The sequence below is a fragment of the Megalops cyprinoides genome, chromosome 9 (assembly GCF_013368585.1).
Source record: "Megalops cyprinoides isolate fMegCyp1 chromosome 9, fMegCyp1.pri, whole genome shotgun sequence".
Lineage (NCBI taxonomy): Eukaryota > Metazoa > Chordata > Actinopteri > Elopiformes > Megalopidae > Megalops > Megalops cyprinoides.
Window position 1 is genome coordinate 35,979,325 of NC_050591.1, and position 121,896 is coordinate 36,101,220.

The 121,896-nt window shown below is 44.3% G+C and overlaps 1 protein-coding gene across 1 annotated transcript; it reads left to right on the top strand.

Annotated features, from left to right (window-relative positions):
• The first annotated feature begins 13,635 nt into the window (after positions 1–13,635).
• On the top strand, positions 13,636–121,587 carry igsf9ba (immunoglobulin superfamily, member 9Ba). The gene is made up of 20 exons (XM_036536738.1): positions 13,636–13,908; positions 41,916–42,113; positions 51,709–51,855; positions 70,493–70,644; positions 79,337–79,454; positions 81,923–82,064; positions 85,447–85,592; positions 89,660–89,802; positions 90,530–90,670; positions 91,113–91,232; positions 92,172–92,322; positions 95,427–95,538; positions 102,704–102,879; positions 103,673–103,899; positions 105,669–105,753; positions 106,721–106,882; positions 107,697–107,742; positions 114,452–116,092; positions 119,331–119,458; positions 121,107–121,587. Exons 1-20 carry the CDS (start codon positions 13,845–13,847, stop codon positions 121,319–121,321), a joined length of 4,314 nt encoding a protein of 1,437 aa, XP_036392631.1. The 5' UTR covers positions 13,636–13,844; the 3' UTR covers positions 121,322–121,587.
• The last annotated feature ends 309 nt before the right edge of the window (positions 121,588–121,896 follow it).

Consider the following 121,896-nt stretch of genomic DNA (forward strand, 5'->3'; position numbering starts at 1 on the left):
GTAAATATAGGCTGGGGAGCTGGGAATCACCCATTCTTCTTTGGGACGCTGACAGCTGGTCGCACCCGGCTCTCGCCCAATACGGCTGAGAGCCAGGTAGGCGGAGAGCTCACTGACCGCGCCCGGGGAGGAAGTGACATTAAACGCAAGGGCCCGGGACCGAGAGAGAGCGAGACGAGACTCCCAGCTCTGACTCAGAGGGTGCTTTCCAAGGTAAAGGGCCCTGGGCATGGTGTGTTTTCTTTCTTCATTCAGGGCTGGGATGTAAATCATTTACTGATTGTTTGGTGGTGGAGTGGGGTGGTGGGGGCGGGGGGGCGGGGGGTCATCTTTCTTAGTCAGCAGAGAGACAGTGGCTTGTGCTGTTTAAATTTTAAGGAACGGTTTAATGCTGGCCAGGGGCACTGTGCTCCACCAATGGTCCGTTTCAGTGCAGCTGCCTTTTCATGTAATGTATACAGGCACACGTTCATGTTACAGTCATGGATTTGCCGTGTACAGTCATGCGTGCAAGAAACCCTGGTCTGCAAAGTGGCAACATCTCGTCTTCAAGCAGGTAAGCATTACATAGGCAGAGAACGAAACCTGTATAAAAATAGCCACTTTCCCTGGTGCCTGGGCGATGCAGTTTCAGCTTTGATGCAAACACACCTACTGTACAACTGCCATACCCGCCCATACTCAAACAGCTACGTGCCACACACAGCCGACACGCAAGCACTCACCACGCACGACCGCACTCAGGCCGGGACACACACTCGCATGTACAGAGGCACGGGAGAACACGTGCATAACCAGTTCCATGCATCACCTCAAACTGATAGATTAAAAATAAATAAATAACTCTTTTAAAAAATGATCGTTGTCTTTTGCGCCTTAAAAGCTCTGGCTGCATTGTCTTGCTGCAGCCAGGGATTCATCTTCCAGACGCCACTTGGCAGCACGGCGTCGGTGCTGAATATAACAGGATGCTGAGGGCTCTCAGCCCCACGAGCAGCCACGCTGGAGCAAAAATAGGCTGCTTATCAGCGGAGTTTTCACACAGGAAAAAAAAAAGATGGCAGGTTTGCACAGCGTGTCTTATGTGTCCCTAGAATGATTCAGCTTGAAAAATTAGGACAGGGTGGGAGGGGTGGGGTCAGGGTGGGAGGGGTGGTGTCAGGGTGGCAAAAGAAGAGAAACTTGATGCCCCATTTTTTTTTGCAGAATACAGCTGAGTTTGTGTCAGGAATGAGCGGCTGATTTGCGGGGTAGGCGCAAAAGGGATATGTAACCCCACGCAACATCTGCACACGTGTGACAAACACGTCATTACCATGAGAAAACTGAGTAAATGTATATCTCACATATGCATGTAAAATGTTAAATTTAACTAATATGCCCTCAACAGATATCAGCATACACAACACATGCATTGTTACTTGATACTAATATATTTAGGATAACCTCTAGACAGAACCAAGAGCTGTACACGTGTTATTAGGTGATGTCCTCCGGGGCTGTCCCCTACTCATGGTTTCTTCTTGACCTTTAGCGTCCAGTGAGTGCTTGAGTAGATTCATTCATGTCATTATTTATACCAGAGAGCAGACAAATGATTATCACACATGATAGTCCTCAGGGCTTCTCATTAGATAAGCGTTGCTCAGGGCCTTAGAGGGCCAGCCTGCAAAGCCATTTGCTCCCAGTGCTTGCTGGAACCTACAGCTCAGATCTGAGTTAAAGTCCAAGCTGTGCCATTTTCTAAGAATAAGTCTGCAGCCATAAACACAACTGCCTTCATTCACTGGACTTGTAGGCCGGTGCTTCCTTGTTGCATCACACTCAGCACTGTGTCACCTCTTGTACACCTGTAACTTGTTCAGGTGATGTTGGGGAGATACGCCCACTCCCTGTCCTGCAGTTGCTGTCCTGGTGCACTGTGGAATTTTTGAAAATCTCGGTTGTCTTACGTGTGAGTATGTCAGAGGACAGCACTCACTCTGTCACAAAGCTCGGTTACAGCCGTGGTGAGCTGGTGCATTACATGCTTGTGAAGGAGTCCTGATAGAGAGACAGGCCGGTCAGCCAAGCCTCCTGCCATGACAGAACTGCACATGGACGCACACAGATTTCAGCACCACCCATCCACTTTATTCAGCTCAGCTTTCAGCTGTGTATTTTTGCTGGTTCCACTTCTGGTTTTGCATTCCTCCACAAATGAATCCCCATGGCAACCTCTAACTGCCCCTTCCCATTACTTCAGGGCCATAAACCTGGGCTAAAGCTATTATGCCATGCTTGTGTCACCATGAAAATGGGGCCTTGTTCTTATCAGGGGATTATTTTTCCAGAAGGTCAAGAGATGGTCTGCACTGGAGGTGCTGTGTCAGCAGTTCTGGAAGTTGAGGCAGTGTTTGTGGGGGCAGAAAAAAAAGACGCTGTTTGTGAGGCAGTCACTTTGTCCTGGCAGCTCTGTTGGGGTGGGGCTTCTGGAAAATTCTCAGCCACTGTCCGCTGCAGCAAGGTGCCCTTGTAGCTGCCCGACAGGACCAGAGAGGGCAAGCCCTCAATCTCCAAGGCAACATGACATTCCTAAACAAAACTGCTTCAGTCTTGGCATCTGCTCTGATCTAAACTTTCAACCGTTTTGTTTTAACTGCCAGACTGAATATTTAGACCTATTGTGAATCAGGGTTTACATTTTCAATCTCCTACATATAGTGGGTAATTAACTGAAACAATACACAATGTGAAGGTCATTGATTTAGAAATAATTACTGTCCTGTCTTTGAGGGCAAAAACATCATCTGAGACTAGTAGCTTCAATTAGGATTGCATGTAAAAAGAAGACACAGCAATCTTAGTCTAATTATACACAGAGCATTCTTCCAGACAGAAATGCAGACACACAATTCTCAGCCTTGCTACTTGCAGACAGACACACAGACACACTATTCTCTCGGTACTGAGGTAGCACTGTGGTCAAACCCACAGACAGGCAGATACATCCCCGGGGGCCAGTGTTTTCATCCTGCTTGTAGACTGACCTATTTCCCCCCCCGAAAGCAGAGAGGCACCATGACAGCGCCATGCCAGGCTAACTCTGGGTATCGAGATGGAGTAATGCCGAGCTCTGAGGTATCTTAGCTCACGGGTTCGATACCCATAATGCACTGTGACTCCAATCATAGAAGCTCTGGGAGCGAGACAGAGCAAGAATAGGGTTGTGTATAGGCAAACATTGGATTAGAGCAAGATATAGATGGGAAAGGAAACCATTACATACATGAAATATCATGCACTCCTGATAACCAGACATGTTCACGACTATTATAGTTGTGAAATTATGTATACCATAGTAGTCACATGAATAATAATAACAAAAACAAATTGATTTTTACTTTGCAGACATGCCCTGTAAACAGTGAAAAACATTAATCATCATAAATTATCACTAAGGGTCATAGAACCTTATCGACATGTACACAGTGAAACACATCTTTACATACATGCATACATAAATAGTATTATACATATATATAATATCTTAATAAACCATACTGCAAATATGCCTTCATTCAGAAGGAAGTCCTTCTGAGAATACTGAGTGAGAGACAGAAGGAACATTTGAAGCTGAAGAATTAACTCCAATGTGGTCCCAAATAAACAGACGGGGTACACATCATCTTTTGTCATCAAATAAGGTCACATGGTTGCCCTTTGACCTTTAGCTGTGTCAGACTGTGCAGAGCGTGGTGATGCCGTCACGCCCACCGGAGACATGGATGAATTATTGATCGTCCTTCAGTTCAATCCCTCACTGCAGACTCGTTCGCAGGTGGCTGGCGTTGGCATCACTTCTCTTTGAGTTCCTTTGGTCTTCTGGAAACAATGCCTTCTACATTTTTAAAAAAAATTTAGCCTGGGAGCATTGACAATGCTCTCTCAAGGTAACGGCCATTAGGAATAATGAATGCTTTTGGCTCAAGATGGCTGTAGCATGAGTCCGTTCTCAATAAACCTGTTTTTGATTGCTGTGTCTGTACCGCCCATTGCATTCACTTCAGCATGCCTTCAGATTAATCTTTCCTAATTGCACTTGGTTACTGCACCATGGATGGTACTACAACAATTTAAAAAAAATTAATAACTGTTTCCCAGTATATTAGATTTCAAACAGGCTTGGATTGTTTTTTACATAAGGGACCTTCTCAATGGAATGAAGCAAGGAATATGTGATAGGAACATTTACACCTAAAGGATCATAACATGAACTGGTTCTTTTAATACTTGTGATGGTTTCTCCCATGACTGACATGTGTGTATTTAATGTGTGTATTTTCAGGAAGGAGTGTAGCCACACCGTTTAAACCCTGTGAGCAAGACCTGTGGTGTTCCCCAGCCTGCCTGAGGCGTATCAGTGTGAGCTGACAGATCTGTGTGATCGATCATGTTAACGTTATTGCAGCATTGTTTTTTTTATATCCGTACTGTGCATGCAGATTGACATAAAATCATAACATAAAACCTGGGGCAGCATTGTAGCATAGTAAAGAGCAGGGCTTGTAACCAAAAAGGTTGCTGGTTCGACTCCCTGCTGGGGCACTGCTGCTGTACCCTTGGGCAAGGTACTTACCCCAGAATTGCCTCAGTAAATATCCAGCTGTCTAAATAGGTTACAGTTTTCATGTTACCCATGTACATCACTCTGGATAAGAGTGTCTGCTAAATGACAACAATGTAAAGCCAAATGGATTAAAACCCCACGTCCAAGTTAATTAAGCTCTGTAAATGTTTTCATCTTATATTTGTTCTTCTCTCTGAATATATACACACCTGCAATTATCACCTTCAGTAGGAGACAAAATATGGACATTTCTGAAAATATCACCATTCATTCTGATTGCAATTTGAATTTCTGCATGGCTGGCTCAGTGACTCAGAGTACCTTGAGCTGAAATGACCTAAATATTGCTGAGGATCAAAAATCAATGGGGCCAGGAGATTTATTCTCTTTGGAGTTTGTAGCTGAAGAGGACTGCACTCTTTTTTAGACTATGGACTAAAATCAGTAAACATTTTAGTAGCTGTATTTGTAAAACGTGGTGCCCTTTAGTATACTTGAAGCTGAAGATTAGAGTGGTTCAGCATACCGCCCTCCTCAGTGAAATGTTATTCTGATGGCAATCCTTTGATATCTAACTGTAAAATGTCACCACAAGTGTACAGTTAGATAATTAGAGAACAAATACCAATCAGTGCCTCTGCTTTCAGTATGGCTATTAACATGATCCTCACTCCTGGGAGCAGATTCAGTTTTTTTTGATTTCTTATTTACTATTGCAAATTCATCCAATCAAAATGCAATTTCTTCATCTTTGTTTCACCTTTGAAAAAGATTTAGAAATTGCTGCCAGAGAAATTGTGAACACTCAATACATCAGCGCATCATACATGTAAACAAACATACACCTTGCAGGTATTCCATACCAAACTCTGCGCACGACGATTCTCTTATGATAGCTGCAACTGTCAGTGTTTTTCCACACGTGTACAGCACGTGTGATTTTGGACACAGGTGTCTTTGGCCTTTGAGAATACTAAGGGGCTCCTAGGAAAAATCACCCATCCACCTAGCCTTGCTAAACTTGGCTGTCCCATCTTGCACAAGTCACAAGTCATGAGTCACGCTTCACTAGTCATTAAGTCACAAGTCGCACCAGTGAAAGTAGTATTGCATACATTACTTACTTTTTTTAAATAGAAAAAATCACTCCTAGGTGTGGCATATAACGTTTTTACAGTCCATTCTTGCAAAAGCTATTAGTCTGGGAAGATGGGGTCTTAGAAATCATATAAAATAATGGTGAGAGTCTCCTGGGTTCTTATGAAGCACCCCACACTCCTTCATTTCCCCATCAGCTGAGGCAGCAGCTGAAGCCACCAGGGCTTCCATGTGATCTATTCTCACCCAATTACAAATACTCATCTCTGGCTGCAGAAGACAGCCACGTTAGAGCAGAGGAAAGGAAAACTAGAATGACAACAGGGTGGTTCAGACATGTCTATTTGTCAGCTGATTTCTGTGTGTGAAGTTCAGGGCTGCCTAGCTGTGCTTTGATCACTACCAATTTTATGTGTAGTTTTCAACACACATACATCTCTCTTTAAAACGAATATATGCACAAGTTTCTATGAGATGCTCAGATTTAATAAATAACCAGGTAATTTACTCTATTGCTTAATTCTAAGTATGTCCTGGTGTGTTGAAGAAAACAATTTTTTTTGTACCACAGCAATCAATATGGCTAAAACTGTCTAGACTTGGACAAGCGCAGCCAGGCAAAAAAAGGGCTGGCAGATTGCTTTCACAGATATCCTCAGCTCCAGCGGCTCCATCCGCCAGAGAAGAAGAGAGGGCGAAGGCTCATGTGCAAAGCGACAGCACTGTGGTCGTAAAACCGGAGAGCCCATCTTCTGCTATCTGTTGTGCGAGTGTCATGAGAGTGTCATCTCTGTGACACGTTAATGCGGTAATGATGGACCAACTGCGAGTCAGCGACATGCAGAAAAAAAAAAAAAATCTGCATACATAATGTAAAAATGTAAAATGTATTGTAAAAATACATCAAACTGTGGGGTACATAAGTCTTTTGGAAAAATGCTTTGTTACTTGAAAGTCCTGATGGAGATATCTTCTACAGAAGTCAATGTTGGTTGTATGTATGGTTTTAAAAGTATGCTGCAACCAAGAAGCGGCATACCACATATTTAAGGTTTGCACAGACTGAGTCTGCACTAAGTCTCTTCTCACATCCTTCCCCTCAAGGCAGACCTCTCATTGCAATTTCAAAAATTAGGTGTGAACACACAGTGAAATACTGAGGATGAAATTCTCTGTTATTATCTGAGAATATAACTAACATTTTCTCATTTGTTTTCCTGGTCTCCAAGTTCCACATTTGCAGGTTTTCATCAGAAAAGACGGTAAAAGGCTCTATAAATGTGCTCAAGGGTAGATTTCTATTTGTCTTACTAATTTAAGAATTAATGTTATTGACCCCATGAGCAGCACTGAATCAATTGTAATTTATTTAGCTGAATGCCGCCAGGGTTGTAAAGTGTGTAACTGCCTGTGAATTGTGAAGACTGACTTTTGCTGTAATACAGTTTCACTCACAAAGTCAAAAAACCAATTGTTTATGTTTACTACAACAGCTAAGCTAGTTATACTCAAAACAGATAGCATTAGAGTTAAAGGTCTGGTTTTTACGCTGTTTGTCTATGACACAGAAAGTAATGGCCATAACCAACTGCCCATGCAATTTGCTTTTGTTCTCTGCTTAGCTTTCAACGCACATCTCAGCCTTCCCTGAACAAAGAAATGTTAGAATATAGCAATACAAATTTCCTGTGCCTGACATTGTGTTTGTAGCTTGAGCTGTTTGTGCGAGAAGAAGAAGAAAATATGCACATTGGTCCCACAAATGATTAAAATAAATTTATTCCGTTACTGTCATTTCAAACTATATCATAGAAGACAGATAAAAAAAGGCTAAGAATGTCCTGGCTGGGGTAAAATGAGAAACCACAGGGTGAAGTTATTTGGGGTACTGCCTCTTTAGTGTGAGTGAAGTAACGTGGCCTAAATTGCTAGTTGTAGATTGCAGTCATATTTATAGCTATGCCTTAGGTTGTATTTTTACAAATGTGTATGTGTTTACTTATGGAAAATGTATGACTTGTATTTGAGTTCATCACTTGGCATTTTTTAAGGTGACAGCTTTTATTGGGATTACAAAAACTCCATGTTTAATCAAGATATATTAAATTATTGATATTTCCTTGATACGTTGTCTATTTACTAAAGTCAGAAGTCATTAAAAGCTATGACTCTGCATAAGACACTATACTAAATAAGGTAAATCCTACTCCATTAAACTCAGATGATATTACTCCCTGTGTCAGCTTACCAAATCTGTCACCTGTCCTTGCTTTACCTCTCAGTCTCTGACATTCATGATAGGGGTGTAACAAGATTAACCTCTCAATAGTCCTGCAAAATATTTACCTGCCAGGGTTTGCCCTGGGTTTTTACAGTAGAAGGCCATGGGAGCACTGCCAACATGGAAGAGAGAGAGCTTGTGCAGAAGAGGTTATCAAAAATAATACTGTGCACATATTTAAAAGAATCACATCTACTTTAAACATTGATTATTTTTACAGAGTCCTAGATAAATTTAAATAAAGTAAAAGTAACATGCTTTATCAGCTTCTTTTAGCCCATAGCTCTTAAAATTACAGTTAGACTCATGAAGGCAGCATTTTTCATCTATTAGAAACTCTTTTCTTAGTCCCTGTCTTGTCTGGAATCCAGCCAATTAGCAAAACTGCATAGCTTTTTCTCAGTTCTTTTTATACGCTACAGTAGGTGTGTTGGTGATTTATGTGAGATAAGAGAGACATTATATTTATATATATTTTGATGGCTTATTTCATTAATTGTGCATGATTGCACTCCATTGTCTACTATATGACATGATGTTATTGTTGTGACCAAAACTGATTCTTAGAGGAAGATTGCTCAGTTCTTCTCAGGGGACATTTTAAACTGTTAGTACAGGCACGATCCAGTCTTTCTGCTTTTGATCACTGTATTGTAGATTGTTATAGCAGTATTTCTAAAGCACTGTATGAGGTATGTAGCTAATGAAAGTAACATATTGGTAACTGTGACTTTCCTGAATTTATTCTTAATGTATTCTTAGTGATTGTACTGCCATGGTAGTGCTTTACATTACGTTACATTATCAGCATTTAGCAGACGCTCTTATCCAGAGTAACTTACATACATTACAGGTTTTACAGTGTTATCCATTTATACAGCTGGATATTTACTGAGGCAATTGTGGGTTAAGTACCTTGCCCAAGGGTATAGCAGCAGTACCCCTGTGGAGAATCGAACCAGCAACCTTTTGGTTATGAGTTCTGCTCCTTGACCACTATGCAACACTGCCGCCTTTGGTGTGAAAACTGCAATGCTTGGTTTATGGCATGTGTACCTCAGAATCCTTTGAATGGCCCACAGAAATCGGGGTCATGCTTTGAAACCCTGGCTAAAAAGGAGAGATGCTTCGCATTCACTCTCACAAGTCTGAGTAAAAAAAAAATCAGTAAAAGCTTTATAATGACTGAAGACTAGGTGTCATATTCCTAGCAGATGTTAAGGAACGACTCCTTGGCAGGCAGCCAAGCACAGAGATAGGCGTAGAAAAAAAACCCTGAATTCAATGTCATTTAGACCTATACATACTCATGAGTGCTAAACGAGACCCGAAAATAAACTGCCAGGGAAATTGTGCAGTAAAGAGCTGTAGGCTTCCTTCTAGAAGCACCATGCTGGGCAAAGTCATTAATTTTTACAGAATGGTGATTGGTTGAAGTGGACATAATGATTTGGGATGAGCCAATCAGATGTTTTGTTTTTTTTTTTTTTTTTTATCAAATTTGCACACCATTACAACTGCAACAGGAAAAAAAACCACACACACAACCATAGCTACAATTCTGAGTTTGATCAGGAGAGAAAGAGGGAAAGAAAGGTCAGTCAGGCAGGTCATCTGGCCTCACCCTGTCCATAAGACCCTTGCCGGTGGCAGACTGTGCAGTCTTGAATATCTACACCAGGCAGCCTACCCTGTTCACAGCTATGCTCTGTTCTGGGGCCACAGGATCACCACGACAACCCACGCACTTACATTTATGATACATATTGCATGTGTTTACTAAATCATTGCATAAGACACATTAATCACTTGTTTATTTCATTATTATATTGTTTTTTATATTGAAATGTGGCTGTTGTGTGCCAGGGACGAATCCTCTTTGCATGCATGTCTTGGGTTCAGTGGAGTACACATTTCTTGATTCATTAGGGTCTCTCTAACATCTCCCCTCAGAATGGTGAAGGGTCCCCTGCGCTGTCAGGCTTCCCTGACAGTCAGAAGGGACCGTATGCCAGCCTGCTGTCAGCTGGGAGCTCTCACGCATCTCTGTCCGAATGTGACATCAATGACTGCATCATTTTTCAGGTTGTGCCACACGTGTGGCACAAATTCACGCATGCACACTATCAACAGTCAAATGAACAAGTGGGGAGGGCATTCAGCATGCTGTCAGCTGAGGGGTAATTGTGCAGTTTGTGTCATAATGTGTCATAATTGTGTCAGATGTCATATATTAAATGAAGTTGACTCATATATATACTCATATAGATGTCATATATTAAATGAAATATATTGGTGTGAGCATGAACGTTACATATGTTTATACTTCATGCTGGGGTTAAATAATGTACTGAAAATGTGCTATCAGGATTCATTTATATGTGTCTTGGTAAGTGGTATAAGGGTGTGCAGTAAGAAACAAACTGCTTTAAATTCATCATCCTTTTAAATTTTTTGTTTGCTTGTTTATTTACAAATCTCTGTTTTGGAGAGATTCTTTCAAACCAGATTTATTTTGAAGCAGCAGGCAAGGAGTACAGACTGCAAGCCACATAATTTAATTAATATCATATTTAAATCCTGTTTTAAAATAGTTTTGCATATATCACATCCATACTTTTTCCCGTGACTCACACACGAGAGACATTCTAGCTGAGCTGATTTCTCTGGCTCCTGGGATAGCACATTGTTTCATAGGTGTTTTTGCCTTTATAAATTCTGACAGTGCAGCAGTGCAAATCTCTGGCTGTTCTTCACGCTTTATATCCCTGCAGAACCCAATTATAGCTTCAGTTAAGACTGTGTTAAAGTCTTACCATGAGCCTCAGCAATGCAGCACTACAAAATCTAGGTATCAAATAAAATACCCCAGTCCAAAAAAAAATTAACAGAAATATTTCTGATGCTAATCAACTTGATTTCATGTTGATGGACAAAAAACCCTTACCCATAGAACTCCAAACCAGAAAACAAATCTGGTGGTAGAGCCTTTTCACACAGAACTCCAGTATTATGGAACAGTACTAATTAGGCTCTGGATGTGATATCATTTTTTTAGACTAGACTGAAAATATACCTTTACAGTAAGTATTATAGTCACCTATACCTATATACCTCTACAGCACCACTAGGTACTATGCTAACTGGCTAAGATGAATACAACGCCTGGACCATCCACTATCCACTCTCAGAAGGAGAGTCCAGGAGTCTCTCCACTGCCTTTTCCCGGGATCAGGGAATACGTTTCTAGTTTTTATTAGGCTGGGTTTTCTGGTTGTTTGATTGTCTCCAGAAAATGCACTATTGAGAACAAAAGTAAACATTAAAGGTTAGTGGTGTTTTCTGGATGTGAATCAAACAGCAGAAATCTCCCTTCAATAAAATGCACTGAGGATGGCGTATTTAGAGCAAATGGGATTGGCAATACACCAGGGTTTCCATTAGAAATACTGTCTAAATTAGGCAGAGAAGCAGAGAACACAGTCTGAGACTGGCCTAAGGAAGAGGACCACCAAATAAAATTATAATTTAAATGAAACATGATGCATTACACAAAACTCAATCTCATAGCCTTCAGAGCCTGAAACAATACAGTACCTCCATGTCCCCTTTTAAGCAAACATGCATTTAATTTGTAATTTATTAAAAATATAATATAGGTTGTAATAACTCAGCCATCTTAATGACCTGCTAAGCACTAATTACAATGTCTCATTCTACTTTTCAGCAAGACCAAACTCCAACACATAAACCACATCAATACCTGGATTTATTCTTTCGATGCCAGTACATATCTCTATGTTAAACATTTCTACATTAAAATCTGAGGCCTATATGAAGGTTTTTCAGTCTGGGAATATTTGAAGTCAGCCAATGCCAATGTTTAATCAAGCTGCACTGCATTATTTGAAGTGCTGATATTCTCTCCTGAGAATGCCATCTGAACATCCATGGGTGACCTTACATTTGGGCTTACCCCTAAGCAAGACATGTTTCCCAGACTCTATCAAGATGCCAAAATGTGAGAAATCGTCAAATCCACTTTGAAAACTTCCACTGGGAATTGATATGCGATGGAAACATTACTCTTCATTGCCTGAAATCTTGGAGGACCTGCTTTTGCAGTAGTCCAGACATGGCGCTAATTAGAAAGGTCCTTACTGTACCACCGTAAGACAGCGTAATGTTCTTTAATTAGAAATTCTACTGTGTTGGTCTGTAAGATGTTATCGCCCGGTGGTACCAACTCTATATTTGTAGGCGTGAAGACACGTGATACGCCAGCAATTTTAACACGTTTTGACATACATGTACCCTAATAAAGAAATATCTGAGATCTGAGGCTCTGACCTCAGTCCTCAATACGCGCCTGACAGGTGAGACAGTGCGGCTGTACCTCTGAGCGCAGCGCTTCACCTTAATTGCTCTCGTAAACCCTTCAGCGGAGAAAATTGGTTGAAGAAGTGTAAGCACCGTAAATCACGTGGCTAAACGCGCCTGCAGGGCAGAACAGATAATGCGTGTAATCTTAAGGGAGGGTTAAATGTTATCGGCTGAGATGAGATATTATATCTATCTTGATTTGTTAGGGGCGGGTGAAAATGGGTTACTTGGAAGAGCGTTAATTGATTCGCGCTACCTGACAGTACGTATCAGCCGACAATTGCTTGTCGCGTTCACTTTTAATAGCCCACCCTGGCTGCCGCTGGCATCGGCGCCGTGAACACGCTTTACATCACTGCCATATTGTAAGAAACCCCACAGAGATTTCGTCAGGATGTACCCTGGTTGTAATCCGATCAAGTCATGCCTAAAACACAAAGGAGCCGATGACAGCCAGCGACATGTGAATGCGCTTTCTAGTCATTTGGTATTTTCGTGAATTCGCCTCACATACTTTACATTTTTTTTCTCTTGTAAGTGCATTTCTCCTTGATTCACTCTGGATTCCAGGTTGAGTATGACGCAATGTACATTTGGAGAAGGAAGCAGATGGATTTAAGTTTTCTCGGGTTTGGGAGATAAAATAAACCGTGTCTACATTTACAACGCCAAATTGGGCTATAGGTATCAGTGGCATCCCTTTCCACAACCTCTATACTAACATGGTTCAATTTCATTGGTCCCAGCAGTGGTTAGTAGTTTCAAGTATGAAGCGCACTGCCTAAAGTGTAATTAAAACTCGGGTTCACTATAAGACTTCGCAGGATGGATTTTGATAAATTGCTATGCACATTGCGCCTTGTTTTACATCAGCATAGGTAAATTGAATTCATGAATACAATAGTGCTCCACTGAAACACTCTTCCCGACCCCTTGTGATTGTAGACTTAGCTGTCACAGGGCCGCGGCGACACGACGGGACTTGAGGATGCTAACGCGGCTCCGTCAGTGCGCATGATACTGCGGCTCCCGTGCAACTGCACGCTCCAACTCACCTTGAATCAAGGCTCGCCTTGTCCTCCCGGCATCCGACAGAGGGGGTGCGGGGGGGGGGGGGGGGGGGGGGGGGGGAGGGACCAATTCACGCCCCCAAATGCCCCACGCTAACCAATGACGACCCAGCGGAGGCGGACCGAATGGCTAAATTCCCATGTTTGGTTTCACCGTAGCTTCGCAAAATAGCCTAGACAGTGATCGGCTCGGCGGTGCAGGTGCCCTGTCTCTCGGAGAGAGGATGCGAACGGAAAGAAGGGGAGGGAAGGGGAGCGCTGAAGAAAACGTGCACGGGGCATGAATAAAAGGGAGTCAGCGGGAGATTGTGTGTTCGCCGTCAGAGGGGCTCGGCTATGAAAGATTTACTGAAAGGGGCACTTTGAGATATGATGAGGTTTCTCTCTGGTCGGCGATAGTACTATGATTTGGTATGTGGCCACTTTGATAGCAAGTGTATTCAGCACGAGAGGAACGGCAGCTCAAGGTGAGTTGAAGTGCGATATTTGATGCCGCTCAGTGCTGAACTTACAATTACCTTGTTCCTTCTTTCTTGCTTGGTATCTGCTTTTTTTATTACCACCGTAGTCAGTAATTTTCGGTGCAGGTGCAGTTATTCGTTTTATGGAAGTTCTTTAGTGGTTGCAGTTCATAGATCATGTAATACTCAGAGTAATTTATTTTGATGTTTGCTTGAGTGCGGTTCCTTTTCGGGTTTTATATTTTGCTATAATGAGGCTTTGCAGAAATCTGTAGACATTCACACTTTTTATTTTGCTGGAATTGGAAAGTAGTAATAATAGTAGTAATTATTAAGCGGGCAACGCTGTAATTACTATGTCCTTCGATGATCATGTCAATTTATTTATTTCAATGTATGATTGTATGATGTGTGCATTAGAATGGCGTGAAGCATTTATAAATTTATAATTGCTGTTGGTTTTGCGACATGTTAAATATTGGGCTACTATGACAAGCATGACCATGTAATATACTGCAGTAGTGAGGGGAATATTGATGAAACTTTATTCTGTAAAGTTGAAAGTGCGTTCTGTGTTGAATTCGTCCTGGTACAGTATCGTTGATGGGTAGCAAATTAAAAGTGGACTATTTTATATTCCATAAATAGGTGTTCTTCATTGAGATAGTTTTGAAACGGGATGCTGGAAGCACCGGCTTGGTGTGGCAGACTCACCGCTTTTACTAAATGAAGCAAATCTTGTCTTAATTGGTGTGCATGCGATATATATTTCATATCTGATACATATTTGAGAATTCCATATGGCAGTGTCTTGGAATATTGATAGTGGCTGAATCCTTATATTAGAGGAATGTAAGCATTTTGTTGAATCCTGCTAATGATCTGAAGACCATATACATTCGGTCTTTTCTTGGAAAGATGGTACGGCTAGTTCATGGACAGGTTATATTGTGAAATATTTTATGGTGTGGTACATGTTCCCTGTGCATGTGGCGAAAGGTTGTATGTAGTCCTCATGGACTTACTTAACCTTGCATTTCCACTACTGTCCAGAGGGTGGCGCATCTGTGGTCTTCCATGAAACGGCCGCAGTGAAACGAAATTACTGTCGTTATTAGATTCTCGAGGTGTTACAGCGGGAGCGTTTTCTCATATTTCTTGGAATGCTGCAGTTTTCTGTGGCTTGTACTGTTCTCACTGCCGCATGCTACTAAACTGTTGTTCATGGCTGATTTTGTGTATGTCTGGTATTTATAAAACGAACAAAAAAATCTGTTAAAGGCTTAAGCATTCTTAATGTGTTGAAGGGCCAACTGCATCATGACTAATAAGCCAGCACAGGTTTCCTGTCAGCAAAATGTCACACGTCATGCACTTTAAACCCATAAAAGGAACTTATTTCACAGACATGTCATAATTTGAGGCTGGTGGTCGTGGTTCATTCTATGGCATGATTTTACTGAATGCTGCTGCACTCTGTGACCCTATGCAGATAAAGCCAGAGGTGTAGCAGCAGCAACCGATGTACGAGCGGGGCAAACAGGAACACCGTCCGCGGTTTCTGAAATAAAAATGCTCTGTAGCTCATGGGGCCCCATACGGGGGGGCAGGGGACCCCGAAGATAACCTCAACGCAGAGTCAGGAGGTCCCGCAAACATGCATGAGTCATTTTGAATGGAAAATTGCCAGCGATCCAGTCATTAGTGAAGTTAACGGATGACCCGGACATACAGCTCCATTTGGCTCACTCCTCTGGGAATGTGGCTCTTCCCAGAGATGCTGGTTCTCCTGGTGGGGTGTAGTGTGTTACTTTCTGGCTGGAGCCCCCCCCCCCCCCTCTCTCCCTCTCCCTCTCTCCTGCTCTTTCTCTACCTCCCTCTACCTCTCCCTCTCTCTCTCTCTCTCTCCCTCTCTCTCTCTCTCTCTCTCTCCCTCTCCCTCTCTCTCCCTCTCTTCTCTCTCTCCCTCTCTCTCTCCCTCTCCCTCTCTCCCTCCCCCTCTCTCCCTCCCCGTCTCTCCCTCCCCTCTCTCTCCCCCTCTCCCTCTCTCTCTCTCTCTCCCTCTCTCTCTCTCTCTCTCTCGCTCCCTCTCCCTCTCTCTCCCTCCCTCTCCCTCTCTCCCTCCCCCTCTCTCCCTCTCCCTCTCTCCCCCTCTCCCTCTCTCTCTCTCTCTCCCTCCCTCTCCCTCTCCCTCTCCCTCTCTCCCTCCCCCTCTCCCTCTCCCTCTCTCCCCCTCTCCCTCTCTCTCTCTCTCTCCCTCCCTCTCCCTCTCCCTCTCCCTCTCTCTCTCTCTCTCTCCCTCTCTCTCTCTCTCTCTCTCTCTCTCCCTCTCCCTCTCCCTCTCCCTCTCTCTCCCTCTCTTCTCTCTCTCCCTCTCTCTCTCCCTCTCCCTCTCTCCCTCCCCCTCTCTCCCTCCCCCTCTCTCCCTCCCCTCTCTCTCCCCCTCTCCCTCTCTCTCTCCCTCTCTCTCTCTCTCTCTCCCTCCCTCTTCCTCTCCCTCTCCCTCTCTCTCCCTCTCTCTCTCTCCCTCCCCCTCTCTCCCTCCCCTCTCTCTCCCTCTCTCCCTCCCCTCTCTCTCCCCCTCTCCCTCTCTCTCCCCCTCTCCCTCTCTCTCTCTCCCTCTCCCTCTCTCTCCCTCTCTCTCTCTCCCTCTCCCTCTCTCCCTCCCCCTCTCTCCCTCTCCCTCTCTCCCCCTCTCCCTCTCTCTCTCTCTCTCCCTCCCTCTTCCTCTCCCTCTCTCTCCCTCTCCCTCTCCCTCTCTCTCTCTCTCTCTCTCCCCCAGTTCTGTCACTCATGCATCTGCGTGCATATGCTCCCTTCTCTCCTCCCTTCTCAGCCAAGACAGGCGTGGAGGTTCTGTCCTTCTGCTGAATTGCGGCCGTCTCAAGCTGTCAGCTGGCGAACGCTCTCTCTCTCTCTCTCTCCCCTGCCAGCACCGCGCTGGACTGGAGCCAGTCTCTCCGCTTCTCAAACACGGTGGAAGACTCCCCCGTTCAGTGCCCTGAAGATTGTGGGATAGCCAGGGCAGGTTCTGTGGAGGTCGGGAAGGACAGGGGACGGTGATGGGTCTGGACTGGACTTGTTGAATCCTCATTTAGCCCCGCCCCCTTGATTCTGAGGGGGTGGCGACCGTTGGACGTGATGTGTCCAGTAGTGGGAGCCTCGCCGAAACAGGTCATGGCGTCCTTTGGAAGCTCAGTCATTGGTTGGCATGAGTAGAGGTGGTGAGGGGGGCGGGGGTGGGGGGTCCAGCTGGCATGCCACCGCCCCCCCGCTGCTGTTAGGGGTGTTGTGAGAGGTGGATCTTGGTGAAGGGAGGAGAAAAAACAGGTTTTCACATCTCTTGTTGCGCTCCTGTGTAGCAGTCACTACCTTGCCTGGAGCTGTTTTTTTGAGAAACAGCGAAAGGGATTGCCAGACAAAAGGCTGGCTATTGCAGCTCTTTGTGAAGCACTGGGCCAACCCTGTCTCATTTCCTACAGTGTACATTTCAAGGTCACCCGGTAAATTTTAAAATGAATGGAAATGATTTTTCAATTATTGCAATCGCAATATATAGTGTACTAGCAGAAGCTTGCAGCTGAAGTGGGTTATTTTTCATCGCTCGTGCTCGGCTATTCATCCCAGGTACGGGTTTAAAGAACGCTATTTTGTCCTGCTGAATGAAAAGAAGGATGACCCTGGGAAAAAAGAGAGCTTCCTCACTGAGATGGCAAAGCATTACTCAAAACATAAAAAAAATTTGTCATAAAACACTGTGTCTGCCGTGCCAGTGTTATTTTTACATAAATCAGACCGGGATTCATGTTGGCTGAGGTGAAACAGATTTCAAACCGGTCTTCAGCTCCTCCTGACCGGCATCATTCTTATCTTGTAATTCTGCGGTCGTAACGGGAAGCTTAACGCCGATGAATGCCCTGCTGAGCGAATCAGCTGAGTGAGTTTCCCTCCACGGCGGAGGAGGGCCCGGCATTTGTACGCCTCATGGGAATCATGGGAGTTTTGAGTACCGGGAGAGAAGCTGAGGCAGTCAGATTTCAAATGGATCTGATTGCCTATGGATCCGAGGGCAAAGTAAGGGGGATGGTGATATTTAACTGAAGTTCAGCAAACTGTGAGAGATATTTTTGTCTGGTATTGACATTGTCTGGTACACTGGGTGCCCGGTGACGGAGGGGGGATTGAATCTCCCCATTCTCAGATTAATTGTGTCTATGGTGAAGATCCGTGGCTAATTTCACCCGTCTGCCAGCTCATATTTATATGTTATTCAAATAGAATATGAATTAATGGGAAGCAAGTCCAGAAGGGAGCTCAGTGAATGTGAATGAGGAGTTTGGACATGGCTGTAATGGAGTGGGACATAGTGGGACTTAATGCTGACTTGGATTTTGGTTTTATGCTTAACTTTTGTGAAGCGATCAGGTGCTTAGATGTCAGTTGCAAACTCATTCCATTTTCTGTGGTCATCTTAAAAAAGTGATTGAATTTATGTATTACTTATAGAATTAGTGGTGGAATTCGCAGAGATGCCATATGAGTTATGTGTTCTAGTGCATGTGAACACACAGTGTTTAATACTCTCTGTAATCAATAACATTTAAACATGGGATAGAAGTAATCTGTGTAATAGTGGCAATGATCCAGACTGGACTTTCAGAATTAATACACACACACACACACACACACACACCTAATTTCTCTTTCTCTCATACATAAACACACACCCACAGTTTGACTTTTTAGGTTGCCTCTTCATGGTAGAGTCATGGGCTTCATAGCTGGGGATATAACAGCTTGTTCACATCAGCCCAGATACAGGGACACCTCAGGCTTGGTGTCCTTCAGGTCCCCCCCCCCCCGTCCCAGGGTGGGGCCAGCGGTGATGCTGGCTGAAGGATGTGGGGATATTGCCTCCCTTTGCAGAATGAGGAGCCAGGGTGTTTTTATTTGCATATAATAAAGAAAGAGTGCACTGAAGAAAGGTCTCCATCTTAAGTGTTGCTCCACTCCTGTGAGGAATACTTTACAATGGGGATAAGATACAGTACGGAAAATTCATATGATAACTGCTATCATTATTATTATTGCTCAATTGCATTGTAAGGAATGAGGCTTCTCTGGCTGAGAGAAGGGTAAGAGCTCTTCAGACATTACTGACGAGCAGCTTTTGCTGGAGGCGCTGAGTGAAGCAGGTCTTCTTCAGGTGTGTAGGTGTAGGCTCTGAGTGAAGCAGGTCTTCTTCAGGTGTGTAGGTGTATGCGCTGAGTGAAGCAGGTCTTCTTCAGGTGTGTAGGTGTAGGCTCTGAGTGAAGCAGGTCTTCTTCAGGTGTGTAGGTGTATGCGCTGAGTGAAGCAGGTCTTCTTCAGGTGTGTAGGTGTAGGCTCTGAGTGAAGCAGGTCTTCTTCAGGTGTGTAGGTGTAGGCTCTGAGTGAAGCAGGTCTTCTTCAGGTGTGTAGGTGTAGGCTCTGAGTGAAGCAGGTCTTCTTCAGGTGTGTAGGTGTAGGCTCTGAGTGAAGCAGGTCTTCTTCAGGTGTGTAGGTGTAGGCGCTGAGTGAAGCAGGTCTTCTTCAGGTGTGTAGGTGTTGGCTCTGTGGAAGGAGGGCTGATGAAGGAATGCACAGCACATGTCAGTGCAGTACCTTTACATAGCTCATTACCGAACAATAAGCCCTTGATTTTCTCAAACAAGCAGATTTAAACTCATTTCAAACAAACATGGCTGTGTGCAGCTATACAGCGGAATGCTGATTACTGTACGTGCGATTTCGTTGCTTCTGATTTAACCGGAATGATCATTGTTATTATAATTGGAGATTGGCGGGAGTAATCAAAAGCAGTAAAGAGAGCCTGATGTCAGAGCGGTGTGTGAAATGATGTGCAGGAACAGCAGCATCGTCCTCCCCTCCCTTTGATTTTCCCAGCTACAGCAGCTCACATCCTTGCTGCCTTTCAGAGGCCATGTGGCAGAAGGAGAGGGCGCTGCAGAAAATGGTGATTAAGATGTGAAAAAAGCCTGTAAAATCTCCCCTTCGTGATCTTTCCTGTTCTGGATTCCTGTGCGTTTGGAAGGTGTTGCATACGGATGTTCTCCCAAAACTTTAAATTGGAATTGGAAATGAATTTCCTCATAACCATCAATCCCAAGAGATGAATCTCTTTGACTGTTTTATTTTCCTTTATGTTTATTACAGCTTTTTATTGACTACTGTTTATTTACTACTACTACTTATTTTTATTTACTCCTCTACTATTAGTACTACTGCACATTTAGATTATGCAGTTTATTTTTATTTATTTGGCGTAGTAATTGGGTTATGTTTCAGATGCAGTCTGTGACCCTCAGAAAGGCAGGCTCACGTTCTGATTGAAATTGATGGGCAGTAGCAGTATTCCTGTAGCTCCAGGCAAGCTGCATGGCCCACAAACGTGTCCAACCTCCATATGTCAAACAGCGGGATAGCCAGATCCAGGATTCATTTCGGTTCGCTCCGCAAGCTCTCAAAACCATGAGACTTTTCCTTCCCGCCATCTGGGGTATTTGATGTGTGACAGTACAGGTTCAGGTGTTAGTCATGCAGAGCCACTTTAAATAGTGATGGGCACGGATATCCGCCAGTAGCCATCATGAAACATTTGCTTCTATATCCACTTCTGCCTTTCCACTTTGTCTATGGTCTTTTTTTCTGTTCTTTGTCAGTGTGGGGTTTGGTTCTCCAGGTAGCATTCACCTGTGCACCACTCACCTGGAAGGCGTGGCCTTCGTTCCAAGCCCCACCTTCCATCCATAAGATGAGGAAATGAGAGTCTGCATCTTGCAGCTAGATAGTCTCCATCATTACTGTGGCTAATGTGTATAAAAGAGGCACATACAAGCAGCTGGCTGATCTGCGGAGAGCATCACCGGTGGATTTAAATGAGCTTCCAGAGCAGGTGCTCTGATGTGAGCTTGGTCCACCTGACTCCAGGCGGTGTTATGTAACACGTAACAAGCCTACTTTTAAAAGTGGAGCTTCTGCGGGATGCAGAACAAACTGTGCCGCTGTCTTCAGAGACCCAGTTTGTCTGCGGCGCGCCGAGAGAACTGTCTGCCCCCAGCACAGACTCCTTGGGGGGCGTTTTTTTTTTGTCTCGTCGGAGGCAGCAAGCAGGGAGTCGGTCAGCCGGTGCGAGCGTCCGATGCTCCGAGGTCACTCAGAGAGCCCCGCCCGTGCGGGCAGCGGCCGTCTGAGCTGAGCGGGGAGTGGGTCTCTCTCTCTCTCTCTCTCTCTCTCTCTGTCTCTCCCTCCACCCCCTTCCCGTCTCTTCGGCTGTCTGCTTCCTCCCGCAGTCTCTTCTTACACCCCGCTCCACCCACCCACCCCCCCGGCCCCCAGCAGCAGCCTCCCTGTCGATGGAGTGCAGTCAGCTCCCCCCACGCCGTCTCCTCCACTCACATTAAATATTCATGCCGTGGTCAGGGGATACTGCACTCCAGCGCCGGACCCCGTTCCACCCAGGAGATCGTCCTGCCCCATCCCCCAGCCCCCCCCCCCCCCCCCCCCCCCCCCCAACCCCATTCTGTCGATCCTTGCCTCCCTATCTGTCTCTGTCCATCTTCTCTCTCACATGTACGGCCCTGTGCAGGGGGCTGTGTTGTCTGTTCACAGCAGCGGGGTTTCCAGACATCAAGAGCTGTTTGCAGTAGTTCGACACACAGTATCTGTCACAGGAGAAGAAGAAGAGCACTTTTGGGCTCAAACGTGGGCTCAAGTAATTACCACAGAAGAGCGCTTTGGTAACACAATTTAAAATTAATACCATAAAAAAGTGATTTGCCGCCGTCTCCTGGTCAGCAGCGATCACCTGCTTCCTGGGCCCGGCTCTGGCCCTGATTGTTGATGGGGTGTGCTTAGGGGATGAAGTACACCCTGTAGCCCCTTCTCAATCACAGACTACAAGCAACAGCCAGAAACAGTAACCCAGAAAGCTCTGTTTTTTATTTTCTCACTGTCCCCCACCCATTTAGAAGCAGGACACACATGCTTGCTGTAATATCAGTGAGGCTGAACTTGTGTTCAGTCTTCGTTCAACTTTATTGCATTTTCTTTAAAAAATACTGATCCTCCTATACTTGCTCCTGTAGATGTATTGATCAGTGTATATGCAGCAATGATCATGCGCTGTTTGTGGTAAACTCAATTGGACCTCTCCCCTTCTTTCTCCACCACAATGCCTTATTGGTATTGGTTCCGTGCTGGTTCATCACGAGGCTCATCCACTCAGCAGAGCACTATATCTCTGAATTGTGGGCAGGACTGGCATAAGGAGACTGCAGGTTGTAGTCCTTATTCCAAGTACTAAGTAATCTAATAAGCCCCAATGTGGACTTTGTTTTCAAAAAGCCAATCAAATAGACAGTTCAATTTCTGTGTTCTCATTGGTTGACTGCCTCATACAGTGCCTACTGAAGGTATCACAGTCGTGACAGTAATCCTAATAGCATACATTCTTACACACTCGCACCTTATCGCTTCATAAACCAGGCGTGTTCATATGGGGTTCTACTTTTCCCCTCTGTTTCAACCTGACAAAATGCTAGATGGGAGATGAACTCAGGTGCAGGAGTTTTGGAATACATTTGCATCTGTGAATTATGAGAGCGAGCTCTAAAAACCAATTTAAATCTGTGAGATGTGTCACCATTTAAATTCCTTTCCTCACTTGTGCCAAGGAGTGCAGCTTATTCTGTCATTTTCCTGCTGTGAAATGCAGGAACGTACACGCCACTGGTAGCCTATGGTCAGTTCCAGAGTAGGGCATTTCTGTTGTTATCATGTATGTGTGTAAACAATGCCTTGTGTCTACAGTACAGTAGAATAGTTTAGTGGGTTCTGCTTAATATCAGTATGTTTAACTGAAAACGGCATGAAGTGTAGAGAACATCAGTGTTTTCTCTGTCTTGACTTGAGTCCTTCAAGGTAAAGATCTGGCAGACCCTACTGAGACTTGTGCAGTTTTGATAGATGTGTAAGTACCGCAGATCCCACCTTGTGGCTCACCTGACTTCGAGAGTCCGCCGCTCTTCATATTTCACTCAATCCACAAACATTAAACGGCCGATCAAATTCCACCCTGTCAATACCTGACCTGATTTGCCTCTGTGCTGACATTTACAGAGACATCAGTCAAGACGGGAGTCAATAACGCTTTCATCGCCGTGTGCCTGCCTGAGGGTTAGGTCATGTGTCTTCTCTGTGGCTGTTTCCCCTTCTCCCTCCAGTGGGTTGTGTGTGTGGGTGCTCGGTGACACACGGTACACACACACACACGCACACACACACACACCGAGCACTGGCGGTGGCTGAGACACCACTGGAGGCGTAGTGGGCTACTGGGAGTAGCCTGGGACCCCGGAGTGATAAGTCATGCAGTCATGACAGGGGGGCTCTTGGAATGGATCTCTCCAATAATTGCATTTCCTGCTCAGACGCCCTGCGGCTGCTCGTGGCCTTGGATGACATGGGTGCTGTGCTCTCGGTCACACCGGCAGCCTCTCTGATAATATCACGGACAGAGAGAGGTGTCCATTGCTGCTGTTCCTCCTGCCCAAAACCAGCGCTGTTTTCCCACACGGTCATCAATTTTCTCCCCCTAACTGCAGCCAATAAGACAGGTCTAAGATGCTGTGCAAGAATAATAGGCAACCTATTTGCCTGAAGCATTTGAGTCTGTTTACGTCTTTATCCGAAAATGTTATTGCCTGGATCTGTTGATCCATTCGGTTGCTTGGTTTTATGATGTTTTTTCTAGCCAACTGCCTTTTTCGGCCTTCCACTGTAGGCTTTTGAATCATCTTAAGACCAGCAGGCATTATTTAATAAGGAAGTTAAGCATTAGTAAGATCTTATTATGTTTAATGGTATTTATCAATATTGCGAAATGAATCACATTACTAATAAAAGACTTTTATCCCATTTAATAAGGTAATGAGACAATTTATTAAATTCAGTGATATTGATGTTCTTTTCCACTGTTTTATCTCTAGGAGATCTGTCTGTCTCCCTCTGTGCTGGCTCCCTTAATGTGTCGGCAGTACCTTCTTCTCTTGATCCATGAAACTGTTTCAGTGTTATATTTCAAACTGCAAAACTGTCTCTCTGATCTGGCCCAAAACAGTGACCTCACCATGCTAAAGGTGTGATGGTATTTGGCTTCATTATCTTATATGTGTGTTTTCACCTTTCCCTAGGACATGCCAGTGTCAAATGCTTGGGTCTGCTTGATTAGATGCTCTGAGTCTTTTATGGCCATAAACACACAGCATTCAAAACTTATGCTTGAGTCTGATTGGCTCACCCGTGAGGGAGAGCAGCATACCACAGTGTTGCTTCTTTGTAATTTTCTGTGTGGTGAATTGATACTTCAGCTGTCTCATTATCAATATGTAGCACCCCAAGCTAAAATCCAAGTGTGCTCAACGTGTTCATGTTGAAAAGTAGAACAGTATTCCACTTCAGCTGCGGTCACCCTTTTACAATTTACAATACCTTTTTACCATTTTTTATTCTAAATTGGTCTCATTTTAAACATGTTTTATTTGTTTAAATTAACCCTAAATCGGTTCAGTCTGGTTGTGAATATGTGTCTGTGCTCCCCTTCTGTGTATTTCGAAGCACATATCATAGTATACTTGTTTCTGTGTTTTGTTCTTTGTGTGGAATAACTTTGGGCAGGCAGCGTGAAAGTGTGATGAATTCCTGAAAAGGCAATAAAGGTACTTTCTGTTCTAATTGCACTCGCCCCAGGGGCTTCCGAGAAAAACAGAGCAGCATTTTTAGAAGGTTTTTAGACAGTTAGCCCAAAATCCTTAAAAAGAAAATGTCTTTTGTGTTACTTTTGGCAGCTTTACATGCTTTGTTGAAATGCAGAGGCAATGGACAGGTTCCTTGATCTGTTGTGTGATTGTCTGATGCTGTATATAGATGGACCTAAATGGGACAAAGATTTATTCTCCTTCCTGTTGAGTGTCCTTTTCACTTCCTATCTGCTCAGATCTCATACCGCGCCTCCCTGTTGGCAGACAGATCAATGAGGAATGGTTTTTTTGCTCCCTAATTGAGAAGCCTTTTTCTTTTTTCTTTCTTTCCTCTTACATCATGCTTTGATGTTGTGTCCTGATGTTGAGCTGCTTTTTTTCACAGCTGATGGAACAAAATCCTATTGTCAAAGGATACAGCCAGCTCTCTAGTTATGCTATAATTACTCTTCGATAATGGCTTTTCCTTTGATGCTATTCATTTGTGAATTGCGATTTTTGTGAATGATTCATTTTACACTATTGTTTTGGAGCATAAATTATTCAGTGTTTTTAAAAGTCTTGGTTTTAAGATTAAAAGGGCATGCCATTTTGCAATTAATATGGCAGTGCTGCCTCAAGAAAAAAGAAAGAAAAATCCATTGTAATTCATTTATTATATCTCCACAGAGTCTAGATATCATTTTGATCCTAAATGGTGTCTTTTGTCTTTGGTGTATGTAATATTGTTTATTAGCATTTGTATATGTGGTGCTGATCGCTTTCAACAGAGGCCAGCCAATGAAAAAGACTTTGAAAGAAAGCTGTAAAAAAAAGAGGCTAATGGTTTTAATGCTGATATTACACAAATGTCAGCATCAGAAGATGAATGGGATTTGCGGAGTAGAAGGGTGACCAGGCTGCAGCAGGTCTCACTAAGAGAGGTGTGTCAGAGATCTTAGGATTCATGGCAGCAGGCAGTCTGTAAGGGCCTGAAGGCAAACAGGACCGATAGCAAAAAGAGGAAGATCCTTTAAAAATGTATCATGTTAAAATGGAATTGCCACTGTCACATCTAGATGTCTTCATCCAGGGTTTTCTGTTTCTGTTTGTTCCAAATGGAAACCACCGTAGGAGATTAGAGAGAAGCTGTCAGATACACAGATACACAGAGAGAAAATAAGACGGAAGCTGGTAAAATAAATATTTTCTACAGCTAAGTTTTCACCCAGCTAATTCTGCTAATTCTGTGTACAAGCAAGTTCAGATACTGTATACATTCAAACATTTTTAAAATGTGTTTTATATAAGATTTACACAACATAGTTAAATGAGGGGAAAAAAGCATCAGAAGGAGAGCGTGTGCATGTGTGCAGAGTTAGTGTTGGTGTTCACTCACTGAGTTTGGAATACAGAACCAGGGAACTGTGACTGAGTGAAGCCAGTGATCAATGCTCTGTCTGCACTAGAATTCACACAACACATTTGGCTTACGTCTTCCTCAGGCAGTGTGCTCCATCCTCCATGGTAGTGTAGCGTAGTGGTAATGAGCAGGGCATGTAACCAAAAGGTTGCTGGTTTGATTCACCGCCAGGGCAATGCTTCTGTACCCTTGGGCAAGGTACTTAACCCACAGCTGTATAAATGGATAGCTTGTAAACGTGTAACCTATGTAAGTCACTCTGGATGAGAGTGTGTGTTAAATGACAATAATGTAATGCAAATTGAAATATGCTCATTTACAGGTTTATTATAGAAATGTGAATCAGAACTGGCTTAGCCACACGGTATGGTGGTATATTGCTCATGGCAAATGTACACTGATACATACTTGAATTTCCCTTAAGCTGCCTGTTGTATACCTTCAGATTCTGCATTGACCTTTGCACTCTTCAAATCTTGCATGATGGGGTCATAATGTGACAAACATGGTCTTATTGGCCCAAACACATGCTGTGTCACATATCACTGTAACACACACATATCAAGTGTAGATTTTAATGTGGAAGCCAAACAAGGGAGCGAGGGACCTCTATTTGGAAATCCATTTGGCCATTCGACGCCTCCCCTGCTCAGAGGCCGTGTCCACAGTGTTCCTGTCAGTCAAAAAATACCCTAAACAAATCAAACATTCCCTCATGCCCTGAAAAGCATTTTTTTGTGGTTTCTTGTTTAATTTAATAGCATGTCAAGAATAGCACTAGTGAAGTAAATCAATGACCCTTTCAAAGCATTAGATTTAAAATTTGTGCAATCTAGAGTACTTATAATGAATTATAATGGCCTGCCAGTGTAATTTTTTTTTTTTCAGACAGACTCTCTCTCCATCTCATGCTTCATCCTTTTCTCTCTCCTCTTCCTCTTTCTCCGAGTCTTTTTTCCCTAACCACCATCCCCCACTCTTTCTCCCCATCCCTCTCCTTTCTCTCTCTCTCTCCTCTTCCCCTTCTTTCCCGAAGTCTGTTTGCCATCGCCATCCCCTCTCTTTCTTCCTTCCTTTCTCTCTCCTCTCCCTCTTATTCTTTCTCTCTTATACCACCATCTCTCTCTCTCTCTCTCTCTCTCTCTCTCTCTCTCTTTATTTTGTGTCAGCCTGAGCTGGTTTTCTCTCTGTGACAGCTTCCAGAGAGTTATATAGTAACAACACAGAACATAGACAGTAAGTCTGCAACAATATGGAGTCTACCTTGTGTTAATTGGACAGAAACCCTGTCAGGTTTCATGATCTATTTCTTGGAGTTTCACTATCTACCAGAAACCAGATTGTTTCAGAGGCATAGCATGACAGAATGTCCCTTGAAAAACCAGTCATGTTTTTTTACCTCCTACATCTGAAGAAGCAAGACCTGCTGTTTTCGGAAAACCATCACAACCTCACACTAAAGTGGCTAGAAATCTGAACTTGCTACCAAGAGATTGCCAGTTCGAATCCCAATCACAGAGATTCAGTTTTTACCTTTGATCAAAGTGTCTAACCGACATTGCTCCACCCACATAAATTCATAACATTACAACCACTTAAATTCATCACATTCATAACAGGAAAAGGCTGCTTCAGGCATTTGCTGAGAAGTGAACTGAACGGTGATACTACAATGAATCAGTCTGGTGTAGATGCCCAGGACACTGAGTGGCCGGGTTTTCAGCTGGTGGGTGTGAGGCAGCGGTGAGGTGTGAGTCACAGGGTTGACTGCAGCGTCCGCCTGCACAGACGTGTCAGCGCACAACTCGCGTCCGAGGTGACCTTCACTGCGCCGAGTCGGCCGTTCGGCTGCGGATCTGCCCCCGCTGTCCTTCAGCCCACCCTCCACAGCGTCACGGCGTGCTGACGGCGCCGGCTCAGACTGCGAGCTTCCTGAGCATTTCGGTTGGTCCTCTCACCCGGATATCGCTGTGTTTTCATTGGTCCCAGCTTTAGACCTAAGTATATCTATAGCCCAAGTTAATTCTCCTGTAAATGAGGCAAGAAAACATAAAGCATAAAACCAGCAAAGCTGCAGTGTATTTTGCCAAAAAATACTAAACTAGATAGAGCAGATTACACATGCATATGAATACATGGATGGATAATGAAAACATTTGATAGTTATCAGCAGAATAAATGAGCTGGGTATGTTGAAAACACTTCACTGTGGCCCTCGGGCAGGGACACTTGTGAATTCATCCTCTCGGGATGCTGTGATGCAGAGTTCCCCTGTGCTGTATGGTGCCTCAGAACATGCGGGGGGGGGGGGGGGGGGGGTTGCTTTGCCCCACTGCCCATTTTGTTCCCCTCAGCCATGATTTCCATTAATAACCATCCTGTATTCACAACTGATGGGGCAGCCGGAACGATCAGTGGCAACAGCCGTTTTGCGGGAGGTGCTGGCACATCCCAGGGCTTTGTGGGACGATCAATTGCATTCAGGCTGTAATTGGCCGCCATTTGACCTTGGTGTGTTACACCTAATTTGTACTTAGTTAGTCACGTTTTCAATAAACCTGGGAGTTTTATTTTATTTTATTTTATTGTGCATTACCGTTTTAATAAAGAAACGGGTGTCTGGTGTCTGAAATTCTGATTAAGTTGAGCGGAGATTTTTTTTTCTGTAATAGTCTTTTGAATAGCTTTTAAGCACTTCATTAAACAGTGTAGGGAACACTACTGTGAGTGAATAAATAGGAACACTTAGTAAAGGAGTCACACGCCCGATTGTGGAGAAGCTCGCATGATGAACCGCAAATATGACCTGTCTCGTTGAGATCCGAAAATACGCCTTCATTACAGACCGCCCACACAAACCCCTCTGGGTCACTGTGTTTCCATTAAGAAAATGGCCGTGCTAACAGTAATGACTCTGTGAGGCTATGCTGATCTCCCCCTGGTTGTGATCTCATAAAGGGCTCGTGATGTGATTAGCAGGGCAATAAATTATCCTCTGTCACCGTGGCATCTGTCCAGCTTCCATCAGCATCTTCTGCCCTGTCAGTGGTCCTTCAAGGGTGATCAAGCCTCTTGACAACTTATCCTGCACCTGAACAGCCCTGAACAGAAAAAATCAAACTCTCTTTCTCTTATTTATATATATAGCGACACTTCAAAAGGAGTTGATAACACCTTTATAAGATCTACATAATGCATCATAAGAGTTCATACATATTGTAACCAGCTGTTCAGCTACATCTTTTTTACATGATAAAGCATGTGACATAGAATGTTGTAATGCCACCATTTTCTTAACTACTTATCATTACATGCTTCATAACCTTGTGTCAGTGGTTGTGGGCTGCTCGTAATGTTTATTGTACACTGACACTGTAAGTGTGGTATGAATGCTCCATAAAACCCACTTCAAGGAAAATGAAATGCCGAAACTCTAACTTGGAGGCGTGCAGTTGTCATGACGCTTGTGCAGTCCCACAGTGTGTTCTTGCCTACTGTACAGTTTAGATCCTTTGCACAGCTATGCAGGCCTGTGAGATTTACACCTGCGTAAACACACGGTGCTTACTGTTAGGGATTTGTGCTGTAATTGAATCAGAAGGCTTTGCATAGCCATTTAGGCTGTTATATGCTTTGAGCCGTATTCATATTTGCTTATTTAAATTTCTGTTCTGCTCTGTATTGTATAGTACTCTGTAATCACCCGGTGTGAAGGTGCCTGCCAAATATATACAAATAAATATTAATACCACTACAGAGCGGTCTGTAATCCATAATCCAGTGTGTTTCTCCCAATATCCTGCTAATTTGAGAGGGAGCTAATCTGCAGTGACCAGCGGAACTCACAGATGAAGCTGAGTCTGTAACCTCAATGTTTGCAAGGTTCGCACCTCGAGCCAGGCACAGCTCTAGGTCTCTTTAGCAGGTACTCTACCTGAGTTGCTTCAGTGGATATCCAGCTATACAGACTGAAGATGTGTTAGCCAATCAAGATGAGGGCCATCGCAAAACGAACTCAGAACATATACTGGAGTGTGTAATAAAGCACTGTGGAGTGGAACCTGTTTTTGTTGCTTATAGTGAGACGGTCGCATGAAGAGGCTGAGAGCTGTTCTGTGCTCAGTGCTGTGCTCAGTTTTGTGATCTTTTTTTTTTGACTGCATTGGATTTAAAGGATTTTAGAATGTAAAATCAAAAGTTCAAAGGTCAAATCGAAAGTTGTTAGGTTTTTTTTGAACCCACTTTACACTGAGCAGCTGTACCACTTCTGCATTAACACTGTATGGACATACTATTGACTGGACACATACTTACTGAGTTCACCACACAAGCGTAATGACCCACGCCATGGTTTTAAATTGTAATTCCTTTGTAACTATGTAGATTGTAAATATGTATGATATGTGTAAACAGGTATTGGGGCTGGGACCAGTTTTTATGTGAAGTGGGACCAGTGAAAGAGATTCACAGATAAACTAGTACGGAGTTTGAAGGGAGGGAGAGTGGGTTGGTTATGTCAAAGGTGTGTTTGACATAACCAACCAAGGTGTATTTTCTGAAGAAGTGTCCCAAATGTGAACTGAAATATTGATAAGGAAATGAATTGAAATATTGAAATATTGAAAATGTCTGTGTTTCTAAATGAGGTGTTCTCTTCACTCACTCACAGAGAAACACAGAAGAAGGAGAACACATGGACTTCAGTAGCCATAGCGAGTCTGCCCCATTTCCAGTAACTAGGTCAGAAATGTTTTGGCAACTGTATGGATTTCAACTAATTACATATCGAGTATCAACTGTAAAACTAGCTATGGATATCATTACATATTAGGAAAGTCCCAAAAACTGGGCCCTCACAATAAACACTTCAGCAACACCTGGCTTCATATTCCTGTTATGTGTAATTTCTGTACGTTATGTTGCATAGTAAGTGCACTTATTATTTTTTGGTGAGGACAATCCCAAAAGACAGATCATTCAAAAAGTGAAAGCTGTACTTTGGTTTTGACTGAAATTATTCCACCCCTCTCCCCTCTACACACACGTGCACACACACAGACACACACGTGCACACAGGGTATAGAGATTGTTCTTATATAGTGCCTTTCGCCAATCTGTTATTATTATTAATCCAGTCTGAATTTGTTATTTTTCTGACTAGACCTGTGAATTCACCACTTTGTTAATTCACACAGTATTGTGTGTGGGTTTACTTTGGGCAGCATGTGGTTAGTGGGCTGTATAGAATCTGGAAGTTACATTTTAAAGATACACTCACCGGAATCCAGTTGATGTTTCATAACTTTACGTCTTTGGCAGACTCGGTGGTTGTTTATTGTGGTTAGAAATTACTCATTCTTTTTTAATTTGTAGATGTTCCATACTTCACTAATCAGGTACTTTATATTTATGCTAACTTACGTCAACACACTATAAATACTACTTCTTTCCAACAGAAACTTATTCTTGTATTATTTCTGGCTTAATTTAGCTGGAGTGTGGATGATCATATGGAGCTTATTTTTAAACAATAATGTGATAAACATTATAATGTGGAGACTGTACTTCATTATCTCTCTACGGGTTTTAAAAGTGGCAACACATTTCTTAGCAGTGAGATTTCAGTTACAGTAAAAAACTAAAGTTGCAACTTTGGCACGTGAATATTGAATCTAATAACTGAAATTCAATCATTTTTCTGACTGTGGGCTGTGTTAGTCCTAACACCATTACATCTCATGACATTGAATTAATTTAAAAATCTGGAAAAAATACTTAATTTAGAACATCAGGCCGAATGTCTCAGTAAGACAGAAATAAGAAAATCAGAAATAGGTTATGAATGCACTGTTATTCTGATCGCAGATGCACCTCACGGAGAATTAATTAACCCTTTGGACCTCCAGTACGTTCGCCTACACAGGCTCAAGGATATAGAGAATGAACTCTGGTAACGCTGTGCATAAATTAAAGCCCATCATCTCAGTTTTCCTGGCACGTAGTTCCATGTGCAGACACATGAACAGATCCCACTCCACACGTCCCCACCTCCACAGTCAGTGACTGTCTCATTCAGCCTGTCTCTCTCTCAGGCAGCTGCAGGGATTGGTCTGAGACCGCAGGGAGAGTCCCTGACCTCTGTCTGCTGTAATCTACGCAGGGACATGACTGGAATCACAGGTCTACCAGGTTTGATTGACAGGGCTTGAAATGTGTGATGCTGAGCAGGGTGGTAGACAGACAGTTGTAATTTAGGCTTCAGTGACCCTAGCTCCTTTACTGCGAGCCTGCAATAATCATAACTTATCATTTTCTATCAGAGGGCCAAACTAACCAAAACCTGCCAGTTTATGATTGGCATGTTTTTAATTTGATGCGTAAAGGGACTTTGCCGTTGTATTAATGTTAAAATCTTAACGTGTGACCATGTCTGGTCTTGAACAGGTGGCAGCCAGGGAACAGTTGATCATCTGGCAAATATAAATATGACTCATGTCTTGCTGATTGTGGACACTCAAGATAATTTGTCATGGTAAATGGCGCGACATGAAAGCATTTATAAATGAATCAAACAATGATCAAATGTTGCTCTGCATTCTGGAGATAATGGCTAATGTTTCCGCCGTAGGAGAACAAGTGCAGAGACATGGTTCGTTACTGGGCGCTCCTGTGATGTTAATTTTGGCGGCACATCATTTAAAGTTGCCATTTACAGAGTCAATATACAGTATTTGAATGAAACACAAAAAGTTGTTCAATTACATTCTGCCGTTCCACTCTCCATGAGAACGAGGAATTCATTTTATATTTTTGCTCATTTTTAAAATGGTGGGAAAATAATGACTTCAGTGGCTAGCTGCCACCGACTTTTATGTGTATGTTGAAATATCTTACTCCTCTACTTCCAAAAACTTTGATGTTTGCTGTTGTGCTTCCGAAGTTATAAGCTCCTCCCTGTCATACCTGCATTTGATAAGGTTCATTTTATGTCAAGAGGAACCTTTGTAAATGACTGACTTTGTCTTTATTTGTATTAGCATAGTTTCTAATACATCAGTAATTACAATATAGCTAAGTCCTCATAGTTGGCAGCTCAATGTATTACAGTATGGGTGAATTAAATAAAAAAGAGCAAGTCATCCCACATCCCACAATCACCTTCTTGGCTTGACTGCATCATACCAAAGTAATACAGTCACAGATATAGGTACCTTATGAAACTGCTTAGATCTTAAAATAGATCCTTTCACCATCTCAGACAGCTTAATTCCTGTTTTTTTTTTTAACTGTTGCTATCTGGAAGTATTTGAAACGTGAGGTTTGTATTTGGAATAAAGCTCCTCGGGGCTGCCATGCTGTGTGGGAGCGTTTTTCACTGCAAATCTGCTGAGTGACGTGCGGGATTTGCGCAGGTGCTGAACCGTTGGTGCGACTCTGTCGTGCCTGTGGGAAAGAGAGCGGAAAACAAGCGGATTAGCAGGCCACACACTCCCCGCTCGCTGCCGTGGCACACAGAGCCGGGAGGCGCTAATCTGCGCGTGTCAATCTCCGCCGGGTCGCCCAGGCGACCGGGGGCCGGAACTCTGAGGCCCTTCCTGTTGGATCGCATCACAATGGTTCTGATCCAAAGACCTGATTATACCCACAAAACCCTTCATTAAGCTCATGGCTGCAGGATCAACAGTCTGATGTTTCTACCCAGAAGGAACACCCAATTAAGTGAATCCCTCTCATTATCCTGTAAGAGATGCTGTTAAGATGAATCCAAGTGTATAACAGGAATTTTTCCTGTGAATAGCTCCAAGTATTTGCTGTAAAGCTTAACCAAGCTTTATGGTTTTATCATCACAAAGTTATTTGAGCTATCGTATGATAAGGTTAAGATGATGTCTTGATTCTGAAAGCAAGATAAGAGTTTGGGGGGAAGCCGATAGCTGGCATGGTGTTTGGCACTTTCTCCATGTGCTCTTGATTTTGTCTAAAGTTTAAGGTTTTAAGGCGTGAGGGTGTTTATTCAGCCCAGCGACAACCTGATTAAAAAAACACAAGAGGACCCTGCACACTGATAAAGTTCCCTTGCAGGGCAGGTCTTGTCTTTATCTGAAACAATTCAGATTACAAGTATATGGTGGTACATAAGAAGCACCAACTAAGTAAAAGGCCTACAAGGCCCACTACAACCTATAAAGCTGGCTTATGAATCAATGGAGCTACTTTGCCTGGGTTTATTTTTGTGAATAAGAGGTCCAGCTTCCTGCTGAAGCGTCCGTGTGTTTCCGAAGTGTTGTAGCTGTGCACCTTCACAAAGAAACAGCAGAGTCCGGCAGCGCCGCCGGTGACAGTCAGACCACGGCTCCGTTTTACAGGCCTGTAATTTGATTAAATCTGCTCTCTTTCAGTCCAAAAGCTGCACATGCTTAATCAAATAAAGTGGATTAACTCTTCCGCCAAATAAAGAGGATTAAACTGGTACAACACAATCACTGACTGAGACACAGGGGCCTTTGGGTAGGGGACGGCGGAGGTACGGAAGAAAAGATAGATTAGAGGAAGGAGGGGAGAATATATTTTAAATAACAGACTTGTGTAGCCATCCGTGTCGTGTTTCACACAATAACCATTCATGTTGCCGGTGGCTCAGTTCAAATCGCGCAGTCAGTATATGCATGGCATTGTGGCAGAGTGCCAATCAAATTTAAATGAGAATTCTATGTTTGTTAAAATATTTACACGTATATGTACATTAATATATACATATATACATACGTATACATACAATATAGGCTGGAGAATTTCCGTAGACAACAGGACTTTGTTAGCCTCTAGCACGTTAGCAGTGGTGATGTGTAATAAAAGTTCTTCCTAATGAACTGGGAGCATGTGGATCCGTCTGCAACCATCTGTCTGTCATCCATCTCCCATTGGGGGGTGAGATTCTCCAAAGTACTCTCTCCCAGTTTTATTGTTCTTTCCTAAAGCTCCCACCACGGGGACGTCTGCCTCCTTAATCTAACCAGAAATGGGTTCAAATACTTAACTTTCTGGGAAATTGCACGTTAATCCGTTTTTATTTATTTATTTATTTAGTTATTCATTTTGCCTCTGCTGCTTCATTTGCCTTTACTGCTCCACCCCAAAAAAGATCTTTCTCAAATATTTGTTTTTTGACAAACAACTTGATTTTTGTCAAAATTCATGAGCGTTTCAGAACAAAACCATTCATTATGGGGAAAAAAAAAAACTAACCATAAGCACACAAACCATGTTACATGGTTACAAGTAATTCATGCTCAGAACTGCCTCGTTGCAATTAAATGTTAACTGTGTGTAGTATTTTCTTGATATTTCTTTGAGGAAGTGATGCAAAGTTGTGCAAGGGCACAGCCGTGTGCTTTGTAACTTGCGTTGTCTTGAAGCTGCAGAGGCGTGGTGCTGGTGGCTGTGAAACTAAGTTATACTGAAGTTATACTGGAACGGCACTGTCCCACTGCTTCTCAGAGCTTCAGACGACCGGGCCGTGACTCACACTGATGCTTTGGGAAGCTGAGGTGAGGCCGCACCGTCGTGCTCGGACAGGCTGGCGAAAGGAAGCGAAGGGCCACGGTGACATCATTTAAACAGCTGTCAGAAACGATATCCCTCACGAAAGACAAAGGGCAGCGGAATCAGGCTGAGGTGAAGCAATCAGCCCCTACAGAAGAACCGGCCTTTATTGGGCCATAAATCCTAATAGATGCTCTGGAGCTGAGCTGTGTTATCCTCTCCCATCTCTCTTAATTAGAGGCCCATCAGCTCTCCCGCCTTCTGCTCCTCACTTATTATTGAAGACTCATTTATGGATATTAATTGTAACAGTTTAAAGATTAAGCTGCTTTCCCCATCCCGACGTTGAGAGCAGACACATCAAAGGGTCTCTTTTTTATGGGGGGGAGGAAACGAAGAGGGCTCCTCTGAGCATAATTTGCATCATTTTAAAGCCGCTCCTGGGAGGGCTGGATGATGTTTAGCAGGAACAGAGTTGGGATAATGGAGGGCAGGTCCGTGCTGTAGTCAACCAATCACAGAGCTCTCCGCTGAGAGACCGTGAGAAGATGGGAGGACTCATGCTGTGCTGATGGAGTGAGCTGTGAGGGCATTTAAATTGCTGAGACGCTGTGTTCTGCATCCAGGTGTGCTGGCAGCAGAGGTGTTTGCAGGAGCGCCACACGATGCAGGGCTGGGATTGGCCAGTTGTGTGGTGCGTGAACCAGGCACCGGGGAAGCAAGGCGGTCCGAGCTTTTTACCTGTAGCGAGTTGAGCTACATGCTAAAAGCTGCCCAGAGTCATCTGCCCAGAGACATTCTGCTGTAACCTGCCATAGGGCCTGAACAGACTGCAGGCTTGCGGTTGGACAAAACCGACTTCCTTAGCCTGAGAGTTGCTGGCAATTTTCAGAGAAACAGAACCCATACACATTGAAAAATGGTTCTTGATGATAATGAAACGTCAGACCAGATGATGCATTTCAAACAGCTGTTCAAACAGATTGTTTTCTTACACATCCGGGTTGGTGAAATTTGAAATAATTATGGTCTAAATTGTGAGCAATAAACATGAATTATTTTAAATGGAGAATACAAACACATTGCTGTCCAACACCAAACTGGGGCCAAATCTGCTGATATGGTGCAAGCCATTCACAGCCAAAAAAACTCACAGACGTGAGAATTTTTTGTGGAAAGCTCCAGAGGCCAAGACAGTTGATCCTGATCCTGTGCTCAGTTCTGTGTGTGTGTGTGTGTGTGTGTGTGTGTGTATGCGCGCAAAGTGCAGCTAGACAGAGATGTAAGGTAGAGTCATTAAACTGCACCTACAGCCATACTATCTAAACTAAAAGAAACAAGGCTCCAACACAGTGGGTTTAAATGTTACCTTTTATTCTCCTACAAATGAATGCACTCATATCTACAAGAAGTACTAAGAGCCTCAGCCATTACTGGGTGTGCTTAAAGCACTTTAGCAAGCAAGGCAGAACAAGTTTAGCAAGCAAGATGGAGCCATATCTAAATTTGACCTACTTTTGATGGTTTTCACAGGAGGCATTCAAATATATGGGGCACTGCCACCGTGAATTGCACTTTGATGTGAACAGCGTTTGGACTGCTCGGGTATAAAGCTCCTTATAAATGAGTCAAATGAATGGAGAGTGTTCAGAAGAGATTTGAAGGCTCACTTTTGTTTAATTATTTATCTTTATTTTAGCATCTGTTCTTTTGTCAGCATCAAGGATACCACACTCCCAACAGGCTTTTAAATCAGTGCTTTGGTGCTGAAAGACCCTACTCAAAGTGGCAAGCATTTTTATAGCATACCGATACTGCATGCCCCACTGACAAAAGCTGTTGCCAGTAGCAATATAAAATGTAAATACACATATTTTTTTCACTTTGCTGTCTGAATGGTCCGTGGAATTTCTGTATCTTTTCTGTATCTTCATTGTCCATCCAAACATTTTAATGTGGCTCAGGTAAAACAGAGACTTTCCATCTCAAGATTGTGATCAGTGGTCTACTGAGATTAGCATAAACACATGGCACTAAAAAATCATATCAAACAGATACTTTGTGGTTTAAATATTAAATTGTGTAGGTGTTGGTTTTCATGAGTTCTGTTTTGGGACATGAGTTCTGTTTTGGGGCAGATGTCTTTCCGATGTTGATGGTACTTGATGGAAATTGTGAATAACCAAAGTCTGTATGTGTGTGTGTCTGATTTTAAAATATGTTCCAGCCTACTGATAAAGGACATGACTGCAAATTCAAGAGACAGGAAATGTAAAATGTTCTTTGTTATAACATGTTGTACCTGCATCTGAAATTCAGGGCTGATGTCATTAGAAAACGCATCTGATGCCTTCTTTTCAGGGTGTCAGCAATGTGCGTCAGAAGTTCACATGAGGACGTTTTTTCCTTTGAGATAAGATTAAACTCTGTGGCCTCTCCTCTCTCCTGTGACTTTCATTGTAAACCACCTGAAACTCCTGGAAGAGGAAAAGGCCTGTTAGTAACTGCGTGTTGCTGTCCCCGGTATAAACATTGAGGTTATTCCCTCTGGGGTGTTATTTTAAAGTTGATGATGTTACCAGGAGACAAACAACAGCCACAACAGATATTAGGAGTGGTGTGAGTTCTGGCAGAAACAGTGTGTAATTTATGGATTAAATGTTGTTGAGAGGAGAGAGATGGTGGCCAACGGCAAGATATGAGCCTTTAATTTTACTTCAAAATGCAGAATGTGATTTATTTTTCTTTTCTTTTGGTGGTAGTTATTGGGCTTTTGTGTGGGAGTTATCGGTGGGTTGTGTGGGAGTTGTCAGTGGGTTGTGTGGGAGTAATCAGTGGGTTATGTGGTAGTGATCAGTGGGTTGTGTGGTAGTGATCAGCGGGTTGTGTGGGTTAGATCAGAAATGTAGCATTCTCTTTTTTGTGCCAGTGCTCGGAATTCATTCAGAAATCTAGTGCACAGGGACTGTGGAGAACATGCCCATAGATGTTAGTTGCACAGATTCGGCTTCTTTTTTTTTCAAGTCTCCTGGATCCTGCCAGAAAATAATATTTCACTCAAGGAGATACTTTGGGAAAACTTTTAGCATTCTGAAGCTGCTGACCTGCTGTTAGCCCTGCAGCGTGGATTTAAAGTTGAAACAGTCTGAAGAATATTATATTTGTCGGCCAGTTGGCACAGACTGAAGCCGCCAGTGCTCAGCTGACATTTTAAAGTAACCAAATGCAATAAAATTGAACTTGTTCCAAGTAGTTTAATATGGCATAATTCTGTGACAATTACTGTTACTGAATCATCTCTCTCAGACCTTTATCCACACTGACTTGTTTTCAAACATAAGCACAAACCATCAGAGCATTAACAACAGCAGTACGGGCATCCCTGCAGACGTACCTCAGGCCTTAAGTGGATTTGAGCATTTCCCCGTATTTTAATGAGTTATACCGTCCTGCCTCTTTCCAGTTTAAATACATTAATGTCTGGGAACATAGACAACTCAAACCATTACCCTCTGCTAAATCAACGAAGACTTCCAGGTACCTGACCTGAATGTGAGCAAGGCAGGTGTCAGTCCCTGTAGCAGTGTGACTCTGACATTACCCACAATACACCATGCATGCATCACTGTTCCCAGGCAACTAAATATAACCATAAACTGAAACGTGAGTTTGGGAGGCTGCAATTAAAGTGTTGTTCTTACAGAGGATATAGTTCTGAGATATCAGGCTTTGACATTTTTAAATCACATACCTTAGCTTTGAACAGCATTACATCTATGTAACATTACATTACATTATATTGTCATTTAGCACACAGATTTATCCACAGTGACATATACTTTTTCCATTTATACAGCTGACTATTTGCTGAGGCAACTGTGGGTTAGGGGTAGGGTTATGGTTAGAAGTGCCCAAGGGTACAGCAGCAGGGGAATCGAACCAGCAACCTTTCAGTTACAAGCCCTGCTCCTTACCACTACCCCACACTGCAGCTTTTCATGTTTTGAAAAATAAAACACAGGTATTTACCCTGTTGTAGTGCAAAACATAAGGATACTGTAAAGAGCTGTTGTATGTTAACTCATTTTTGACAAAAAATGTCAGACTCAGCCTTTCAACTGCTAAGGTGTTAATGTAATGGCTATTACGTAATCACTGAGTTTCGCTGGTTTCACGGGACGGTCATTGGCACATCATGTGGCCCTCAGATTGGGGTTCCCGCAGTGATACCAACTTGCGTAGATTGTGATCGAAGTGAGGAAAAAAAAAAATTTGGTGCCTGGTGCATGCAGCGGACCCCACAGCGCAAAACCCATTCCCAGAGTATCCGTTCCACAGAAGCAGAGGCAGTGACCTTTAGCTCTCCGATAGGTCCCCCTCAGGCGAGCCGTGGGCTCCACATTCGCCACTGTGGGGAGAGTTAGGGAGGCCTCCTCTCTCCTAAGCCCGCCCGAGCGAGAATTAGCCCCGATCGATAGCCCAGCCGGATGAGGAGCCTGCCTTCTCATTGATCTTATGGATCTAACCACCAGGAGGCCTGTGCGTAGAGGAGCAACACAAATCAAAACATCAGAGTTTCGCCCCGCAGCAAGCATGATGGGGGGGCTGGGGGTGGGAGGGGGGCGAGAAGGGAAGCAGGTCATTTAGTCTGACTGCCGTGTCTAATGCATCTGTGTTTGATTGAGATTTAAAACGAGCTGTGGACAGTCAACCAGGCAGCGTTTCATTTTTTTTTTTTTAGCTCTGATGAGTGCACAAGTCCTGTTTGTGCTTTTGTAATGTTGTTGCCTGTCAAGGAGAAACTTGAATATTTCTTTTGAAACGAAAATGACCATCAGTTTCAATTTCACTAAAGTATTTCAGAATGAAACCAAGGGAGAGTGTTTGATAGACTCTACAGAGCAGATGTATATATGTGTTGTTAAACCAAATGCTACTCTTTTTCAGATGTAAAAACTTAGATGCCAGTTAATGACAGCTTTTACACAGTAGCAATAGTAACAAGAAGTAGAGTTACTCTTCTCCAAGTTCACCTCATAGCAGTGTAACGACATTGTAATTACTTGTAGAACTAGTGTGCAGCGACACATTATTACATCATAACCACACAGTAACAAATATGGAACAGAGTAGGGTGCTTTGTCTAATCTGAAAGAATGTGAAAGCCTACAGCTGACTACCCCATCATTACACACCACCACTTCTCCCTAATTACATAGTACTTACATGTTTGAGTAGAGTGTAATAACATAGGTAAATGCCAGCTTTGTCTGCAGTGTGTCAAGAAGTAGTTAGGACTTTATGGGGTCTGATGAGTTTGATCACCTGCGGTGTACTTGCTGTGCTGTGGACATCTCACTCCATATTCTCACATATTTTCCAGTCAGACTATGCCTTGGTTCCATATGGACAGAAGTAATGGATGTGGGCCTTTAGTTTGGATGAAAAAAAAAGCTTCAGATTGTATTAACAGACTGTAATGGCTCTGGCTCATAGACGTGGCGTTTGTCATTTGTAAGGGGGTGGCGTGCTGTAGCTCCCACATGCTGCTTCCCCACGGGTGTCCCTGGCATGATGGTGTGAGTCACGCGTGTACGAAGGTGCGGACTGACTCAGAGCAGCTGTGGAGCGGAGTGGAGTGTGGGTGGGCCTCGTTCTCACTCCGCATTAATCCACGTCAGGCTGCGGCCTCGCTCCTGCCCACGGGCGTCGCCTCTCCCTCACACTCCGCCACCCTCGCCAGCTGCGCACCCCATGCCTGACTCACACGTCAGCCCGCTGCTGCCGAAAAAGCCGCCCCGTTGCTCCGCAGTGGGACAGGAGGCGCACTCTAGCAGAACGCGTGCTGAGCCTTCCGGAATTTTCAGCTGCTTCTGAATTCCAGAACAACAGCTGCACGCACCTTCATTTCTGTGCGTGTGCAGCAAGGTGTACAGAATCCTTGTGCAATGTTATGTGCAATAACTTTCCCCATGGCGTTTTTGTGCAGTATGTACTTCAATAATTTCTTGTTTTAACTGTTCGCATTGCATTTTATCTTGTACTCCACAGCACTGTGAAAATACTATATATATAGGATCTTTAGACGTGGGATCTTTAGTGTTTTGCTGAGAGAGTTTAGTGTTCTCTCGCCTGAGGACTTTGTCAGGTTCCAGCTGCATCAGCATATGATGCAGATGTGTGGGTCTCTGATAGAGGAGCTCAGGCGGGACTTGGGTCGGTGCTGCGCTTGGATCTCACACCGTCTCACCCCCCCCCCCCCCCCCCAGGTGCCCACGGAGTCCGAGACGAGCCCCAGTTTGTGACGGCGCGCGCTGGAGAGAGCGTGATCCTGGGGTGCGACGTGTCTCACCCGCTGAACGGCCAGCAGACGCCCTACGTGGTGGAGTGGTTCAAGTTCGGAGTGCCCATCCCCTTCTTCATCAACTTCCGCTTCTACCCTCCTCATGTGGACCCGGAGTATGCGGGTAAGCCTGGGGGGGAGGGGGCCAGGGGGTGGGGGTGGTAGGGTGGATCTGATTTTCGTAAACTAACTGCATCCCATGTGACCCCATGTGTCCCTACCACTCCACATGCACTTTAACTGTTCACTGACTCCTCACTGTTGCCTAGATATATTCCTACTCAGATGTGAGATACCACTATGAGAGGAAAGCCACAACAGTAACACAGATATTCTGTTAATGGTGACCTGATATTCAGCTCTGGGTGTTTCACCTTGAAAGTTCTTTCCCTGCTATTGTCAAAGCTGTAAGTGGTCTGACCTGTAACTGGCTGATTTAGGAATGCAGACAACACCAGAATGTCCTGTTACCAACAAGATCTTTCAGTGGAGGATAGAAGGAACTATAGACCTGATGGAAGGAACTATAGATCTATTCAGCTTAAATATAATATCCATCATAGCAGACTGTAATAGTTGAATTTGTCCCTGTGATACCCGCCCATTTATATGCAACATGTTTTATTATATTTATAATCTAGGAAGTAAATTCCAATTTAATCTGCAGTTTTGTTTCACAGTAACATAATATTCAGCCAGGAAATGTTCATTTCAGGGAAAGGTTTATGTTACTTTCAAGATGCCATATACTTAAGCATATAAACAGGAAGCCAGTTCATGGTTTCCTTTGCGGAGAATTAGACTGAGAGTTAATGAGAATGCACATGTCTGTTAAGTAGTCTTTCTACACGTCTAACCTCACAGCACAGGGATAGACATGTAAAGAAGTGTGGTGAGTGCTTGTGCAAGTGTACATTTCCGTTTAAATCATGTCAGATGCATATCATGAGTGACCTGCAAAGTAAAGGTACAGATATGCATATAGTAAGGTCACATGAACAACGGCTCATACAGAAAGTAACAAAACACATCTGTACATTTGCCTGTCTGTTATGTGCCCAAAAGCTGCCTAATATGCACAGAAACACAGCATGCGTTATTTTCTTGAACAAAACCGTCTATGAATTCTTAGTGGCGGCATTCCAATTAGATATATTTCAAGCTTCAAACGTCGCATACATTTAGCGAGCAATAATTTGGCAGATTTCGAGCCTTAGATAAGCCGCTGTCCGTATCAGATAAAGAGCATTTCCTGTGAAGTGGCGGCTACACACTGAAAAAGCCTGTTTGTCACATCAAACAGACTTTAGTCATGATCCACATCAAAGGGAGGGTTTCTCAGAGGCAGGGGGAAGAGTGGGCGCTTCCGCGGGCTGGCGGGGTGTGGGAGAGCGCTGAATGGCTCGTTTGTAACAAGATGTCAGAATCCTAGCTCCTGTCACACAGCTGTGGCATCTGTGATCTGCGCCCCGAGTTAGCGCCCCTTCACTCTGTCTGTCACACCTCTCCTCACTGTGAATGCAGCGCACTTTGTGTTTTGAGTGTAAGCAGCAAACCGATATTGCACTGGCCGTGAAGTGCTAAATGCGGCCTGGGCATCTTTCAAATGTTATTGATTTCATTTACTGTCTGAAATTAGAATCCGGGCGTTTCTTAGAACCGTTACAGAATTCATGAAGGATTAAAGGTCAGAGGCACAGACCAGATCCAGTAACACAAAAGGGATTGTACTTTTAAAGGTACTTTGCATGTGGCACCAGTGAGTGTGTGTGTGTTCATATGTGTGAGCAAACTTTAACAAAAATCCACAACCAGTGCAAGGTACAGTCCATGGAGAGAATTTGTTTGGCATCGGCATCATGTTACTATGGGGTTAAAATGCTCCTTTGGCTGATGGTACTTGTTCCGTCATGGAAGTAGTCTAGAATCACGTCTACAATCCAAGGTTAAAAGGAATAAGATAGTAGCATTTATTGTACTCAATCAGTTATTTTCTGTGACAATATGGATTTGATGTTTCTTTTTGAATGTATGAACTTTGCTGCGCTGTATGGCAGCTGGATCACACCATACTGTTTCATTACCAAACTCGACAATATGATCTCCATGTACATCCATTCGCTCATACAGAATGTTTCACCATTAAGAAAAGCTTGTGTTTCCTACATCCATGCTAATTTAAACTGCACAGTGGATTGACACACATTTGAAATGGCAGGATTGAGGATCAGGAGTTTGGGAACGCACATACACCCGTGGCCATTTCAATCACATTACACAACATATTTGAAACGTGGGAAAACCAGGCGCCCAGAGCAGCTTAACATGTGTAAGCTTATTTACTGATAAATGCGATTACCAAACTGCTAAGCGAGTGTCACAAAAGAAAATCGTGAAATGCTATGATATGGATCCTTTAACAGCTGCACAATGTCATCAGCGTTATTCCTCTGTATTAGGTTTGTGTTGAATTGTTTTTCTTTGGGATCTGACGTGACAGGGTATCCACTTCCATGAACTCAATAACCTCATATAGCAGGAAGTTTTCATTTCAGGAAGTTTAATATTTTCATTTGGAGCTTAATCACTGTTGTTGTATACCGGATTACTTTTCTCGCATTGATACTGTTGATACTCTCACAGAGATGACTGTGTTTCTGGGAAGAACATGAGGAATAGTAAACAGTGAATGTACGGTATATATGTACTGCGCTTGCATAAGAAGCACCAGTATCCGCATTAGAACCAGTAAATATAGCTTGTCAAGCACTGAACCTTAAAAACTAGCAGTAGTAATTGGCAAAGCTTTATCTAAACAGAAGTGCTGATGGGAGGTGAAGTCCTGAGCTGGTGTGACTGAACTACAAGACCTCTAAATATGAACCTCATGCCCTTCTGAAACCATTACCAAATGTTACTCTGCATTGCTCAGCCTTTACCTAATGAACTCACCCTTCAGAGTCTGCTGTCTGTGCTGGTTTGTCTTCAGGGACAGACGTCATTCTCTCAGCAGTTAACCCATCGATGCAAACTGAGGGAATGTGGAAACCGAAGCCGTCTGTCCCATTGACAGAGGGACAGATAACTGCGAAATTAACAGAATTAATGGGAAGATCATTCTTGTGGGGCTAATCTGCCGTCTGCACGCGGCCTCCAGCCTCACGATCTCGAGCCAGGTGGCCAGAGTTCTGCGGTTTAATTGCCAAAAAGACATATCTGAAAGCTGCTGACACGTTCATTATGAAGATTAAAATGTACGCCTGCAATGAAATTCAGCGGTGTGCTGCATGTCAGAACTATCAGTTTAATGAACGGAAAGAAATTGGTGTAGTTTATTAGACGCTGTGATAGACGGGGGAATGCATTTTTGATAGAGGATGAGTATAAATGATGATGGAGTCGAGAGACACTTATTGACTGGAGTGGACATGCCTGTCTGACTCTACATCTTCATATTGACTACATCAGTTTACATCTTCTGTGAATAAAATGATTTATTTTGATGCAAATATAATGTAAATATAAATTACCAGACTGAGCCTTACATTTACAGACGCTTTTATACAAAGCGACTTACACGTGAGGTAGAGTACAACACAAGAAAAAGCCATATAAGGAGTCACAATATTAGAAGTGCTGCATGACCAAATTTCAAGAGTTGGCCAGACAAGGTGCAAGCTAGGTGGTAGAGACAAGCTTAACAGTACATCAGTGTAATGAGGTTTAACATTTCACAATCTGGTTAGTTAGACAAGTATATATCATATTGCATGGTTCTATGGATGAGTATGATTTTTACCTAAATTCCTAATTTAATTTACCTAAAATCTGTTACTTAAACATAAAATAACTTTGTTTCAATTGCAATGTCTCACCCACACAAATTGAAAACATCAAGGCGTGTGTGTGTGTGTGTGTGTGTGTGTGTGTGTGTGTGTGTGTGTGTGTGTGTGTGTGTGTGTGTGTGCGTGTGTGTGTGTGTTTGTATGTGTACACATTTCTCCCACAAATCCTGTACTGACATCAGTTGTTTTAGATGGCTCTGTATCCCCTCATTTCTCCTTTATCTGACTCTCGATAAGCTGTACTGGACTGGCAGTATCTGTTTATTTAATGTTCAATTTACAGTGAGACTCCTGGTACCGCCACTGAAAGATGGCCCTGTTTATGTTCGGTCATTACTCCCATAAGAGCAGCCACCGATCACAGGGTAATGGCGACCAGCTGACTGACAGTCAGCAGTCTGGTTGCCTCAGTAAATACAGCAAGGCCCCTTCTCCTTTACAAACCCCGGAACAATCTGTTTACCACAGAAGCAGACGCAGCCTCCAGCATGTGGCAGTCGGTTCCACAGTAACTCAAAAGGCTTTTTTGGCTGAGTGCGTGTTTGCCTTGTGCAGAGACACAGTGTCTCTTTTTGCTCTGGGCCTGTTGTGGGCCTGGCATGGGTACTGTGTCCACTGGGCAGAACTCATCTGGCTATGATACCGTGAGAGGTTGGGGGCAATTCACCCTGGCCTGATGGGTCCTGGTGCACTTCCAGCTCATGATCCAGCCTCTTCCTGCCCCCTCATTGGCCACAAGAGCTGTTTGATGGGCGCGCTGAGGGTTGTTTGGCCGAAATAAGAGGTCTGCCTCTGAGACTAAGGATTAATCCATTTTCATAAGTGTGCCTGTTCATTTATCTCCTGTGATGCAGTGTTCCCATTTATGGGCTTATAGTGAAGACAAGCTGTAGATCATTATTTTAGCAGTGAAGTGTGTCTTTGAGTCTTTGAACCCTGTTGGCTACATAAACCTTTTTTAGCATTTAAAGCAAATAGAATTCGTTCAGCTACAGCTAAGAGTGCTATCTCTTATTACCATTTTGATAACAATCCTTATCTCTGAAAAGCACCATTTTGGGTACGCTAGCTATAGCCTGTGGACCTTCCCCCAGTGTATACTTATTACTAATGCAGACACATTATTTTCTAAATGTATCCAGAGATTAAGGAATACAGAAAAGGATCTGAGCTGTTCTCCCTCCTAATCTATCCCCCAGCATCAGAATTCAAAATTTGGCCTTGTTATCTGCTCGGTTATTAGCAGAGAAGGGGATTAGTTCAGCATATTTTATGCGCTTTGTTAAGTGATGATGTGAGCTCAGTTTAAAATGATGAGAACAGTGAATGTATATAAACAACATGTCCAGCCACCAAATATTACTTCCACTAAAAATGAAGGTAAAATGTTATTTGGAATTGAATTGGACTTGTACTCTTTCTGGATATGCAATTCAGCACAATCAAAAAGTTAACAGCAAAACCCTAAATCAAAGCTGATACATCCAAAGGTCATAGCTGGCATTTTTTTGTATTTCCACCACGGAGATCCTGGTCTTCCATTGGGCTGCACTGCATGATAGGAGAATTTTCATCTGAAACAGGCTAAGCTGCAGGCCTTCCTCCACAACGCTGCCATCTCAGATCGTTAATCCGTCAGGGAAGGCTGTGTTCAGGGGGAGGGCTCGCAGCTAAAGCACGGTAAAGTCCTTGGTCCTCTGCTTACGCGGCGATGGAGGCTGTCAGAGGAATCTCTATGCAAGGAGATCGGAGAGTGCGCTCGTCAAGCATGCAGCAGTCAGACTGCGGATATCCCGTATTATGACCAGATTTTCAGACTCTGCTGTGTTTTGCATTGAAGGTTCTGACTCTGCCATCATAGAGGCTGGAAGAGTTGTGGTATGCTGGCTCTATACAAACAGTACTGGTAGGCAGCAGTCTTAATCCATACATCCATAGCAAGTGTAGTGAACACGAACAAGGTCCACAACTCTGCAAGCTAGCTCCACAGGCAACAGTGGTACCTAACTGGAATCTTAGGCGGTGTCGTCCCCGCTGAAAGCGCTCCGCTACCCGCTGCCACAACGTTGCAGGCTTTCACGCATAACTCACAGAGGCTGTTACTTTCATCTCTGCTACACTATCACAGGGATGCAGAGAGCGTCAGAACCTGCTGTTAACAAACTGAACCGAGACAAGGAAGTGCAGAGGACAGGAGGGGTGCAGGAGACAACGATCCTCACTGCAGATACAGATTATTATAAACATCCTTTTCCATGGTTTCAGCTGCCCGTGTAGACAAATTTGCAAAACAGAACAAGGTGCAGCAGCGATGAAGCAAAGCAGACGGCGTGCAGATGCGCCATGGCCCTGCGTCTTCCGTCTTCCGCCCAGACACCGGAACCTGCGCCCGTTCTGCGAGGAGCCTGTTCCCGCGCTGGTCCCAGACAGCCGTGACTTCCCCAGGTCCGCCTCGGTACTGTGAGGCCGCCTGTTCCCACGCTGGTCCCAGATAGCCGTGACTTCCCCAGGTCCGCCTCGGTACTGTGAGGCCGCCTGTTCCCGCGCTGGTCCCAGACAGCCGTGACTTCCCCAGGTCCGCCTCGGTACTGTTTGTCTTCGTGCAATATCGATTTTCAGAGCTCCGAAAACCCACGCCTCTCCTGTGTCCCCTTGGCCCGCTGTGCGAGACGAAGGCCCATGCCCCCCCCCCCCCCCCCCCTTATCATCACAGTCATCTCAAAAGTTAATTAAAAACAGGATGACATTTGCAACTTAAACCCCAGAAATAATTAATCCGAAGATTCACCTCGCGCTCTGGAAGTCAGGAAATTGAGAGATTGGTATCGACGCAGACCTTGGCTTTGAGCTGCCATTCCTGTCTGATGCAGAGGATTTGATACGATCTGCCTTTCTGTCCCCTCATGAGCACGCCCCCAAAATAAATACCCCGATAACTCTCTTCTACAGCCCAGCCCTGCATTGCTCTGAAAAACTGTCTGGCTGATCAGTGAATATCTATGTGCATTCAGTGATCTGTGACTAAATTCCTGCATCCACACACATTTATTTCTGTTTGTTTGGGGTTTTTTTTTTGGTGTTAGATGTGAACCGTATCTCTGAGATGTGTTGCTGGTGTAAGAACACTCCGCCTCCAAAGGGCCGTGTAAACTCCCGACTCGGGGCTTTAGCGCAGGGGCGGAGCCGGCGCTAATCTCGTCTTCGGTTTACAAACTTCCACCCGTTTTTACCCACTTTCTTCCTTTCTGATCCCAGCTGGTGGCTTAAGCTTCTTAGTGAGGGGAGGCACCCGCTGCAGGGCGATAAAGCCGAACTGAACGTGGAAGCAAAGCAGTACAGGAAATGTGGCCTCTGTGTTTCAGCGTTAAACTAACGCAGAAATACAGTACAAGCGTTCCCCTTTTCAACGTGATTCACTGTAATAGCAGCATTGTAGTCTTATTCTCATTCGTTTTGCTGACTTCAAGTGCATAATGTACAGTTCTGCAGCTGAGATGTTGCAGAACTATACAGGAGTATGCCTGTTAATAATGATCAATGCAGAATTCATTGGTCTGTGTTTAATGTCTCTTGTGTTGGTACTTTTTCGTCAGTTAAAGTTAAAGTTGCTTTTTGCAGTGTATGTCAGTATCAGTGCCTCTTGGTCAGGTCTGTCTAGGAAAAGAGACATTAACCTCAATGGGACATGCTTGGGAAACAAATGATAGATAAATAAAAGATAAAACGATTGATGGGAGTCACTTTGGAGTCACCCACTGTAAAGTGGTCAGAACTGAATATGGAACCAAACAAGTGTGCTGAAATTAACTTTTATTTTTGCATGAAACATCGTCAGTGATATTCCTTTTGAATGTGGACCACTGTAATAACCGCAGCAGACACAAACACATACACACACATAAACATGCACACACACACACGCACACGCACACATACACACACGGGCACACGCACACACACACACGGGCACATGCACACGCACACACACACACACACAAACATGCACGCACACACACACATACACACACACACACACACACACACACACACACACATGCTCGCACACACACACACACACACACACACAGGCACACGCACACACGGGCACACACACACACACACACACACACACACACACAAACATGCACGCACACACACACACACACACACACACACACACAATAACCCATCCTCCTGCACAATCTATCTTAATCTGACTTGAGGATGGCCATTGACATACCCATTTTCTTCTGTAAGTGGACCCATTGATTTTATTAATTTTCCTTTTCTGAGAAATCTTCATCGTGACAGTTTGGCTGGAGAGGTGGAGGAAGGGAGGCCGTCTCTCAGACACAGAAAGCCATTCCATATTTACTCCTAAACAATTTCCTCTTAGCATAGGGATGGAAAAAAAGAAACTCAGACTGTCCTTATATTCCTCCTTTTAGCTGTCACCTTCCCCAAAGACCTTCATTCCACTGATTGCTCTGCCTGCTATGAACGACCACTGGAGAGAGAGAGAGAGACAGAGAGAGAGAGGGAGGAAGAGAGGGGGAGGGAGAGAGACTGCTTGACCCTTTATGACTGTCATTCTCAGCAGCCATAACCTGAAATGCCGCCACAGATTTGCTGTCTCCGTGGCAGCCTCATCTTCTGCTCCTCCTCCCGCTCTGTCAGTCTGGCGCTGCACTGTAACCAAGGCTTTAAAACCCATTTCCTTTATGACATCATCCATTCACTCTGCTGGCAGTGTTTATAGCCCTCAGGCCGGGACCTTCCACCCCCGGCCCTCGGGACCGATTACGGTAACCCCCGGCAACACCCACCCACTCCCTCTCAATGGGTCACCCATCCCCATCTCCTGACAGCAGCCTTTAGCAGAGGGAGGTGTGTTCGCCGGCGTGCTGCTGGCATCAAAACTGCTTACATTCACCTGGCATCCTTTTTAAATGGCTTCTGAGGATGCCTGTATGCGTATGTGACCCGCTATAGTTTCCTGCATCCCACTGAACTGAGGGGTGTGTCAGTGGTTAGTTCGGTGATTAGGTGGTTCGTGCATGCAGCAATCCTGGCTGGTAGGGATAAGGCAATACACCTCTCTCACTGTAAAATCTTTATCACAATACTGGCGTCATGATACAATCCATATCACAATGTAATTTTGAAAAGTTCCTCCCGTTCAGGTGAAGTGAAGTGATTATTAACTCATGTCCCCATAGTTCAAGCCTATATATGACATTTCTGACAACTGAAAACTGACAAGAAAACACAATGTTTTAATCACACACATTCAACCCATTCAAAAACATGAACCATGATATTCAACCTGACCGCTCTCACTAAAACCTGTCCACATTCTGGTGAGTTCCACATCCAAAAATCATGTACTCAGACATGTTGAGATCCATCCTCTAACCACCATCCAGATCGTAACGTTCCTGTTGTTCAGGTCTGGTGTGATTATTAATTTGTTTTTAGTAGATGGTATGGAATATTTAGCAGGCTATTTAATGCCCTTGTAACATTTTGTTTAATTGACAGGAAATTGTTGAGATGGCTGGATGTATTTTTGGTCCATGTATTTTTAAGCAGGCATGCAACTCACAGCTTCCCATTTTAATTTGGCGTGCAATACATCCATTTAAAATGTGGTTTGAAAAATTACAATGCTTTAATCACAAACATTCAACCTATTCACAAATATGAATCATGACATTCAAGGTGACTGCACTCATTAAACCCTACTCACATTCTGGTGAGTTCCACACCCAAAATCATGTGTTACCATTATAACCACCACCCAGATGGTAACATTTGAGTGTGGTGATACAGGCTGTCCCAGTGTGACCCCCCCTTCTGTGACCCTCCCCCCAGGCCGCGCCAGCCTGCATGGGAAGGCCTCGCTGCGGGTGGACCGGGTGCGATACGAGGACCAGGGCTGGTACGAGTGCAAGGTCCTGATGCTGGAGCAGCAGTACGACACCTTCCACAACGGCAGCTGGGTTCACCTGACCGTCAACGGTAAGCGAGCGACCGCCGCGGTCCGACGAGCCCGGGAGCGACCGCGCCTCCCGACGCTCCGCGTCCACGCGGTTACCTGTCCCGCCCGCCCCGTGAGGCGGAGTCCTCTGTGGCTCCACCTCAGTGGAGCTCGAACGGAAACGTCTTTCCGCGCCAGACGGCCGAAGCTTTGAGGCGCCAGTCTTGACATCTGTTTTGTTTTGCTGTCGCTGCCTGTGTTGTGGGGAGCAGCTTGCGTTCGGTGCGCTGGCACAGCACCACGCCGCTCTCTCTGAGCCTGTTATGACGGGAGCTGTGCTTACTGAAGGCTTTCCCTGTCCTTACCCTGTTCTGTGAAGGTCAGCTTGTCTGCAGCTGGGTTGATGTCTGCATCCAGGCGCTCACGCTGTAAGATAGAAATGGTGGCACTTTAAATGTAACGTAATGCAATGTAATCGGGCCAGCAGGCCCAGGGAGTGGGCGTGAAAGGGTTAACCTGGTCAATACAATTCAGACCTAGGTCAGAGGATGAGTAGGGTGTGTGACCCACTGAAAGTCATCCCGGAAAGTCATGACCAAGTCATGAGACATGGTCAAATATCCCACAGTACCTTGGCAAGTCATATAAAATTTCCAAAAAAAATAAGAAAAAAGTTGTTTCTTTGCTGGCTTGATGTCATTTACTTTCAAGTACAGCAAATTGGCAACCTCTCCTCCTCTCGCTTTGAACTCAGTGCAAAAGGTTGTTGGTGACTGGAATTGGCTGCCAACACCTCCCACATGTGTGTTTTTACGCAGAGGCGAAAATATTTTGAAAGCAGTTCATCTCGAAACGTGTTATCATCATTAATTCCATCTTCAAGCTAGTCCATTTCTGTGGGAATTTGGCCATCGCAGGAAGAGTGAATGATTTTTTTCAAATCTCACAATTACCCTTGAAAAGTCATTGAAAAATCATTGAAAAGTCGCTGAAAAGTGGTGGAAAAGGCCCAACCCTGATTTGCATTGGAAGCGGTGCAGCGTGACCCAGCCTTTCCCAGCCGCCCTGAGATCGTGCTGGAAGAAGGGAGAGGCGCCTGGGCTCTCGGGCTGGGGAGCGAGCTCTGTAATTGGGCAGCTTATCACGGACTGGCTGGAGTGTTGACAGCCCAGTTTATCAGCCAGGAGCCCCCGAGCCCGGAGTGACTAACACTGATAGCTATGTTTGTCTGGGAACCAGCAGTTCTTTACTCAGCGTCTAACAGAGCCCTTACATTATATATGAACGATGCCCCTGCTACCGCTAACAGTAGTCATAGAAGTCATAGAAGTAGTAATAAATACTAGGGCAGGTAAATATATCACAGCTCGTAACTTTGAACACGGTTTCTAAGAATGCTAGAAATATTGATAGAATTCTTTGTTATGTATTCTGTAATTATGTATACATTTAAATTTAGATTTATTTATAGGCATATATTTATTGATCTCTCTCTCGGTTCCATTCAGTGTAGTTCTGCGGTGCTTTATTGACAGGGCAAGTGCTTTATTGACACAGCAAAGCAGTGTTGTCCGAGTGGCGGTTGCACTGCATTCTATTTTGACATCTGTGCTTTCTTTGAATGTGTAATTTGACTTTGAGCAGTAACAGATGTCAGTTACTACGCCTGTGACATCCCTCCTTGTCAGTGCGGCAGGACCGCTCAGTGATATCACTCCAAGGTCATGCACAAATAAAATGAAGAAGTCAATACTGCGATATGTATGCAAACTCAATTGTGGGGCAGTTATAGATCGGTGATGACTGCTAGCTCATCAGCACCACTATCACTGTGTCAGCATTGAACAGAGCTGATCGCCAATCAGATGTGACAGGTCTGGACTGCAGGATGCATGAAATGCTTTACATGTCTCCTCAGATGTGTTTTTTTGGTCACGTTTTGCAAATCCCCCCGGATTTTATGCTGCATATAATCAGCAAGTCTTCCTGTGATATTCCTCACTTCTCACACCCTTGTGCAGCAGGAGGTGGTGTGCATGGGCGGGGGGAAATGAAGAACTTCCTCCAGGGAGGAAGTGACATTGTGACAGTGTTTCATAATCCCATGGCTGTGAGAGTGTAGTAACCCATTCTAACATTCTAATTCCATCTTCTAACATTCTAACTCTACCTTCTGTAATGGAATACCAAAGAAAATATACGTGTGCAGCTAGGGTCTTGTAATGTGCAAGATAATAACAGGAACTTCTGGCATTATCAGTCCAGATTCAGGCATGACCTTTTGTTCCTCTTATGTGCAATTATGAATGTGTAAGTGTATTTCAGAGTGTTATGTAATTAGGTATGTGGACGTACTTGCGTTCATATGGTATGTGTTAGTGGCATATTTGGAATGGTATAGTCCTTAATGGTGTAATACATAATGCCCTGTTCTTCCATATCAATCTAGGCACACATTTGTGTTCTCAGAATATTTGGCACTGATGCTTATTGATACTGTACGTGGTTAGTGGTGTCCTGTCTGTGCATTTTGCCATTTTATTAGATGCTGTGTCACTCGCCCTGGATAATAATAATGTGATGCAATGGAATGTTTGTTCCTGGTTTAGTCGTCATTGTCTAACAGGTGGTGTTAGATTTGTTCTGGTTCATTCTGGTTCAGGAGTGAGAAGGCAAGGCTCTTGCCACATCTCCCGGGTTTGCTTCAATTCTCTGAAAGATGTTTTTAAGCCACTCAAACAGCAGGTCAGTGTACTCCCACTCTTTAAGGCCAAAACCAGGTTGTGCCTCCATCTGGACTTGAGTTCAGGTTTAAAAAAAAAAAAAGAAATATTTTTTAAAAGAGTCACTGAAGTTTTGGCAAGCCGATTTATTCATGACTTCTGGTTATCGCTAATCCCTTTAGGATTAAGGGGGCTGGCCGCAGCCGAGAGAGGAGACTCTTCGGAAACTGAATTATCTGAATCGCGCTTTCCGCGTATGCAAAACCTCAGGCTCAAACTTGGGGCGGGAGAGGGAAGTGTCCGTTCCGTTTCAAGGTGACTTGCTAAGTAGGGAATATGCGCTACACTTTGCAGGTGGAAGATTGGGAAGCAAACCGTGTCCTCACTCCAGCTGCAGCTGATGGCTTTCTGTTTTTTACCGGTTAACCGTTCAAACATCAGAGCAGGTAGTGCGTTGTAAGTAGATCTGTTCTTTGATGCAGAGCGTTGGATTAATTCACACTGTGTAGGCTAATCATCAGTGCTAAAGACATGCAGAATCTGCAATGCAGACAATGAAGCAGTGGTCATTTCTCACCTCTGATTGAATTCACACATAAGTGGAGTCCATTCAGTCGTTTTTTGTATAGACCAGAAAAGATATTTATTAGTGCACGACACCTCATGGGTTAATTTAAAGGAAGCCACTGTAAGGCACAAGATGTTGGCAAAATCCATACCTTACAGAAAGTGCATGTTTGGAGGTGGTGGGGACAATGGTGTTCAGAGACGGCTTCCTCCTTAATCCCTCTGAATGACTATAATTACTGTGCAATACCTCTTGAGATTTTTATCTGCCATAAAAAGTGTTAGTGGTATTGCCCAAAGCTTTATTACGGTGCAACAGCCTAGTGCTGTCAAGGATTTTTTTCATTATTATTTTCCCTCAAAGAAGGTCATTTGTTTTTTTTTCCCAAAGACTACAGAAATTCAGTTGAAAACATGATACTTTTTGACATGTCTTGCCATTTCTTGTGATATTTGATTGACACCTCCTTTTGTAGCCTGTGTGCATGCTGCAGAAAGTCAGGGCTTGTCCTGAAATCAATGACAAGAGGTACATAGTTGTATGAGTGTTTGCCTTGGATAGATTCCAGTCAATCACAGTGTCATTATCCAAGTCCTTCACAGTGTTCAAAAATATGTCTGCCAGATAATTTGGCTTTTTTTCTTGTGGAAAAGTGTATTACTGCAAGTCAACAATTGCTATGAATTCAGTAAGTAAACACCAGCTGTGTTGTCAGTATCAGTGTCTGTACATCAGTTGTCCTTCACAAGGCCTAGATAAAACTCATGGTCCCCTCCCATGAACGAACGGTCATCCTCCCTTGGTCATTACACAAAAAAAAAAAAAAAAAAAAAGTCACCCTCAGCAGCTGATGCAGATACCTGGGCAGGTAATAGCACACCTCTGGAGGTCCCAGAAGCTTTCGACTGCAAATAAATCAGAGCAGTATTGCATAAAATTAAACTCTTTTTGTCTGAATATCTGAATGCATCATATGCTAGAAACAATGGAACACAGCAGGCAGTTACAAAAGTAGGTGGAGGGTTGGTCAGCACAGAGTGAACTCATCATTGTCTTTACTGACCGAATTTCTCTACCCTCCCCAATTCAGATGTTAGTACTTTAAAGAGAGCTGCAATGCCTTCTGACCGGAGATCAGCCCAGGTGGGTCTGGCTGGTGTTAAGGAAAGGGATTATGGGGTCGTGTTTTCGCTTTGACGGAGACAGAGCACTGGAGCAGAACAGAAACCCCTCAGTGTTAACCCTGGTAAAGGGATTGTTGCTAGTCCCCAGGGATTTAGCAGGGCTTCCACATGGCTGAGAAGTATGCATTTTATCCCTCTCATAAGTCTTTCTACTACTGAGCTATTTTCAGATCACATTCATTTCTGAGAATTAGGGTTTTAGGAGGACACGAACACAAACATTGCCATGATTGTTGAATGAACAGTTCAAGAAAAGTGGGTAGGCAGTCAGAGGAAACAGAACGGAAAGGAATTATTCATAATTGTGATTAACGCTTATCTTGACATGTTTAATTTCTAAGCCTGACAGAAGTATCACTCTAACAGATGAGATCTACACATGATTTGACAGACAAATCACTCTGTGGTAGCATCAGACCTGGCTTCAGTTCTTGAAATGTGAATATCCAGGTGCACGCATTTCTCAACTGCGAGTTTGAAAATATAGTCAGGACTTTAGCAGAAAGCCTGCGATGAGAGCCCTTCGCATGGCACCTTGTGTCTGTGCCACACCTTTGCTAACCTTCCTCTCCATCATTTTAGTTCTACCGAGAGAAAAGCAAAGAGGAGGCAGAGAAAGCGGAAACATCCTCTCTCCTTCTCTCCTCCCCCTGTTCCATCTGAAAGCATTACATCATTTTCAGGCCCAGGTGCTGATGGCGGAGAGCTTAATTGAGAGTAATTAAGAGATACAGCTTCAGAGTAGAGACCTGTGGCAGAGTTTATCCATTGCTCTTCAGGGCAGGAGAATGATGAAGAACCCATCCTTAATTGGTCTTCGGTGTCCCATCTGGTGCATCATGGGTAATTGTGCCATCTCTCAGTCTGTTCCTCAGCTCTGCTAACGTGTGTCCTGCGGAGCGTGTTGGGTTAGCATAGCAGCGGGTTGGTCTCCCTGGCTGTGAAGCGACTGGGCACGCGTTCAGTTCTGGCCTGGCTCAGCTCATCTCTTCCTAATGTGAGCTGTCCTTTTCTTCTCACAGAGAAGAGTTCCCTTTATTCCCCAGCCTCTCTGTGCAGCTGCAAGGGAAGGTCTTTTTGTCTGTGGAATACATGGTGGGTCTCTCTGAATAACTAATTAATTTCTCCCTCACTTCTGACTTGCATTGTGTTTTGAGGGCTGAGGGGAATGGTTATGATTGGGTTATTTGAAACACATGGTTGGGTGCATTCAGCAAGAGAGACTTTCAAGAGAGATATTCAGTTTGATATCCATACTATAAGTGGGTCCTCTTGTGTTGTGCTGTAGTGGTTTTGAAGATCTACAGGCACAGAAATAATGAGTGTTATTTGCATCTGAAGTCAATATCTTATTCATGGTGTTTAGACAATACATAAGTGAAATTGCAAACACTTGTTTGGCGCTATGACCTTTTAATTATTATTAATTTACACTCCAAAAGATATTAGTTTATACCTGCATGCTCTATTTGTAAAACAACTGAAGTGACTGAGCAGGTCGGGGTGGGGGTCGGGGGTGTGAGACCATGGGAGGTGGAAAGGTGTTTTTGGAGGTAGAGAACTATGATAGTTTGGGTTTATGTTTATTTGGATTCACTCCATCTGACCTTATAACCACAGACCTTTTAACCCCAAAGATCCATTAGGATAAATGCTAACTTACCTGAACTTTATTCATTTATATACAGTAGCACAGTTCGTACAGCAGAGTGCAACCCAAAGTACTTCACCAATGACATAAAAAATTAAATAAGAAATGTTTCATGTGCCAGTCAAAAACAATGCAGAATTAAAGAAGTAATGATATCTAAAAAAATGGTAAAGACAGATGAAATAATATAAAATCTACAACGTCTTTCAAGTCATAAGAAGTCATTATCTGTACTTAAAAATACAATTAAAAGGATTCATTAGTATGCGATTTTAAAAAAGGTAAGTGTTAAGGTTACTGGGTGTTCTAAATATCAAAGGATGAACATTAGCACATTGGCATAGTATATTTAGCAGCTTTCCAATTTGCATTTCTGTTTTGGTATATCACTTTTTTACCGTATTGTAGTTGCTAAGGGATCTCTAAAAAACTCACAAGTAGAATTGGTGATAAAGACAGGGTTCCCAGGGAACACACATGATAGTGAAATGTATACCTCTCATGTGCTGTAAGTTGCTTTAGATGGAAGCATCTGCTAAATGATTAATTGTAACTGCAGAGTGTGACAAATGGTCAGATGGCTCTGTCAAAAGCCTTCTCAGCATCTCGAGAGGGTACAGCTTTTTTTTTTTTTTTTTTTTTTTTTTTACATATTATTAGATTAGATTAAATAATAAAAGTATGCATTTGTGTTGTCTGGACAGTGTCTGCTTTTGAACAAATCTGGTTTGATTGGGATGAATTAAGTCAGGGATGGAGAAAATTTTAATTAAAAAGAGAAAAAAGGAAATTCAATTAAATTATAATTTGAATTAAATTAAACTGAATAAGGGGGCTTTGGAAATTATCTTCACATCCCTTTGTCCAGCGCATCTACGCTGTATACGCTACCCGCCAGTTAGTCAGTTAGTATTAGCATAGTATATATAGGGTTTGGTACTATCCAAGGTTTCAGGCATCCGCTGGGGGTCTTGGAACATATCCCCTGTGGATAAGGGAGACTACTTAGCCCACAAATTTAATAATCCAATCATTATAATTACTCTAAAACATATAATAATCTAACTTTGATTATATGATATTCATGTGTTTTTTATGTTCCTCAAAACTTATGTTTCCTTGCGTTGGGCAAACAATTTGTGGACTGTGAAAACGAGATGTTTTTTTCTTATCTTGGTAACAGTGCTCTCGACCACTCGTAAAATTTGCTCGTACCTGAGAGAAGTGCAAAAACAAGAATCCAAGAAATCAATGGCTACTAACAGAATAAGAACAAATCGTGGATACGAACAAAAATAAGAGGAAATTTGTTCATATATCACTTCCTGCATGAGGCCCCTTGTCTCATATCGGAACAGTATTTCCTGCACGTGGTGTCAAATGGTACATTTCACAAGCCATCTTCGATTAGTGTTGCTTTATTATGTGGTTTTATCATTTCTTAGTTTTTATGTTTTTTTTTACCAATTTTTTTTTTTTTTTGATATAACGAATTGTTTTGCTATATTATCACCAATTAGTATTTTTTGTAGGATTACCTTTCACTTTTTTCCGTGCAATTTTTATATTAGGCTAAATATGGTTTAAATTCTTTTCTGAATTCTTATATGAGAATATTGTGGGAGAGAATTCAGGGGATTCGTGTTTTATACAAATAAATTTCATTATTGTTAAAAAATCCATTTCAGCCATGCCAGTAATCGCCACAAATTGACAGTTTGTTTCAGGTGTATGTGTTTTCATGGTTAGAAATAGCTTGCCACAGGTGTCCTTTATTTAAATCCTTGCAGCTCTAAACACACTTCAGTACGTTATTCCGACACACTCAGGAATGAGTAACGTTGCTGAGCAGCAGAGTCTGTGTAACGTCCAGAGTAGTGGTTCAGCTTCATTTCTGCTACATGTTCTTTCATATGATGGTTGGATTTTGAATAATAGTGATACCTCAGATGCAGTTTGGTTGCAGCCGCGATGACAGTAACAGACAGTGGATAGAGTATGACTGTGAAGGCTTCTGTTCTCCAGTGGCTCAGTCAGCTGGAAGCTCCTTTTGGAGTTGGGGGCTCTGAACCGGCAGCTTGAACCTGGATTTGAAACTGAGCTGTGTCGTTTCCCGGAAATGACCGTGAATCTGAGGTGGTGCAACACCATTGTCTTAGTGTCTGCGTGGTAGGAACTGACATCTTTTTGATGTGGAAAGAATTGGCCTTGTTTTGATGTTGAAGCGTTGGGTGTCATCGAATGGGGTTATATTACATTACATGTATTTTTAAAGGGGGGATGGGGGGGTGGGGGGGGGGGGCTCCGGGGGGTTCCCCATTGTGCTGTTTTTGGCACTGTGTGACTTGTCAGATGCCTGTCAGTCGCTCTGATGACACTAGGGAAATATGCCTATTCCCTGTGCAGCTTTCTGTCTGCTGGTGCTATGGGACTTGCAGTGTGAAAAATAGTCATTGCTGCAGTCCTACACGATTAGAAGATGTCACAGTGAGAGGAGCTTAATGCATAGTTATAATGTACAGGTGAAAAAACAGGAAAATACTTAAAAAAGGATAAAAAAAATGAGGCACCTGTGATATTTGCAATATGCCAGCATCAATGACTGTCAGAGACCGATGTGAGAGAGACAAAGGATTACATGTGTAAGCAGATCAGACATCCCCTAAGGTGATTATACATGTGTAGCATGTGAAAAGGGAAAGGAATCAAACTGTTGGCGTCTGTGTGACTCACTGTCTGCTGTCACAAGCTATATTTCTGCTAAAAATGCATAGTTTTTCTCCCATCAGTGGTCTCCGTACACCAAACGCTCCAGATCTCCATCACTGCACTGGGTGAAAGTTGTACAGACAGGTACGCGTTGATCGGCGTCCTTCTTAAGGGCTTTTTGTAATGAGCTCTTGCACAGCACTTTGGCAACAGCGTTTGGGTGCATAGGTGTCCGTTCCTCAGTGTTGCTGTTTTTGCCTGTGAGATGCGAGTGCTCCGGCAGTCTGCCTCCAGCTACAGACAGAGAGCTCACCGCAGCGCCACTGACAAACTGCCCGGCCGTTCGTTACAGGCCGGCGTCAGATGGCGCGTTTCCTGCTAAATCAATATTTACTGCCTTGTTGTTGTATGTGCTGCCTGTTTACAGCCTTTTTATTTGCCCTTTTGTTCTTTTGGAAAAATATTGTTTCTTCTGTAGCTGACAGTTTATTTCAATGGGTTATTCATGGGTTGTCCATCTTTGAAAAGTCTATTGAATGTGGCCTGTCCAGCGTAATCACAGTTCAGGATTTCTGCATCAACTTTCCCGTTTGCTAAAATCATGTTGGGCTGGTTGAAAGTAATGTTCTTACAGAGTTGCCGTGAATCTGATATTTCTGCCATCTTTGCAATGACAGGCAGAGATGTATTTCCACAGGCTGTGGTTCTGAAACCCCCTCCCAAGGTTGTGCCGTGAGAGAGCCGTGTGGGGCTCTGTTTGCACACACTGTCGCGGGTGCTGGTGTAGCACCATCAGAAATGCCAGAGGGCTTTAATAATCACAGGGTCTGAGCATTGGAATTCTACACGGTAATTCCCACTTGTTGATACGAGGTCACAGGGTTGATCCTCAGTGCTTTAAAACAGATCAGCAAACCTTTCCGTGTCAGCCAATAAAAAGCCATTTCGGAGCATGTGTGTCCATGGAGAACGGTCTCTCCCGTGGAAGGCGCGGGAGTAATTTAATCAGCCTCACTGTCAAAGCGAAAGGAATTCAACTCAATAACGCAGCAGGGCGGCGCACAGAGTTTCACATTACTGTTTTTCAATCAGAAAGCCTCAGATTATGGCTGCCATCGCTGGGAGTTTGCTCGGTACGTTTTGTCCACATATTGTGCTTTGGCCTTTGAGGAATTGCAGAATGTTCAAGGCGAGCGGCAGTATTGAGTTAGCGTGGACCCCGAAATAGGACAGCAGCGATGTGTCGGCTTCAATACGTCTTGTGAACGTTCCCCTTGTGACAGGAAGATGTGCTTTTTTCGCAGGCTTCCTTCAGTGGAGCTGCCTCACGTGTCTGCGTTAGAAATCAGGCATTTTCCGCAAGGGGCCCAAGTCTGGACCCTTAAAGTTATTGGCGTGCCAAATTCAGGCTGCCGATGGGATCACCCATTTGTAACACAATTTTTTTTTTTGCGTTTCATTATGGGTTGCAGGCAGGCAAAGCTCATTGTTCCCCCACCATCTTATGACATATTTCATCTCCTCACCTTATTGCACAGCGCTGAGTGTTCTTTGATTTGGAGGCTTCATTGATTTTGACAGGGGCGTTTTGTACAACCTTTCATATCTGTCTCAGAACACCTATCCTCAGCCCAGCAATTATTTCAGAATACTCAGTTTTTTTAAAATATAATAATCATTTATTTGACTGAAAGAGAAAAAGGAATGCCAATGAATGAGTAACAATTAGTTAGTGATCATGCATAAATGTATTAACTATGTTATTATTGCATAATAAACTCTATATTTACGCTGGGCTGACTTTATCACTGTGCTCTTATCTCTTATGTATCCGAGGGGCACATGGTTTTGTACTGGACTGAGCACATTGATTTATGTCAGAAAAACACTGTAAGGTACCAGTTCATGTGGATTAGAACCAAACAATAAAAGTAGAGACGCTGTCACACTTTACTCCAAGTATATATTTCTAAAGCTGTCATGAAACATTTTTTTCACACCTTCATTGACATAACGTAACATCTTTATAAATCATTTATGATAAATGCACAAGCAAACAGAAAGTTCAAGATAATATGTAATACACTGTTGTCAAATGTCACAAGGCACATCATGTGAGTATATGGGTGGGGCTTGAGAAATATTATTATGCTTTAATTATTGACAGAAAGGTGCTGAGAATAATTTTATATTGAGGTGTTAGTGTACAAATTGTGCATACCCGATTTATGATGATGATAGCCTCATAGATAACATTACAGCAACAAACAGAGAGACATCAGTCTTCCATAAAAAACACAGCTGGTCCTGCTTTGAGGCTTTGTGATCACATCTTCCTGGAATGGATTTTTTCATCTTCCTTAGCTCCAGTGAAGGGTCTGCTGCAGGTACTGCAGATATAGGGAAACTGTGAAATACCTGATCCTGATGCTGACGGCTGTTGTGTTGACAACAAAAGTTACCTGTTTGAGAACGTCGCTACAGGCGTCTGGGGGGAATATTTCAATGGGAGAATGCTGAACGTGTTGTACTTATTTGTTCTGCCAACGCAAGCCCACTGAATGATGCTCATACATATTTTATTCAGAATAAACGGAACAGGAGCCCGAGTCTGTGACAAACGTGGGCAAGCAGACTCCCATGGCCATGTGTAGCTGAAATCCAGGCCTTCAGAGAGCCAGGAGGGATGGAGGTGGAGTAATGAAATGTTCTTCTCATGTGTGTATGTGAGTGTGTCTGTGAGTGAGTGTGCGTGTGTGTGTTTGTAAGTTTACATGTATGAGAATATGTGTGTATTTGTGTGTGTTAATCTGTGTGAGCGTATACGTACCTGTGTGTTTATGGGTGTGTTGATGTGTATGAGTATACATGCTTGTGTGTGTGTGTGTATTTGTGTGTGTTCTGTGGACAGGGTAGATCAGCCTGCTGTCAGTAGCCTCACCTGGGTAGTTTTTCTGCCAATTAGGCGTCACCTGCGTTGCCGTGGGGGGGGAGTGAGATGGAGCATCTGTGCGTGATGTTGGCTGTGCGGCTTTTTATAGCTCCGGTGTCCCTGTACCGCTCTGCTCTGAGCTCGGCAGCGCTTCATCTCGCTGCCCTGTGTGCGCACGTTCAAGCCTTGAAGAAAAAAGCCTGCAGACATGCATTATATATGTTTAAAGTCATATTCTGCTGAGATTGATGTGCGGGTGTGTAAGTGTGCATGTGTGCATACATGTGAGCGTGTGCGTGTGTGCGCATGTGCACGTGGGCGTGTGTGTGTGTGAGCTTGTGCATGTAGGTATGTGTGGGGGATAGGCTGAGATGTACAGGTTTAAAATGTATGTAAAATGTAACACGGACTAACATTTGCTGGCTTGAGGTAGAGGGTTTAGCATGCCGGGGTCTTAGTTTTTGCCTGGAGCACATTTTATATGGCTTTACAGCACATCACCTTAAATGGACAGGCTGAGCACTCAGAGCTGCTGAAGCCTGGCTTTGTTGTCAGCCAGTCAAAGGCCGCGGTTGCTGGAAGGCACAGGTGCTCTCTGGTTTCAGCTGAAAGGCGGTCTCCTGAAAGCATTTCCTGTTCAGCAGAGGAATGTGCACACACGGGCACTCTGACTCCCGCCGCCACTGGCTGCAGGCCTCCTGCCAGCCTGGCACCAGATCGGGGTCTGTCGCCCCGGATACGGCAGGTGCCAGAGCGCCTCGTAAGCCCAAGGTTGCAGGTTCCGTTCCCGGATGGGACACTGCTGCTGTGCTCCTTGGGCAAGGCAGTTAACCTGAACTTTTTCAGTAAGTGCTCAGCTACACAAATGGATAACATGTAAAAAATAAATGTCACCTATGTAAAGTTTATCATTACATTTGCTTAGAAAATGCCCCTATCCAGAGCAATTTACATAAGATGTACTTTTAACAGATTGTCTATTTATACAGCTGGAAATTTACTGAGGTAATTGGGGTTAAATACCTTGCCTAAAGGTACAACAACAATGCTCTGCTCAGGAATCGAACCCACAACCCCTGGGCTGCCCTGTGGTAAATAGGCAAATATATAAGATGCAAGAAAGCAAACAGGGGTTGGGCTGTCAATGAACTCTTGTATACGAGCATGGGCTTTATTGACCATCTGATTTATAAAGACGTAATCATTTATCCGATTGTAATTTTCTCATTGTCATTTGAATGGGGAGCAGCTGCCAAGCGCGGTCTGCTGAGGGTCGTGTGGCTGAGCTGTTTCCTTTGTGCTGCTGTTTCCTCACCACGTTTGAAAGAAATGACAGAGGGAACATCACCTCTGCACTTAATGGGAAGCTTCCTCCTTAATTTGCTTTCTGCTTCCTGATTGTGAACTTTTACGTCTTTTGAAGTTTGTGACTATGACACCAAGCTCTCAACTAACAATTCTTCTCCAAACCCTAAAGGCAAAAGAGCGTGAAAATCATTCATGCCGTATCTTTGTTTTGTCTTTCTTAAATACTCCATCTTTAGTTTCCTTCATTTAAAACATTCTGAACCGACAGAGTGAATAAATGGCTCACACTCACTGTAACCTATTTTCTCACTGCATTCTGCTCATACCAGTGAAATAAAGGCCAGGCATGAATCCTCTATGACACAATTTCAAAACTTGACACCGAGAGTGTAGATGAGAGAGGGAGAGAGGGAAGGATGGGGTGGAGAGAGAGGGAGACAGAGGGAAAGAGTAGCAGGGGAATGGAGTCAAGCCATCTATTCAACTCATCAGTCAATCATAGAATCAAGCAGTCAATCAATCAATAGGTGTTTCATTCAGTGTGGCATTCTTCACAATTCAGTTATCACAAGGAGCTTTACAGTACAGTATCACCAATGGGAAAAAAATCTAAATAAAAAAAAAAGTAAATGAAATAAACAAATGAAAAAAAATTTTCCTCTGCCCCTTGCAGAATTAAATTAAGATAATCTGGTGGAAGTATAGAGTGTCTGCGCTGTATGTATTTAAACAGTTCCACATGCTCACACTCGAGTGTGTTACAGTGGTGGTCAGGCTAAGAGAGCATGCTCTGAGGCCGGGCATGAAGGTGCGTATCCAGGGCTGAGCACTGAGGCGCTGTAGGGAAATGTAGGCCAGTGGTGTGATGGTGCAGCTGCTTTCTGAAGCATCTTCTCAGTTTCCTCACTAAACACACACACACACACACACACACACACGCACACGTGCACACACAGACACACACACACGCACACACACACACACACACACACACACAGACACACACACACACACACACACATACGCACACACACACACAGGCACACACGCACGCACACGCACACACACACACACACACACACATACGCTCTGTTACTCACTATCTGATTGCTGAAATGAGCCCTATGGGTGAATCCACCACTCAAAATCTGCTTTCAGTTGGTTAATTGCATCTTTGTGGAAAACAGTCTGTGCAGAATGCATTTATTGGTAAATACATGTGCACATGCTGAAGAGCGTATTATAATTAAATTATGCATGTCATGCTTAATATATATGTTTCGGGTATTACAGTGTTATCAGTCGGCAAAGTGCAGTATTATGGATTGTCACTACACGCTTCTGAATGCAACACTCTGAGAAAAAAGACAGAAAAGTGCTATTACTTAGAACCAGATTTTTCAACAGAGAGTTTGATGGATACATTTTGCTGGGAGATCACTGATTTCTGAGGATACGGCTCAATTTCACAGGGCAGCTAAGGCACAGAGAACAGTATAACACCTCTGACACATCTGTAATAATCCTGTGAAATGGAAATCTGTTGACCTGCATTATAATCAGACTGTTCTGTTCTTAGAAGCTTAAGCTTGCAACATTTTCAAGTGCAAAACTCCCGATTGTGATGTCAGTGTAGCATTTCAAGCAGTTCAGAACCATGAGATGCCGGTGCCTTTTGTTCTAGCCAGACACAACTGATTGAACCACTCATTGTTATGATCGGGTCGATGATGGTTCCCTCTGTGACACAGAGAGAGTTAGCATTAATAAGACTGCTGGAAAACCTGCCTGATTGCAACCGTCCAGGTCTGCAGTTGAGTAGTCCTCACTTAGACCTGTATGTTCACGATCCTTGTAATCATTCATGATCCAGCCCCGGGACTGACTGCAATCTTATTCTCATGTTTTGGTCCTAGTGAGGCACAATCTGTGGTCAGAAAGACCTGGGAACTGTCTTTCAAGGATAGGTCACTACTTATCATGACCTCACATGAACCGCCAGAGTTTCGTCTGTGAAAATTAATTTATTAATGCAGTGACTGCTGCACTGTGTGTTTTTGGGGTGTGTCAGCTGATGGAAACCTAGCCTGGTAATGCAAAATTACATGAGCAACAAGACAGAAGTGTCCCCAGGCTGGGCCACCAGGTGTGTGGCAGCGGGAGTGTGGAAGGTGTGCGATTTTCATTTTGAAAGGTGTTGCTGTGTGAAAATACATCTGTCATTTGGCCATGTGGTGCACCGTTGCACCTGGCAACTGAAGACCAGGGCATGACTCCTGAAATTCCAGACTCCTTTCTTGGCTTTGCAAACACCTCCATTTCAACCCTTCTACCTGTCCAACAACCCCTTTCTGTAACAGTTGAGCAGGAGGAATCCAGATGCAGAGATCACGCAGAAACACAGGTTTTAAAACAAGATTTACAAGCCGGTCGTGTTCTTTTGTCTTGTGAGAGAGTCCAGAATGGAACATTCCTGGAATTGGCATTCTTATGACACTCACGTCTCCACTGCACTGCAAGTCCCACAGTGCTCAGCAGGAGAGTGGGCGCCAATTGGAGGATAGACACATCTCCACGGTCATGATTCAAGCAGCTCACAGGTGCCTTGCGAGCCACTAGAGGGCGCCAGAGTGATTGGCGGAGTGGACCGTGGCCAACGAAACCCACCCTACCGCAGTCAAATGGAGGCAGCTGTTTTCTGCCAGGATTAACTCTCGGTCATTGCCACACAGTTCAGAATCAAGCCCCGATCTGCACCCAGAACAAGCACCTTAACCAGCTAGGCTGTGTCTGCTTTGCACGCTTTGCACATGAACGAAATTCAGGTGTGCACAACAGGTGTGTGGTCCTCCCTAATTCCTTGCTGTATGTGCTGTAGAGCTTCCTCCCAGGACGAGGGAGCGCTCTGAGGCTTGTCAAGGATCTGGCACTTACACAGGGCAAACACACATATGAAATACATAATTAGCAACTCTGACTTATTGTGTTTATTTGTCTCAGAAGCAGCTGTGAATGACAGCAGGAGGGAACTAAAAACACAAGGGCTGATTATGTTAATAGTGTTATTTACGGAGATGGGAGATGTGTCCTTCAGTGGGTTTATAAATGGAGATGTTTAGTGTTCAGTGTTGGAGTGGGTAATCGTGTTTCTCTCTGTGTGCCGGTGTAAATTCCCTATTCAAAGAGGATCTGAAAGGTTTCATTTGAATTAAACGGGTTTAAAGAGGTACGCACTGGAGGATTTCAAGACTTGACGTATTTCACACTTGAAAGGCAAACTCGCAGCTACCCAGAGCCAGCTCAGCTTTTCAGAAAGAAGATGAAGTATCAGCAAATCCCAGAAAATGGTGACAATGTTAATTAACAACAAAATACTTTCCTCTTTTAAAACATTGACAAGTTAAGTAAGCCTTCAAAATATTTGTCTTTAATGTTATGGTCAGCATTTTTTTAATCATTTTTTTCCCACACAAAGGCACAGATTTCTGTGCACCGAATTTTAATGCCAGCTGCAATGGCATGATAAAGTGAAGGATGGTGTTGCGCAACAAATGCACAAATGGGGGAGGGGGGGGGGGGTTCAGATTTGGATTTGCATGGTGAAAATAAGATACAGCGGGGGGGCTCAGTCCCTCCCTTACATTTGTCTCCCTGTTGTATGCACCATGCATCTCTTGCGCCTGCTGTAGAGGAATTTTGAAGGAATGGAATTTGCACAGCCTTCCGCAAAGCGCATCCATTTTAGGTCAGTAGGAAAAAAAAAGGAAGAAAAAAGTGTGCTCCCTGCAAAGGAATTCAGTTCACGCTCGGCGCGGGGGAGCGGGGAAACAGCGGTGAGCCTGGGAACCAAATTAAAGTTGATGAGGGCGCGAGGAGCCGGCACACGCTATGATGGATGGATCCGGGATCGACCGGCGGAATAGATTGCGCAGGGACTGCGTGCCGCAGAGACGGCGGGCCCCCGCCCCGCTGCGAGGCCCACAGACCCAGCAGCCTTCTCCTCCTCTGACGTACCGAGGAGGGAAAAAAACGAGAGGAGAAACGGGAGGAGATATGGTCACGGTGTAGCTCCTAAATCAAGAGCCGGGAAAAGCCGAATCCCCCAAGTAATGCAAACTGAGGGGAAATTATTCACACAGAATGAGCAGCTACTAGAGCCGTACATAGTGGTAAGTGGTTTTGAATGTACCTAGCCATGTACATATGGCAGTTACTGCTGTGGGGGGTCTGTGATTGCAGGTAATCTAATATAGAGCAGGTGGGCTTTCGGCCTCGGCTGGCATCAGGGGGTCTGCAGTCCACGGTCGTAACTACTTTCCCAAGACATCAGGTTGACAGGTGACCCCTTAATGTGGCAAATTTTGGAAAGAGAAAAATCGTTTTTACTTGGCACAAAATTCATCAGTGCCACTTTCCTCCACGTTCTGGGCGGGATTTACGCTCTGCCACCAGTAACACTGCAGGTTGCTGCTTGCATATTTTCACAAGCAGGTTTTCAGCGACCTTCACTGTTACTCATGGCAACAAAAGGAAAAAACAAACCTTAATGTGTCTGCAAGACCGTAAAGTCAGATTTTTCTCTCTATCTACATAAACTGACAGTTCACATTATATTAAGTCTCTGTTATTTTCTGAAAACTTCCAGATTTTTTTTTTACCTGCACTTTAATGTTTTTTGTTAACATAATACTGGATGCATGTAGATATTTTTAGTACTGTAAGTGATTATATTTGGTTTTTTTTTTGGGAAATGAGTCATTTAGTTGCTTGCATTCGACTGGTAATGGAAGTCATGGTTGAGGAAGAACGCACTTGAGATGCTAATTTTCAAGACTCTTAAAAAGACATTACAATGCTATTCTCACTGGAGTAACACTGATTGCTTTTTAAAAACGAATTCATTCCTTTGCAGAGCAGGCACATGTACTGCCCAAAGTCATATGGGGCATAGACCTGCTACTTTACAAGAATAAATCACTAACACAGTGCAGACATAGCACAATAATGGGTTGAATGGTGAAACATGAGCTGACATTTCTGGCAATTCAAGATCCTGCAGCAGGAAAGTGTGCTTTGAAAAAGAATTTGGAAGGAAATGTTTTAGAGAACTGTGTCAAAAATCAACTGTATTGGTCAAACCCATGTGAGGAATGGTGAGTCTATTTCAGTCTTTAACTGTGAGTAGCTGGGGCCAAGGCTTCTAGAGGGGTATGCCACTTGTGCACCGTGGAAAGTAAAAATTGTTTCACACTCTGGCCTTGACTGAATCTAAATGATAAATGCAAATGTTGCTGTTTTCAGTACAAACAGAGCTCTTTTGGTTAATTTTGGTGATGGTTTGGTGATTACTAGACTCTGCAGAATGAAGTGAACATTTAATTGTGAGTCAGACATAAGGAAGATTGCTTATTGAACCCAGACCTTCGTCTAGTCATATCTTTCTATGCAGTACACTGTCAGTATCCCTGCTGCTGTGCCCTCCTCTTGCTTTCTTCTCTTAGAGAGGCACCGTGACATGGCAGACATAGTACAGAGTTATGCAGAGATGACAGTGCTCTTTTGACTTTCCTTTTTTTTTTTGCTTCTTTTTTTTTTTCCCACAGCCCCTCCGACCTTCACAGACACACCCCCGCAGTACGTGGAGGCGAAGGAAGGGGGCAGCATCACCTTGAGCTGCACAGCGTTCGGGAACCCCAAACCCGTGGTCAGCTGGCTCAGAGAGGGAGAAGTGCTGGTGGACAGCGAGAAGTACAAGGTTGGGGTTCCTGTCTTTTCCATTTTCTCATTATGGCTCCTACTGCACAGACCACCTGAGACCTCGCAGTCTGGGAACCTGACCAGGTTACTGCTGTTCCATGGCTTCCGGAGGACAGTGCATGCTCCTTCTCTGTGAGATGGACAGGTTATTTTATTCTAGTAATGTCTGTGTTTGCAGACAGTTTGTTGTTTTTTTTCTTTGGGGGGGGGGGGGGGGGGCTATTTTCTACAAAAGATAATTCATGATAATTTCTACTTAAATTTATTCCTGGTGTTTGTGTGTACTAAAGTACATTATACTGACATGCTGAGCTGGAGAAAGTTCTAGCTTTGGACTTGTCGACTCATTACATAATTTGTAGTTTTTTGTTTTTTTGGGACATGCAAGAAGCAATGGCACTTCTGGAGTCAGTGTCAGATGGCAGTACATGGCTGCATATTTAATATACAGCTATTAGGTTTCCAAAGGAGGTGTTTAGGTCAAGCTACAGCCTATGAGTGTCCCTGTTGGGTGGAGATATTTGCAATAGGGGTTAACTGATACTTGCTTTTCAAAGATGTTTGATTAATCTTCTAATATGTCTTGATGTAGATCATACTTAGCCATCCTTATCTCTTGGGAAAAAAATGCATATATATTTTGTCCATGAAAATTAGCAGAACATTTGCAGAGCCGATGACAGATTCCTCACTCGTGTGTGAAATTGTAGCACGTAGTTGTAGTACACTGGTTATGATTGACAGACGGCCTTGTCCGCGCCAGCTTACAGTTTACATATTCCCCACTAATTAGCTGCGCATTCTAACGAAGCAGCACAGGTTAAGCACTCATGGGCACATTGGCAGTGCCCCACCTGGGGATAGAACCTGTTATGCCTTTAATGAAGGGTCTTGTTCAGCTAAACCACTAATAACACTTTATGTTTCAGTGCATTTAATCTGTAGGCTTAGACCTGAAAGCTTATAAATACATCACAGTCATTCTGTCACTCACCTCAGACACACATGTCACAGTTGATGGTAACGTGCAATGTTTGGCTCTGTGTCTAGTGTAATGTAATGTACTACACTGCAACGGCAGATTGTTTAAAGAGTCCCACAGCCCTTCTGCGTCTGAGCCCTTACTGTGAGCACTTTCACACTCCGTGAATCTGACAGCTGCAAATACGACACGTTTGTGGTTTGACTTTTTAAAACAAGCGAGGCATGTGTTCCCGCTGGTAGCCCTCACCGTCCCCCCGACGCAGCGAGAGTCTGAGGGAAAGGAAAAGCTTTGTGATGCTGTTGCGATTGAAGGTGCAGTCGGTCTGGCTTCGGAAAGGCTTGTCTCACGGCGCACCTGAGGGATATGTCAGAGCAGAAGCAGCGAAGCGCGTTTAGCTCGGGTCTCCCTCTCCTCAGCTGTTTCATACATCGTCTCAGTCTAGCACGGCAGCTCTCAGGAAGAAAAACCCCTTTGAAGCACGTGCGAATAGACCCCCCGCGCCCACCCCCACCTCTCCCCTTTTTACCTCTGTTCTCCCTCTCTGTAATCCTCGGAGAGAGCTCCTGGCTGCTCCCGGCTCTTGCGTGCGGGGTGCTGAGTGACATTTCCCTGTCTCCGTCTGCCATTCGTGCGCTGATTTGTGAGGAACAGGAAGTGACAGGTCACTATGGTTCCCTCTCCGCTTCCTCCTGGCCTGTCCCGTGGCCCGGTGCTGCAGAGGGCTTGTTGGAAGGTCAAAGCCATTGCACCCCTTCAGATTTAACAAGCCTGTCCTGATGTATAATCATGTCACGCCTTTGTACATGTCTGTAATGCATCCATACCCAGTGTTACATGAACGTGTCTGCAAACAGGGGCATTGGGCTTATGATGACTGCTAGCTTTGAGTCAAACACTGTGCATTAAGCAGAGATTTGAATTGACACTTAATGCCTTAATGTGTAGGCCCTGACATCTTGCAAAGTAATGCTGTTCCACATGATTGCTGCTATATTTAAGTTTTGAATGTTTGTCTATAATAGATTATGTTAATATTATTCTGTTTGTTCTGGTGTTATTCTTCTGTTGTTTCTCACCAGAAAGGCTTAATGGAAAAAAAAAAGTATTTGATCTGTTTTATCTCCATCAGCAGTGTGTAATATCTCCCTGAGTTTGGCATGATAGACCTTTGGCAAAACTAGCAGGCGGTGGTTGTGAATTACTTAAATTTATCACATCAAAGACAATGTGGCATCTTTTAATTATTATCAGCACCGGGCACGTGGTGATTTCTGCCAAGCCTTTCAGTTCAGAGTAAAAACAGTATCTAGAGTTAAAACGCAGTCTGTTTAAACAAACTCTTCCGTTTTGGTGCCAGGACTCTCTGCTTTTACAGTGCCTGTAAAAGTGGAGATATGGGGGCCCTGATTAAATGTAGAAGAGAAGTAACAGCAGCAGGCAGAGAGGATTGCAGGAGACCTGAGGCTTAGCTCACTGCAGTAGATGTTCAGAGTTGTATTGGCCATCCATCCATCCATCCTAATAAGTTCCTTCCAGAGCTGTTGCCATGCTGTTGTGCTGTAATGTGACAGTGTGAACCTGTTGGGTTCATCAGTTAGGCTGTTGACTGATTAGCGTCCACCATAAAGGACGCGTACTGCAGGGAGTACATTACCCTGCCAAGGGAATCCTTATTGGACTTTTTACAGTTTCGGAATAAATATATATATCACCTTGCACACTAACATTTAGAAATAACAGAGATTGAGTCAACACAACAATACACAGCAGTAGGAAGAGAATTATTAAAAGAATGTTTTTGTAAGTAATCAGTAGCTTGTTCTCATTTAAATTCATTACCAATTTACACAGTAAGTAATATATGATGTACCAACCTTACCTTTGAGATCCTATTTCCATGGGGACATGGAATTACATGTCTTACAAATAGTAGTTACCACATGGAAGCCACTCCCCTGGGGAGGAGCATGGAGCTCCTCCTATCAGCACTGAGGATGACCCATCATGTGACCACATAGAGGCCACTCCGCTGGGAGGATAGGGAATGGTGGATGTGGAGCTCCTCCAATCAGTGGATTGGATGGTCCAATGCTGTGATGTCACAAAGGCCACTTATGTATTTAGAACGTGGTCAGCTTCTCAGGACTCCAATGCATTTGTACAGTTACCCCGCAGTCCGCTGCCTTTCTAATGGCGAATAAAGCTGTTAAGATCTAAAAGGGACAAGAAATGAAAGCCTAGACAATACCTGAATTAATGTGCAGTATAATCGCTAATGGAAATCAAAAGCTGCTGTTGTGAGAGTTAGACATTCAACCCATTTTCTTTGATCTAGGCATTTCAAAAAACAGCTTAATTAATTGAGCAAAGCTTAATTAATATTTTCTGGATGCCACTGAGTAATTGCAGGCACATCGGGATCCATCAGTCACTTTGATAAACCTTTTTCTAATGCTGCACTTGGGAAAAAAATGAACTTGGATGCTGTTAATGTGAATGCAGCACCAAATATTTCATCAGCTGATAACGTGAGAGGGAGGTAGGTCATTCTCACTACACTGCAGCTGGAACAGACCTATTGCTGTGCGCCATGACAAACCAGCCCAGCTTCACCACACCACCACATTATTGGCTATTATAGATTCAGGCTGTTTAACACATTCAGTTGTGATTTAGTCTGAGGGCAAAATGAGAAGCCAGAGAAATCAGTGACTTTTTCTGCCCCGAAGAGTTTGAATTAAGTTACTCCTTGTTGCACTGCAATGTAGTTTATGGGCATCGTTGAGCTGGAAATGGGGAAAAAAATTTCTGCATTTCTGTGCTTTAAATAGTGACAGAAAACAGCACAAACAAACATGCCTGAGGTCCGTGGAAACTGGTTCGAACGAGAGACGTGACTGTGGGATCTCTTCCTCCATTTCGTGCACTTTCTGCTTGTTCACACAAACTGAACTTTCACTGAAGGTTCAGGAGGAGAATGTGCAGACAGCTGGTCACTAAATTAAGCACTAAATAAAGCACGTCCAGCTGGTTTCATAATTCCAGTGCCTCAAGGAAGTCCTTTGTTTTTATTTAATTTGCCATGTAAATCCAGCAGATTTATTTGGATGCTTGTCAGTTTGGTCCAACAGCATTCCGCTGACAAGACTTAAGTTCTTATTGGCACCTGAGGTGTCTATCCTAATAGACTCTTCTTTGCGATGGGTCATCATTTCCTCAGCCTCTTGTGTAACCACAAAAGGCTGCTTAACAATAGTTTTATTCCTACGGTGTGCTTTGCAGTCATTAATAACCTGTCCCGGTGTCCCCATCCCACTGCTGTAATCTTCTGGCATCTGTCACACCAAATGTCAGTGACTCCCTTCTTCCTGTGTAATGTTTGTAGCGATGTGTGAGCTTAAGAGTGACTGTTGTCCGGTAAATGCATTTTTAAACTTGGGCAGTAGTAAAACTGTAAGAATCCAGAAAGATTTAGCTTCTCCTAGTGATGTTTCCCCTAGTCATATTCAGTGATTACAAAAACATCAGGCCTGGATTTAAAGTATATTCATATCATTACACACAATGAACTAGCCCACATCACACAGATTTTGAATAATTAGCAGTTATACAGAAAAAACAATAATAAAACATATTCACACACAAAAATGAATTGAACTGAACTGAATTGACCTGTAAATAATAATTATTTATTTTAAAAGATCAGTTTATCAATAATGTTACTTTCCTGTGGTTAACATAGGAATGAATAGCCTTGAAAAATTATGCTCTTTTTATTATATTCCTACTGTTGTAGGTGTAACACGGCAAACATTTGAGATCCATTACTAATTTGTAAATGAAATCCCTCCATCTTTTTATTGGCATCTTACATAATATTCATGAATATATGAATTATTTATTGGTGAAATCCCTTTCTCTCTATAGTTAACGTAGATAATTTGCATGGGTCCATGAATTATTTATCAGTGCAAGCATGGCCTTTATCCTCAGCTGCCATAAAATATATGAATATATTTTTAATATCCTTGTTTTCTCTCTGTCTGGCAAATGGTTCACTGCGTATGGATCCTCAACTACAGTCTCTTTTTCCCTGCTCGGGACAATTATTATTTGTGCCACCTGAAAGAAATAAAGTATGACTTGTTTCTCCCCTGAAACAATTCAATACTTATACGGTGCTGACAGATGTTATTTTCTTTTGTCTGTTTTCTTGTTTGTTTAAATAGATACTCATCCCGTAAAAGTAAAAAGGAGGAAGCAATTTTCATTTCAAAACCACAAGCGTTTTATGTGGCAGCTGTACCACTTCCCACACCTACTTCTCTACTATCATGGGAGAAATGTCATTCAAATTTAAACCGTTACCTGAAACAGATGTTTAAGTTTTAGCTGCAAATGTGCATCCTTTGGAACAACAGTGAGTGTAAGGTGTATCTTGTGGCTTGTTTCCTTTGTTACTCACGGCTGTGTGCTTTGAAACATGTCTGAAAGAACCTATTAACTCCATGGTTCCAAACCACTGGTCAGTTTCAGAGCGCTGCACTAACAGGCATTCTGTTTCAGCCACCTGACCCAAAATGAAACATCTCAGCCTGCACTGCCCTCAGTTGCCTTTGCCTCAGAGATAACATCACGCCTGAGAAATCAGCTCTCTGCTATCTCTTGCCGTTCCTGTTGCAGCCTTGCGCTCGATCTAATGAAAGTTCCAGCACCTTCGGTAGTATGTCCGTCATGTGTCATTATTTTACCACAGACCTACTAAAATCATGGCAAAACTGAAATTTTTTAACAATTTTCACAACCCTGTCGTTGAATAAATGGAAAAGTAACCAGCTGCCATGTGCTCATTGTGCAGAATGGAGTATCACCTCACATTTGAGGATCTAAGCGTTCTGTCTTGGATTTGACAGATAGCCAGTGTAGAATGTTGGGGTAGGGTGGGGCGTGGGGGTTGGGGGCTAATTTGGCATTAGCCTGGTACGGGTCACCATTCTGGCAGCTCAATCTTCAACCATTTGAATTTTGTTCAGGCCTCCATAAAGCAGAGCACAGCAGTAGTATAATCTATTATCACTAAAATATGAGATTCTCAGCATCAGGGTGTGAGAGAGAGGACCATAGTCTGGCAGTGCTTCTGAAGTGGAGAAATTATTCTTTGCTTGTGTGCTTGATGCAGGATTCAGATGTGTAACAAAAATAGCATCATAGTTATTAGCCATTGGGGATGCAGAAAAAAGTAAAGCCGTCAATCTCAAGGCAAAACTCATCAAGAATACGCTGAACAGATGTGGACCCACTCAAGATAAACCCAGAGTTTTAACACGCTTTATCACAGTTCAGTTTGAGAAAGTTTTGTTTTATCCAAACCTTGATGTTCATGCAGCCATCTGGCAGCTTGCAGTGAAGGTAAACTGGCAAGCAATTTTGTGCTAACATAGATCTGAGTGCCATTGGCATAGCAATGGAAATTAGGCACAAATCTGTACATGATTTGCCCCCAGAAGTAGCATGTGTAATGTGAAAAGCAGTGGTCTTAGCACTGACCCCAGGGGGATAGCTTAGGTGTCACCAACCAAATAGGATTTGAAGTCATTTCATAAAACGAACTGTTTTCTCTGAGGTTGGATAAGTCAGGTCAGAGAAGTACCAGTGGCACAGGGAATGTACAATCTTTGCAGCAATATGTTATGGTCCAAGAAGCATAAGACATTAATTGAGTGATGGAATAATGCTAATGACCTGCACCGCTCCCGGCTAGAGGCCAAGGAAAAATCGAGCATAAACCAAGCCACTAACCTGCAATGTGCTGTTCTGCCTCCCTCATTTTTTTGGCAGGGTAAAAGCTGCACTTAAATTAAGCTTAATGGGTATCTGAAGAGTTCCTGAGTTAGCAGAAACCATGGGGTCATGAAAAGCGGCTAACAAAGACAGGTTCACTGCTGAGCTCTAAGCAAATCCACCACCATAAAGTGGTTGCAGCAGCCTATAGCAACACATAGCTATCAGTTGGAGATGCAACATCAAATTCCAGTGCCTTGGATGTCTGAAAAGGGCAGATTAGGCATGGGCTGGTAGTTATTGGGGACACTTGCATCGAAACCCATTGTAGCCTCATCCAAACCAATGTCAATGCAGCAGTGTTCAGAGAGATGGGACCAATACCCTCAAGTGATGTATGGATAATGTTAACCATGAGAGGGCAGAGATTGCTGGAATGCAGGCCTTTGGCTATGTACTTTGTATTGGCCTTGATGAGCAAATCATAACTCTAGTGTTAAAGATCAGGGCAGTGATGTAAACTGTGTCTGCTGGGGGGAATATAGAGGAACTGTTACAATATTCACCAATCCATCGTGCTACTCGAATTACTTATCCTCATATTTTTCAATCAAGGATGATACATAATCATTAATTACTCACTAATATATTTTAAAATGAAACAATGATGTTGTCATCTAAAATGTCTGACATTTACCCCTGAACACAACCTGAAAATGCTGTGCATTGATGTTTCTCTCATCCGCTAATTTCGTGCACGCTGACATTTCACTCATCTGCTTGTTTTGCTCATTTGCTGATTCTTGGGCTGTAACACGCTGGGTTGGTATGACAATGCTGTTCAATGTGAGGAGCACTTGCTGGACAGATGTTGGATAGGATTGTGCAGAGGACTAGGTGCTCTGTAGCCCCACCGGTCTCCCTGAGAAGAAAAGCGTAGCAGTGTAGGGTGGCAGTGTAGCATAGTTGTTAAGGATCAGGACTGGTGACCGAAAGGTTGCTGGTTCAATTCACCAATGGGGCACTGCTATTGTACCCTTGGGCAAGGTACTTAACCCACAATTGCCTCAGTAAAATAAGCTGTATAAATGGATAACAACGTAAAAAAAAAAATGTAACTGATGTAAGTTGCTTTGGATAAGAGCCTCTGCTAAATGCCAATAATGTAATGTAATAATGTAAAGAAAAGGGGTGGATGGCCACCAGCTTGTGATTGGCTGGGATTGATACATCCTACATCTGGGTTTGATTGGCTGGGACTGATGTACTGTATGTCTCAGTTCAGTTAGTGAGGATTGATATACTGTGCATCTGTGTTTGATTGGATAGGGATTAATGGACTATACATCTGGGTTTGATTAGCTGGGGCTGAGAAACACCAAGATTAACTTCTGCATAATTCAGAGAGTGTCTTAGTTTGCAAATGACTCTTTGTCAATACATGCTGTACTGTTTTTGTGGAGGGAGGAAACATTTGAGCAGCCTAGAACAGACATTTTACAAAACAGCCCGCAGCTACCACTAGTCTCAGACAGTAAAATTGGAAAATAATTTATGGTAAAGGTCATTACTTGTAGTCATAGACACACACGCAATTGACTACACAGAACACCCCACACCACCCCAGGCACCTGCGAGCACTCAACGTATAAACACGTGCTATGCTCTCAGTGTCAATGTCTTTATTGCTAAGGTGCTTAAATTAACTTTTGCAGTCTGTATTAGAAAATAAATAAATTTAAAAAATCCATCAATCCGGTCAACTGCCTTATTTCTTTCCTCAGCAGGGCAGATGGCTCTCTGTATTCTCTCTGTCCTATGTCCTCATCAATAATTGCTATTCACCAGTCAGCCGAGTGTCTGTCTGAGGGGTCGTTGATTGGCTCCTTGCGGATGATGTCACCTGTCTCACCTGTGTCTGCAGGTAAGCGATGGGAGTGTTACGGTGCGAGCGATCAGCCGGGAGGACCGAGGTGCGTACACCTGCAGAGCACACAGCGTCCAGGGAGAAGCTGTCCACACCACCCGGCTGCTGGTACAAGGTACCTGCCCCCCCCCCCACCCCCGTGTGTCTGCTGCTCAGCCCCAATTCAATCCTTTGTAAAAATACCCCTGTCTCCTGTGTCCTCACCAAAATATTCCTGTGCCCCTACCCACCCACTGTGCTTCCTTCAGACTGCAAATATATATTTATATATGATATATTTATCCAAGCAGGTCCTGTAGTACAGTAGTGCTCATGAACCATTTATATGGAATGCGATCTGTGAAGCGTTTTGTGAAGTGACAGTTCTTTTGTTAAGAGGGCTATATCAAATAAAAATTTGATTGATTGATTGATTGGATGATTGATTTGTGCTGGCAGCTAAATGCCTTCTGGCTTGAGCTATTTAAAGGAGGGAAATTTAATGGACAGGGTGACAGGCTCTTACTCAGGGAAACAGGAGCATATTGAGGATGGCTTATACCCATTTTACACTCTTTTACTGTATTTGTAATAGGAGATTAATCTTAATTAGAAGGATATACATTACATTACATCATTGTTATTTAGTAGATGCTCTTATCCAGAGTGATGTAAATGTTACAGTTTTCTTGCATGTTATCCATGTATACAGCTGTATATTTACTGGGGCAATTCTGGGTTAAGTACCCTGCTCAAGGTTACAGAATCAGTTCCACAGCAGGGGGTTGAACAGCAACCTTTTGGTTATAAGCCCTGCTCCCTACAGCAGTGTAACGTAGCTTTACAATATGGGTTCTGATGGGGTATGATCAAACCCTACTGTACAACTCTGGTATGTCCTCTGCCTTTGGGTATGTTCCAGCTAGGTGACAGTGTAGCATAGTGGCATAGAGCAGGACTTGTAACCAAAAGGTTGCTGTTTCGATTCCCTGTTGTGGCACTGCCATTATACCCTTGGCCAAGGTACTTAACCCAGGATTGCCTCAGAAAATAGCCAGCTGTATAAATGTATAAACCTATGTAAGTCGCTTTAGGTAAGAGTGTCTGCAAAATGGCAATAATGTGATGTAGCCATGCGCTGATTTGTCCGTCACGCTGCTTATATGTGATGATACTGTGTGAATATGGTGGCTGTGCAGTCAGTCATGCTCACCTTCACGGATGGAGCGCATTAGCAGCCAAAGCAACCGAAGTGACTGTGCTCAAACAGTGCCCTGCCTGCTTATTCAGACTCATCAGCCTCCTGTTTCTCCAGCTGGATTCAGGATTCAGTGTCCCAAGCTGTGACCCCCCCTTGCCCCCCCTTAAAAGGTGCGGGCCGTGTATGTCACTGGCGATGGCCTCGCCGTTAAGAGGCTGTCCTGTGTGTCCAGCATGGCCACACTCTGTTGCTCATGGAATACATATTATGTTTATTTATTTTTTAAATCCAGCTGTGTAGATCAGCCGTTAGATTATGCCCCTGGCCCCACCCAGCTCTACCTGTGTCTCCCCCTGCCTCTCTGTAAGCTCTGTCCTCATAATCCTGAGCACTGAAACCCCCCCCCCCCCCCCACCACCACTCCAAGCCACCCCCACCCCCACTGTCCCACTCTCAGATTGCGTATTGAAGTTGCATGTCATGCATTGTTAGTCAAAGGCACGGGATGGAATTCCTGCACTTGATCAAAACGGCGGTGGTCCTGTCTTGCCATAGACACGCTGTCCAGTCAGCCCAAGGTCAAAGCGGCACCATCGCTGCCACCATCCAGATGCGCACTGTGGCATCAACAGTTTCATACCTTGTACAGTACGGCTCGTGTACAGCACAGCATGAGAGCATTGTGGCTGTCAGGACATGTGTGATCCCTGCTGGTTTACAACCGGGTAGGCAGAGCCGTCTGCCCAGGACAGGCCATGGCAGAGAGGTCCAACGCTGTATTTACGCCACTCAAGCCTCGTTATCTCTGTTAGGCAATGGCATTATAGGCAAATGCAGAATAAGAGCTACCTGGGCATCTTTAAACACACCTGAGAGCTGGGGCGGCAGTGTAGCATAGTGGTTAAGGAGCAGGACTCGTAACCGTAAGGTTGCTGGTTCGATTCCCCATGGCAGTACTGTTGCTGTACCCTTGGGCAAGGAACCCACTATTGCCTAAGTAAATATCCAGCTGTATAAATGGATAACCTTGTAGAAACCTGTAATTGATGTAAGTCAGTAATGTAATCTGATGAACCACACAGAACATGTAGAATTCCATGCTTGTCCAGCCGGGCCCCTCAGCTCATATCTGCATGGCTTTTAGTGTAGTGGTTGTATCGAATGCTCCCCTCTGTGTGTGGATTGATCAGCTTTCTCTCAGCAGGAAACTTCAGTTTTAAATGAATTCCAGCGGAAGTGGCTTTGATCGCTTCTGGAGTTTTTGGCTCGGCTGCCCGCTGGGTCCCCGGATCGGCCCCTGATGAAGAGAGTCACTCTGCTGTGTTTGTGTGGATCTGTGTACACGTCTCTCACCCTGACTCTAAACCCTGTATATCTGCTCTCCCCTTGCCTCCCCCCACCAGGGCCGCCATTTATCGTGTCTCCACCCGAGAACATTACCGTAAACATATCCCAGAATGCACTCTTCACCTGTCAAGCAGAGGCGTATCCCGGCAACCTGACCTACACCTGGTTTTGGGAGGAAGATAACGTCTACTTCAAGAAGTAAAGTTATGATCGGGTTCACTACTGTTTCATACCTCACTGTCTCTCCCTGGGATGTGTGTGCTTGCCATCCATTCAGTACATTGCTTTTTATTGTGATATATCATCTTACAGATTTTCTTTTTCTAATTTCATCAAACTGGGCTTATTATAGAAAACGATATATATGTTTGTCTGTGCTTATGCTTGGATGTGTATATGGTTCGTTTTTTTTTTCCTTTTTCTTTAGTAGGTGAAATTCAGAGGTAATGCTTTGAAAGGTGTATATTTCAGAGGCGAAAGTATGCTAAGCTTTATTGTGGTCCTGTTGCTGGAAGACATTTTGTGTTAGTGCAGAATCTGTTTGTTTTTTATATAAATAAGATAAATGTATGTTTACTCACCTCCCCTCAAGCCCCTTGTGTCTTGGTGCCTTTTAATGGCATTTTACTTGCGACATGGCTACATCCGTCTGTGTGAGGCCCAAGTAAATTGCACTCTCTGAACACTAACATGCTGCAGTCAGTTCTCTGACCTGTTTTGAACCTTCAGTTCGAGCCCAGTGTGTTGTGCTTACAGGTGAGGGGCAAACATCAGTGAATGCTTTTTGGCTCCTGTTAGTGGTGGATATTTCGACAGGTGGCCTGTTTCAGATTTTCAAGGAAAACAAGTAGCTTTTAAAAAGCATGTAGAGCCTTAAAAATATTTTCAGCATTATTCAGCTGAATACTTGCTGATATTTCATCTACCTTCATTTAATTTTGCCTGAAATATGTCACTCAAGGACAATAGTTAACAGTACACATTTAAGATTAATTGGGAGAACGTGTTTTTGTTTGATAAGTGACCCTGGGTAACACAGCTGGGGGTGAGAGACGCAGCTGAAACAGGCACAGTACTACTTCCCTTTCATAGCTATTGAATAGAGAGTAGCGGTTCCAAATTCAATTACTCCGGGGCACCAACATGGATTCACCTCTGGACAAAACACCTGCATTTCCAGGTGTTGCGTGCCGTGCGTTCTGAAAGAATGAAGAACTCCCAGGCACACTGCCTGTGATTGGCCTGTGCAGGGGAGGTGGAACCTGTGTATGCATCATGTCACATGCATTGTTGTGTCACAATGAATAAGCAGGAACCCGTAGAATTGCACAGTCTGCTCTTTTCTTCCCTGCCTAATCCAATTACAGCTCTCCTTTTCGTTGGGCTGTGACTGTTGGGGAGCTGGACCCGCCCCCTCTCTTAGTGCTTTCTCGTTCTTTTTACATGCGTGTGCGACAGCGCCACTACACACAGATTTCTAGCGTGTTTCTAGCGTGTCTTAAGGTGGGTTCGTGCAGTGAGAGGCATGCAAAGGCCAACCCGGCCCTGGCAGGTCTTTCCTTTCATGATTTCTGTGGCTATTTATATTCTCTATTGCAACACTAAAAGGTCACTGTGAGTCGAAATTCAGCCAGCAGACCGTATATTAACACGTGCAGATTATTCAGATTGACTTGATCCTTGAATATACTATTGGTACTGTATCTGGCAATCTCTCTGTTGTGGGCATACAAATCCTCTCATACTTAGCATAATACAGATGAAAATCCAATCTTTATAATTACCGTTCCCATCCCTATTGCTACTTTAAGGGGATATTGACATAATAAGCCAATAATGACTGACATTGGACGTAAAATTACATTGATTCTAGGGATCAAAGAATTTACTCACATAGAAGGCACAGTGTGATTTCTGCAATTTCACAAAGAATTATGATGCTTTTGGTCAATACACCTGACACCTATTTTCTACCTGACAGAGGGTTTCATGTACTTCTGGCTTTGCAGTCAGTGCTTCTCACGCTTGTTAGTAAGAGCAGGGTCAGGGTTCAAGCTGTTCGAGCTTGACCAGTTTGAGCTGTCCCAGTGAGGTGCTTTACCACACACACGCGCCAGCTCCTTCTCCCTGACATGGATACCTTGTGACACAGTGCTTGTGTCATCACCTGCCTGGCTAACGCTGTGTATCAGAAGCCTCCTCGAGTGCGGCCGTCTCCTCTCAGACGGACAGGCTTTTTCATTCCTCTCCTCCGGACAGCGGAAACGTTTTAAAGCCAGATTGAGGGAGAGAGGAGAGAGGCTGCTGAACGCTCTGGTTTTGGGAGAGAGCCGGTCGGCTATCTCCTGAGACACTTCAGTTCCACAGAGTGAGGGATGTCACACTGGTGTCGGATGTCATGGACATTTTTTGTCTGATAGGAACAGTGCCAGTTGTATATATAGGTTTGTGTCTCAGTATTCCAGTCATTCTGAGTTATCTAGAATACTGTTCATAGGTAACACTATTGAGGAGAAAAACACGGAGGATAGTGGGTACAGTATGAAGGAAAATACAGAGAGGCAGAAGACAGATGAAATACAGTATAACAAATAATATGCCCGTTTTAAGGTCTCTGGGTTCATGTATTCTAATCAGAGGGTCACTGGTTCTAAACCCTGAGACGCTACAGTGATAGGTGCAAAAATGGCCTTTTTTGGATTAGTGAGAAAAGATCAGGTGATAAATGCATCAAAAAATGGAACGGGTTATTTTAATTTTGCAGAACACCAAATTGTTAGTAATATATAAATTATCACCAAGAATGAATATTTGATATGGAATTAAAAAAGAATGAAAAAATTATTGTCATCTGGGCCACATCACATTTCCGAAGAGTCCTTTTCTTAAAATCTCTCCAGCTAGACATCATGCTGACTACTGTCAAGCTACACACTGCCCCCTGCTGTCAAATCTTAGTCATCTCTTGCTGCTTTTGATAAAAGCACTGGAACAACTTTCAGGTAATTTGCGAAGAAGGGGCCGTTGTAGGAGATGCAGCATGCCTGCTAAATGGAGAGCTCACACCGTTGTTGTACCACGTTGATGGAAGATGGAACGAAAAAACATAATTAAAATCGAATTTTAATGAATCACTCGCACATTGTTTGCTTCTGTGGGAGTCAAAGAAAATGCTGCGCTGTTTTTCCAGCCTGTATCGATCAAATGTAGATCATCTAGATATAGCCGCTCATGCACACAGAATAGCGGAGGCATTATATGATGAACTGAGATGAGGTGTAGTCTAGTCTAATCTGTCAGGTTGCTTGGAGGGAAAATACAATCTATAGGTCAGAAAATAACCAAGACGTAGACCTCCACCTTTTTAGTTTTACTTTAGTTTTATTTTTGTGTTTTCCGTAGAAGTCATGTTACCAGTCTTACATGGAAATCAATTGATGCATGCCAGTGTGTTGAGTAATATTACAATCAGCTTATATAATTCTTTTCATTTTTTCTTCAAAATTCGTATGTCACAGCAGAAGGAAGTGGAAGCATGGACATGCGGCACTAATATTTGCCCCGCCCTTCTCTGCTGCAGTGATCTGAAGCTCAGAGTCCGCATCTTGATTGACGGGACCCTCATCATCTTCCGGGTGAAACCAGAGGATGCTGGGAGATACACCTGCAGCCCGAGTAACAGCCTCGGACACGCGCCAACTGCGTCTGCGCATCTGACTGTCCAATGTGAGTGTCGCCATGGTGACAACAGTCCTAACCTGCAGTCTGTCAATGTCAATGACCTTTGTATTTCTCTAATGTACTCCTGCTGTGTGCCCCCACCCATGATAACTTTTTGCTGAAAGGCCCCTGGACAGTATGATGTTTTTACATGCCTTGAAATTGTAAAGATGGAAGAACGACTGGGCAGCTGTGTTTTTAGAAAGGCGTGGAAAGAGAAGGGCGCAGTTCTCTCCATTCTCAAAAGGGAGCTGGCATGAAATTGGGATAGGTTACTGCAGTCTCTGAGCCAATTCCAGCATTGGTTCTTTGTGGGTTTGGGTGTGTGTGTGTGTGTGTGTGTGTGTGTGTGTGTGTGTGTGTGTGAGTGCGTGTGCGTGCATGTGTGTGTGTGTGAGTGCGTGCGTGCATATGTGTGTGTGTGTGTGTGTGTGTGTGCGTGTGCGTGCGTGTGCGTGCATGCGTGCATGTGTGTGTGTGTGAGTGCGTGCGTGCATATGTGTGTGTGTGTGTGGGAGTGCGTGCGTGCGTGTATATGTGTGGGGGGGGGGGGTGCATCAGCGTTAGCCTGTTTGCCTGGCCCAGCCTGCTCTCAGCCCGCCCTGCTTGTTCCCGGGGGCTGGAATGGCGGCTCGTCCCCTGAGCCACAGGGCGGAATTGAAACGATGACCTTGAGCCTGTGAGCGATCCGCTGCAATCCTCCAGGCTATCCCTTTCCCCGTTCTCATCACAAACCCGAGGAGCCCAACCCCTCCAAACGCAGAAACAAATAACCATGTGCCCTATAGGGGTTACGCTCAGCAGCACCTCAGATTGTTTCATGTCCGCAGAAAGTGCTTTTATTTTTTAACATAAAACAGGAGCTTTAATATTTCATTTAATATGTATTTGCATCATTGCTGCTGTCAGATGCTTGCTTATTTTCAGTCAGGTTGCAGTGTGGCTTTGAAGGAGCTGTGTTGCCCGGTGGAGATGCTGCAGGATGCAGGTAGACAGGTCTCTGTTAAATTAGGCATCCGAAGCTGCAGCTCGCCGTCACCACAGGAGTGACCTGCTTTCTCATTATTCATCCAGCACAAAATGCAATCTCACTGCGCTCCGGGTGAGCCTTCAGATAAGCCAGGGATGAAGGAGAAAGAGTTTAGGAGAGTCATGCCAATGTTATTCCCTTCAAAGCTGTCTGCAGCATGGCAGTGTGGAGAGCAGGTTAGGCACCTTCTTAACCACAGGGCTAAAAAGGGGCAGCTAAACTCCTGGATCGCTTCAAGAGTCATTCCTCTGAATAAATAGATTATTTGTAAATATGTCAACCATGGAATTTAAACTGTATAATGGCATCTCCCAAGTAAATAGTGTGTAAAATACGTAACAGGAGGTTTATGTGGGGGGAAACACCGCAATGATCTTAATCTTAACTACAGCATGTAGCCCTGAAATATTTTACATTTTGTTTTTGTTTTGTATTTTTTCTAAGCCTTACATTGCACATGGTGAAAAAATTGAAGCGGTTAAGCTAGCGGTGCTGAATTGCAGGAGTTGTTATCGGTGTGAATAAAGAGGAGGTTTCCGTGCTCTCCCCGTCTGCTGGAGCAGGACAGGAGCGCTGCGCTGCCGTGATTGGACACTGACAGCGTGCAGGAATGGAGGCCGTGTGGCTCCAGCTCGCCATCTCATTACAGCCCCGCTGTACGAGTTTCCCACCATATGTCACTGCAGCCTGCCCGGTCCCCGGGAAGCCACACAGGTGACGCTCATTAACCAACAACGGGACAGGACGAGGGGCGAGGGGTGGGGGGTGAGGGGCGGGTGTGTGACTGGCAGATTTACGCTGACAGGTGGTGGGGGGGGACATCACTGCTCGGCAGCTCCCCCCCACTGTGGGGACACCCCAGTATCCCTGTCAGACTGTCCAACTGCAGATATGAGCACACAGGAAACCTCCACACCCTCCCTCCTCCGCTGCTGCTGCGAACCCTCTCCGCTGCAGGCTGGGAACAGCGAACCCTCTCTAATGCAGGCTGGGAACAGCGAACCCTCTCCGCTACAGGCTGGGAACAGCGAACCCTCTCCGCTACAGGCTGGGAACAGCGAACCCTCTCCGCTGCAGGCTGGGAACAGGAACAGCCACATCCCCAACAGCTCGGTTCTGATGTCACATTACTGCTGAGGGCATCAGTGCGCACACCCTTATCAAAAGGTGTAAAGACATATTGTATACACAGCATATGTGCATAGCTGTATTATATAGCTGTGTGTACATGTGTGCTTGTGTATGTGCGTGTGTGTGCGCGTGTGTGTGTTTTACAGATTACAGTAAAATACACACACCATATTATCACAACAGTGTACAGCCACTACTGACATAACAAAACAGAAGAAAGAGAAAAATTAGTCAACTTTTAACAGCCTAAGAATAGGAGGTTTAGTTTGTTCTGAGAATATGTTGCATTTGATGTTCTTTTAGCCACTCTACCTCGGACACAAAAGGGTTAATGCCACTAGTATTTACATCAGCTGCTAGTCTTTTCTGTGGGGCAGTAAGTAGTATTTTTCAGTTTCTTTGAACTGAGCTGTTTGACCAGAGGTTTTAGATGGATGAGATACAATGCAGTGTCCCTTTGTGTACTCAAAGGCTCCCCTTGAGGAGAGAGTCCTTTCTGGCTCAGAGAAATGTAATTTTGCAGAAAAGCCTTGTCTCTCGAATGAAAACATGGTCAAGTGCGTCCGCCCACTCAGTCCTAACAAGGAGACGCTCGGGAAGGAGACTGACTTCCTCCGCTGCCGGCCGGGTCTGAAGGGTCCTTTCAGCTGCCAAGGCCCGGCACTAAACACGAGTGTGCTCCACGCAGAGTCATTAACGCTGGGCTTTCACCGCCCCTTGTGCTGAAGTCAGTCTTTCTGCTCTGCTTACTAATTACCTTTCGATTCCGGAGTGTCAGGGAAGCCTTGATGCATTTTCCCTGCGGACAGCGTCCGTCTGCCGCCCGTCTTTTAAAGGCGAGCGATGTGATTCAGACCTACGCTTAGGCCTGTACCACTGACACTAAAGACACAAATACAATGCGACTGGAAGGATGTTACAGAAGCAACTGCGTGGTCTCTCCTGCCTGGGTGATCCCTGTGGGGGCAGCAAAGCAGGACATCTGTCCTGGCTCGTTACAGTTGGGTACATTACACTACATATCTGAGCGAAAATGATAACAAAGTGTATTGTGTGAATACTTGAGAGGGTCAGTAGTGCAAGATATGTCAGAGTAACTTAAAAATGAACAGTCTTGTTAAACGTTCATATAGTGATATATTTTAAGAAGGCCTTCATTTTGAACTAATTCACTTTTCCAAACATCAGGAAGGGCTCTTGGTAATAGGATCTTTAATTAGGCAGGGGATTAGACCTTCATTCATAGCCTTAATCAAATGAATGAAATGTCATACATACAAGTGAATTCAGTCCAAACGCTCATGTAATTATTCTCTTTTTTGTTGCACAATGCAATTACCAGGCTGGAGTTTTAGATTGTTTGATCTCTCTGGAGTCATTTCATGACTATGGAAAAATGTGTGGTCACTCCCAAGGGTTACGGACCTGTCTCGGTGCTACCATAATCCAATATCACAACGTGTTCTTCCTGTGAAGAATGACCCTGTTGCTGCTCTCAAAAAAAAAAAAAAAGCCTAGACGTTCACCCCCCAGATGGGTGCAATTGCAGTGTTTCATTAAGGCTCCAATCCACACATCAACACCTCACAGGTGGAGTTGTGCTGAAATGCCGAATCACAGGTAGCTGGGGCTAGCACTCGTGTCAGACATGCCTAGGAGTTTTCACCCAAGCTGCCTCGAGCTCGGCTGTGTCTGTAGCACGCTTCAGTGAGTCCATGTTAGCCTCAAACAAAGTGGGAGCACTCGTTCTAACACATGTTCTCTCCTGCAGTCGGTGTACAGTGTATTGGTCTCTCGACAGCCTGCCGTGTGCCTTTTAGGAGCCGAGGCCCTGGCTGAAATGACTGCTCAAACGATCCGCTGGGCGCCCTGGGTGTTTTCCTGAGTGCTATGGCTGATGTTTCCCTTCCAGACCCTGCCAGAGTCGTGAACATGCCACCCATCATCTACGTCCCGCGAAAACTGCCAGGATTCATACGCTGCCCAGCGGACGCCAACCCGCCCGTGACCTCCGTGAAGTGGGAGAAAGATGGCCTCCCTCTGAGGGTGGATAAGGTCAGTCCCTTCCTGTGGAGACCAGTCAGCTGCTCTGAGCACAGCCTCAGCAGTATTCGGGGGTTGAAGACGGCATTTTATGAATAAAGGGCTCATGACTGAGACGTCAGCGATCCTGTATCAAGACTGGACGAGAGCTGGACACACTGATCACCTATGCCTGGATAGGCGTAATGGCAGTGCCGACCGTTTTGATGGATCTTAGGAATGAGTTGTTGCGGCTCATCATGGGTGTACACAAACCCCTGTGAGAAGGTGTTACGTACTTAATTTCCATGGCTGTTCTTAAAGGCAGAGAATTTTGTCCAAATTCAACAGAGTGTGGTTTTCGCCCTTGTCATTTTCTGAGATTTGTTGTCTTGGAATCTGGCCCAAATTTTGTAGACTTGCGTGTAGCATCTGTATGACGTACATGCTACTCTGCACGCCACTGCGAGTGTGTGACCAATCAGATACATCCTGCAACAATCCGTCGTGCAAACCAAGCAATCATAGAGGGTACTAAATTCCCATGCTCAAGTCAGAAGTATAGCTCTGGCCTAGTTTGTTTAAAACATTGTGCTTATCTTTTTTTTTAGTTCTCACCTCATCTGAGATTTCAGTTTGAAAGTTTTGCTCTAGGCCCCGTTACACTGTGCTATTTATGTTATAATTTGTACATTATGTTTGCTGTAATGGGATTGGCTTGCACCAGACAGCCCCACTCCCTGCCTCTCTCCTCCCTCAGTACCCCGGCTGGAGCCAACTGGAGGATGGGAGCATTCGTGTGGAGGAGGTGACAGAGGACTCTCTCGGCACCTACACTTGTGTGCCTTACAACATCCTGGGCACCATGGGGCAGTCCCCCCCGGCCACCCTGGTGCTAAAGGTACAGATGGAGATTTGAAGAAGTCCATTTTCTGTCTGCACAACTCCTGTTTTATGTCCATCCTCAGCACACACTGAGACATACAGTACATCCTAGCCGATGAAACCCAGATGTAGGATGTATCAATCCCAGCCAATCACAAGCTGGTGGGGCACAGAGGGTTGGCCATCCACCCCTTTTCTTTACATTATTACATTACATTATTTGCATTTAGCAGATGCTCTTATCCAGAGCGGCTTACATCAGTTACAGTTTTTCTACAATGTTATCCATTTATGCAGCTGGATATTTACTGAGGCAATTGTTGGTTAAGTACCTTGCCCCAGGGTACAATAGCAGTGCCCAAGTGGGCAATCAAACCTATGCTACACTGTCACTGCATTGTGAGGGGTGTCCAGACGCGACACCTCCGGAAACGGTGACCGTGTCTATCGACCCTCAGGATCCCCCTTATTTCAACGTGCGCCCCGGGGGGGAGTACCGTCAGGAGGCGGGGAGAGAGCTGGTCATCCCCTGTGCTGCTTCCGGAGACCCAGAGATCCCGGCCATCACGTGGAGAAAAGTAGGCCACCCGTTATCACTGAGTGCTCAGGCTGTCCTCCTCCTGAGCTTTCACACACACACACACACACACACACACACACACACACACACACACACACACACACACACACACACACAACTACACTGGGGTGCAGATGAGGGGTCTCTAATCTTAGCAAAGGACGTTCAGGAGACCCTGAATGTGGAACACTGTCCGATTGTTTTCTCACATTTAGGAGAGGTCACAAACTGAGAAATGCACAAACTTTAAGCATACTGAGAAAATGAAAACCGAAAGGAAATAACTGTCGAAAGCGGTTTCAGTGCAAAGTCAGTACGATGCCATATGTAGGTCTCTCTATAGTTTATGAACAGTGGCGTGCAGTTTATAATGTCTGTAGAAAGCATACATCAACTTTATTTTTTTGTGCTTTAGACAAAAAATCATGAAAAAAAGATTGGTTACATTACTGTACACATACTATTGTTAATTTCATACACATGGCAGGAGAAGTGAAGCTGAAAAATGCTGGGTGGGCTTCTGTCTTTTTTCTGTCTACATATGATAATCAGGGTTGTTTTCAAGTGGGGCAGTGTTGATGGGAGATGGAGTCAATGGCTACTTTAAAAGTAATCGAATGTCCTTAACTATAAACTTCATATCCCATTAGTACCGTTGCTACCATTTGGCCAGAGACATTCTATATACTGACCAGATATTCAGTTACTGCATTCCTTCAGCTCTGTTCTTCCATGACTTTGGATTCATTTCCTGCCTGCTGTGTCAGCCACAGATTTTCTGTCCTCATCAGTATTCATTACTAGCCAGCAAATCGGAACCCATTCAGCTTCAACAATAGTAGAGGCAATTTTTTCAGTATTAAGGGGAATATCTGCTCAGGGAATAGAATGTCTGTGATGTTGCGCTGTGACCGCCTTCCCCTTGTTCCTGGCTAAGGTAGGGAAGCCCAGCAGAAGCAAGCACAACGTCCTGCCTAGCGGCAGCTTACAGTTCACCTCCCTCAGCAAAGAGGACCATGGCGAGTGGGAGTGTGTTGCCACCAATGTCGTCACCAGCATCACTGCCAGCACACGCCTCTTTGTCATCGGTACGAGCGTCCTGTACGCAAGCACGCACACGCACACACACACACACACACACACACACACAGACACGCACACACAGACACACACACACACACTCACGCATGCACACACATACACACACACACACAGACACTCTCACACTCACACTCACACACACACACACACACACACACTCAAACACGCGCACACACACAGACGCACACACACACATACACACACAGACAGACACTCTCACACTCACACACACACACACACACACACACACGCACACACACACACAGCTCCTGGCACGCACATCCATCACTAAGGACTGCTAATTTAGTGCTCTCTCCTGTTCTCCTCACAAAGGAAGCTGCTGGGAAGAATTGGTGTTAATTGCATTAAAGGATTGCACCTGTCTGAGAGGTGCCTTTATGAAACATTATTCAAAAGAAAATATGTGCATACAAAGTATATATACTTTGCCCTAGACTTGCACACAGATACATATAAAGCATTTCATATGTGCCATGTATATACAAAGAGAAGGAGAGTGATGAGTAAGCGTGAGTGTTAAGTGTTTGCATATACTTGTGTGTGTATGTGTGTTTTCACAGTGAGTGAGTGAGGTATTGGAAAAGCATATAACATGCGAAGGGTGTATGTGCCTACATACAGGTACTTGAGTTTAAATAATCTCCCAGAGGACACCTCTTATGATTCATCCAATATTCCGCTGTCGCCACGGTAATGCCGGGGTTCAGGAAGGAGAACGCTCATATTCCAGCACAGTTGAATACTGTGGAAATGTGCATAAATAGATTGTATGAACGGGTTCATTTTAACAAGCAGGTTGTGGTGGTACCTGCTTATATTTTTGTGCTGCAAACACCAAGTGAAAGTATGGATGAAAAATAAAGGGGGATTTTTCTGTGAAGGAGAGGGAAAGTGTCTTGACGGCTGGAAATAAGCGTGTTCCCACTCGTCTGTGCCGGAGGGGCACTGAGGGCCACCTGGCGGGGGGGGGGGGGGGGTGCTTAAAAAGATATTTCAAGGGCACAGGGGCAGTTTTGAATTGCAGATGAGCGAAGCGTCCACCTTCCCTCGGAATCAGAAACCAACGTGACACTGCAAATTTGCAGAGTACCCATCTGTTCATCAAAGGTTTCATTACAAAGAAAAAATGCACCGTATGTTTGACTTCCATATCGGGACTGAGAGAGTGTGTGTGTTTCAGCTCGCTGGGAGATTTCATTGCAAAGAAAAAATGCACCGTATGTTTGACTTCCATATCGGGACTGAGAGAGCGTGTGTGTTTCAGCTCGCTGGGAGGAGTGGGCTCCCTAGTCTACTGGGTGTTGGTGCCTGTTTCCTGTGTTTAGATGTGTGTAGCTGAGTTGTGTTGATAGCTGTGTCAATATCATTGGATGGTGCTGTGCAGCGATTTGCTCTGTTTGAAAGTGATCACTTCCTTTGTGTCATCATATCCCGTGAAACCCTTTGGTAGTGCTCTGTGAAAAGAAAAAAAAAACTTCACTGTAAGAGTTAATAGATTGTTTTATATTGATTTATTATATTGATGTCTGTCAAATAAAGCAATCTATATTACAAATATTTGGGAATCCTGAAGAAAATTGTGTAGCTTTTGTTGTTTTATTTCATCACAGACCACTATACAGTAGCTCATAAATGTTATCTGTCTCACATACTTCCACCAATTTTAACAGTAAACAGTCAACATTTTAAAATCTACCAAAAAGTCATATTTTAAGTTTCAACATATTCATTTCCCATTGTTCTGCAAAAGTTCCTGAAAAACTTGTTCCTGTTCCTGAAAGAAAGGAGAATAAACTGATTGTGGGTTAAATATCTCTAAGAAGTCTCTGTAAGTAATGGAAGTAATGGAAAATTTAAAATAAAATAATTATGTTGAATTTCTGGTTATTTGCGATTTTACAGTAGCTCATGAATGGCATTTTGTAGGAATCTTGTTCAATCCTGTTAAACAGAGTGATGCCTTAGTAGGTTTGTCTTCCTGTCTGGATGTGTGATGTTGCCCATTTCTGAGTGAGAGGTTAACCCAGGTGAAGAAACCCAGGTTTCTGTCTGAAAAAGGTAGTTTCTCTGAGATGAAGGTCGACTGCCTCATTCTGGCTGAGATTATTCCACAGTGAGTGGTGTCGCCCGGTCATTAGTGGCTCCTCGGGACCCCCCAGGAGAGTAAATCTGTGAGCGGTGACAGGTTTCCCCTGATGTGACAGTTGACAGGTGGGAGGGTGGCAAGGGGCCGAGTTTGAGTCGTTTGAAGATTGACAGGCTTTATGACAGACGAGTCACCTTGAGCCGGGACTCAAAGGACAGGCCGTACAACTGGTCTGGGGTGATAAGGGTTTAATCGTTTACAGCCTGCCCCCCCCACGATCAGCCACGCCCTCATATGGACCTGCAACACGTCTTATGTCTCCTGGTGCTATCAGCTGTCTCGGCCTAACATTAAGAGAATCCTTTTTCCACAGGGCCATGACCTGACTCATGCTAAGCAATGTACGCACAGGCTTATGGGTATTTTTCTGTTGGTGTATCTTGAATCTCAGCTTCAAATACTGTAGATACATAGATGTGTGCTTCTGTAGAAAGCCTCTTCCATATATCAGCTTATTCTATGTCTGAACAGAGGATCATACTGAATGTAAAGGACATCTTTTGTAAAAATAATCCCATTTGTAAAAATAGTCCCATATTTTCTAATTTAAATTTATGTGTTGTAATATACACTTTCCCCAAAAACAATCACGGTTTATACAGATCAGTGTGTGTGTGTGCACGCACCTGTGTGTGTGTGCGTGTGTTCTTGAGTGTGTGTGTGTGTGTGTGTGTGTGTGTGTACGCGCCTGTGTGTGTGTGTGTGTGTTCTTGAGTGTGTGTGCGCCTGTGTGTGTGTGCGTGTGTGTGTTCTTGAGTGTGTGTGTGTGTGTGTGTGTGTGTGTGTGCGCCTGTGTGTGTGTGTGTGCGTGTGTGTAAACACAGCTGAGAACCACTCAACATCATTTCTAGAAACATCAAACGGCACTCACTGCGTTCTCCAGTGGCCACCCCGGAGCGCTGACAGGTAACCTCTCTCCCGCAGGCACAAGCCCCCACGCCCCCACCAACATCCACGTGTCCGTCTCCATGACCTCAGCCAACGTCTCCTGGCAGCCCGGATACGATGGCGGATTCGAGCAGACATTCTCAGTCTGGTACGGCCCTGTGTGAGTCATCCCAGCATGCTTTGCTTTCCGCTTTCTTCCTTAACGATTTACCTTCAGCTCCGTCCTGCTTCTGTGAGGCTGTGGCGCCTGGGGCGGGCGGGGCGTGGGGGGGGCTGGGGGTGACGAGGATGGAGGGTAGATGGGCCAGAGAGAGGGGAGGCTGGCGTGTGGTGTCTTGGTGGTCTAGTCTAGAGGGTTTTTCCATGATAAGTTTTTCCATGAAAGTCTTTCATATCTGAGGGCTGTGAGTGCTGACACAATTCCCTAAAATGCTGCATCTTGCAAGAAGTCATAAAATGGCGTGTATCAAATGCCATCAAGTGGAGTGTAAATACTGTAATCAAGGCCTCTTTCACATAGTTCTGCAGTTACTGCAGCATCGCATTGCACAGCGAAACAGTGTATGTGTGGAGCTCTCATAGAAGGGAATCCTGCCCGCTGCACTAAACCTTCCCTGCTCTGCCCCACTGCAGAATCCTGTGCAACAGCAAAAATAAATATGCTTTTGTTGGGATTAGTGCATCAGTGTGGTAACGTTTCCTCCACGGTCCCTTGTGTTGATATCTTCATGGAGATAAGAGCTTAGGCGTCACACAGCCCACATTCAAATGGAACAGCAGTCTGTCAAATGTACCCTTTAAAAGAAAGAGGGGAGACTTCAGAATTATCACCTTAACCGTAGAACGAGGACAAAACTTTTTATGTGCGAAATATGGAGATTTTTATATGCGAAAGGACCACAGTTATTCACACCGAGTAATTAGCCAGCAGGCTTGACGCTGGAGGACTGTTTTAGAGATGCATATGAAAATATTACTTTAGTGACATTATCTAACCATAACAATCCTGGCCTGGAATTGTTATGAACCACAGTGCATATGAAGCACCTCATTAAGATGAAAAGGAAATTACTGAGCACCATTGTGTATAATTAGCTTGCTCTTTAAAATATCCATCCCAATCAAAGTAATTATAGATACGTATGATTTAAAGGGCATGCCATACACCCTTGTTATAAGCCATACCGAAACACATTATGAGTCTCTTATTGCTTCTGATTGACGGTAAAAATTGGATTTAAACAGCCTTTGACATATGAATCTTGACATTTGCCGTATAATGTAATTGAAGGTTTCCTGGCTCCGTATAAAGGGAAACAATAGGGCATGTATACATTACATTTTGTCACTTAGCAGACACTCTTCTTCTATCTAGAGCAATGTACAAGATGTGAGTATGTTTAATGTTACATTTACATATTACATACAAATATTTATTTTAGGTATGGTATTTATTCATATATAATCTGTTGTTGTCATTGTGTAATTTCATGTGGCTTTCATCGATAGAAAATTAGAACATGCTCACCTCCCTTTGGCTGTAAGACGCCATTATGCCAGACAGCACATAATGTTTCTGTAATACTGTTTTCAGTTTTCAGTTGTCTTTCGTAATGATAGACCACAAAAATAAACCCCCATTGACAAGGACAGCTAAGCACCTTTTGATCAAAACTATAGAAATACTATACTATAGAATATGGAATATTTTCATGGGTATGTCTGACACATATCTGCCGTTATTTTGCAGCAAGGAGAGCTTGGCTGTTATCTCCGTGCTTGCTGAGTTGACTGAATTCCAGAGAATAGTGCAGTTACTCATTATGTGAGAGGTTGATTCTGAGCTTGTGCAGATTGGGAAGATCTCTGTTAAGGGCAGGGATATTTGACTGATTTCCTAGACTGTCAATGGAGGTCAAAGGAGGGCTGGGGGGGGGGGGGGGGGGGGGGCAGAAATGTAAAATTTTTGTGTTTAATTTGTAAGGGGAGGGTGTTGAGGCCCTACAGGACGACCACAGCCGAGCCCCCCCCCCCCACTCTGTGCCACAGCCTCACAGTCAGGTCCTCTTAACCACCCTGCACGGAAAGGTCGGGGAGTTCTCACCAAGAGGCGAGGCTCCCTCCACTCAGAGCTTTCGCTTACGGGAATCGCGGGCTGGGGAGGGGTGTGAGGGCATGAATGCTTAATGAGAATATTTTCCATGCAGGCTGGTTTCCCTGAGCAGGTTTTTACTGTGTCTGAGGGCAGAGATGTCAGATTTGTGAGAATATTAAACATTCCGTGGTCAAACACACGGTGTCAGGCCACAGACAAAAAAATGTCTCTCTTTTCTGATTCCTGTTAACCTCTATGGAGATAGAGAAACTAGCCAAAGGGGATATACAGTTAACAAATCAAATAAGACACACACGTTTCAGAAAACAAAAGGCCCACAAAGGACGGGTCACGTTTTCAGAGGCACAGAAATACCAGAATCGAGCGGTATTTAACAGAAGGGTTCAGTTCTCAGAAGTCGTAAGCACTGAGGAGTGTGTGACATTTAGAGAGACCAGGATCATAAATGTTAAGTGTGCACCAGCTTGTGAGGAATTAATAAGAGAAAGGTGCGAAATAAAAAGGCCGAAAGTCAGGGTGAGTAGAGCTGTGAGAACCCCTGACCTGGAGGGTAAGGTTTTTCTCTTTGAAAGGGAATGAGAAATCTTGTCACGACCTGTGTATACTCTGATTGGCTGGCCAGACTACTCCCCCTCAACTTCCTGTTCCTGGTACTGCACTCACATTCTTAGCAAACTGCTGCCTCTCCCAAATGCCTTCCCACTAAATATCACTGTTCTGTTGATTCCTCTGTTCTATTCCCTCTGGAATGGTGACAAGCTTGCCTTGATTGGTCTGTTTGTTTTGGGGGGGGGGGGGGGGGGGGGGGTGCAGGGATCTATAAATTCAGTCTTCAGATATTGTTTTAGAATACCTGAACTATTCATATTAGTAAGGAACTGTAATAATTCCGGGTTAAAGGACTGTAACACTGTAAAAGTGTGTGATTCTTTTCTATCAGCAGAACAAGATTTGACTGAATTTAATGGAACTGGCAACTAGGGATTGCACCAGTTTCATTAGGTTCTTGAGAGGGATTATCTTTAATAGCAGTAGACTGGCAGTTTTAGAAAACATTGCTTGTGAAATGTAATCTTAACATAATCTTCACCTTGATAGAAGATAAAAATGGCGTAGAATAACTGTCATTCACAAGGTGTGAATTGAATGCACTCTGGTAGTATAACGCCAGTGACCTGACATTGATAATACTGGTGATCGGTAATGGACACAAGCCATCTGACAGAGACTAAATGGAATGCAACAGAATATCATTTCACAAAACTGAAAAAAGAACAAAAAATGAATCATCACTGTAATATTCGTTAGAGTTCTGTCACTTCAAAAATATTATTTGTTTGACATTTTTATTATTTACTGTTATGGCTAAAGGTGATCTGATTCTATCTGACATACACTTTGGCCAGAGAGTGGTGATTAGCCATACTTCTTACCAGTATGTTAGGTTTGAGTCCCAAGTTGAGTACTAGTGCTGTGTGAACTTAGTTGACTTCAGCTCACTTACACATGGAACAGTTAACGACCAAGGTTATTCAGGTGAAACTAAATGCCTGAGCACCTTGTATCTGAGTCATTCATTTTCCTCTGCAGGTTACTGAGTGTAACTCACCCACCAGGGGTAACCTTTCAAAGCAGAAGTACAGCACCTAATTTAACAAAAGAAAATTGAATTGAATTGAATGCTGGGGTTATATTAGGCCGTGAAAGTGGCTGTCTGCCGCACCTGCCGACACAGTTCATTAACACTCTCCCGTGCCACAGGGGGGCGCTCACAGCCCCTCCCTGCCTGCGTGGGAAATTCAATTTGGAGGCACGGATGAGGAGCACTCATAGACTTCCTGCTTTTTTACTGATGGTACCTGACAGCCCCCCAGGGAGGAGGTGGGCAGAGCTCTGACCTCAGACACACCCTCTCCACACAGAAAGGAAAGGATTCTGGAGAGGAACAGACTCCATGTCGGGTTTTTCTAAAAGCAAATTGGTGAATAATAAAATGTCCTTAGAAGTGCTGGGAAGAAAAAGTGGCCACTTATTAAGGTCATACTGTTGTAAGCTCTTCAAACCTTTCTTTGCCAGTGAGGAGTATTCAAAGGCAAGTCAAAATGGCTAGCATTTAACTTTAAGTGGGTCTTAGGATTTGTAATGCCAATCAACTTTTAAATATTACTTTATCACAAGCATTCAGATACATTATGAGCATTTTATAACAACTAAAATAATGCTATGAGGAACTTAATGATACGCCTTGTCACACTAGTGACATAACATCGTATGTCACATGTCATATGAAAACCAGTTGTTTCAAGATGCTTATGATATTTTTGTATGCTTAAGGCAATGTTAATAAAAGATTGCACTGATGTGCCACCATTCCTTGATCTTTACAGTGAGGATAGAGGGGTATGACTCACCTCAACCTCCAGCTATATGCAGCAGCCATCGTGTTCCAGAACATTCACTGCACGTCAGCCGAGATCCAGAGGGAGGCATTTATTTAGCCAATGAAAACGGGAGATGATTAGATGGCCCTGCTGAGAGAGGCTGATTGGATATGTCCTCCTCTGGTCTGGGATAAGTGAGGTGGAGTCATTAACAGTCAGGACGAGTCAGGACCCAACATCAAGCACTGGTCTAATGCCTCATCTGAAGGACAAGGCCTCCATCTCCCCTGTTATTGCCAGGACAGACTCTGCCCTCACTGTGTCTCTAAAGGTCTCTGACATACGTTGCCTGGAGAGAGAAACCAATTACATTTTCTCTACAGGAACAATCCACACAAGGCCCACGGTTTACCGTTCCCATTGGCTATAATCAGAGGGTTGTCAGATTTCTAAATACCTGAGCTGAAATCCACGCTCACCACTGGTCTTTAACATATGTCTCCAAGATTGAATTAGCTTATTATTAGCTCCCCGAAGCCTCTCTGACAAACACACCGTACACAAACTGACAGGCAACATATTGCGTTTGGCCCCTCCCTGGCAGTCGCAGACGCTGATGGGTTAAGATGCATTCCTGTCCGTAATGTTTTGTTGCGGTATGGCAGGGGAGTAATGGAGTACAGGGGGAAGGACCGCCGGGTCTGTAACGTATATCACCCGGGAGCGGGCCGACAGTAAGCACCCTCTGATTCATGGCAGCTGATCACCTCTGCCTGCATCTGTGCTGTCATCCCTCCGCATGCATACCTGTCCTCTGAAAAGAAACACGCCACTACATGTTATCGCTGAACACCTCAATAATTCATATGGAATAGCATAAATAAAAATGAGTTTAATATTTCTACTTGTCATGCATACTATATTATACATGTTTTTGGGTTTATATTGATTATTGAATATAAAAGTTGATTGTTCAACTTTCACAACATGCAGAATATTTGAACACGCTTTTCAATCTCCTTTTGCTTCATAACTCCTCCATAAATAAATAATATATATCATTTTAATGCAAAGCTGGTTCAAAGTTAAAAAAAAAAATAATGTCGCACTATAAAACATGTGGTCCCCCACATTTGTATCTATAAGCTGTGATGCTTAGTTACTCCAGAGGAATTATGGGTAACTTCCTGACATTACAGGCTATGTGCTCTGACACCTCGGCTTCTGCGCTGGACTGCTGGGTCGTCTCAGTGATTCCCACATGTTGCTGCACTCTTTGTAGGCGAGTAATTTATCTGAAGAGTGTGATGAACAGCATCTCTGTAAAGTCAGAGGCGCGAGGAAACATTCTGACAAGCGTCTCGTGTGTAAAATGGCACCCGACGCCCACGCTCGTCCGTGACGTGCTTCAGACCTCCGCGTCGCCGAATTGATTTGTAATGTGAAATGGCTCTGTGATTACAGTCCGAGGGCCGCCGCTTGCAGAGGGGGGCCGGAGCGAGTCAGGATGAAGCATCGGCCGAAGGAGCGCCGCGTCTGGCCATGTTCCATCGCTCATGGCTCCCTCTGTTGTAGCGTAACAGCCGGCATAAATCCTGCGGGGCGGTAGCGCGTAAACCGCGTGTGCGATGCCGACCGGGGTGCGGGCAGGCGCGGCGCTCGCAGCCAGCGCTTCGCTCTTTAATAATGCATACGCGTGCGTGCGGAGGGCTGCGCGCATGGATATGAGAATATAAATCACATTATTACTCTGGCAGAGATGTAACAGATGGCATGCCTTACGCGGCTTCTCCGGAACGGCGTCGGAAATTCATTGCGCTCGCATCAATATTTGAAAGCGTAAGCCTTCTTTTTTTCCCGAGCGCTAAGATCTCTGCCTCGGTAGCGCGGTTCATCCGAGAAGCATCTGCTTGGCATTACACAGCTAAGTATATAACTTATTAACCGCCTCTCCGTGGGCCTTTCTTTATGTTTCGTAATGATACGTTGTGCGGGAAATGACAGGGCTTGTGTCCCAGTGTACCAAAGAGCATCTATGTCTTCTGACAAGGATATTAAACCAGAGGGCTGTCAGCTCTCACATTTAAAAGTGTCACCCCTTCCAATTACTTGGAGCTGGGAGTATCCGTGCTCTGAATTTATTTCTCTTCTCTGAGGGAACAAACACAGATCACTTATTTTAGACATTCAGAATTTTTTTTTTTTAATTTGACCATCATGGTCTTTGGACCAAAACAGCAATTCAATAGTAGCCTGGCATTTCTTCCCAAACAGCTGTGTGAGGGCTGAATGCTGAATGTGTGCAGAAAGAGTGTGCCGTTGAGGGAGTTGTCTCGCTGCCCCATTTTGGAAGTAGGGCAGAGTAACCAAACTTTCAGCTGCTGTGTTTTAGCCCTTGAATGATTCAGCAAATCTTTAAATGATAAAAATCACAAGATCAAAAAAAAACAAAAAAACAGTGAAACTTTAAAACCTCACACGTGTCTGTGTGTTATAATGAGGAGTAATTTATCCAGGTTGCTGGGTCAGGCTGCTCCTCGCACCGATCTTGTGCCTCGCTGCTGGTCTTGCTGCTTCCTGCCTAGTGATCCATGTGTAGCTGCAGCCTAACAAATCGCCTAACCTGCGTTCCGCGTGGTTGAGATCGATGGTCCTCGCGGGTTGCTGGCGCTGAGCGCTGCTGTGTGGCTGCTTAGTATGGGCAGCGGTGCATTGTGGGTGCTCGCGCGCTCCTGGCTCTCGCCCAGTGGTGCTGTGATGGGATGATATGACCCTGGCTGCGGCCTTTGCCCCCCCTTCTCCCCCCCCCCACACAGGGTGAAGCGGGCTCAGTTCGGACCCCATGACTGGCGCTCCCTGCCCGTCCCCGGGACGCAGAGCTGGCTGTTGGTGCAGGGGTTGGAGCCTGAGACGGCGTACCAGTTCAGCGTGCTGGCGCAGAACAAGCTGGGCACCGGCCCCTTCAGCGAGGTCGTCACTGTGAACACACTAGGTGGGTGGAGCTGCCGCCGCCGCCGCCGCCACTATGCGGTCCTGCAGAAATCTGAACCCTTACCAAACCATCAGTGCTGTGCAAAACCCTCAAAAGCACAGAAGAGAAAACAGCTAAATTACTCTTCTCCCCAACAAACTACTTCACGCATGGTACTTCATACGTGTTGGTCACGGGCACCTTCAGCAAGGTCATCTCTGAACATGTTAGGTGGGTGGAGCTTCACCTGCCGACTGCCCTCTCGTTTCAGACCCCCGGCCGTGACCTCTCTCCAAATGCATGCGGTGAAAGTCTCTCTCATACTTCCCTAAACTTCAGTGTCAGTCTGAAGTCTGTCAGCACCCATCTCCTGAATTTTAATGACTTTTAATGGTGAAAAGAAATGATTGGGGCTGCAGAGTTTTTTGGTTTTCATTCTCCCCTGAATTCATCATTTAATTTTGGGGGAGGCTTCTTTAATAATGAAAGAGATGTGTGTGTCTGTGCCTGTTTAAGATTTGAAAGCATGTCTTTTCTCTGTCCGTCTCAGTCTGCGCATCGCTTTAAATTGATGTGACAGCCAGGCACTTCTCTGTCTTTCAGTTTGTGTGCCCATTTAAAATGACTTTAAGTCACATCTTGTCTTTGTCTGTCTTTCTTTGTCTGTAACCGGTTTATATAATTATTTCAAAGCACATTTTTTCTGCCTGTCTCAGTGAGAGTGCCAGTTTAGACTGATTTTAAAGTGAATCTTTTCTCTCTCACAGTGGGTGTGCCTTGCTGTGTTTTTAAAGCAAGTTTCTCCCTCTCTCAGTATTTCCTATAAGTACCCCTGAAACAATGGTGCTGCTGACCCCACCACGGTGCCTCACAGCCAATCGGACGCAGCAGGGAGTTCTGCTGACGTGGCTCCCTCCAGCCAATCACACGTCACCGATCAGCCATTACATCATGGAGTTCCGCCTGGGAGAGAGGTGGGAAGTCCTGGACGACACCATCCCCGCCGGGGAGACTGAGCTGATGGCGAAAGATCTTGTTCAGGTAAAAGGTTTCATCCCGCAATGCTGACAGGAAGTGACCTGTAAATTACATGTATACAACCACATGATAGTCTGTTGGCAGTCCTTTTTTAGTGTAGAGTGATAACACACTCGATTTCATGTCCAATACCGATCATGTGATGAATGTAGCTAGTGATTGAGGAGGAATATTATCACTCAACCCATAAGGGGTAGAGTGATAATATGCTGTCAGTGCTGCAGTTATTTGGACCAATCAAAGTGTTTTGGTAGTGAAAGTGAAAGTTTTTAATAGGTTAAGCTGTGACAAAGAGGAGGCTGAATCCAAATGCAGAGATAACTCAGGACACAGGAGGGTTGCTTCAAAGAAAATAAAGTTATCTTTAATGTAGACTTAGGAGAAACAAAACAGGTTTGGTACAAGAATGTACACACACACACACACAATAGGCATGGCAACTCAGGACTGAGCAGAAACATGAACAAAGGACAGTTCTTGAATAACCAAGGCCACAGGTGTAAACAATAACTAATTAACACAGGTGAATGACATTAACTAAACGCGATATAGAACACAGTAAGTTGTATGATCGCGTGGTGGCCAAACCCGGGGTGTAACAGCTACATCCCTGACGTAAGCTCAGCCACTAACTGACAGTGCATAGAAGCACAACTCATTTTGGGGCTCATGAAACCTCTGTCTAACTTTAGTGTGTGCTGCTGTCTCTGGCATTTCCTGCCATCTTGACTGTAGCTGTGTCCGACTGGCTGCACCGGTCGCTCTGCGACGGCCCAGATCAGCACAGCAGTCGAGCTCCATCACTCATAATGTGCTGCAGTGCCCTTTGCTGGGAACCGCTGCATGGCCCTTCAGAAGTTCAGACCCAACAAAACAACCAGTGGTGCGCAAAACCCCAAAAGCACAAAAGAGAAAACGACAAAATTACTCTGCTCCCCAGGAACCTGCCTCATGCGTGCCGTTCTCATCTGAAGGTCTCAGATTCGAGAAGTGAGGTGCCCACACCCTTAGGTCTTTCCGCAAATTTAAGAGAACAGTTACAAAGTGATCTGTGGCTCAGGCAGCTTCACCTCACACTGCAAAAATGTCCTGTTTTCTTATTTAAACAATATCTGAAAATATGGTTGTGTGTTGAATTCATTTGGCATTTTCTTCAGATATGTGGCTCTTTTCTTCTCCAAAGCTGCACATTTAAATCAATATTAAAAAGAGAAATAAGTTCATTGATATGCTGGTCTTCATTAAAAAAGCAGCACAGATCTGAAGCAGAATGACCCACCTCCTTGAGGGACTCCCTGCACTTGCTCAGTCTTTCAGAACGGGCTCCTTTAAGGACATGTACTTACTTCCAGCTTCATTCATGATTCAGCGACTAAAACCAGGAAGAGATTAATTAGTGATCGTGTTCCCAGCTGACAAAATGAAGCGACTGCCTGCTCCGGGTTTGACCCTGAGAGCACAGCACACTTTGTCACAAAACACCGGGTGAGGTAACACAGCCAAGAGCTAATTGAAAAGGGTGATGCCTTTTTTCCCTCTTGTGTTCAGTCATACAGTATTCACCTCTTTAAGTGGGTGTTTGTCCTCTCTGTACTGGCTCATCCATGAGTCCACCCATCACAAACCACACTAGGGGTGTCGCCAATGGATGCAGCATCTAGATGATAATGGATGTTATTATTCACGTCTTCTGGCTGCCAGGGTGGAGAGGGATTGGCTGTTAGCATTTGGACACTGCGAAATGTGCGTCTGATTGGTCGGTTTTGCTGCAGGAGGCGTGGTATGAGTTTCGAGTGATGGCCGCCATGGACGATGTCATCAGCGAGAGCAGTAATGTTGTGGGAGTATCGGGCTCAGGTGAGAGAGAACGGGAGCTGCTTATACCTGTCACTGATACGTCACCCTGTACACTCTATTATTATATTTTAGGGAAAGCAATGGTTAAATAAATGTGGTGATGCTGTGTTACTGTTTTCAGTATGATTATTAAAAACAACAAAACTCAGAACATGTAATCCATGCATTACATGTCTCCCACAAAGCGAATTCCTCCGTTTTTTATTGCTGTTTTAATATCATTATTTATTTCTTTATGTTTTTGCTTACTCTGATGTCTAAAGCACGCTACTGCATCTGGCCAGATTGGAGTGCTCATATTTAAATGTAAAGCCATTCAAAATACTGAACGCTTACAAGGGCACTCAGTTTGGCTAAATTTAAACAGGCCATTGGTTGAAGCTTTCTGTGGAAATTGGATTGCTCTGTAAGTTCAGAGTAGCCACTTTTACTTTTTACCCCAGTGCTTTAGATTTTCATTCAGGATGAAATAATCTGCATAAATACAAACTTCGAAATGCATGGATTATGCTTCTGGAGTCAGAGTATACTGTATCTAAAAAAGCACATATAAAACTCATGCATGCACTTTCGGCTAGTCAAGTTTTTAAAAAAGATGTATGTGCAGGGAATTGGACAATGAGATTCTCTTCTAGAGATTAAAAATGCGAAGAAACCTTGTAGTATGTCACAATGAAATTTAATATAGTCCGAGTAGTCTGTGTGAATTCCTTTTTTTTTCCAAACTACTTTTAAATGTTTTTTTTAAAGGTAACTAGAATTATGTTTAATGTCTTAAAGTGCCTTAGAAGTGGTGGTAAGAGCGTACAGAATATGGTTAACCAGAAACAGATCATTCTGTTCCTTCCTTTGTACATGTGTATTCCCTGTGAATGATGTCCGTTGCCTTTCCCCGGTGAGATTCTCACTCTCTCTGGCTGGTTATGTTCTCTCTGCTGACCTGTGTGCCGCGCCCCTGTCCCCTCAGATCTCTTCGCTACCCCAGAGATGGCCGACGACGGCCTGGCACGGCCGGTGGTGGCGGGAATCGTGGCCACCATCTGCTTCCTGGCGGCTGCCATCCTCTTCAGCACTCTGGCGGCCTGCTTCGTCAACAAGCAGCGGCGGCGCAAGCTCAAGCGCAAGCGAGGTGAGTCTCCACGCCGGCATTGGGGCGCCCTCTGCTGGCCACCATCGTAGACACTGCTCCACCAGGTTTCACTTCTAAATGGAAAAATACCTGGAGATAATAAGATCTAAGAAGATGGATTGTTAGGGCAGATGCATCTGCCTGAACATGACAGCAGTCTAAAAGGATAAGATTACTGTTGTGGTGTGGGCTGCCAAGATGATTGCAAACTATTTCCTTTCAAAAGGTAATTCTAGAGTACTCCAAAAAGCTTTTCATTAGATAAAATAAATGATTGAAATCTACTTTTGTACAAAAGTCAGCTCTAATGCAGTATAATGCAACAGTGCTAGATGGAATAGTTATGCTCTCAGCTCTAAAAGTATGGGGCTATTATGTGGACTGTTTATATTTCTTGCAAATGCAAATATATAACCAATCAGTCTGTGTGAACTGTGTGGGCAGCACGCGCTGTTGTCCTCATTTGCTACACTGCGGTGTGCGGAACGACAAATTGTTGTAATTCATACTGAATGCAAGCAGATGGGTGAGTTCACATATAGCTGATTTGAGTGGGAGACGAGACTTATGTATCCATTAGTGCTGCAGCCATGGAGTGAGTTTTCTCTCAGTGACTGGAGAAGCATGGGGAAAAAAATACAGGATTTTCATGTGTGTGTGGCACACGATAATATAAAAGTTTTACCTTGCATTACTGAGTCAAACATTTGACCGTATGCGATGAATTAAATACAACACTTACTTGCTTGTTTTTGGTTGTTGATGCCACAGTGCCAGTTCATTTTGTCACTCTTTTCTTGGTCTTCTCCTTCAGATCCTCCTCTTTCAATAACACACTGCAGGAAAAGTATGGAGACGCCGTAAGTATCGCTGAACGCCGGCACCTCTTACCGCATACACGTGGACAGAAGTAAATCAGATTCATGAGATACGTGGTAGTTTGTGTTCGTAAAACCCCCTCATCATCGTGTGGCTTTGCTCACGTGAGATTTCAGGATGGAAAAAAGCAACAATGTTTGAAAAGTCTTTTTCAGTTTTTAAAGTTATAGGTGGTTATATTTTTACTTCTGACAGAACTCAATCTGAAATGGCCTCTGAAATCTCTTCTTTAATCTTCTTAATAATGCAATATTCTCAATCAAATCCCCAGAGTCTCTTTTGCAGAGGCTACAGCAATTAAGTGTCTGAAGTTTCTTAAGACTTTCTTCTATTACATGTGTTACTGGGAACCAGTCTTGTTGTTCCTCTCTGTACTTTTTCAATTGCACACACTTGTATGAGCAAAGCACTTCACACAGAGATCTCCATAGACAGACATGTTTGCATGAATACATGTTCATCCCAATGCTCAATGCACCAGCTGTATGATGACCCCCATTCCTGGTTTTAAGGTAGGTTTTTTATTTTGTTTTGTTTTTGTTTTTGGCAGTTATGATGATCAATGATACATTAATAGGCAAACTTTTATATACTGTAAATTGGTCTATATTATACACTGCTGAATATGTGTTGTCGATGGACACACTTTACTTATTTTGATAGTGGTGCACTTATTTCAGTCTCAGAATTTGTGTTGCAGTCAAAAGCATTCTGATTGTCCAAAAGCTGTACTTTAGGGTTGATCTTTGTCATCTTGGTCTTCGGCAGAAACTCCAGCTGGCTGATGGTTATGTAGTTTTGACACAGACTCAAATATAATGTGGTAATCAGATGGCTGCCATATTTTTATTTCCTGTATATAAACATTGTACAGATATGTATGGTTATATGTACTAATTATATAATATTGTGACATTGTGATTGTGCCACCTTTACATCAGGCGTGGTTACAGCTATGCTGTTTCAATATTTGTTTCTGTTTCAATATGTTTCACTGAGCTGGTATTAAAAAAACACAGGGGACTGCACCGTTGAATAATTAGCAGTTAATAAAATATTGGCTGGATCTGGTAAAATAAATAAATAGGTAAGTGATATGTACATGTATACTGTGTATGTATACCATCCATTTGACTCCTAGTGTACAGAACAGATTTGCAGTTATTGGAAGACACGTTGTCAGTGTTGGAAACTGAACACTGTGGGCTATAATGCCTGATCTATTTTTGGCAAGGCTTTGCATGCAGTAAAATCCTAATTAGGTTTTTCTTTTTTTTCCTCTCCAGTAATTAAAATATCCATTATGCATATAATGAGATCTGAGAACAATTACACTGGGCAGAAAAGGAATAATTAATGTATTAATGTAATATATCAGTAATTTCAGTCACGCTTTATTTTAAGAAGGCCATTTCCCCTTATTAAACTGCCATATTTATATAGCAGTTTAATAGGTAAGTACTGAGTAACTGCAAGAAAAGTCTCTGAAGCCTATAAAACTATGTGTTATTATTTTAATTGTGTTCCTACAGAACAGCTTTGGGGTTTTGGACTGTAGTGTTGCAGTAAGGTTAAGGGTTGATCTGAAGGGTAGGAGTAATTTGAGTTGATGTTAGGGATGGGGTTTACTATACAGCATTTAAAGCTACAGTTATACTGTGTCACGTGACCAGAGGCTCTGACTCTGGAGAGAGTGTGTGAGAGAGGGAGGGTAACACGCCGGCCACCATGGAAAGAGAAAGCTTGAATTCTGTACCCCTGAACCTTGTGACATAGACTAATGAGAACCTAATCAGGAAAGTGGTGGGTTGGGTTCTGGTTGTGGCAGGTTGAGGCCGCCTTCTGTGATGTCACTCAAATACCGCTTGTGGATACTTTACATCCATGCTGTGAGCAAGCGTATCTTTTTAAGTGCAATGTGGGAGTACCATCACATACTCATATGCATATTCATATTAAAGTACTAGAATATTAATAAGGATGTTTGACGGGCCGTGCATATCTGTTTTTTTGTTCTCTCCTGTTTTCACTCAAGTTATCTTTTTTAATTTTTGATTTTCTTATTATCATAAAAAAGAATATGTATTTATGTACAGTCTGAATTTGCTATGAAGGTTATCTTTTATTTTCTTATAGATTAAATTTAATGCATTTTCAACTGGAGTTTAATCCAGTTTTTTTCAAGTATCCCTCTGTACATTTCCTATATATTCATATGCATTTAGATATAAATACATGGAATAATTTAAAAAAAGAAAGACAGCTGTGTGAAAAACGATGTAGCTGTTAGATAAGGGCAAGGCAGTGAAGAAAAAAAAACATATCCAGTTATATCAATAGATAATTTCTTCTCTGCATGCCGCGAGCTTTTAACTTTGCCTTGTATGATTGGTTATGACACGCACTGAGGTGAGGTCCAGTAAGCCCACAGGCCGAGCCTGTATCGTATGCATCCTGTTCTGTGTCTCTGTCTCTATTGGTGTTTTTTTGTGGAAGCCCAGCCCCGTTGACGGCCAACCTGTGCCCCCGTCTCTATTGTCTCCCACCACAGGATTCCTCTAACCCCTTTGCCTGGCATTGAGCCGTACTGGGAGGGGCAGGAAGAGAGCCGCTACCGGCCTCCACACACCAGCCCTCAGTGAGTCCTTGCGCCTCGCTCCGCCGCCGTGCAAGCCGGCTTTGGCGGCGTGCTTCCTTTCGTGTGCCGGGCGGTTTCGTAGCGGGCTGTACCGTATGCCACGCCCGTCCTCTCACCTGCGACTCTAAGACGTGCCCCCCTCCCCACCACCCCTTCCGTCCCCGCCCCCTACCCCCCCCCACACACCCATCTGAACCCCACCTCTTCTGTTGTGCCTTTGCGCTGTAGTTACATTGTCTTATGGTGTAGTGTTGGTGGCCTCATCTGAATTCCTATCCTAATTTTACCATTTAATGATCCCCCAGTTGAACTGTCTGAATAAATCCCTACCTCCCCATCTCAGATGATGTGTGATGAGCATTCTGGTGGCTGCTGGGCATTGCCCAGGTGGGGGCAACATGCTAATAGTGGTTGAGATAAGTTAGCCCCCCCGTCACTCTAATGTGCTTTGAGGTCAATGAAAGGCCCCATGTAAATACAGTCTACTTTTTGGAGTGTTTTTAGAGTAGTTGGTAGAAACTTCTTCATCATTTCAAAGTAGAAGCTGATAATTTATATTTTTGAAATTGTGTATGCAGTGTATGAGATCATCTGTAGGTATTTTGGTTCATATCATTGGATATACACAGGGCAGAAAGAGACCTTGATGATATCAAGATCTTACAATGTCACTGGTCCCATTCATCCAGCCACCACCCTTTCTCCTGTGGTACCATGGCAAGGCAATCACCCCGTTTCCCATCCTGTCTTCCTAAGCGTAGCTATGTACGAGCTGTGGGACGGCCTTATCACTGTATTACTGTTTACCAGAAAATTACCAGCTATTGAGCTGTGAATATTTGATCTACATCTTTGCCCTTGTAAGTGTCACTGGTTTGAACATTTGACTTTTAACATCGTCCCTGATTTTAGATGAACTATACCAAGGATCTTAGCTTAATGATTACAATGCTACTTTTTTTTCTGCTTTCACATTATTCCATTTTAATCAGGTTATATTCATCTACATTTCCCAGCCATTAAATCAGATCATGCCGAACCACTGAAAGTCAAACCTGATTAAATTAATTTTGATTACATTTCAATTATAGCAAAAAGAAAGTAATGTGCTGCTAATGTTACCTACGGTAGCAAGTTAGGCTAGTCGCTCTGGTTCTGCATGTATATTTACACACCATCCCGATAGGCAGTGAAGGGATATCGCTGAGATGGGGGTGGTGATGGGGTGCTGAAATGTATGTGTAGGAACAAATACAACTGATAAATGAGGCTGATAAGAGACCATTTCTCATCTAGTTTGCATAACATTTGGAGATAACATTAATGGTTGAAGTAGGCATGAGGAATTGTGTTTCCTTTCTGGGTTTTGTGGGTGTTTTGTGGGTGTTTAGGATCTATGTGAGCATCTGTTTGTGAGATGTGGCAGACTGTCTTATATTAACATGCACATTTGATATCAAATTGCAAAGTCAGTTGGCCATAGCTGTGCAGTAAGAGGCTGACCCCAGCCAATGCTGAGATGCCAAAGAGGACAACTTTGCTCAATAATTTCGCAACTCACTTGCATGGCTGATGGTGTAAAACAGTTCCAACTCTCCAGACAACGTTAAAAATAAAAACCCACTTTTGATTTGTTTATGACACATTAGAGAGATCATATTGCCATGTTTTTGAAAAAAAAAACTTACATTCTGGCATGTTCTTGACAGTTAACTGTGATAAATTATAAACTGAGAAATATGTGCCTCCCACATAAGCACCTGCTGTATATGATGAGCATTTCACTAATTGTTTCAACTTGTACATTTTAGAGTTGACTTGCACATTCTTTGTCTCAGTTGAGAATTTAGTTTAAGCGTTTCATTTACTGTCATGCATGCCCTTCTCAAAAGCTACCTACAAGCACAAAAAATGAATAAATAAATCAGACTGTCACCAGGGTGTAACAAATGTTAAAGAGGTCCGCATCCCCACAAGTGAGCTCTGAACCTCTGTCCCGGTCCCGTAACTACCCGTTAGTCACCAATCTCTCGTTACCGGTTGAGCCAAAGGGAATTTGCTCCCAGCTCCATAGGTAATAACCCTTGCTGACTGGAGTCTCAGGGAGTCCAGCTTTACACAGGATTCACACAGGCAACTACTGTCAGCTCTGCTACTTTGGCTCAATTATTATGAGCCAAATTATGAGATGTATTGTGCTGTAGGTGCGTTGCAGAGGCTGAACAGTAGATGTCTCTAAACCTTGGATTTTAGATTCTTATGCCTAAATAAATCTGTGGGGGTTTGCTGTGTGTGAGGAAGCTTGTCAGAGAAACATTACATGTCAAGACGGTCTGTTTGTGTTTATATTATATGAACACAAGAGAATTATTCCACAGTTAGTTTCCCAAACGTTTACAGAAATTTAGCTCCCTAAAACCGCATATCTCAGTAAGAAAGAGTTATAGAATCATTTTCTGATATTTTCCCCAGTACGAGCTCATTAGGCTTTTCTGTGATTTTTGATTCCCTCTGGGAAATGCTGAATGTTAAACGCTGTACCGATCTGATTGGAAACGGCAGCAAAATAAATAAAGATGGCAGCGGCAGTGAATAAATATATTTACATCAGATTGATTTTTATTGAAAACAGTGGTAGATGTTCCACAAATGTTCCCTGAGTGGAAGACCCTCTGGTTGCGTCTGGTGTTTTTAGCCGGTTGTTAGTCTGTCTCAGATTTGAGGCAGAACCAGGGAAGCAGTGGGCTTCTGAGAACAGCTCACAGCTGCTGGTTACCTGCATCATCAACGTCACTTACTCAGCAATGCGCTTTGGTTCCTTCTCTGTTTGCACTAGCATACCCTGAAATACTGCTCAGCAAAGCCTGGCTCTGCTTTGCCTTCCCGCTCTCATTCCCATAGTTTTCTCACTGAACGGGCTTGCTCTGGTGCTGTCCTGATCGTCAGGGAGATAGGCGGTGCAGTCCTCATTGTCCCTCACAATGCAACTGCTGCTGGACGTTCAGAGTTGCACCGAGTGCAAACCTTCAGTTTAGTGCCAGCAATATTAGTAGAGCCATGTCCTCATGATGACCATTATAGTGTACTTGTGTGTTATCTATGTATTTATTTAGCTGTAGTTTTGGGAAACATATTTGCCTTCTGTGTGTGGCTGCTTACGCATGGGATTATTACTGCAGAGACAGTCAACAAATGTGTTTACAAGTATGTTTCCAAAAGAAACGATACAGTAGGGAAAAAATGTAGAAAATATTTTCCAGTAGGTTTTCAGAGATGAATATAGTGTCACCTGTAATGCATAGTGCCACTCCAGAGTCCAATTTATTATTTATTTATTTATTTATCATGGTAATTTTGGATCTGTTTTCTTTGCTTAAACTGCAGAGATGACAGTCCTGTTGGAGGAAACAGTTATTTTAGACTTTGGTGACTGGATCACACATCGTTTTATGCATAAAGCCCAGTTTGTCATAGTCTAGCCTGCATAATACCAGGACATATTCAGATTCTGAGTCCTAATTTATTAGTAATTACTAGAATTAATTCTAGTGATTCTGTTTCGCAAAGTCTCTCTAACAAAAAGGATACTGCCTGTTCATGTTTCCTTTAGCAGGGAGGACAAAGTGGAGACACATTCCTGTTACTAAAGTAAATTAATTAAAGTTTTCGCTGACAGATTCTTAAAAAATTGTGCAATGACTACATTTTGGTATATGCATTAGTGTTGAATTTTGGAACTACAAAGACCGTAAAAATTGCCAAATACAAATCCAAATACAGTTTCTTGCTAATTTTTCCCAGGAGTTTATTCACTGCCTTGACCAGAGTCAGGGAATAATTTTACAGGTTTTTTTTTTTCCAATTAGCCTGGGTTTTCTGTTTTTCTCCCTGGAAAGTGGAAAGTTATATGGAGTGCTTATTGTTTTTGATTTCTTTTGAAAAAGACATTTTATCTTCAAGGAGACCTGCTGGTTTAGTGAAAGTTAAATGAAAACAGATGAATAGATTCTGGTTACTCAACATGTCCCTTTTGTCCCCTGTTCGTTCTGCAGGTCATCGTCGGGGAAGGTGAGTCCAGAGAGTGAGCGTTCCTTCCGGGCCCCGTCGGAGTCGTCAGATGACGGTCACGGCCTGCACGTGCGGAGGATCCCGAGCCCCGCGAGGGAGAAAGAGCTGTCGCTCTACAAGAAGACCAAGCGCGCCATCGCCGGCAAGAAGTACAGCGTGGCCAAGCACGAGGCGGAGGCCACCACGCCCATCGAGCTGATCAGCCGCGGCCCCGACGGACGCTTCATCATGGACCCGTCTGCCGGCGAGGCCCCCACCCGGCCCCGCCGCATCGAGGGCTTCCCCTTCGTGGAGGAGTCGGACCTGTACCCTGAGTTCCGGCAGTCGGATGAGGAGAACGACGACCCCGGGCCCATGCCCCCGATGATGCCCACCCTGAGGCCCCAGATCTCCCCCATGTCCTCCAGCCAGGAGTCCTACATGCAGCCCCCAGCCTACAGCCCGCGCCTGCAGCGGCCCACGGAGGGCATGACCATCACGGAGGCTGGCCGGCTCCAAGCCGTGGGACAAAGCCGAGTCCCGCGGCACTTCCCCCATGGCCCGTTTTACGGTTACCGTGGCAGCCCCGGCGAGACGGAGTTCCCTCCCCCCTTCTACATGCCTGAGGTCAGCCCCCACAGCTCCATCATGTCCTCGCCCCCTCCGTTCGGCTACCCCGCCATCCCGGAGGAGAGCGTGGAGGGTGACGCCGGGCACTACGCGGCGTCCGGCAGCACCCTCCCCCTGACGCACACCCCTTCCACCCGCTCCCCGGAGACTTGGCAGCAGCCCGATTTCCCCTTCGCCGGTCTGGAGGGGCCTCACCTTGTGTTCCCTCCCCACCACCCCCTGCATCCGCAGCGGGACCTTCCCGAACCCCCCCCGCCGCCTCCCCAGGGCTTGCCCCCCGGAGGCCTCCACCTTTCCTCCCTGCAGTTCCCCCCGTACCCCGGCACCCTGCACCTGGAGGCCCCGAAAACCCGCCCCAGCAAGTCTCCCAGCAAGGCCAAGCCCCAGGGCCTTCCAGCCAAGCATTTAACTATGCAAGAGGCGCAGAGTCTAGGGCAGCTAAGACACACCAGCCACGGTTTGGGTGTACCGGTGTTGCCTTACCCCGACCCAGCTTCCCACAGGAGTAGCCCAAGCACATTCGGCGGCCCGGACACCCGCTGGTACGACCCGCAATCCCGGATGAGCCCACGGACGGCGCGTCGGGCGGCAGACCCCAGCCTGCACCAGGTGGTCCTCCAGCCATCGCGACTCTCCCCTCTTGCCCAGAGCCCCCCCAGCTCTCAGGATGGATCCCCGGAAATCGTGGTGCGCCCCCGGCCCCGCCCGAGTGCCTCCCAGCCCGCCCCGCCCGCGGAGACGTCCGAGATCACCCTGCAGCCGCCTGGCGCCGTCAGCTTCTCCCGGCGGGCGTCGCCCGCGACCTCGCCCACTGAGGGGCCGTCGGGGGGCCGCCAGGCGAGCCCTAGTGTCCGTGCTGCCATGGCGTTTGCCACCGCCGCAGCCAGCTACCCCTCGCAGTCCCCCTCGCCCCCCACGGAGAGCAGCGACATTTTCGGGCAGGTGCCGTCACAGAGGAGGACAGACGAGGAGATCCTGCCGTCCGAGCCCTCCCCCCATCAGCTGTCGGCTTCAGGGTAGGTGCAGAGAGCCGTCAGGGGAACGTAACTCCTCTCGCCTCCTCCAAACGCCCAGAGAAGGACCCCAGATGCAGATCCACCTTCTTCTGCTCAAATCTCTACATGTGTGTGAGGCCCAGTTTGCTTTAAGCATCTCAGAACCTTCTTTTATTACCCTCCATCTACAGTACCTACAGTAACCCTTTCACTCAGACTAATAAAATACTTCTCTGCACCAATTTGGCACACTCAGCACTAAAACATATTATTCTGTCATCTTGCAAAAACGTCATGCACTATTACTTTTTATATTACTGCCACAATTTTTGCTTTGCAAATACAAATGTGTAAGTGATAAGAACAGGTCTTTGCTATAGGTTGTTAAAATTTAAGCCAGACTGACTGCCAAATTGCTTGTGATGACTAAATTACACCCAGACTTACAAATGAAAGGGAGGTCAGGAGGCCACTAGTTTACAGTTTAGTTCTGTGCTGTTAGATACACAAAAGACATTATATCACAATCACCCAGTGAAAAAAAAGGTTTTGCTCTTACGTAGCGTAGTGCTGTACAGATCTTTCAAGATACACCATTCACCCATGTTATCTCTGAAAGTCTGAAACTGAACACCATAGAATACATGATCATCGTTTCATTGTAAAACCCCTCATGTCTCCCACTCTGACTTCTCTCAGATGGGACCATTTTATCAGATAACACAATCTGACAGTCTAAGGGGGGGGGCATATTTGGATATGAAGAACAGACAGTATTACACAAGGTAGAAGCTGTCCCACATTGATACAGGTTCCTAAAACGTTTGGAATCAGAGGAGATCTCCCATGATACCCAAACCCCTCTGTGTTGTGTCATTTTTTTATTCCTCTTTGAACCAGCAGGAGAGGCCCCTGAGTGCCCATGTGCAGTCTTTTCTTGCCCTAATATGAAAGCTCATTACCCTAAGCCTTATAGGACAGGCCTTGGTTATGGGAGTGTCCAAGGGTGCTTCCCCTGCAGTAGCAGCCACCCCCCTGCACCCCCCCACTCCCACCCTATCCCCCCCCCCCCCCCCCATCCAACCTCCCTCCCCTCCTTTTCTCTGGAAACCCCAGTCCTGAGTACTGGGGCTTAATCACATGGCTAATGTCAGTTTTCATAGGTTGCAATGTCTTCATCGTCTTGATTAGGGACGCTGGTTGTTCTGGCTCTGGGAGTCTTACCTGCTTTGTTTTTGATTGATCTCAGCTATCTGGGCAGCGTTGTTGTGACCAGGTCCTCTCCGTCGCAATAGGTAAGGGCTGGATCCATGTCTGAAAGGGGGCGGGGTTAACAGGTGGGGCTTTATTATCAAATCCTTCTTTAAAGGGGAATACCAACCCATGGGTCTGGATTTTAAACTTATTTTTGTTTTTAGTTCATTTCTTTGTATGAATTTGTAAATTCTTAAAAATATTTCTTTTTGAAATACACGTTTTGGTTCTGCAGTCCAAAATATCATGATGATTTGGGTTGAAAAATCAAACTGTGTGTCTTAATTATTTACTAAATTCATCAATGTTGTATCCATTTGCATATTTTTTAGTTTATATTTTAATATACTTGGTTTCCTGTAATGTGTTGTTTTGTGATAATTTTTGGCATAAATTCATTTGACAGATTTGACTTTGAATTGCACCTTATCGTTTCAGTGCTGATGCAGGAAGGTAACAGTATTACTCAAATCCTTGAGTAGCTATCCATAACATAGCTACGCAAATCAATCTTCCAGCACTTTGGGCAACAGGCCACTAAAAGTCATTAAATTAGAATTAGGTTACATCAGTTTCTATCACTTCTATCATTTAGTGAAATGAAAGGCAGATGTACTGCTCATTATCATAACTGATCCTGCAGATCTTTTTATTCCCTGTGGCCATGTCATATTTTTGACTGCAGAACAAGTTATTTCCCAAATCCTTATAATGCAGGTGTCATGCTGAAAATACTGTACTGCTTTGAATAGTATTGTTCCATGAGCCTGGGGAGTATTCGCTAGGTTGCGGGGCTTCGTATTGCCACCCTACGAAGTGTGATTGATCGTATTCCCCTTTAAAGTCCTGTTCCATGTGCTAAAACGCCATGCATGCTTCTGCTGAGTAGTGCTCTTCAAATCCAGTAAATTCCAATAAAGCAGATCTCTGCGTAAACCCGTTACATTCTGTCGTCCGAGTGCTTTGGTTCCTTTTGTTTTTCTCACGTGACTTTTGCCAAGTAGCCATTCTCCCCCCTCCTGTCATCCCCCCCGTCAGCATGGTGAGGCCATTGTAGACAGTATCCATGTCTATCGGTGCATATGGATGATGCCGTGTTGTTCAGCTGCGATTCCCACCCCCCCCCCCCCCCCCCCCCCCCCCCGCCCTCCTTCTCCTGTTTCTGCTAACGGCCTTCGATCTCTCTCTCCACAGCCCCGGCAGTGGAGGCCACTGCCCTCGCTTCCTGTAACGTGCTGTTTGTTTCTATGCCTCGTGAAATCCGTGTTTTTGGCAGAGTCTGCATGCTACCATTGCAAAAAAAAAAAAAACGTGCCTCCCAGTCTGGACTGGACAACGGCAGCAGGTTCAGTCCAGCACACGTCAGAAACGACACAGACAGGCATAAGAGAGTGACCTTTGCCCCCGAGTTCACGGCCCGCCTTCATGGGGATGCCGGGCTTTGTACCACCATCTATCCGTTATTCGTTTGTTTTTGTATATTTGAATGAATGGAAGAAGAAATAGGCCACATGCTACGACACAGGAACACTAACTGAGAGGTAAACTGATCATTTCTGTCTAAAAAATTAACATCTAAACAAATCTAATCAATACCATGCCGGAGTTTGGCAGACATTTATGAACCTAATGAGTAGGCAAATGTTTCATATTTTCATTGCACTTGTTGATTCATAACTGAATCTCTGATCATAGCTGTTATGTGATTCATACGCTCATAGCATCACGGTGCTCATTGCTTTGTTCACAGTAACATTTTGTCAGTGGTTATCTTGCTGAATCAGTTGTTGGTTCAGCCAGAAAGCCTAATAACCTGTTTTGATTTGTAGGTAATTCCATGCGTAATAGGCACCCGAGCCACACAGAGGAAGGGTCGAGGAATATGTGACCCTCTGTCTCTGTGGGGAACAGCAGACCAGAGACCATTTGAATGAAACTGTGCCCCCTAGTGGCTGCATACAGAATAAAGGGAAAACTGTTTGTTTTGTCTTTTTTTTTCCCCCAGGAAACATCTAGGTGCATCGAGTCCCCCTGCAGGGTCTGAGAGTGTTGAAGCACTGAGGTACCGACGGGTTAAAAAAGCCAAAAAGGTGGCCACCAACAACAACAACTCCAAATCCAAGAGGAAACCAGGTGGGTGTGGGCAAGTAACTAATACAGCAACCTGCTTTGGTTTTAAATTAACTAATTACAGTATTTTCATGTCTTGCTGGGTCATGATCTTGGACTGAGACTAACATGCGTCATCGCTGCTTGTCAATGAACTGAATGTCTTAAGTTGCTCTGGGAAAAAGAGCATCAACCCAATGAGCAAATGTCAATGTAAACGAAATCAAATGTTAGTCCATAACCATCATTTCTTCCATCTGTAGATGGCAAGGAAAACTGGAATCTGTGAGGTAGCCTGTGCTGGAGCAGCCAATAACTAACCCAGCATTGTCTCCTTACCGAAACTGTTTCCTCTCAAACACAGCAGCCAGGTCCCGGGAAATCCCGGTGACTCACAATGCCAGCGTCATCAGACGTTCCGGAATGCTCCGTGGCTGCACGCACACACGCCACTGGAACACGCCAGGCGTTCTGGAATTAACTGGCTGCTTCGTGTCTTGCAGGGCAAAGTCACATTGTATATATGCACCGGGTGATTCTGACTACCGGGCATCACTCCACTTCGGTGTGAGAAGGTAGCGTTGCGCCCCTCTCCCCCCTCTCCTGGCACCTCTGTAGCTGTAGCAGCTCGGGGGCTGTAGGCCCCATGACGTCTGCACCTCCCCGAAACCTTCACTGTGGCATCGATCTCCGTCACCACTTCCCTCACCACTGGAAACTAAAAACCATCCACCCTCTGAATCATGTAATAAGACATCTCACGCCCATTCATTCTGCACCCACAATGCTCTGGCCCTGTCCTGGATGTGGACAGAAATGTCTTGTTCCTTTAAATGTCTTGTTCGGAAAAGAGAGACCGGTAGTTATCCTGATGAGGTAATTAGGGTTCCTCTCTTGCGTTATGGACAGTCCTACTATAAGCAGGGAAAACAAACCAGTAACTGCGGCTTCCCCTGCTGTCCTGTTATTTCTCGGTCCATTTATTGATATTTCCAGCGGTATTTTTCATTTTTATTGAGGAAAACATCATAGAAACATGCAGAACAACCCAAATAAGAGTACATTGTGTAGAAATTATGTACAGAAGGGACCACGCGTCCAAAATAAATAGCAAATAAACAGAAATATGTGCAGAGAATAAAGGTATAAAGGTCATGCTCACGTTTGAAAAAAAAAAACATAGAATCCATCATATGTGCCTTTTTAATATTTATAGTACAGTTTAAACTAGGGGTTTTGCAGTGCAACCAATAAACAAATGAATATGATGGCAACATACTGACTGAATCACATTTTTGATCCATTTCACCCACCTGTTTGAAATCCCAGATGACACCAGAGTGTCGTTACGCCGGTCTTACCTCCTGTTTCGCTCGGAAGCACAGGTTCCTGTCGGTCGTAATGCCTGAACCACCCCCTGTCTGTCTCCTGTGAACACTCCAGGCTCTGTTGCTCCTGCTGCCACTGTCCTCTTCCAGACTCTGACAGCTCGGCTCGTCGTCCGTCCCCTCACCGCTCCTGACCGCCCGTGACTGCCCCTGACCGCTCTGACCGCCTCTGACCACTCCTGACCGCCTCTGACCGCTCTGACTGCCCCTGACCGTTCTGACTGCTCTGACCGCCGCTGACTGTCCCTGACTGCTCTGACCGCTCGCTCCTTGCTCTTCCCCAGGTGTGTCCACCTCTCAGACCAGGCAGCTCCACGCCTCTCAGGTTCTCCAGCCCGAGGAAGCTCTCTACCTCCGCAAGAAGAAGAAACGGTTCGCCAGGCAGGACCCCTACGCCCGCCTCTCTGCCCTGCTGTACCGCCGCCCACCGCGGGACGACCAGAAGGCCATCCTGGCCAGCATGGACACGGCGGATTCAGACAACATCACCCTCCTGTGAGGCTGCTCAGCCTACGCGACAACCCCGTCCTGAAACCTACGGTCCCGACCCTCAGCACGTACAGTACTGTCCCTCTCCAAAACCAACTAATGCTTTTCCTGTCATTCTCCTCAAATAATTTACAAAGGATAATTTTTTATTACCCCCCCCCCCCCCATCTTCCCAAAAGTTTTACTCCAGTGCAAAACATAAATTCAGAACAACATTTAAGAGTAAAATACAGGTCACTTCTCACAGGAATGCGCAGTTATTCAACATTAACACAAAGGCACCAGATCACTAAGAATGATGAGCTAATTTTTGTATATAGTTCAGTTCTGTATTGCAGTACTCTGTGTGAGCTGAAGGTGACATTAACGTCTTTGTTTTGAAAAATTATAGGTTTGTGTAAGTGGATAGTTTAATGTGGAGTCTGGTCCTTTGTACTCACATTCCATCATATGCTATATTCTCCTCCCAAAGAGATACCAATCTCACGAGAAGAATGCAGAGTTCTTTCCTTCTACAATATATACCTCAAAGTATTTGCACAGTTCAGGTTTCTGCAGTTATATAAGAGACTGTTTGTCACCAGG

Excerpts from the sequence above, each read along its gene's own strand:
- igsf9ba (XM_036536738.1), top strand. The coding sequence starts at position 13,845 with ATGATTTGGTATGTGGCCACTTTGATAGCAAGTGTATTCAGCACGAGA. Across the intron at positions 95,539-102,703 it reads GAGCAGACATTCTCAGTCTG|GGTGAAGCGGGCTCAGTTCG; the intron begins GTACGGCCCTGT and ends CCCCCCACACAG. Across the intron at positions 102,880-103,672 it reads CGTCACTGTGAACACACTAG|TATTTCCTATAAGTACCCCT; the intron begins GTGGGTGGAGCT and ends TCCCTCTCTCAG.